The sequence below is a fragment of the Haliotis rufescens genome, unplaced genomic scaffold (genome assembly GCF_023055435.1).
Source record: "Haliotis rufescens isolate VD_foot unplaced genomic scaffold, xgHalRufe1.0.p SCAF_5, whole genome shotgun sequence".
Classification (NCBI taxonomy): domain Eukaryota; kingdom Metazoa; phylum Mollusca; class Gastropoda; order Lepetellida; family Haliotidae; genus Haliotis; species Haliotis rufescens.
In genome coordinates this window covers 7,193,751-7,312,864 of record NW_025964223.1, presented here as the reverse complement: position 1 = coordinate 7,312,864, position 119,114 = coordinate 7,193,751, and the positions used below count along the sequence as shown (strand labels likewise).

At 40.4% G+C, this 119,114-nt stretch overlaps 4 protein-coding genes and 1 long non-coding RNA gene across 7 annotated transcripts; 3 read left to right on the top strand and 2 right to left on the bottom strand.

The window, feature by feature from the left end:
• The first annotated feature begins 6,113 nt into the window (after positions 1 to 6,113).
• On the top strand, positions 6,114 to 22,877 carry LOC124116574 (serine/threonine-protein phosphatase 6 regulatory ankyrin repeat subunit A-like). 2 transcript variants are annotated; one of them, XM_046477958.2, is made up of 4 exons: positions 6,114 to 6,249; positions 8,708 to 8,876; positions 14,124 to 14,204; positions 14,890 to 22,877. In XM_046477958.2, exons 2-4 carry the CDS (start codon positions 8,771 to 8,773, stop codon positions 19,149 to 19,151), a joined length of 4,449 nt encoding a protein of 1,482 aa, XP_046333914.2. In that variant the 5' UTR covers positions 6,114 to 6,249; positions 8,708 to 8,770; the 3' UTR covers positions 19,152 to 22,877. The 2 variants fall into 2 exon arrangements, with proteins under 2 accessions (XP_046333914.2, XP_048240163.1); XM_048384206.1 differs by lacking the exon at positions 6,114 to 6,249 and adding an exon at positions 7,249 to 7,269.
• Positions 22,878 to 27,471: 4,594 nt separating this feature from the next.
• On the top strand, positions 27,472 to 30,837 carry LOC124116578. The gene is made up of 3 exons (XM_048383806.1): positions 27,472 to 29,311; positions 30,251 to 30,315; positions 30,594 to 30,837. The coding sequence occupies exons 1-3, from the start codon at positions 29,213 to 29,215 to the stop codon at positions 30,835 to 30,837; spliced, it is 408 nt and encodes a 135-aa protein (XP_048239763.1). The 5' UTR covers positions 27,472 to 29,212.
• A 3,779-nt stretch (positions 30,838 to 34,616) lies between these two features.
• Positions 34,617 to 70,494, bottom strand: LOC124116572. Its single transcript, XM_046477956.2, has 6 exons — positions 70,095 to 70,494; positions 50,013 to 50,092; positions 39,532 to 39,588; positions 39,244 to 39,344; positions 37,818 to 37,947; positions 34,617 to 37,266 (listed from the first exon to the last, which is right to left on the bottom strand). Exons 1-6 carry the CDS (start codon positions 70,477 to 70,479, stop codon positions 37,039 to 37,041), a joined length of 981 nt encoding a protein of 326 aa, XP_046333912.2. The 5' UTR covers positions 70,480 to 70,494; the 3' UTR covers positions 34,617 to 37,038.
• Positions 70,495 to 91,625: 21,131 nt separating this feature from the next.
• Positions 91,626 to 94,206, bottom strand: LOC124116571. 2 transcript variants are annotated; one of them, XR_006858127.2, is made up of 4 exons: positions 94,130 to 94,206; positions 93,143 to 93,201; positions 92,341 to 92,490; positions 91,626 to 91,755 (listed from the first exon to the last, which is right to left on the bottom strand). It is a non-coding gene; the product is annotated as an uncharacterized LOC124116571 (long non-coding RNA). The 2 variants fall into 2 exon arrangements; XR_007218300.1 differs by having other exon boundaries at positions 92,351 to 92,490.
• LOC124116569 (glutathionyl-hydroquinone reductase YqjG-like) lies at positions 91,711 to 115,691 on the top strand. The gene is made up of 9 exons (XM_046477954.2): positions 91,711 to 91,840; positions 95,058 to 95,329; positions 98,484 to 98,662; positions 101,283 to 101,355; positions 103,840 to 104,038; positions 107,860 to 107,953; positions 109,974 to 110,090; positions 110,780 to 110,896; positions 114,526 to 115,691. Exons 1-9 carry the CDS (start codon positions 91,833 to 91,835, stop codon positions 114,619 to 114,621), a joined length of 1,155 nt encoding a protein of 384 aa, XP_046333910.2. The 5' UTR covers positions 91,711 to 91,832; the 3' UTR covers positions 114,622 to 115,691.
• The last annotated feature ends 3,423 nt before the right edge of the window (positions 115,692 to 119,114 follow it).

Below are 119,114 nucleotides of genomic sequence, written 5' to 3'. Positions count from 1 at the left end.
TGTCGTAAGAGGGAATTAACGGGATCGGATGGTCAGGCTCGCTGATTTCGTTGAGGCATGTCATCATATCCGAATTGTAGATCGATGCCCATGATATCAATCACTGAATTGTCTGGTCCTGATTATTTACAGACCGCCGTCATATAGCTTGAATATTGCGGAGTGTGGCGTTTAACACCAAACTAACAAAACATATCTGTCACGGTATATGCGACTGAAAACATAATTCATTCTCCATCCCACCCTCTACACGGAATATCAAATGGCCAGTCCCCTTGTTAAAGTGTGTAGCATCTGACTTACGCTGACGCTGCTGCAGGCACAGAAGGACAGCAGAAGCCCGAAGAGGCAAAAGGCGGTGGCCGCCCCTCCCGACGCCAGATGCATGATGAGGAGAGCGGGGCGGTCACATGTACCAATGCGGTATATGTCGCTGCAACGACGCAAAGATATGAGATGAGATGAAATACAAAATTCATATTAATTATACATCGTCTTGGTATACATTGTTTGTAAATGTTGGCTACTTAACTCTCATGTCGTGTATAAGTATATTATGATAATGTCAGCAACAACAAATATGCGCCATTATACACAGTAAAGTACGGTTATAACGAACTCAAAGGGACTACTTATTTTAGTTCGTTATAACCGTAGTTCGTTATAAGCATATATACAGCATAACTATGGCAAATAGTCGGGACCAAAAAAGTAAGTTCGTTATATCCGTAAGTTCGTTTTAAAAGTGTACTAACAAGTATTAAAGTACCAACAACTATTAAAACTGTACCAATAAGGCTACTAAAACTACCAGCAACTATTAAAACTGTGCTGTTAACACTACTAAAACTGTACAAACTACTATTAAAATTGCCCCGACAACCATTATTAAAACTGTTCCAACAAATATTAAAAGTGTAACATCAACATTCAAAACTGTACCTGCATTTACAAATAAGTGTACGACTATGCAACCATTCCTTTTAGATGCGCTGTGCGTGAAGCCATGCAGACATGTCACACATGTGCTCCTTGTCATAAGATCATAAGAGATTGTCAGATTGTCAGTGATTCATCATCCTGTGGTTTGGTAGTAAAGCCGTCCGAATATTTACTGATACTTACGTGCATTTTGAGTTATTGAAATACACCGGTTCAATGGAGTAACCATAGCAACTGCCTCCAGCCAGCAACGCCGTGAACATGATGCCGACGTGGATAGAGACCTGAAGACACGCGACAAATACGTGAGGGTTGATTGTTAAGGTTCGGTGGGTCGGTGAGTACTGGGATATCCAAGATATGTATCCATCAACCACCACCCCCCTCCCCTTCCCTAGTTTTACTTTTGTCTGAACATTTTCTACCCCTTGAAGAAATATTAAGGATTTTACTGTGTAAACTATTTTTTTTTTCCTAAAACAAGTTTTTTAATGAGAAGGGAGGATTTATTGAATTATTCACGCCGCATTGGTTCAAACACGTTTTTTTTAAACTCACTGATGTTCTATGGCGCTTGAACGCAACTGCCGTCCCCGAAATGCCCGGGAATATGAACTGAAACGAAAAAAGGATTACAGGCTAAAGGGTTGTTAAAGGCATTCAGACATCGAGCTTATCGTCCTATTTTCAGCGTCTTTGGTTTTCTCTGCATATATGTCCAAAGTAGGAGTTATAAAATTCGTGTCGTGTGCAAATGGGTAATTCCACTGTGACGTATTTAGACCACGTCTTACCTTAAGTTTTTCAGCCTTTGGGTAGGCTTGATTGCTTCCTTTAGAGGTATGCTCGTATTGCAGATGAGACCCAATAGCAAACATCCACACTGCTATATATGAGCAGCGATGATTAGGTAAACATCCCTTGACGTGCAGACCATTGACCAGTGCGGGGGTGCCAGTGGAGATACCTGAGAATTGCATGGGTCTCACTGGAGACACTGAGAACAGCATGGGTCTCACTGGAGACACTGAGAACAGCATGGGTCTCACTGGAGACACTGAGAACAGCATGGGTCTCACTGGAGACTCTGAGAACAGCATGGGTTTCACTGGAGACTCTGAGAACAGCATGGGTTTCACTGGAGACACTGAGAACAGCATGGGTTTCACTGGAGACACTGAGAACAGCATTGGTCTCACTGGAGACATCTGAGAATAGCATGGGTCTCACTGGAGACACTGAGAACAGCATGGGTCTCACTGGAGACCAATGTATATATAAAATACCCATGCTTGCCATAATAGAGAGGTGAGAGGTGACTAACGGGATCGGGTGGCGGGACTCGCTGACCTGGTTGATGCATGTTATCGTTTCCCAATTGCGTGGATTGATGCTCATAGTGTCAGTCACTGGATTATCAGGTCTGGGAATTGAACACGGGTCTTCGGCATGACGTGCGAACGCGTAGGCCACTAGGCTACGTAACCCTATCGCCCCTATTCAAGCTATAGACCCGTGAAGATCCGGGGTAGAATAAGTAGATCTTCAGCAACCCGTGATTGCCGTAAATGGCGACTATACTTGTCATTAAAGCCGACTAACGGGATCGGGTGGTCAGGCTCGCTGACCTGGTTGATGCATGTCATCGTGTACCATTTGCGTGGATCGATGCTCATGATGTCAATCACGCGGCGTTAAACAACAAACCAACTATTCAAGCTATAAGATAGTCCGATGTTTGACTGCGTGAGATGCCGGTCACAATCATTCCACGGTGGTGCTCATGCTATCGACGACTGGTTTCCAAGCCTCGATGTTTTATATGCCGTCATGATATATTCTGTACGTTTATTTACTCATTCCTTTGCACTCATCACGACCGTGTGTTGGATCATACTCATAGACACAGATACGGGTGCACGCATGTATGTGTGTGGGGGACAGCCTCCGAGGCTTGCCAGGGTTGCTCATAATATCAACCACTGGTTTATCTGGTCAAAACTCGACTACCTACAGGCCGCAGTAATTGAAATGGATTATTGCTGACTGTGGCGATACATAACAATCACTCATCATGTCTGTTACTCCATTTCGTTACGGTGCAGTGGGGTAGTCTAGTTTTTAAAGCGTTCGCTCGTCACGCCGAAGGCTCGGGTTCGATTCCCCACATGAGTACAATGTGTGAAGCCCATTTCTGGTGTCCCCCGTCGTGATATTGCTGGAATATTGCTGAAAGCGGCGTAAAACCATACTCACTCACTCACTCGTTTCGTGTCACCAGTTATTGTCTGTCCTATCCTATCAAACTCACAAGTTACAAACCATACCTTAAAATTTCAGATATCACTGCATTATATTTTTGCACAACTCAGTATGTTTTGGGGTGAGGGGTTGGGATTAGGGATTTTGGGGGTGCTACTGGAAGCAAGACACAGCAAGAATGTTCCAACTGGTCGTATATCTTGTCCTATGGCTATAAACATGTACACCCCACTCACGTGTCAGTTTATGAAATTACAGCCCGGCCCCACTAACGTGGTCATTTTACGACAATGATGACCATATACCGCATATCAATATTCACTTTAGTCGCATATAAATCAAAGAAATGTCAATAAAGCAAACACTCTGTGTCGATTTAACATGTATCGTTTATGAAAACTTAGGCCTTGCAAAACAATCTGGCTTTCTGATAGACTTAAAGTCTCCCATACCAACAAAGAGCTAGTACTGTCCGCGGCAAAGTATTGCGCTTTCTCAAGTATTCAACCAATCCATATATCTTGGAATCCCTTTTTAAATATGTACTAATAAAACTCTCGAATGTGACACAACCATCGCGGAAACGTGACCTTGACCTTGACCCAGCAATCAATACAACTAAAAGGCGAAGCAATATCAAATTTATTGTTTAGACTTTAGCGTCGTCCTCACGAGTGTCTCGTCATAGTGGTTATTGATGGTATCATTTTAGGTTCATGGTTATATATTTTATAGTTTCAAATATTTTTTTAACCTGTTATATTTGATTTGTTATATTACGCTTGCCTCGTAAAGTATTCCTGTCTTGCATTGGTCATTGCCACATGGCGAGGGCATCTGACGGGGTATCGGGGCACGCACTCAGGCAGAGTTTCACAAGGGAAAGTAAGTACCTTGCAAAGAGTACCTCGGTGAATACGATGAAAACACACGCCTATATAGAATATCTATGTGTCGTAAAGTAAAGACATTAGGTATTTTCTTTCTCTTTTACGCCCATTAATCTAATTTAACACGCGGTTTAGGACAAGGGCGGATAACTCTAAACAGATCTAAGGGAGCATCCATTTGATTTGTCAGGAGGGGGTGTTTTTCGAGAACAATCTTTTTTGACTAGCTGTTTATTTACTGAGCACCATCAAACAATATATGCATTTTAACACAACAATTTAGGGATTTTCCAAAAACAACTGCTAACAAACTATTCATTTTTCTGAGCAAACCTTTCATTAAATAATCTCTCCCCAACAGTAATAAAATGGATGCTCCCTAATGGCATTTGTCACCATTCGCATCTATTCGGTTCCATTCGGCTAATTCTGTTACTTACATATGGGCATCATTGAACTGATTTGAGTCAAGAGCATTCGCTTCTTTCCGTACACTCGTCACCACTCGCCCCTTTCCGTAACCTACAAGAAGACTCGTCCCCCTATCGATGAATGTTATGTACGAAAGTACGACAAACCAATCAGAATGCGCGTATGACTTCAATTACTTCGGCCAAAGAATCCCTCAGGAATAATTTTTGATTTTACATATGATCTTGCATTTATAAATATACCAAAGATACATCAAAATGTGTTCAACTATATTGTATAATAATGTAAGTCCTAATGTGTTTTCAGTAGCATCGGGAATATATATCACATATGGGGGAAATATACGTGAATCATTACCCAACGAGTTGACAATTCTTTTAGCGATGCCCGTTTGCGCTTAGACGGAACTCAGTCGCAAAAAGGCCACGAGAGAAGAACGATCGCTATTCGACTTGTCCCGGAATAACACGAGCTGGTCACAAATACTCTCCGTAACAAACAATTGCCTTTCGGCTTTTCCCGTAAAAACACGAGTAGGTCACGAATGACATAAAAGGGTATGGCGACTGTACTGTTGATCTAATTTGCACTCATTGTTAAAAATTGACTTAATATATATTATAGATAAGTATATATGATATGATGTGCCGTCCTCCACAGTGTCACCTCGGGTTACCATGTGATGTTGGGATGAGTAATAGCGTTACACCCGTGATGGGGGCTGACAGTCTGACGGTTGAAAAAGCTCGTGCTAAACCCTACCCTCAAATCAAATGGATGTCCATAACCGAAGCCTGCCAAATTAAATCATTAAATCTGATGAGTGTTCAGATGTATCAGTTTGTGGACTACTCGTTCCCGAAAAGATGTATTTCATCAGGTGCAGAAAGCATGTTCAATGAGTATGAGTACACGGCTATACTCTGTAGGTCTCAAGAGTTGGAAGCGAAATGTCTAATTGGGAATCGTGTCACCGGAGTAATGGCAAATGCTATTTGGATACACGTATAACACGAAGCTGACTGAAGTTTTATCTTTACTCAAACGTATAAAAGTCAGAACGAAATGCAAACATAAGCGACTCATGTTGTTACTGTAATTAAACAATACATCACGTGATTTACCAAGGGTCCGGGTAGACCAGTGGCATAAAACCTAACGAGGGACGCATACATCCCCTTGCTCGTAGCGGGTGGAAGGGACTTATTCGCCCCTTGAAAAATGTATTCCCATCCAAGGCAGACATCGTACTTTATCAGGATCACGTGAACCAATCACATCTCATCATTCTGACATGTACGTATGATAATGAAATTTGATTCAAATATTCTTTGGTGAATGTTCCTTGACATGTATATTATAATCATTTCTATTTCCAAAGGATTTTGAAATATGATATTATGGTGATTTTTAGGGTATACTTTGTCCCTAGTAGGCCACTTGAATATGAGGTGCTTACGATGTGTGACCTGGTTTGCTGCATGTAATAGTAACGGATGGCTGCACTGCCTACGTGCGTTTTGTTGAAGCTGCTGGTGATATATCCTGTTTGGCTGCATTTCATAGTAACCGGATACCTGCACCGATTCAGCCTTGTGAAAATCCCAGTATCTGATTCTTTACAGACAAGCTGGTGGTCACATGCATTGCACCTGTATGAAACTTGCCTGACCACATTACAATCTTCACTCTAGGACTGGGCGTAGTCCGCTGCAAATGCACAGTGAGTATAGATGTTCTTGCTACATTATTAGTATGATATAATACGTTGTATATTTAAATAGCAGTTTGGATTTTATATTATTGAGCAAATGTTCTTTTTCTTGTGTGAATAAAACATAGTTAGTTTCACTGACTGAAAGATTATAAGTCGAGGTCATGGAATGTAGATACAGTTTCAATTACATTTTCTACATCTCTGACACAAGAAAGTATATGAAGTTAAAACTGTTTCTGGGGTATGTTTGGTCACTATGCAGTATCCTGTGTCGGACTGATACGATGGCTTTTCAGGATTAACATTATGCTTAGAAAGATGGCCGCAGAGTCGCCCAGCTCTCTCAAAAAAGTACTCCTGGTTTTGTTTGTTTTTATCAGGGGAAACATATTCAGTTTACATTGGGAGCAACATGCAGATTTGAGATGCTGGTTTCAGAACAAACATTGTGTTGGGATTCCTTGCCACCAGGGAGTCGGGACCCACCCCTACTTTGAAAACCAAGTGTAGTCTGTTGTAGGCAGTTGAATTATCTGAGAGAGGATTTTGAAATTTTGGACCCCTCCTTTTAAAAATTGCTGGCTCCGCCCTTGATGAATGTAACATTTGTATGCAATTGGAACTTAAAATGTTGTTCGCATCAACATTTTTTCCCTATTCCCTTGAAATAGATAGTCTTGAAACCTCGTACATGCAGAGAACAAGGCACCTTTCCTGTACCCCTATAAACCTTTCTTTATTGGTCAGTTTTATTTGTTTGTTTGTTTGTTTGTTGTTTAATGCCGCACTCAGCAAAATTCCAGCTATATGACGGCGGTCTGTAAATAATCGAGTGTGGACCAGACCATTCAGTGAGTGACATCATGAGCATCGATCCACGCAATTGGGATCGATGACATGCATCAACCAAGTCCGCGAGCCTGGCCACCCAAATCCCGTTAGTCGCCTCTTAAGACAAGCATAGTCGCCTTGTACGACAAGCACGGGTTGCTGAAGACTTAATTTACCCCGGATCTTCACGGGTCGGTCAGTTTTAACTACAGTCTTATACATAAACCTATCACGGATATTGACCATTGTTTTTGAAGGTACTCGTCATAGCCTCTTAATAAACGGTTATATCAATGTCGGGTTTGGGTTTTACTGGTTTCTAGTAAGATCTGATGCGTAGAGAAAGAGAGGGTTTGGAATTAGTGTTTCAAAATAGGTGGTTCATTAGAAGGCACCATGTCTGGAATATATTTCCTAGTACAGATATATTTTTCGATCAGTTCTTTAGACTGTTGTACCACACTTTCATAGGGTTGGCGTATTGACACATAAATGGTTTAGCAAAATAATACGGAGAGCTGTATTGCGATAGATATTGCAATATGTTTGACACAACATTCGAAAGAAGCTTTTTGACAGCTGTAGGCAAACAAGATCACCATAGACCCTCATAGCTCATAGTAGTGAACCCAGGAATCACCGATGGTTACAAATTGCCAACCAAAATCACCTGGCTCTGCTTCAAACCAGCTCCTACTTTTAACAAGTTCAAGTATCAGGGATCTCTCCAAGCACTTAGTCTCCGTGGTCTAGTCGTGGAGCGTCCGCCCGGAGAGCGGAAGGTCCGGGGTTCGATCCCCGAACGCGTCATACCAAAAGACGTTAAAAGATGGTATTTGTTGTTACCCTGTCTGGCGCTCGGCATTAAGGGGCTAAAACAAGGACTGGTCGGCTCGGAGTCAGTATACTGTGTCTGAGTGGGGTATTCATGTTAAACTGCGGCACTATACATCGGCATCAGTCCGGACTAGTACAAGCAGCCACACAAACACACACACGTACATGCACGTCGCTATATAAGTGCAATAATCTTGGACGCGACGTTAAACCCCATTTCACTTCACCTCACCAAGCACTTAGTCTATTCAGCTCAGTCTGGTCAAGTATTCCTGACTATGACTGTTTGTGCGGTGTCACACGTGGTTGACAAAAGTAGTTGGAACAGTCATCTTCACATTTATCTGGCTGTGTCACTAAATTTATCAAAGTTTCTATTGAACTGGTAAGGGCGGGAAGAGAGGAACCATTTTGTTCAATCTTGTTGATACACGTCCGAATGATGTCCTTTTAAATTGTACGTTGATTACATGTCATATTTAATCGTCAGTGATTACGCAATAACCAAGGAGATGCATGTGTTCTTGTGAGGTCATATTGACATGACTGACCTGTCAGATCACTCGTATATGTTCTGCTTTATTGGTCATGATACAAGTGAAACACTACAAAGTAACTTGAGTTATGAATGGGAAATTTTTAATTCCAGTTTGAGACTATTTTCTGAATTTTTCTGCAGACCTTTGTCCAAAATCGATCCCTGGGCAGGTTAAGATAAGTCCCTGGAAGACCATACCATCCCAAGTGCATAAACAGTTGCATTAATGTGTTACATTAAAATTGCTTTTTTGTTCAGATGGACCAGAAAATGACAACTTCATCCCTGCATGACGAAGCTGTGTAAAGAACTAAGACTGAGATGGCCAGTTCAAGTGATGTCACACGTGTGTCATTGCCACAGGAGGAGGATGACCAGATGATTGAGGTCATCACCTCAGAAGAAAATACGATGAGCGCCAACTCAGGTATATTTACCGTTCTCTTACAAAGCAGAAGTAAATGAACCGAGTTTCATAACTGGTTCAATCCAAAACTAAGTTTTAAACATAACATGACATACCAAAGACCTGAACCTGGGAATTAAGTCATACGTATTAACCACATCGAGGCACTGCTTATAATGCAGACTCCATTGTGTTGTATTTGGAATAGAAAGCGTGAAGTTTTGAATTTAAAGGATTTACAGGTATCGAATCGAAGTTTGAAACCTCAGTATTGAAAACAGTTTATCTCCACTGTGCCACATCACAATGACAAAGCAATTGCGAAATATTTGGTTATAGTGGGAAAGATTGGTGACGTGGCATTGGTTGAGCCTAATATTTTCAGTAGGTTGAAAGAGCAAATTCAAGGACCATTGCAGATCAATTTTTATCTACATGTGCCAGCCATTTGTACCCAAACCTAAATTTTCCTCATAATACTTGAACTACTTCAACGTGAGATAACAAAGCTCATAGGCAGATATCCTGTAAGCATTACTCTAACTGACATCCCTTGAGAAAATTACCTTTTTGTTCGTAAGTACACATCAATATTATGATGTCATAAGGTTCTACAGATGGGAAGTCTAAGTATTGTGATGCAGATAGTAAAACCGTGTTGATGGCACTGAATTGTACAGTACATTCTCTTAGTATATTTCAACACATTGCTGTAAATAATTTAGGAAGTGCAACATGTTATTTCCCTCCTATTGACCTATTTCACCTCTCATATCACTTGCAATTGTTTTAAATAAAATGGCGGTGCCAAGTCAAGGCGATGTGATCGATAATACATAGATCCGACCGTGAGCCATTTTACCAATAGGGCGCCATTTTGTCCCCCAAGCGCTAACGTTATCCAAGGCCTTTACAGCCACGTGTTGTATTTGTGTTTTTGGCAAAAAGGAGACATTTTAGGTATTCGCATGAAGGCCTATCGCGGTGCACTTTGAAGTTTCTAGAATATGGACGAGGTCTGTAATTGGTTAAGAACACCCAAGAATGCTCTTGCACTCGTCAATTTCGTAGCGGCGATGTAAGCGCAAGCGGTGCCGAACTTTTGACGGCGTTCGTACAAGCAAACCATTTGAAAATTGTATTATGGAAGAGGTCGAAATCGATATAGAGCACCCTTGGACACTCTTGCATACGCGAATTTCATGGGAGCGATATTCTGCAAGCGGAGCCTTACTGTTGACGGAGTTGGTACTAGCAAACCATTTGAGGATTTGAATATGGCCGACTATTTTTGCGTACGTTTGTACGCACGGCACTTTGAACCTGCCATTGCTGCTTACATTTATATATTAATTTAGATATATAACTTGCTGAAGTTATGTGCATCACATTCGAGATTTCGTCCCACACCCTGATGTTGTTTTCATGTATACAGTCGGCAATCTAAAGGCAGGAGAGGTTTATTGTATTGGAGATGCGCGAAGCACTACGACACATTGAAATTAAACCTTGAGAACTGTCAGCGACATACCGACGCAACACGGAGCAAACCATGCATGTCAGTGTATGAGCAGTGTTACCTATTCACCACGACTGCTCTTCGTGTATGGGTGTGCCGGCCTTACCTGTCCGACGCCCAGTTGGCGGTAAATCAGCTTTGCAAATCCTTCACTCATGGATTTACAGAATCTGAGCTGCAGTTTCTCGAGAATGAATGAATGAATGAATGAATCAGAGTTGTTCAGGAGGATTGATTCTATACCCCAGATTTCACTATTATATAGGATTACTGGCTTGACTAATATTTTGAATAATTTGCAAGTAAGAGCTGTAGGTTATGGAGAATGTAGAAGCTTGTAGTAGGCCTTTGGGCCTTTTCCAGGAGAGGTTTAGCACTACTTTTATGTTTACCATTTGCTTCAAAAGTAATTCCTAAGTAATTATATCTATCCGTAACTAGTATTTTTGTTTCACTAACATTAATTTTGTTTCGTCATCATTTATCTTTAGGTTATGTGTTGCTCAAAATACACTTAGACCATCAAGTGATATTTGTAGTTTTGGGGCGGTCGGGTAGCCTCGTGGTTAAAGCGTTCGCTCTTCACGCCGACGACCCGGGTTCGATTCCCGACATGGGTACTATGTGTGAAGCCTATTTCTGGTGTCCCCCGCCGTGATATTGCTGGAATATTGCTAAAAGCGACTTAAAAACATACTCACTAACTCATTCACTTGTAGTTTTCTTTGGAATCGGCAAACAGTTCTGGGTAATCAGTAAACAACAAATGACAAATGTTTAAACCATTAAATGTTATATTATAACTTTCAGATTTGATATTAAGTGGAAGATCATTGAGGAATATATTAAATAATGTGGGAGACAAGATGCATCCTTGTCTTACCCAGATGTTGGAGTTGAAGGATTGTGAAACTTCATAAGAGATATCATTATATAGTTATGATATTATTTTAATACATTTCCTCAGATTTTAGGAGTCAGGAGTAGTGATCTGTCAACTGAAACAAATGCCCTTTGAAAGTCTGCAAAACAACTGTATAGTCTTTTCTTTTTACTTTTTGTAAAATATATTAATGTTTAAAGAACAAATCCATTATCTGATGTTGAAAATCACGACTGACAGTGCTCTTGTAAAACAGGTTTTTCCATGTGTACCATTATTCTTTCATTCAAGAAGGTGCAAAATAGTTTACCCAAGAAGCTGCTTAGTGCAAAACGCCTGTAGTTGTTTGGGTCAGTCTTATCACCCTTCTCATGCAAGAATTCATTGGAATAGAGCTAGCTGGGGCTGGCTAGACTTGCCTTTGTATATCTAGAATGGTTTTTATTTTATGATAAATATATTCTACGGTCATGGTTCATGACAAAACTCTGTGAGAAGTGACGACTATCGAAGACATTAAACAGTTTAACCAACTGCTCTATCAATGTACGATATATTGATTTTAAAAGTTAATTCCTTGTTATCATCGCCTGCTGTTATTTGTTTTTAAGACTTCACATATGCATACTTCTTTTTTTAGTGTTGTAAATATACCTGGAGTGGTTTGTTAGATTCTCAAGATCAGGATAAATATATTCTTATATTATTATTTAATAGTTTCCAGAAGTGGTTCCTGTTTTGATAAGGTTTCCAGTTGTTCCAGCTGAGTTTGTTTATATACATGTTGTGTTCTTCTGAGTAACTTTTGTATTTATTTCCTGTGTTGCAAAAGAAGACCCCTATTATTAATTGATACATTGTTTTCTTATTAAAACCATGATTTTTTTCGTCCCCATTACGTTTTGCCTCTTAACATTCAACATCATACCATTATTCATTTTGGTACATTTGATTTATTTTTGCAAGGCTTTGTTGATGATTTGTTGACGGTTTGTAAAATATCCGAGAGGGCACGAACGAGTGCGTCACATTCAGAACTATCTTGTGGGCTGGAGGTTAACATACAATTGTTTATGAAAGTTTGAATATTTAAGCTAAAAAGTAGCATTTTCAACACATATGTGACTGTTGGAATGCCAGCGTCTTTTACCTCTGTGTTTAGTAAAGATTGTGGCCCTATTAAAAGATATGCCATTTATATGAAAACATATTTTGAAAGCACTTAATGCAGAATAGAACATATATGTAAATATTATGATTGTAATGTAAATAGACATTTTAACTTTTCATATGTGTCGTTCACATTGTGAACATATCCTATAACTACCATTCTTTCTCTTCTCTTCTTTCACTTCGTTTAAATAGAGCAAACCCAACTCATTGATCCTCTTACTCTGTGCTGACCATAAGCATAAATTTAAACCAGGTGGCCTAATGTAGGCTGACAGGCACTGGTGCTCTACATGGTCCTGCTATGCAGTGTGGGTGACATGGCATTTTGCCCAGAAGTAATCAGCAACATCATGGTCTAAGTAGATTTGAAACATCTGGATAAAAATGTCAAGGTAGAATCATAACTGATTTATGAAGTTAAATACAAAAGACTAGCCACTGTTGAAAAAGTAATCATATAGTGATTGTATTTAAAAGACTAGCCACTGTTGAAAAAATAATCATTTAGTGATTGTATTTATTTGTAATGGGAAACTAAACATCATCCGCTCTTAAATCAAACTTGGGCACCAATGTGAAGGACAGAAAAATGGTAAAATATATTTACCTGAACCTTGCACATGTATATTGTGTATAAAGAGAAATAAAGCATTCAATAAAATAATGTTACTGCAAGTTACATCATCATTATAATCTTAGTACTACGATTTTTGTAACGTTCATTATTAAACAAGGCTTACGAGGGCATATTTACCCTTTTGAAGTAAGATGTATATTTGGGATATTCGGAAACATTATTGTCTGGGGAGTGACAAGTACGGATGTGTATTTAAAGTAGGTGTGTAATTAGATACAAACAAATTACTACTACATGTATCGATGATCTCGCCACATCAAGTAGAGCCTTTCATTATTGGTATATTAGGAAACAGGAACTTATTCATAATTGAATGATAGTCAAATTGTTAGGGCTTTACGATACACTTTATTGTGATATGACACATACGTATCGATAGTTAAATGGCAGTAATTGTTTAGATTTGTTTCTTGCTCAACATAATATTCCAGCCTGGACCTCAGACAATCCAGTGATTGATATTATGAGCAACAATCGAAAATGTCAGGGTATGATGGCACTCTATCAACTAAGCCCTAAGCCTGACTATCCAATCCATTCATTCGCCTCTTATGACCAGCATTGATTGCTTAGGGCCAATTGCAACCTGGAATCTCCACTGGGATAGTGAAGTTGCAATACATGAAACCTGAACACGTTGCGTGAGAAGGAAACATTTGTTGTACACCTAATACTGGTTTCATTAAAGTTTGAATTTGATACGCCCGGCTCCGTGGTCTAGTGGCGGAACGTCCACCCGGAGAGCTGAAGGTCCGGAATTCGATCCCCGGCCGCGTCATACCAAAAGACGTTAAAATATGGTACTTGTGTTTAACCTGCCTGGCGCTCGGCATTTAGGGGCTAAAACAAGGACTGGTCGGTATTCATTTTAAACTGCGGCATGGTATCTCAGTGGGCTAGCACTATAAATCGGCATCATGACAGTGACAACGGTCAGTATTTCAAGCTATATGCAAGAAGGTGAGCTACATGGGTTTTTGCCATGTGATGTTTTGTAGATAGTTTGTTAAATATTAACAGTGTAATCCATTTGTGTCCTTGAAATGTTGTTGATAGGCGATGCCTGTAAAGCCATCACCCTCGTCCAGACGCAGAACATATTTACTGCACCAACAGCTGCAGGGACAGTTGGTGAGGGTAAGTAACATAAGCCATGTCAACACCCCCACAGGAAAAAAACAAACAAAACAAAGCAAAACAGAAAAAGAAACATAAAACACCCAAAAAGGTTTAAAGAAATCTCAAGTGTTGGTCTGATATTGAAAATCTAATATCTTCTGCATAAACATGATAAATAATGATGACTGATAACTGACACTAAATGTACACAAAATATGATGTCATCATCAGAGGTAACAAACATGCCAAAGTTCAGCTTTCTCCGTGTGGCCCTTTTAGAGAGACCCATGAAGATCCGGGGTAGAATTGGTCTTCAGCATCCCATGCCTGCCGTAAAAGGTGACTATGCTTGTTGTCAGAGGCGACTAATGGGATCAGGTGGTCAGGCTAGCTGACTTGGTTAATGCATGTCATCGAACCCAATTGCATGGATTGATGTTCATGATGTCAATCACTTGATTTGCTGGTCCAGACTCGATAATTTACAGACTGCCCTCATATATCTGGAATATTGCCGAGTGTGGTGTTAAACAGCAACCAAACAAACAAACACTTTCCGAGAAGAAATTTAAGAGCCAACTATGCTGAAAATAGGGATCTGATAGTGGAGCTTTAGTCAAATAGGTTTCAAAACCACAGAGCATTACCACTGTCAAATCATGTCATAATTAAACCGTATAATAATGATTGCTTTTATTTGTAGCTACCCTTGACATCCAAATAAGTGATGCTGAAGAAATCTTTGTTGAAACGGAGAGTTTCGGGACTATAAAACAAAAACTGAAGGAGTTTGGCCATGTCACCATCTGTGGTGCTTCAGGAGAAGGCAAAACAACAGCAGCTCTCATCTTGGGTTCACAGTATAAGAGAAGAGGGTACAAGTTTGCCTTTGTGGACAGGATTGAACAGTTTGACTTGGACAGCTTCTTGAGCTCATCACCTAGAGTATTTCTGGTCATAGATGACATGTTTGGTACTGTTGGATTATCTACCGATGTTTCACAGCTGAAAACATTTCTCAATAAGCTTGATAGCCACTTGAAACACTGCAGAAAGTCAGCAGAGAAGCGTGAATCCCCGAGGAAACAGGAAGCTGAGAAAAGAGGTCAAAATATAGCAAGTAGAGATCCTGACCGAAAACCACAGCCCAAAAAGGATATTCGTGTTGTCTTCACATCCAAGACATACAACTTCCATGATGGACTTGGCCAGCTACAATATGAGAGATTCTCTCTGTTCCAGGGACCAACACGGGTGGATATAACAACTGAAAAGAAACACAGATATACTCAAGCAGAGAAACAGGCAATATTTGAGCACCATCGGAATCTGCATAGATACACTTCTGATGATAGACCCGACTTCAAACCGTGGGATAAAGAGTCAAACATATTTGGATATCCTCTCACCTGTAAACTATATTTTGAATTTTCGTCTATGTTCAAAAATACAAAGAACATTTTCGAGACACCACTGTCTTATCTTAGGCTAGAACTAAACAGCTTCCTGAAGTCAAAAACTGATCGATCCGCCATATTTGTTCTGATGCTATTATGTGATGATAAGTTAGATTTGGCCACGTTGGAAGCAGACGGCAAGGACAAGAAACTGGACAACATGGTCAGAAAGGTTTTAAAGTTGATGCCATCAGCGTCATGCTTAGGGATGTATGAAGCAGCAAAGTGTCTTAGAGGAACATTCTTTACACGGGGCGATGCTGTTCGATTTGCCCATTCTTCCATATATGATGCTTGTGCTTGTTCATTGTATGACATCAGTCCAACATTTGTGCTGACTCACTGCAGTGACAACTTCATATATGAGCGAGTCCAACCACAACCAGTAGAGGAAACCACAATCGATGATCATCTCCACCTAATATTTGTCTCCGAACAGTACTATGATATCCTGACAACTCGATTTGCAGAATCAATCAAGCAGGGGCAGTTTTCTAAATCAGTGACACACCCGATCCTCCGACAAGAAAAGGTGGCTCTTCAACTGCTTGATAAACTACGTGTTGGATCCCTGGATGACTGTTGGTTTCACAAAAGAGATATGGGGTATTGCTTTTTGAATTGGGCTGTTCTTGGACACTGTACAGAGATTGTCCTAGAAATAGAAAATATAACTGGAGGAGAATTTACTCGAACAGAGATCAATGAATCCATGGAAAGTTGTGTGGTGAACAACAACGTGACAGTATTGAAGTGGCTTATACCCAGGAGTGAAAATCCAGACATTATTCTAACCATGAACAGATGGCTTTTGCTGGCTGCTGCATTTGGGAGTTCTGAAACACTTGTGTATCTGATAGAACATGGTGCTGATGTGCTTACTACTGATGAGAGCAAGAGAAACATTATACACATAGCAAGCACGTTTGGACATAAAAACACACTAAAGGTTCTGAAAAAACACAAGAGCAAACTCTATCATGATGAAGTGAAGCAAGTTGTAATGAATTCTATTGATGACGAAGGGATGACTCCACTCATGGTTACTGCTTACAATGGATCGCATGAGTGTTATGAGGTATTGCAATCAATATCACACACAAAACACAGAGACAAAAGGGGAAATGAAATAATTCATCTTGCCTGTCAGGGTGGTGACACTTTTATAGTATCTCATCTTGTGTCATCTTCTAATATCAATACTAGAGGCCAGAATGGATGGACACCCATAATGATTGCAGCTTGGTTTGGATACCAAAGTGTGTTTGACCTCCTGGTGGCAAAGCAAGCTGACCTGTCACTGGTGAACAACAATGGTAATTGTTTACTTCATCTTGCCTGCAATGGTGGTAACAAAGCTATAGTACAACATCTTGTGTTTCCTTCTAATATCAACACTAGAGGACAGATTGGATGGACACCAATAATGATAGCAGCTGCCAATGGACACCAAAGTGTGTTTGACCTCCTAGTAGCAAAGCAAGCTGACCTGTCACTGGTGAACAACAATGGTGATAGTTTACTTCATCTTGCCTGTGAGGGGGGTAACAAGTCTATAGTATCTCATCTTGTGTCACCTTCTAATATCAACACTAGAGGACCGAATGGATGTACACCCATAATGATAGCAGCTTTCGTGGGACACCAAAGTGTGTTTGACCTCCTGGTAGCAAAGCAAGCTGACCTGTCACTGGTAAACAACAATGGTGATAGTTTACTTCATCTTGCCTGCCATGGTGGTAACAAGGCTGTAGTACAACATCTTCTGTCACCTTCTAATATCAACACTGGAGGACAGACTGGATGGACACCCATAATGATAGCAGCTGCAAGTGGACACCAAAGTGTGTTTGACCTCCTGGTGGCAAAGCAAGCTGACCTGTCACTGGTGAACAACAATGGTGATAGTTTACTTCATCTTGCCTGTGAGGGTGGTAACAAAGCTATAGTATCTCATCTTGTGTCACCTTCTAATATCAACACTAGAGGACCGAATGGATGTACGCCCATAATGATAGCAGCTGACAATGGACACCAAAGTGTATTTGACCTCCTAGTAGCAAAGCAAGCTGACCTGTCAGTGGTGGACAACAATGGTGATAGTTTACTTCATCTTGCCTGCCATGGTGGTAACAAGGCTGTAGTACAACATCTTGTGTCACCTTCTAATATCAACACTAGAGGAGAGAAGGGATGGACACCAATAATGATAGCAGCTGCCAGTGGACACCAAAGTGTGTTTGACCTCCTAGTAGCAAAGCAAGCTGACCTGTCACTGGTGAACAACAATGGTAATAGTTTACTTCATCTTGCCTGTAGGGGCGGTAACAAAGCTATAGTATCTCATCTTGTGTCACCTTCTAATATTAACACTAGAGGACATATTGGATGGACACCCATAATGACAGCAGCTCTCAATGGACACCAAAGTGTGTTTGACCTCCTGGTAGCAAAGCAAGCTGACCTGTCACTGGTAAACAACAATGGTTATAGTTTACTTCATTATGCCTGTGAGGGTGGTGACAAAGCTATAGTATCTCATCTTGTGTCCCCTTCTAATATCAACACTAGAGGACCGAATGGATGTACACCCATAATGACAGCAGCTGTCAATGGACACCAAAGTATGTTTGACCTCCTGGTAGCAAAGGAAGCTGACCTGTCACTGGTGAACAACAATGGTGATAGTTTACTTCATCTTGCCTGTCAGGGTGGTAACAAAGCTATAGTACAACATCTTGTGTCACCTTCTAATATCAACACTATAGGACAGAAGGGATGTACACCCATAATGATAGCAGCTGCCAGTGGACACCAAAGTGTGTTTGACCTCCTGGTAGCAAAGCAAGCTGACCTGTCGCTGGTGGACAACAATGGTAATAGTTTACTTCATCTTGCCTGTTGGGGTGGTAACAAAGCTATAGTTCAACATCTTGTGTCACCTTCTAATATCAACACTAGAGGACCGAATGGATGTACACCCATAATGATAGCAGCTGTCAAAGGACACCAAAGTGTGTTTGACCTCCTAGTAGCAAAGCAAGCTGACCTGTTATTGGTGAACAACAATGGTAATAGTTTACTTCATCTTGCCTGTGAGGGTGGTGACAAAGCTATAGTACAACATATTGTGTCACCTTCTAATATCAACACTAGAGGACCGAATGGATGTACACCCATAATGATAGCAGCTGCCAGTGGACACCAAAGTGTGTTTGACCTCCTGGTAGCAAAGGAAGCTGACCTGTCACTGGTGAACAACAATGGTGATAGTTTACTTCATCTTGCCTGTGAGGGTGGTGACATAGCTATAGTACAACATCTTGTGTCACCTTCTAATATCAACATTAGAGGACAGGACGGATGGACACCCATAATGATAGCAGCTGCCAATGGACACCAAAGTGTGATTGACCTCCTCTTATCGAAAAATGCTGACCTGACACATTGGATTGCCATCATAATAGTTTTCATAGTTTTGCCTGTCATTCGGTCGCTACGACTTTAGTTCATTAACTGTGTCACCTGCTAACAGTGTTAAACCCGGAAGTTACAGCCCACAGAGAACAAGTTGTTATAATGTGTATGTTTCCTTTCAACTAGCCTCGCAAACATTTTGAACATGAATTGTTCAAGATACCTCTGACATCTCTGAACTCATTTAGAAAGCTGAAAATCTTTAAAATGTGCTTTTAGAGTTTTAGGGGCAAATCAGGATTACCTCCCCCATATTCGTTGGATGAGGGTCAAGTCAAAATATTTAGTTTGTCACATTGACCTTGACCTTGGAGTCTCCGGAACACGCCACTGACATTATCAGATGTCTGCACCATCCTCAGATACAAATGGCCCATAGCACAGTTTGTTGCACATATATCAGTTACCTAGACACATATCTATTTGTTAAACATTTTACCTTATAGATCAAACAAGTCTTAAGAAAATATGGTTCATACTAGTCTGTCTTACAGACCCTGATACAAATTTATCAAATACAGCCCATGCAAGTCTATAATGTTTATACAAGTCTAGATTACAGCAGTATGAGGAAATGAAGAGAATCTCTTGGCTCCTTTTTATTATATTTTTATTAAGATAATTTAACTGTTGTTGATTTTTTCTGTACGATATGTTCATTTCAGAGACTAGATATTAGTCTAGGTTTATACTTGTACATTGTATTCCATCAATACTTATTAATTGAATTTCCGATGTCTGCATTGTAATTCCTACATTCTCTATAGGTAAATTGGGCACATATTAATTGAATTCATTTCCCAATGAAGGTAAAACATTAGGCCACGCCCACCGAAGCGGAGTACTAACCTCACTACGGATTGTCGGGGGAATTCCCTGTCAGCTCACATGTATCATCATGAAATTATCAGACCTAGTAACCGTTCAGTGCGGTTTTTCATTATCAAACATACAACCAATACCGCCATCTTTCACACTCACTGCACAAAGTCAGACATCGCACAATCTCAGTTCCACAAATTTCCTGTCTTCAAGTTTCATTTCATTTCTAACTCAATTTTTTTCCAACTGTGTCTTCCAGTTCTCAGGGAATTAGTATGTTGATCTGACGGCCATTGATTAGATCAGCCGCCTTAAATTCTCCAATCATAATAGCTGCAGTTCTTCATGCCTTGATTGAAAGGTCCTGTGAACTGTGTTTGATATCGATGTTAATTGGCTACTGACTTTGTGGGCGTGTTAAGCTCTGTGCATAAATTAAACAGTCACCTGATTCATGTCATGCCACATTATGTATTTCTACGCCTGGAATGTTAATCAATCTCGTCATATTTGTCTGCTTTGATGTATATAACTGTTTTTTTGATAACACATGTTTTCATTGTCAAATTATATTATAAGGATTGACTGTGTATTTTTGTTTCGGCTCATTGAGGTCTCATAGCGACCAATTTGGGACATCCTTTGTCTGAATGAACATCTAATTACAAAGGCTAATTCCCCTGTAGCCATGACATGTATGTGTCTAAAATTACTTAATTGCCATTACTTATAAGATGCGCATCCCAATTTTCAAACCCCATTGTAATGTACATTGACTGACAGCCATCAAGAACGAGATGTGCAGCTAGGTCACTTCTCATTATTTGTGGGGCGGACGTATAGCCTTGTGGTTAAAAGCGTTCGCTCGTCACGCCGAAGACCTGGGTTCGATTCCCGACATGGGTACAATGTGTGAAGCCTATTTCTGGTGCCCCCCGCCGTGATATTGCTGGAATATTGCTAAAAGCGGCATAAAACCATACTCACTCACTCACTCACTTATTATTAGTGTTGTTTATATCTTAATCCGTTTCATATGACCTTGGCTAAGTCATGGTCCCAAGACGACAAAAATCCATACTCATACTCAAATGAAAGGAAAGTAGCCATCTCACTCCTGAGACTCGGTCACAAAAAGCATTATGCTAAGGTATGCCCATCTTGAATCCATAGCTCATTTGTTACTGGAATGTCGAGACCATACCCCAGTCTGAGCTCGGTTAAAACAAGGAGTGCAGTCTATCTGTTGTAGATCTCCTAAAGCCACTATATGCTCAGCTCCTCGAACGTATATAAACAACACAGCAAAGAAAATTCTACCAATTACTAAAAATGTAACATAAAATCATATCAATACAAAAACAGAATTTTTTTCAATACTAAAACTCACAATAGATATGTGTACCCCACTCATACGCATGGGTCCCAAGAGGGACAGGTCAGCCGAAATTGCTAAGGCAGAAGGCGACCTCTTAAACATCTGAATCAACAACAACAATAACACGAAAAATATGCAGATCCCACCCCAAGCCCTGTTGGGGTTAAGGTCGGTGCTTTGGGTCACCAACACAACAACCACTACAACTAGGTGCTGCCCACACAGTACTTCTTATATAAATCTACCTGTATAAAGCAAACTTGTTTATACTGCAAGCCATCTACTCCTTGTTATCACTTCCTACTAAGAACCATACACCGACCTCTTGCATGTTTTGTTAGTGTGTTGTTTGACGCCGCACTCAGCAATATTCCAGCTAATTGATGGTGTCTTGCATGTATGAATATACAAATAATCTCATCAACGTCACCTCTGCCTGCAAACGATCCAGCCATAGCATTGTTTGCGGTGTGAATCGAAAAAACCTGTGTGCAAACTTCTGTAAGAAATCGGTTTTTTTTATTCATACCTCAATGAACCGAAAAAAGTACACAGTCGATTCTTAATTAACAACTTCAATATCCTTACGAACCTACGAACTATATTTAATTGAACATTAGTAGTATGCAATCATGCATTACACAGTATTAATACAGATTGAAAGATTTCTGGTGTATTTTTTAAAAAATTTCCACAAAAGTTCAAAAGCAGGAATGTTTTGTTAATTAGAGATGTATTTTAGCTCTAGGACATACTGGTTACTGTCAGGTTGAAAAAGAGAGATTCTTATTCCCGATGCGACATTTACTTACTTGTTTTCCTCCATTTGGTCAAAGATATTTATGGAGTAATTAAATGAGTTTATTTTATCTCTGCTTTAAAAAAATATTAAATCCTCTTGAATACTGACTTTTTATCGCAAAATTCACATATTCATTTACCAAGTTAATTTCTTGTGCTCATTTACCTGAAGCGATACGATGTAGAAACGTTTTTTTCTCCAAAATTGGGGGTGTACATATACTGAAGTGTGCATTACACCACAGAAGTCCGTATCTAAAAATAGACGCCCTCATGCATATTCATGACCATCTCCACCCACACGTGTGGAGATGGTCATGAACATGCATGAGAAATATTCAGAATTTTATCAGACATTCTACCATGAATTTGGAAATTGCTCGATTATGATTGGTTAATCAGAGGCTTTTTCAATCACAGTTAACCCCTTCTGATTGAAACAGCTGGTTTGGCGGACGCATGACCGCTGTAGCGTATAATTCTTGCGAATCCTCTACCCCTGTTACATCTTTGCCAATATCCTGTATTTTGGTTTCAGTTACAAAGTTAAAATTTTAAGATTTTCGACAGACGTCCTCTTCACTGTCAATAACACATTTAGTTGTTCCCGAATAGCACCGTAATCACCCAAGCGATGACGTGTGCAATGGCATGAAATTCATAAATAGCAAAAGGCAACAATTCAGCATGTGTCTGATAGATGTGGAAACTTTCATCCGGAATTGAACCCTACCCTACTCGTTGCCATGGAAACGTTTCTAAAAGTGCTAAATATCAAAAGGCACCAGTTCCCTATGTGCCTGGTAGATATGCAAAGTTTTGTAAGAAAGTATACAACGGTTTTTGAGTTACGCTCCGGAAACGAACTCTACCCTATAGAACCTAAGTCCAACTTGTTGCCATGGAAACGTAAAAAATAAAAATTTCTAAGATTCCTTAAAAGCAAAAGGCACCAGTTCACTATGTGCCTGGTAGACATGCAAAGTTTTGTAAGAAAGTATTTAACGGTTTTTGAGTTACGCTCCGGAAACGAACTCTACCCTCTAGAACCCAAGTCCAACTTGTCAACGAAACGTAAAAAATAAAAAATTCTAAAATTCCTAAATAGCAAAAGGCACCAGTTCAGCATGAGTCTGATAGACATGCAAAATTTCGTAGAAAAATATTTAACGGTTTCTGAGTTATGCTCCGGAAACGATTTCGGGACGCACACACGCACACACGGACGCACGGACCGACGGACGGAACCCATTTCTATATCCCCCGCCAACTTCGTTGTAGTATACTGTACATATTGATCCTGGAATGAATCATGGATCGTGTGGACTGTGGTTATGATTAAAGGATGAAATAACAGACACCCATCATTGTTTTATATACCATGTAGAGACAATGAATACTGTGCGTCAATTCTCTGCATGTACATTACGCACATTTGTGCGTCGCATTAAACTGGTTTTTTTTACTATATTAATAATGTGGATTCACATTTAGACTGAACATTTATTGGCCATTAATTAGTTGGGGTTGTGTTCATTTCATGACATGACTTTTTTTGGTACAAAAAAGTAAATATCTTTTTGGTAAATTATTGTTTCGAAAATTGTCCACCATCTCTAAGTAATAATTTAATAAAGCTACACGATACACCTCATTGTATTTAATCTGTCAAGACTGAAAACTAACATTATCTCATTAGAACTAGTGGAAGTTTAATATTGTATTGAATGTTACTCGGGTGCATTACTCTTGAGTCAGTGTCCACCTACTACTGTCAGGTGAGCTATCGCTAGCGGGTGGTCATGCACACTTTGTATCACGTCGACAGAACGGCCAGACTCGCTAAACTATTTCAATGCGAGGACATGAGGACGACAGAATATTTTGTCAATGATAAAAATGAGAGCTGTTGCATATTTACGACAAATGTTGTGCCGCGATCATTTATAAGTTTATCACTGCTGGTCACTGTAACGAATGAGAGAAATATATAATCTTACTTTTACATCAAATATATAGTCAGTTTTGAGTTTTTCTGACTTGTAATTTGTTATGTTGAACTTGCTTGATAGGCTTTGCTGTGCTGGTTATGAATTCAATAGTACTTATTAAGATTCGTACCTACCCACAATGGCTAACCTGTGCCTTTAAATGGTAAAACCAGTTCATATGGAATAAAGCCTCTGTTCAAATATATTCAACCGTTTGTGAATTATTTCAGTTCCAACAAAGCGTCGTTATCTCTCTGGTCCCCCCTTAGTGTGGCCGTGAAAAGTTGCAGAGTTGCAATTACGGCGTAAAATAATATTCATTCAATCCAGCTATTGATTTTTTTATAGCTTAAACTATGTATGTAACGAAATCGATACAACAATCAACAAAACATAATTTCTCACGCTCAGCCATAATAATATTAAATATGAATGTGAATTCGAAGTCGGTTTATCATCCACCCTTATTAGAGGTGCTTTCTGTTGACGGGTTCCATGATGATCGACTTTGTACAACGTTCCGGCCCGTGAAGATCCGGGCTAGAATAGGTCTTCAGCAACCCATGCTTGCCGTAAAAGGCCACTATGCTTGTCGTTAGAGGCGACTAACGGGATCGGGTGGTCAGGCTCGCTGACTTGGTTGATGCATGTCATCGATCCCAAGTGCGTGGATCGATGTTGTTGTCAATCACTGGATTGTCTGGTCCAGACTCGAATACTTACAGACCGCCGTCATATAGCTGGAATATTGCTGAGTGTGGCGTTAAACAACAAACAAACATTGTACAACGTCCTCAATATATATAAAATCAGTGTCCAGTTTCACAAAGCGATCGTAACTACAATCCATCTCAATGACTCAGATTTTACAATCTTCTTAGTTAAAGGGTGAACAGCCATCTCATCAACAAGGACAACGATCTCGCTTGCTGTGAAGTTGGTGCTACGAACGCGTTTGACGCCGACAGAGGTCGACGAATGGAGCGAAACCAAGACGATTGTAAAATCGACGTACATGTATCTCACTAAGGTTGATTGTAGTTACGACCGCTTTGTGGAACGCGACCATGATTTCAGAATAAGCGCGTTTGTTTACTGGAGAAAAGTCCGTTCCCGTGATACGCAAATTAGCCTGTGACAGTGGTGTCATGCGCCGGTGATCACAGCGCCGAAATGTATATGACAAATGAGTACTTCGTTTTCCGAGCTAAACAGGCCAGAGTTACCCCCCTTAGACTAGCCCCCAGTCTGACCACAACGCAAAAATTATCCCAGGGATTACCTTGGAATGTAAACTTTTAAAGTGCTCCAGGAAAATTGGGGAAAACGTCATTATTTTGTTCAAAATTGGGATTTTATATTATTTCTTATTTTTTCAGATTCAGAGGTATTTGAACATTGTAGATCTTTTAAATTTAGAGATAGCTATCAATGCAATAATATAAAATTAAGCATTCATATTTAAACCTCTTCGTCTATATTGGTCTTGTTATCACTGAAATAATTATTGAAAATTTGAACATTTATTATAGAGTGTGTTTTTGGTGGGGAGTGTGTGTGTGTGTTTGGGGGGGGGGGGGGGGGGGGGGGGGTCATAATGTGTGTGAAATACTGTTATATAAAGGCGAGGGGTGAGGATGGGGGTCGGCGAAAGATGACACAGCCCTTAGGCCAATCTCACCGAGCGCTTGTAGGAGCTGCCAAGACAGCAGTTTGGCGTTAGGCCAGCGTTATTTTGACCGTCGGCCCAACGTTGGGCGAACGTTGGCTAAATATCGTAGGGCCAACGTTTCTTGTTTCATAAATGTTTGCCCAACTGAAATGTTTGATCCAATCCCTACATTATGCATGCTGAATTCACTTTGAACTCTTTCCTTTAAGCAACAAGTCAGTGAAATGCACTCTCTCTTGGCAGCATACCTCTGGGTTATTTGATGTAGGGCCAAGAAAAAAAATCAAAATGTTTTTATTACATGTTTAATAAGGTTATATTTTCTAAAACACCTTTCATGTCTGTATGCAAATTGTTCACATATCTTTCAATACTATTAAAAGCTTTTTGATTTTCAAAAGTACTTGCAAATTAAAAACCACCAGTCAATAAGCCCTGCACAAAGCCCCTCTTAATGATGTCAAACATTTGAATTTTTCTTGGCCTTATCCAATACATTCAGCAATGAGGGCTAGCATGATTCCAGCGAAAAAGTCTATGCATCTGATACCTCATAATCCATTTCCTTGAAATCCATGAAAAGTATGATTATGATGGCAACATAATGACAATAGATAATTCTGGTTGAAATTACCTTTATTTATTTGTTCAGTGACAAGTGAGAACTTTCAGTCAGCCCCTCCAGTCCTCAAATGAAGAGTCAGAATAACTAATCACGGGATGATCTTCCTCTATGTCCATGACCTTGAGCCTTGGCCACTGAATAAAACTACAACACACATATAATCTGATAACTTGTGATAAGGGACTTATTTTTAATGTAAGCATACATTGGTTGCCTTCTTCTTTTGGAAAGATATAATTTGATGTCCGAATTACTTGTATGTCTTTAACAAAAATCTTAGCACCCCTCCCCCTCAATATTAAATAGTCAAACATTTAAAAGTGGGAAGGCGGGACTGACAATAACACCATAATACCACTGGATTATAGGAGAAAAAAACATTGAACTGAATTAAAATATATTTCTATATTTTTATTCTTGAAGATGTTTGTTTTTGTTAATGCATCATACATACCGTACCTTTCTTCTATGCACAGTTGTTTGGACATCCACTCCTGCCACAAAACAGAACCAAATCACCTGCAAGAAACACTGAAACCACAAAGTATAACATTCTCAAATAAAACAATACAAATAAATATCATTTACTGACAGTATGATGACACAGGTGTCAGTATTGGCAAATAGTTTTATCACAGCAAATGGAAATCAAATGTAATTATTCTAAAGCATTAACGTTACGTAAGAAAACCTAAACCTTTAATAAGTCTTTGAATGTGTATTTAGAAGTGATACATATAAGGAAGAAAATTTATGGATGTCAACTTCTGAGGTTCACCTGATTAAGGAGTAAGCATATACCCCAAAACGTTGTGTTCCTCATAATAAAGAAGTTGACGTTCATAAATTCTCTTCCTTACAACTTTAATAATTTATGGATAACAACTTCTGGTATATTGCATTTAGTGACGTTTCAATGTAGATTCTTACGCCGTTATCAAGCGGAAGCATGGATGTTGAATATGAATCATAAACTGACCTACGAATAAAAGTGATATTTTTAAAAAAAAAAATATTATTATTATTTTTTTTTGGGGGGGGGGGGGGGGGAGGGGGGGGTTGATAAGAATCATTAAACAAAATAATATTGATATTTTCCGTATTAATATGGCAGGATATATTATGTGTTCTAACAACTGATATGCTAGAAAAATTAACATAATGCAATATATATCTTAGATAAAAATAGACAAAGTCGAAACATCTCTGTAAATATTTATTTACATGATTTCATGACCAATTCGTGCCCAATTTAATTGATACGTTGACTAACTCCCCGCTATAGTTAATAATTGCTGAACATAATAAACAAAAAAGCTTTATGATCAATCCTGAGTCCACTGTTTGGTGATTGAAAACTGAACTCCCTATGTTGCTAACAGCAGTGAAACTCCGGATACCGACCAGTAGGAGTCTGCATGCTATTGATATATCATGTACACGAAATGCTTAGAGTTTCAGTAAGCCTCGTTTTGAATTCAGTTTGCAAAAAGTTTTCCTTTTGACCGTTGTCACAAGCGAAGTTGACTTTTTCACTTAAGTTAGCTTTTCATTTTTAATAAACACACGCGAGAATAATGTTCAGTTACAAATATCGCTTTCAGTGTTTTTTAGATAATCATGTGGTCGCTCGCTGGCCGATGATCTCCCGTTAAACCTTCTAAAGATCGACACTGCAATCTATGCGATACGGCGCACATCACTTTGCACTAACTTGCCCTCACGATCACGACCAGCTATGAGATACTGAGAAACTCGATTTTCTTCGGATGCTGATACGCTAGATCTACATTTTGCAAAGCATCAGCATGACGACTGCCGGACACTTCAGTCGGACAATGGGAGACAACTCTGTCATGAAATTATTGTATCTTTCAGAAAATAAACTGAAGCCGATCCCCTCTATTATCGACGTTGTTGATTAGACTGTTTATTATAAAAAAATACTAATCTGTCTGTTGAAAATTTTAGTGAATAAGTAAGTGAATGTCAGATAAACCTGGAGTTGAGCAACATGCACACACACGGAGCACACGGGACAAATGTTGACGCTGTATGTTGTCTTTTCACGGATGCAAATTAACACTATCAGGATAGCCCCAGTTGGTTGTCATTCATTTTTAATTTTAATTTTAATTTTTAACTTAGGTCTGGGCGTTGTAGTTAGTGCTTGTGTAACTGCGATATTGAATTTGTCGTCATCATTTATTGCATGTTAGATTGATGTAGGTGATCAGTTTTGATTTATCAAACAAGTGGATTTTGAGTCAATGAATAGGTTGCAACTTGCCCATTTCTAGTCCCCTATAGTTTCTGTGTATTTGCAGTGGAGAACTACATGTAGTGTTTGATACTGTAATTGTATGTGCATGATATAATATTAAAGGGGTGTTTCAAGGGTTATTGTTTTGTTCTCTTACACGTATTTCCATTATCGTTTTTTCTTAATTAGATTCTAAACCGTTTTAACCTTGTGGAAGATTAAAGACGTGATAAAAAGGACACAAAGTTAATTCAAATACCGAATGTAGATTACTGATTTTGGACATTGAGCCACTTACCCAGCTCCTCCAATTGGTGTTTTGAAATGTCGCTGTATTGAGCCACTTAGTGACGCATTGTGATTGGTTGTTTCTCATGACGTCACACAATTGTCGCCAGAGTTGCAAGGGAGGAGCGTTTGACTTCACACCAACTCTTGATTCGCCGTGAGTGGCGTGACACTGGCATAGTTGTACGTGAAATGCTATCTTTTATGAATTCCTCACGTCTCTGAAACACTGGTACATCTGTCCTGGACACAATGGCGAGTAAGATCCACATTCCCCAGTCGTACTTTCGAAGACTCAGGAAGTGGTGTTCTCGGCAGGTCCGGAGATTCTGCTGCACATCTCGAGTAGCGGAAGGTTTCATAATGTTTTTTCTGTGTCATCGTAGTGTAGTCGTTATGTAACAGTATTTGCACACACGGTTTTAAGTGTTAACAAAAGTATTTAAAATGCTCTCGTCTTCGAACCATAATGTTTTCATGTCTCATGACCTTTTCCGTACCCTTGTCTCACCACATCCACGTCGACCGAACGTTCGATGCCCTCAGAAACACGCTGAAATATATGTATTTGTCTCCACTTTACAAATAAAAGCTGAAATGTGTCCTCGTGGCACAGTCACAAGTGAAGATGTCAACTTGTCCAGGTCCTGAAGAAACAGTTTATCCCGTGTTCTACAACAATATTATTTCGTGAAGATTCCGGGGTAGAATAGGTCTTCAGCAACCCATGCTTGTCGTAAAAGGTGACTATGCTTGTCGTAAAAGGTGACTAACGGGATCGGGTGGTCAGGCTCGCTGACTTGGTTGATGCATGTCATCGGTCCCAATTGCGTGAATCGATGGATTCGATGCTCATGATTTCAATCAATGGATTGTCTGGTCCAGACTCGATTATTTACAGACCGCCGTCATATAGCTGGAATATTGCTGAGTGAGGCGTTAAACAACAAACAAAACCCAAACCTACAACAGTATTAGGCCTAGTCGTCGTCAAATACCGTTTTAAGAGCGGGAACCGATTTGTTTGAAGGATTCGATGCTTTACCAGTTGTTATTTGTAGTTGTCGTGTAGTGGTATATGTTGTAGTCGTCAGTCTTGACAACTGTAACTAACTAATACTTTATAATGATAACATAAACAATACTGCGATAACGCTCAAAGCTCGCTGCTGGAACAGCAAAGAACCATTCAACAATGAGAACGTAGTCTTTACAGCATTTCTGATATCAGCCGAGCATACAGTAAAGTAACAGTAACAGATAACTGATACTATGATAATTGTTTTGAAGGATGACGGGGGCGATTATTACAAAGAGACACAGATCAAAGAACTTCCTACAAGCTCCCTGAATGGGTATGTCGCACTCCCTTATACGAAACTGACCTAATTATAAACTGCTGTCTTTTCCTCGAGAGATAAAGGTTAGGGCATCTAGTATGTTTTACAATAACGCTATGGTGCCATGATTCCCCGCCATTCGGATGTTTATTTTAGCCGTCAGAACTAAAACAGTAATGTAAACTTTTGTTTTTTCAAATCGATATAGTATTCTTGTAACAATGTAGTTTCATACGTCATAATGATACGATACTCCATCACTGAAACTAAGCGTCTCTCTCTTCACATTGAAGGTCCCAGAAGCCTATACTGGACTTAAGGAGCTTCCTTACCCCCACCCCAGGGGATTACAGCTCAGACCCTCGGGCTACTGCTTGTGGATGTGGTACCCCGGCCGGGGAACATCCTCTCCTCTCATCAAGATCTGCGCACACAGCCCAGACCGCCAGGGAACTCCCACCCACGTCCAGCCAGTCAGCTACAGAGGTCAAGGACACGGTGGAAGTGTCCGGTCAGCCTGAATGCATATTTCGATGAAGGAATTTAAACAATGCTTTTTGTATTGGAGAACAACTTCGAAATGCCACTCTTTAAAAGTTACTTCTGTGAATAAAAGTTCTTGTTTCTTTTCTTTCAGATCTCGACATCCAGGAACCCAGTGCACCTCGGTGGCATTCAGCGCCATTGTTGCCAGTGCGGTTGTTCCTGCTGGTCTGTGGACTCCAGCTACACTGGACGGGGTCCTCGTCATGGGGGACCGTCTTCATGACGCGATCCTCGACACCATGGGAAGCTGGGCTCCTCTCAGCAAACATCTGGCAGCAGACGAGATGATGGAGGAGCCAGAAGACTCCCAGTCGAGATGGCCTGTCCGGTGCGGCCGAGTCTGCGAGATGCAGGGACTTCTGTACCCTGGCAGCATGGACTCGAACTCCCTAACGTGTCAGTTGACCTGGGAGTGGATGCCAGGCCAGCCCCTCAGGGAGTTTGGGGATGCTGTGGGGAGGGTGTTTAAGGCCCAGGACTGTCAGGGAGCCATTATCACCTTTGATGGCAGAAGCTCGGCCTTGCTGCAGGACCCTGCTGGTGGCTGGATGGTTGTCGACAGCCATGTCAAGGATATTTTAGGCGCCACTGACGTTGATGGGAAGTCGAGCCTTCTGATGTTTCCTTCCCTGAGTCAAGTGGTGGCTTATTACAGTGGCATGGCAGTAAGACCCACTCAGTATTCGCTGACAGGGTTCAAGGTCGAGTCGATGTCAGAAGGGGGATAACTTCCCTGGTAGTACCCTCCCCAGCGTTCGGTTTGACTGCCACCTTGAGGAGCATCTGTCCCTCTGTGACAATGAAAAAGGACACGATCTCTGGTGGCCACATCAAGGTGCATTTGTCCTCCTTCAGAGCAAGGGCAGAACATGGCTTGATTATGACTGATTGGGCACGATATGCACACTGTTATAGTAGTCTCAACATGCAAGGCCAGCACTTGATGCTACCTCATTGAACACAGGCTGGACACGTGTGGTAGTAACAGCATGCACGGTCAGCTAAGAGACACTTACAGCCTGAAGACTACAACCAGCATTTCTCCTAAAGGGAGGAACAGGCACACGAGTTGATGGAGAACAGGTTTATTTGTTAACGAGATTTTAATGGAGCACAGGCTGAACATTGACAGCATGCTGGGATACGAGTAACTGCCACGCTGAAGGCCCAAAACAAGAGACACAAAGTGGTCCCACCTGGTGAGGGCTGTTGAACACAGATGTGACACAGACATCAAGCAAGTCCTGATGAGGATGCGGGTGACATCCGTTCACTCATCTGATTCAGGCGTCATGACAAACAAAAGTGGAAAAACAAACTTCTGTTACCATTGTAAATTTGATTTGATTTGTCGTTATTGTTTGTTTTTTATGTTTTTCATCAATTGTATGTTAAATTGTGTCCATTCATAACTCATCAACTCTTTTGTTTCAATACAATAAATTTTAATGAAAAAAGAGTTGCTTTAATAATTACTGTAGAGTGTGGTGAATAAGAAAAAAAATTCTCATTGCGATAAGCTTGAGGTAGACTGAATTCCCACATGTAAATACAATACTCATTATATATAAAGATTAATGTTTCAAAAGACGATAATGTCCCCAGCATCCTATGTTAGCCGTAAGAGGAGACTAAATGGATCGGATGGTTAGACTCGGTGACTTGGTACAAACATAGCATATGGAAATATAATTACCTTTGTAAGAATAATGGCATTAGGAATCTTTAATATATGAAACTTCCAGGAATAGGAAACACTGCAGAACACTGGAGTTACCTCCCTTGGCAGAATACCCGGGACGCCAGTCTTACAAAGATCACCTCCCACGTTAATACGTTAATATCCTCTATTCCTTGTGTCATGTTCTCATGTCATACGAGGATTCCGGATGATACAAGATCCCAGGTACGCCATGCTTGCAAGAGCCTACGTGTCATCTGGATTCCACAGTGTGGATTGTTACACAACATATCAAACCACAGGAACTCGTTATTGGTCAATAAATATACATTTATATAGAGTTTCATTTACTGACCAATAACGAATTCCTGTGTATGAAACATTGGCATGTCGCGCTCAGACACCAACATTGCTGACTGCGGCGTTAAACAACATTCACTTGCTGAACGTGGTGCTGAAGGCAATATACAATATTTATTGAGTATGCATCAATCTGTCGAGCCAGCCACGATTTATCGCGGTCAAATATGATAATATATTTTACAGGCGGTGGGGTAGCCTAGTTGTTTAAGCCTTGTCTCGTTACGCCGATGACCCAGGCTTGGCTGTGTGGAGCCTATTTCTGGTGTCCCGACCGTGAATTTGCCATGATCACATTGAATGAGTAAGAGAGTGATTTTACGCCTTTTTTTAGCAATATTCCAGCATTATCATGGCGGGGGACACCAGAAATGGGCTTCACACATTGTACCCATGTCGGGAATCAAACCCGGGTCTTCGGCGTGAACAGCGAAACATGCAAGATCGAAATATGTAAAAACAAAGAGGGAATGAAGCCTTTTTCTAAGTGTATTTTTGAGAACAAGTTAAACATTATGTATTCCTGCTTCTAACATGATATCTTCATTCTATAAAACATACAGATAAACGTGTTATCTGGTCCGCGAAAGATGCTTTTCAAATCACCCTAAGTGTTCCTGCATCGCTGTGCAAGCATCCCCATGTTAACGGGCTCTATGACTCGTAATCCCCATGTCAACGAGCTCTATGACTCGCACACAAACACACACTCGGAAACGGACAAGACACATTTGAGTAAGGCACGTTTCCCGCCACAGCCTAATACAGCCCCGGATCACTTAATATGATTGATCTTCAGTGTCGTGTTGAAGTACAAGGATTGATCTGCTAGACTTGCCAAACGGCCGTGACAGAATAATTGGAATATAACTTTGAAATAAAATTCTTTTTTTCTTTTAAAGATTTCGTTTTTACATAAAAATTTGGGTTCTTCTTAGGTGTAATTTTGCAAATCGTTTTTCTCACTCTTCTAACAGCGGAACCCAAGGCGTTTAAATGATGCGCAGACGAGCGAAGATATGTGTTCAATCACGAACAATTGGTGATTAGAACACTTTGACCTGTTAAATAAGTGTTACACTTCAAGGTGTCTTATTCCTTGGCTTAGGTTTACAGTTGCTCAGTGAGTGTGTTTGGTTTTACGCTTCTTTGAACAGTGGTCAACTTGGTGTGGAATCTGGTATTCAAGCCCACGATCAGTGGATACTGACACTCTCAAGGGACGTAATTCTGCACAGAGACTACACAGAGATGGCGCCTCTGATCGCTGGGCGTGAACCAAGTGGTGTATTGTATCGCGACCTTCCTTCGTGATAAATGAGTGAGTAAGTTGGGTTTAACGCCGCTTTAAACAGTTTTCAAGTTATATCACGACGTGTCAGCTTAATGTGGGAGGAAAGCCCGAAGTGAGGGAGGTCTCAGACGTTCAACCCTTTGGTGAAACCCAGGAGCACGGGCATGGTGATGCCAAACCTAGAAACAAATCGGTACGAACCGGGATTCGAACCCACAATCAAAACGTTTGTGACGTGCCTAAGGGACGCCACTCTGCACAGCGAATTGCGGCGCCTTGGACGACAGGTTACCCGTGCCCTTTGTCATAAGTACCGTCTTAGGTGCACTATACAGATAACATTGTAATCCGGATGTGCACAAATTTCCATGTTGAGAAAAAATTACAGTTGACACTGGGCAGCCTATTATGCCACGGACAACGCTACACTGTGGATTGTATTTACAAATTTATTACCAAAACAGTACAATGCTTAAACATTTTCAATATGAAAGATCGAAAATAAACATCGCTAGATGTAACGCATTTTCACCCATGCGAAAACTTCTACCAATATCTACATTCCTGAACTAGACTATAGGTATGTTGAAAACCGAGAGCCATAAAGATCGACATGGTGTGTTCTGAAAGTCCGATATCTATTCTTGTATACTCGTCATCATTAACTCCTCGACCCTGCATTCACACAAAATAGATAAGGAAATGTGCTTATATTGTCTATACACCACGAAGATTCATTTGGAAGCAAGATCAATGTGGCTCACAGTTTAAATGAAAATGCATGTACAGATCAATAGGGCGGCGTCATGAAAAGCTCGAGACGTTCCGAATGTTTGACGAGGCTGGTCATTCGGCAGATCATCGGCAACATCCGGTTGAGGTCGGATTCGTCACGTGAACATTTTAAAAAACTACTCTTGTGTATGGTATTATATATATATCAATAACAAAAACAGCTTGAGACTGACATGCAATCAGATCTAAGTGAAGTAAAGTCCCGATTCGGGGCCAGAAAGGGATAATGCTCAGGCCCTGATTTCGTAAAACAAACTCTTGTAGCCTCAAGTGATATGTACATTACGATAAATGACATAAAAGAGAAAATGACAGTATCTAACAATATTTATTTAGTAACGTCTGGTTATATTTTTTGGAATCCATTTATATATATATATTCCACTGAATGATGTATCGGAGTCCTGTTCTATAGTTTTAGTATAGATTTCCTTTTCTACTTATATAGGCATTTAGTTCAATCTATTTTGTTCGTTCCGTCTTTATTGTCTGGGGTCTGTGGTTCTGGGTTGCAATATCCAATAAGGAAATGCAACGAGAATGGTTATCAATGCGAATAATCGTCATTAAAACAGTTAAAAATCTGCAACTAGAAACAAACAAAGACATGGTTTATAAACTGCATTATTAATAACAAATATCGATGATATATAAGTACAATATATAAAAAGGGATCTGTTCGCCTACAAGAAGTAATACATGTTTAATTTGGGGCATTTAATAAATATGTTCTGACAATCGCTGAATGGTATTCTTTTTAAAACGAAATAATACGTTTGAGTTTTGGAATAACAACATCGTGTCAAGATTGACCAATGGATCAACTTAAACTTGTCAAAAGCCGGTTCTAGGAGAGCATTTAAGAACATTCTAATACAACTATTTTCGTCAAGAATGACCAATGGATCAACTTAAACTTATCAAAGGCCGGTTCTAGGAGAGCATTTAAAAACATTCTAATACAACTATTTTCTCAATCCAAACTTATTATTTATTTATGTATTTTCTATGTAGAAAAAAATACTTTATTACATACACTTTATATTTTATCTGGGGTGATGGACATGCACGTTGATAGTCATATCGCTGGTATATACATACTCAGCTTCACTATTGCTAGTGTGGTATGTGTTATACACGTTGTTCTCAAGGTTAAAGGGTAAACCGGTCGTGATCATAACCGAGGTAGTCAAATACACTCACTGAACTAATGATATGGTGACTGTGAAATAAAAAATGTTAGGGGTGGACATAAAGACATTCAGAGCGCTTTTTAATCCAAAACGAGGCTTACATTATCGTTCTATTTTTAGCGTCGCAACAATTGGTTATTATGTATTTCTAATTGGTTGTATAAGGCTGGTGTCGTGTGCAGAAGGGCATTCCATTGTGACGTGTCAGGTCACGTGTTACTTTAGAACTTCAAGGCACTGATTATCTCTCAATGGCTTCCTTTAGGTATGTCTACAGCTTTTTGCCAGTTAAGTACCCGGGTCGTTTTATCTTTGAACTTTCTGTATTGAGTTGCATAACGTTGGTGGTGCCCATTTCAAGACGGGGTAGATGATGATGTAAATATGGTCATCATTAGCTTTGGAATGATTTGATCGGTGTGATAGGTTTGAGCAGGGCAACAACATGGAGTTTGAATGATCTGAATAGTCTTGTATGGATGGACTGGCCACTACCTCGAACCAAGTATCCGTAAAGTCGTCAACATTCCACGGTTTGGTGAATTTTACTATCTCCATAATCTTGATCTGGGTGAAATTTAGAAGTGGCCTGTTTTACAGTGTCAGACATCGCGGTAATCAGTTACTGAGAGAATGATCTAAATAATTAAAATGTTTACAGACATTGTCGTTTGAAAAAACAGGATTCAAAGCCACCAGGACTTCCACGCTTGCACTTTCTGAAACAATTATGTCGATTACCATTAGAATTAAAATGTCAAATCTGGACTAAATATGTGTTCATGGGAGACGCCCATGAAGACTTGGGTTGCTGGACTTTCCAGGCTCAATATACACATCTCTAGTTTATCAGCGATCACACTTGGTGTTCAGAGCCTCGTGACATCGTCCACTGGTTGCTTGGTTTCTACTACGCTCACGCCATTGGATGCAGGCGTAATGACGTCATTTCCGATTGGGGTTTTCTCCGAGATAGTTGTGATAGAAGGTTGATAAGTGAACGCTTCTTTTTTAGCGTTAATTTTCGCCTGACGTTGTTTCTCAGCCTCTTCGTATGATTCTAATTCACGGTCATGCGCCCTTTGGGCGTAGGTTTTCTGAAAAAAGTAGATATATTTACATCAGTGTCGGGTGAATTGCATAATCAGCATGTACGTGACCATGAGTATTCAAATAGCACACGCTGTGTTGTATCCACAGTTCAGGTCAACTACATGTGTTTCAGTGTCAGTCGACCGCCTCCGTGGTCCAGTGGTAGAGCGTCCGCCCGGAGAGCGGAAGGTCCGGGGTTCGATCCCCGACCGCGTCATACCAAAAGACGTTAAAAGATGGTACTTGTTGTTACCCTGTCTGGCGCTCGGCATTAAGGGGCTAAAACAAGGACAGGTCGGTTCGGAGTCAGTATACTGTGTTTGAGTGGGGTATTCATGTTAAACTGCGGCATGGTATCTCAGTGAGCTAGCACTATAAATCGCCATCAGTCCGGACTAGTACAAGCAGCCACACACGTGCATTGATTTTCAGCTTATCATGCTTGTTGTAAGAGGCGACTAACGGGATCGGGTGGTCAGGCTCGCTGTTTTCTTTCCCCCTTCACGGAATATCAAATGGCCAGTCCCCTTGTTAAAGTGTGTAGCATCTGACTTACGCTGACGCTGCTACAGGCACAGAAGGACAGCAGAAGCCCGAAGAGGCAGAAGGCGGTGGCCGCCCCTCCCGACACCAGATGCATGATGAGGAGAGCGGGGCGGTCACAAGCACCAATGCGGTATATGTCGCTGCAACGACGCAAACATAAGAGATGAAATACAAAATACATATTAACTATACATCGTCTTGGTATACATTGTTTGTAAATGTTGGCTACTTAACTCTCATGTCGTGTATAAGTATATTATGATAATGTCAGCAACAACAAATATGCGCCATTATATACAGTGAAGTACGGTTATAACGAACTCAAAGGGACTACTAGTTTTAGTTCGTTATAAGCATATATACAGCTTAACTACAGCAAATAGTCGGGACCAAAAAAGTAAGTTCGTTATATCCGTAAGTTCGTTATAAGCGTGTTCGTTATAACCGTAGTTTACTGAACATGTATCACCAACCCCCACATCATTACATTCTGCTATTCACTATCACCAGGTGGGTTAAAACTGTACGTACAACTATTAAGACTGTACTGATAACAATTTATACTGTACCAACCACTATTAAAACTACCAACAACCATTATTAAAACTGTATCAACAACTATTAAGTTGTATAAACAACAATTAAAATTGTACCAACAAATATTAAAACTGTACCAACAACACCATTAAAACCGTACCAACTATTAAAACTGTACTAGTAACCATTAAAACTGTTCCAACCACTATTAAACCTGCATAAAACCTGCTATTAAATTTGTACCACCTACAACTATTAAAAGTGTACCAACAACTTTTAAAGTGTACCAACAACTATTAAAACTGTACCAACAACTATTAAAACTGTATAAACTGTATAAACAACTATTAAAACTGTACCAACAACTATTGAAACTGTATAAACAACTATTAAAACTGCATAAACAACTATTAAATTTGTACCACCAACAACTTTTAAAATTGTACCAACAACTATCAAAGTGTACCAACAACTTTTAAACCTGCATAAACAACTATTAAATTTGTACCACCCACAACTATTAAAAGTGTAGCAACAACTATTAAAACTTTACCAACAACTTTCAAAACTGTACCAACAACTATTAAAACTGTACCAATAACGCTAATAAAATTGTGCTGCTAACACGATTAAAACTGTACCAACTACTATTGTCCCGACAACCATTTTTCAAATGTTCCAACAAATATTAAAAGTGTAACATCAACAATCAAAACTGTACCAGCATTTACAAATAAATGTACGACTATGCACCCATTCCTTTTACATGTGCTATGCGTGAAGCCGGGGATGTCACACATGTGCCCCTTGTCATAAGATCCTAAAAGATTGTCAGAATCAGTGATTCATCATCCTGTGGTTTTGGTAGTAAAGCCGTCCGAATATTTATTGATACTTACGTGCAGTTTGAGTTATTGAAATACACCGGTTCAATGGAGTAACCATAGCAACTGCCTCCAGCCAGCAACGCCGCGAACATGATGCCGACGTGGACAGAGACCTGAAAACACGTGACAAATACGTGAGGGTTGATTGTTAAGGTTCGATGGGTACTGGGGATATCCAAGATATCCCCCCCCCCCCCCCCCCCCATCCCCTTCCCTAGTTTTACTTTTTCCTGAACATTTTCTACCCCTTGAAGAAATTATTCACGACGCATTGGCTCAAACACGTTTTTTTCAACTCACTGATGTTCTGTGGCGCTTGAACGCAACTGCCGTCCCCGAAATGCCCGGGAATATGAACTGAAATGACAAAAAGGATTACACGCTAAAAGTATATTTAAAGGCAGACATCGAGCGCTTATCGTCCTATTTTCAGCGTCTTCGGTTTTCTCTCTATGTCCAATGTGGTAGTTAAGAGTTCCTTTAGAGGAATGCTCGTATTGCAGATTAGACCCTTTAGCAAACATCCGCACTGCTATATATGAGCAGAGCTCATTAGGTAAGCATCCCTTGACGTGTAGACTCCAGAATCGAATAGAGACCATTGACCACAGCAGGGGTGCCAGTGGAGTGAGTGAGTGAGTGAGTGAGTATGGTTTTACGCCGCTTTTAGCAATGTTCCAGCAATATCACGGCGGGGGACACCAGAAATGGGCTTCACACATTGTACCCATGTTGGGAATCGAACCCGGGTCTTCGGCGTGACGAGAGAACGCTTTAACCACTAGGCTACCCGACCGCCCCTTGTGCCAGTGGAGACACCTGAGAATAGCATGGGTCTCACTGGAGACACTGAGAACAGCATGGGTCTCACTGGAGACACTGAGAACAGCACGGGTCTTACTGGAGACCAATGTATATATAAAATACCCAAAACACAAGGTCGTGTTTCGTTATGCTGTCGTAATAAGGCAATATCCTTTCGTTGATATTAGTAACTATTATTCAAAGGGGATAGGAGTTTCTTTCAGTAATTCTCACCAAGAAATATAATGCAGCTAATTGACACCTATTCTTCAATCGGCTGTTCTGCCCCATGTCAATTTACAAATTAAACTATTAATAATTTGTAAACATCGTGGCATTTTATTGACTAACCAATCAGTTTATTTGTTATCTCTCCACAAAACCCGTGAAGATCCGGGGTAGAATAGGTCTTCAGTAACCCATGCTTGCCGTAAAAGGCGACTAACGGGATCGGGTGGTCAGGCTCGCTGACTTTGTTGATGTTTTAAAACTAATATCTTTTAAAGTTGGTTGATGACATGTGTTGTCACAAAAGTTTGAGCGAACAGTGTGTAAGTCACAACTAATAAAGACTAACAACGTCCAACAATTAAAGAAATGTTTTTCTCCTATTGGTAGTCTTGGTCACTCATTTCACCACCAGGACCCGTGAAGATTCCGGGGTAGAATAGCTCTTCAGCCCATACTTGCCGTAAAAGGCGACTATGCTTGTCGTAAAAGGCGACTAACGGGATCGGGTGGTCAGGCTTGCTGACTTGGTTGATACATGTCATCGATCCCAATTGCGTGGATCGATGCTCATGATGTCATTGACTGGATTGTCTGGTCCAGACTCGATTATTTACAGAAAGCCGTCATATAGCTAAAATATTGCTGAGTTATTGCGTTAAACAACAAACAAAACAAAAACAAACTCTCCACAAAACGGAAAGAAATATAGCCACGTACACAAACTGACGACTGTTTCGTGACTGCCTGATAACAGGTTGAGCGGGGCCTATGTTGCACTATTCTGCTGAACAATGTTTCTGACTTCCTACTGTTGTCTACCGTGTTTTTGTGTTAAGGATTGAATAACCAATCTATGAAGTTGTTATTGTTAACGTTTTTATTCGTATCAATTAATATGTGTTAATGGAGGCATAAACGTCAAAAACCGATGTGCAGATAAGGAGGCAAGTGCGTAATACCAGTTTTTATATTTATACCTCCATAAAAGCTAAAACATATTGATGTCAATTCTTAAACAACTCTTATCAAAGAGTGAGTGAAAGGAATATAACGCACGGCTTAGACTTACGCTTCGTCTCTGAAAAAATATATTTTGGATAGAAACAATCAACTACATTTAAATTTAACAAATGTTATATTTGGGATAACACTTTCTTTGTAAAGTACAGATTCTCGCACATTTCAACTCAACCAAAAGTTACGAGAACCTGTATTTTACAAAGAAATGGTTATCTCAAATATGACATTTGTTACATTTGACAACTTTCTAAATGGCATTGTGTGTTCATACATTTAAATTGAAATGGAGCCCCAGTGAGATGGGACCGGAACGTGTGGCCAGTCTAGACTTGCTCCATTTAGGGCTGCAGCATTACAGTTGCTACGGAAAATAAGCAGAAGGGAAAACAATACGGTTCAGGGACTGTTAGAAAGACTACTTGGGTCACCGTGTTCCGCGTGTGGTGGGTGATATGAATTGCATGCGAATATAGCACATACACACCAAAGTATATAATGAGAAATAAGTATGCTTCGCAGTGTACAACGCGCTCCTTAATTTATGTCTGTCTCGGAAAAAACACGGGATTTAACTTAAGGCTCTGTAGTAACGTCACGTTTTGTCTTCGGCGAGTCATGGGACTCGTCATCTTTCCCGGACAGCCTAATTCCTCCCTGTGTGATGTGGATAACTGTATCGGCCCGGTCACGTACATAGGACGATATAAAGCATTCATCACACAGCGGCATAACCTGACGCCGCCGTCACCGTGACTGTCATAATGCGACACAAAAGGGATCGGACTTTGTACAGACTGGCTAGATAATATATCAAACCCGTTTCATGTTTTTGTTTTGTGGAGTAAAGTTGTTCAGGGTAGAATGAGTGAGTGAATGATAGAGTGAGCGAGTGCGAATGCCGCTTTCAGCAATATTCCAGAAATATTACTACGGGGCTTCACACATTGTTCCCATGTGGTATCATGTGGGGAATTGAACCCGGGTCTTCGGCATGACGAGCGAACGCGTAATCCACAAGGCTTTCCTATCGCCCCTATTCAAGCTATAGACCCGTGAAGATCCGGGATAGAATAGGTCTTCAGCAACCCATACTTGTCGTAAAAGGCGACTATGCTTGTCGTTAAAGGCGACGAACGTGATCGGGTGGTCAGGGCTCGCTGACTTGGTTGATGCATGTCATCGTTTCCCATTTGCGTGGATCGATGCTCATGATGTCAATCACGCGGCGTTAAACAACAAACCAACTATTTAAAATATAAGATAGGTCCGATGTTTGACTGCGTGAGATGCCGGTCACAATCATTCCATGGTGGTACTCATGATATCGACCACTGGTTTTCAAGTCTCGATGTTTTTATATGCCGTCATGATATATTCTGTACGTTTATTTACTCATTCCTTTGCACTCATCACGACCTTGTTTTGGATCATACTCATAGACACTGGAAGCAAGACACAGCAAGTATGTTTCAACTGATTGTATATCTTGACCTATGGCTGTAAAAATGTACACCCCACTCACGTGTCAGTTTATGAAGTCACAGCCCGGCCCCACTAACGTGGTCATTTTACGACAATGACGACCGCATATCCATATTCACTTTAGTCGCATATAAATCAAAGAAATGTCAATAAAGCAAACATTCTGTGTCGATTTAACATGTATCGTTTATGAAAACTTAGGCCTTGCAAAACAATCTGGCTTTCCGATAGACTTAAAGTCTCCCAACATAGATCTTATACTGTCCTCGGCAAAGTATTGCTCTTTCTCAAGTATTCAACCAATACATATATCTTGGAATCCCTTTATAAAATCTGTAGCAATATAACTCTCGAATGTGACACAACCATCGCGGAAACGTGACCTTGACCTTGCGCCATGTTTAATCGGCAATCAATGCAACTAAAAGGCAAAGCAATATCAAATGTATTGACTTCAGCGTCATCCTCACGAGTTTCTCTTAATATTGGTTATTGATGCTAACATTTTAGGTTCATGGTTATATATATAGATATAGATATATATATATATATAGATATATATATATATATATATATATATATATATATATATATATATATATATATATATATATATATATATATATATTTTAAATGTGTGTTTTTAACCTGTTATATTTGATGATTGGAAAAGAATTGAACAGCTCTGGTGGGCCTCCATTTGGCCAGTACTGTTGGCTTTTGTGCAAGCTAATTTTCTCCCGCATGCCCTGTAAAGTATTCCTGTCTTGCAGTGGACATTGACACATGGCGAGGGCATCTGACGGGGTATCGGGGCACGCACTAAGGGATAGTTTCACAAGGGAAAGTATGTACCTTGCAAAGAGTACCTCGGTGAATACGATGAAAACACACGCCTATATAGAATATCTATATGTCGTAAAGTAAAGACATTAGGTATTTTCTTTCTCTTTTACGCCCATTAATCTAATTTAACACGCGGTTTAGGACAAGGGCGGATAACTCTAAACAGATCTAAGGGAACATCCATTTGATTTGTCAGGAGGGGGTGGTTTCGAGAACAATCCTGTTTTTTGACTAGCTGTTTATTTATTGAGCACCATCAAACAATATATTCATTTCCATAATTAACACAACAATTTTGACGTTAAGGGATTTTCCACAAACAAGGAAAGAAATAATTTACTACACCACTGCTAACAAACTATTCGTTTTTCTGAGCAAACCTTTCATTAAATAATCTCTCCCCAACAGTAATAAAATGGATGCTCCCTAATGGCATTTGTCACCATTCGCATCTATTCGGTTCAATTACTTCGGCCAAAGAATCCCTCAGAACTAATTTTTGATTTTACATATGTCTTGCATTTATAAATATACCCAAGATACATCAAAATGTGTTCAACTATATTGTATAATAATGTAAGTCCTAATGTGTTTTCAGTAGCATCGGGAATATATATCACATATGGGGGAAATATACGTGAATCATTACCCAACGAGTTGACAATTCTTTTAGCGATGCCCGTTTGCGCTTAGACGGAATCCAGTCGCAAAAAGGCCACGAAAGATGCAGGAGTCGCTATTCGACTTGTCCCGGAATAACACGAGCTGGTCACGAATACTTTCCGTAACAAAAAAATGCCTTTCGGCCTTTCCCGTTAAAACTCGAGTTGGTCACGAACGACATTAAAGGACACGGCGACTGTACTGTTGATCTAATTTGCACTCATTGTTAAAAATTGACTTAATATATATCATAGATAAGGACATATATATATATATATATATATACTACTATGTGCCGTCCTCCTTAGTGTCACCTTGGGGTTACCATGTGATGTACGGATGAGTAATAGCGTTACACCCGTGATGGGGGCTGACAGTCTGACGGTGCCCCCCGGCAATACCAGTGTACTATCAGAGGTCGCCGCGCTACCATACAGTCGACTCACATATTAAGCGTCAGTCCGCAATCGCAGGTCGGTGGCGTGAATCGGAGGTTTCGCCCGACTGCAGTGCGTTAGCAGGAGAGAGGGAATTGGAAAGTGATAGATAGATTCCATGACGTGGACAGGACGGCCAGTAGGCCGGACACGTGGGTACAATGTAAATAAATAAAGAACTTCTTGTTTCTCACGACCCTCCAAACCCTAAAATTATCCCGCCCTTATGTTCAAATTAGGAGGCACTGTCATGAAATAATTTTATAAAGTTTAATTTCAGTTTTGCACAGGGATCCTACTTTTTGCACCTCGAAATGCAGGGGGCGTGGCTAAAGGAGGTCACGTGCTACATATGAATCATGGTTGCTTCTACAGGTTTGTAACCTACAAAAGAAATATAAAAAAAACAACACAATCCTCCTCAGGTTCACAAAACTTTACTATGATGGCATTCCAAAAGGCACAAAAATATATATGTCACTACATGTAGGGTGCAAACACAATGCTTGTAATGACGGCTTGTAAACTCGTGGCAGCGATGATAATGGAAGGGTAACGATGGGGCTTGGTTTACACGTACAAAGGGATATGACATGGTAACGATACAGTCCGGAAGAACGAGGTTCAACCGGGGGATACATTCAATGTGGAAATCTTTCCACAGATGTCAGGTTAACATTTGTAAAATGAGATAAGAAACGTTAGTACTGCTCTCGCATCGTCACCGAGCTAATAAAGGTAGACATCGAACGCTAATTCTAAGTGTTGCTTAATTCCAGAACGGGGCTTATAGTTTCCCGCACGATTGTATAGATGAATGGTAGTTGTAACGCTGGTGCCATGGAAATAATAATTTGTCAACAAATACCCTGAACCAAATATATTCAGTACACCCATGAAGCCTAGATGACTGCATTTTCAGCAGTTAAAACTCTGTATATTTGTTTAATCTCTTAAAATGAAGTGAGTCTTTGGGATCCGTTTTTATCATATCTTATCAAGATCATTAAAAAAACATTCTGTTAAATATGTTCATTTCAGAGACTAGATGTTAAGGCAAGAAGGCAACTTCATTGTGATGTATTTAGGTCACGTGCAAATTTAGGTCTTCCAGCTGTTAGGTAGCGTTTACTGGATTCCGTAAAACAGCCACACAAGACAATACCCGCCTCGGCCTAAGCCTACTTGTAGCTGCGGGGATGGCCTCAAGCTCAGCCACAACCTAAGGAAGTCGGATGTTTTCAAGAGGGACACTACAACAGTTCAACTAATCAGCTTTCTGTCATTATCTCAGAGGGGATAATGAACATGGCTGTTAACGAGCCTGGGTAGGACCAGTGTCATTGGAGCGGGTCCAGTAAGCCCTCAAGATGGCAGTGATTGCATGCAAGTCGCAACCTGTCCATCAAATGGCTTCATAATTTTTTTACTCGATAAATTCATAACGCTCTGTTGATTTTCAGATGAACAAAGGCTCGGCGATGCACGCGCATATCTCATGGTTTATACCGATTGTGCTGTTTAACATATCTGTTCACACTTAACAGGAATAAGGTCATGAAAATAAATACTCTTATGAGATATTAATGATGATCAGATTATGAGGCGACCAAGCACTCCCTCCTGTCCCATCTGAAGGCCCGTGCGACGACACAAGATATGCAGACAATAATCATACTTTCTTATGATTTCTTGGGGGTTTTTTTCCCGATTGTAACACTGGGGCACCCTAAAAATATTGCCATAAGACATTTGGGTAATTGACCTCTGAACCCAGCCTCTTGATCTGGTCATAGCGGAGATAGGGTTAATGCCCGTCTAATGTAAGACAATAGGGACTGGAGAGTTTTCTCTGCCGCCTGGTCAGCGGTCAGTGCTCGCTGTCACATCTGACAGGTGGACAGATGGGTGGGTGGGGTGACGTGTGGGGTGAAGTGTGGGGTAATGCCCTGCTATTAAACAACGACGGCATGAGGAACTGGGGCTTATGGACAACGGTGCTTTCTCCAGCAGCTTACATGACAGATGGACACTGCTTACATGGCTGTACAAGTTGTCCCTCGTCACGCTGTCATGTGCGCTGTGACACTTCCTGGTTGTCTGACGTGACAAGCACACAGACAACAGGTCTCGTCACACATCGGCATTTGCGTTGGTATAATAGAGATTCCTCTGATCTCTGCCAGAGTTGTGACTTGCTATGCTTTTAAATGTCCATTGTCTAATGTCTATCCCATTTCACCCGATGCAGGAAATTGAAAAAAAATATATTGAAATGACGTTTCTAAACCTTTAGCAGTGTTAACCATAGTTTCTGATCCGCAAAGCTGGCTGTCCAAAGTGCGCAATTGTATGCAAAACGGGAATATGACAAAGCCCTGACTTAGGAGCAGAGCGTGCCCCGGGCTAACTGCCTCCAGTCACCTGTGACGTGATGGGTGCATTCGTCACCACTCGCATGTTTCCGTAACCTACAAGGCTCGTTCCCCTCTTGAAGGCCGCAATGCGCCCAAACGGCGCAAGCTAATCAGAAAGCGCTTCAGGATATGGGTGCTTCGATCAATATAATCCCGAGTATTTGAACAATTTTGGGAATACGCTTTTGTTTATAAAATGTAGCTTTCGGTTCCACACAGGAGTTTATATGGTGACAGAATTGTGTTATATTAATTGATGCTGTTACTTATAGGGCCATGTTGGTTGATAGATTCCAGTGCACACGTGCGTTTGTTTACATTGAGTTAACGGCTCCCTTGACTGTGACATTCTTTCATTTGAGACATCACTTGGCTTTCCAAAACTACATTCAGTGTAATATCCATTTTGATGGTATACAATGAGATTAACAATGTACCAAAGTGATTAACTTATCGCCTGTTTTAAAACAAATTATTTAATTACCTGTTACATATAGGTATATATTTTTCTTTTTTTTCTTTATATATATTTTATTTTCTATATTGTGGTTTATATATGCAAAGATCATTGTTGACGTAACAGACAGATTGACGTAATGCTAATGACGTCACAGCGTATCATTGTTGACGTCGTTCTTTTATAAACATTTATTCCCATATATATGCACAGTTGTACATTATATGGATTAGAAAACAGGCAGCGCCTGACTAAATGCCTCTTCTCGTGCTAGACCTGTCAGAATAGTGGCACGATTTTCAACACACACACAACGTGTTCACGACAGGTGCAGTATAAAGTATGGACAATAAGACCGCCTCCGTGGTGTAACTGATGGAGCATCTGCCCGGAGAGCGGAAGGACGGTGGTTTGATCTCGCGTCATACCCTGCCCGGCGCTCGGCGTTGAGGGTCCAAAACAAGGACTGGTCAGCTCGGAGGCAGTGCACTGTGTTTGAGATGTATGGTGGCCGAGAGGGGACATCGCTTTCTCGCAAGACGAGAAAGCGATAACACGAGACGAGAAAGCGATAACGCGAGACGAGAAAGGGATATCGCGAGACGAGAAAGCGATAATCCGAAACGAGAAAGCGATAACGCGAGACGAAAAAGCGATATGAGGTATAATATATGAATATCGCTTTCTCGTCTCGTGTTATCGCTTTCTCGTCTCGTGCTATCGCTTTCTCATCTCGTGTTATCGCGGCCGTAATTGAAGGCGAGAAAGCGATGTCCCTTCTAGGCCACCAAAGAGATGGGTATCCACGTTAAACCGAGGCATGGTATCTCAGTGGGCTAGTACCATAACATCGACATAAGACCGGACTAGTCGTCCTCCCAGTATTTGAAAATTAATGAGATTATTATTATATGGTCGAGACAAACTTTTCATCTACGAGGGCTGGCTGAAGAGTCACCTTTCTGATCCGCTGTCAAGAGCTTTGGCACCCATCTTGCAGAAACATTTGTCATTCCCAACTAGTTGGTGATAATGTGCTCAACCCTCTCATGAGAGACGCCCACAACACTGGCAATATGTTTAGTGGTCAATCGTCGATCAGCCATCACCATGTCATGCACCCGGGTAATGTTTTCCGGAATGGTTGCTGTTGAAGGCCTTCCTGGACGCGGGTCATCGTCAAGGCTCTCTCTGCCACGTTTGAATTCCGCAGCCCACTTCTTTACAGTGGAAAAGGAAGGGGCATCATCCCCTAAAGTGGAGACCATGTCAGCATGTATCTGTGTTGGAGTTAGCCCTTTCAGTTGCAGGTACTTGATGACTGCCCTATACCCAGTTTTGTCCATTTCTGGTGATTTCAATGGGTAGGTTCACAAGATGGTCCGGTACAAAGACAATGATAACACTACAGTTTCAGTTCTTATGTCTATGTTTCATTAAATGATTGTACTTGATGGCGGCAAAAGTTTGTTTCAATCCGATTGAGATATCCCACTTAGGCTTGGAACTTTTCAGCTAGCCCTCGTAAGACGGAATAAAGATAAATCAATGAAGTTTCATCTCATTTGTAACTCGTCAGTGCACAGTGGGCATGCTACATTATCTCCACGAGTGAGTTCACCCCCGTGTGTAGCCCTCGAGTCTCACACAATCAGTAGTTGATAATGCCCAACCCACGCAATGCCGTCCGGTGAATTTAATCACAATTGTATGTAGATATGCACGGCCCTACGACTCGCCTGGCACCATGAGGACAACGGCCCCAGCATTCATGCTGTCATCAAAGACGATTAAAACAAATATCAGATGACAGGTCGAAAGATGCTTGGATGGACAGACCTAATACTCATATACAACCTGGGAATACTGTTTTACTGTAATCAATACACACAACGTGAATACGAGTGTTATAAACAGGTCTGCAAATGTGTCTATGTGTGTCTGGAAGCAGCAAAGTCGTAAAAGCTTTGATAATTTTATACTAGGTAGTCCCTAATGAGGCAAGGGTGGCTAGTGGTCAAAGCGGTCACAGTGTTGTCTTGTAACATGGAGGGGCTGTGGTCAGCTCTTTGGTTAAAGCGTTCGCTCGTCACGCCGTAGGACCGGGTTCGTTCCCCACATTGGCACAATGTGTGAAGCCCATTTTTGGTGACACCCGCCGTGATATTGCTGGAGTTTATTTTAAAACAAACTCATTCACTAGCTGTAGAGATCAGCGTGTCTTGGGTTCGAATCCAAGATTCGCCCCGATTATGATCCTCGGTTTGTCATCACAACCGTACCAGGATTCGCCAAATTATTGTGTTCGTGTTTTTCAGATTAACAGCGATACAGGTCCCAAGTTAAAGGACTTAATATTATTCTCATCATCGGGTAGATATGTCACGTTATACCGAGGTATGTGTGTTATAGCGAGGTACTCACCGGTATACATGACATCCAGTAACCTCCGATCTCCGGGCGGAACCGAAGTAGCGCGCGAAGGACAATCACCGACCCCACACCTGAAACAAGGATTAACCAAACCTCAAAACAACAGTAAATCCGAAACACACTGGAGGTGGTATCACATGTATATGAGAATATTAATGAAAATCTATTGGCTTAATATTTGTTTCTTTAGTAATGTAGGGTGGTGGGGTAGCTTAGTGGTTAAAGGGCTTGCTCGTCACGACGTAAACCCTGGTTCGATTCACCACAAGGGTTGCCTGGCCCAAGCTCTATAATTTACAGGACGCCAATCAGTCATTTTTTTCGTGGACAATTTCTGCAATTTCATATGATGGTGCTGCTGCTGCTTCTGATTGATGATGATGATGATGATGATGATGATGATGTATTATCCGTGAATAATATATCTCAAAATAATCTCATCACCCGAACCACCTGTCCTGAACCCCTTTTCGTATACAACCTCGTTATAACACCAGCACAGTGAATGTTCAATTTACACTGATAGTTTCTTAATGACGAGCTATATAAGACGTATTTATACGTTTGTTATACATCTGACCAAAAGTACTAATTATATCATATCATACATATACACTGATATAACGTCTACAAAAAGTCAGGATTCCTACGCCAACCACCACCAACCAATCCCCCGGAGATGGCCAGTGTGTAACATGCACCAGCTCGGTGAAGCTCGGTAAAACACAGCCACACACCAGCCACCGAGTGCTGCACTCACTACATGCCGTAATTCAATCCCCCTCCAAACAATAGAAGAATCAATAAATAAAAACAATAATTTAATCTAAACCTCATAACCAATATATCATTGAGGAACATCGTCAAACGCTCTCCTCAAACCCAACCCCTGGGGTATAGGAGCGCGGGCACATTGTTGAATATAACGGTATCAGGAACGTTGCCTAGGCAATGGTAACCATCCCTGCTGACTGGCATCATCAGATGATGAATGGAAACTGTGCAACAAGCGGAGTAGTGCACACTCAGCAACATGTCTGCTACAATAACACAGAAAACTCTTCTCGGTGCATGCCCAATTATTCATGTAAAACATTGCCGAGAAACCTTTTTGTTTTCTTTGTCTTATCCGCACATGTTGTAGCATATTGAGTTCTTCTTCACACTCAGTTCTACAACTTTATCTGCCAGGTATCGTTTTGCCGTCCGTGCAATTGTCTATTATTTTTATTACTATTTTTGTTTATCAGTCTAAATATTTAAGTCCATTATTGTATTTCACGGCTCCACCTCACACAAGATGGTGAAAATGTCACGTGTCAACTTCAGATGTGCATATGTTGTTTTCAAATATGTTACACCAACCCTGTACCACCATGGATAATCATGACCGACTTGTACCCATGGAGATTATAAACGTATATCCTCATCAACCGTTATCTCTTGGTCTATGACGCGACCCAAACTCAGATGAGACCGCCTCCGTGGTCCAGCTATATGACGGTGGTCTGTAAATAATAGAGTCTGGACCAGACAATCCAGTGATTGACATCCTGAGCATCGATCCACGCAATTGGGGTACGATGACATGCATCAACTATGTCAGCGAGCCTGACCACCCGATCGCGTTAGTCGCTTCTTACGGCAAGCATAATCGCCTTTTACAGCTTTTATTCCAACCCGGATCTTAACGGCTGCTGATAATTGGTAGCCGTAGACGATTATAAACCTACATTATTATCAAAGGTTATCTCTTATTCTATAAGCCTACCCAAACTCAAATGACAGTGTGAATGAATTCCTTCTTAAAGTTGAACATAAATATATTCTGTTGCCTAAAAAATTCAACATGTTCATTTTTTGTTTTCAAATCTGTTTGTTCTAAATAAACAATTGCATGTAGTGAGCTATCCGCCTGATCCTACTTTCATAAAGAAAAGGATCAACCGAGCCTTTTTTCAATCCTATTGATTGCCTTCAGACAAAAAAATTGTTGAATAAATGAATTTTGTTTGTTTTATTAATATGTCAAGTATATTTAGATATACGAATCAAATACCTGCCTAACTATTATACGTATCCACCACAAGGTAAATTTGTACAGTTAATGAACACCAAAATAGCCACATTCTTCTTGCAGTTTTTGTTTATAAGATATTTGAAAGAAGGATGATACATTGAATATTAATAACACTATGTACATCTATTCAGCTACAATCTAATCAGTATACAAGTAGTGCTCCACGACGAATTTTCCTACAACAAAATGTCATTGTACTATTGGCCTACCATACGAATAAATATCTATCTGTCTGTCTATAAACAGCATTATCTGTATGTTGTACTCCCCCAGGCCATCACAAGCCAGGTAAAAGTCAACCAAATACACTTCACGTGCCGATACGTACTTATCCAGCACCATCACCACTGCTCCGAGCGTGCAGTCTTCTCCAGACAGGAACTATTTAGTCCCTGCCTTCGACACGCTCAAACACAAAACAGATCAGTGTTTTCTTTCCACCTATCTGTCTTCATCTACCAATTGTCTGTCCTGGAATTAGGTCGGTGCAATGGGGGCCCAGCATCCTGGGATGAATATAAACACCTTGTGTTGTGGATCCGAGGTAGCCCCGTTGGATGTGGACATAAGTCTCGCCGTACACAAGGGTCTGTCGTAAGCAACACTGTTTTAACTGTACTCTTAGGCCTTTTTTTAATTAGATATTTAAGGTTTTCTCTCTCAAAAGCTTTGGACTTTTTGGTCGGTGGTCGAAAAAAACTGAAATTTATCTCTTCAAATTTTTTTGTTTTTTTTGTTTTTTGTTTGGTAAGAATATAGGGATAGTAGGGTGAGATTTCATTTTTTCAAATTGTTTAATTTCCTTTTTTCTGTGATATATATGACATGGATGGTAAACTTTGTACAATGTATCAAGTTTACAGGAGAACAAAAATACATCGGCGAGTATCGTTGAAGGGATATCGTACTGTTACAGCACGATATATTTTTTTCAAAATCTCAATCCTTAGATAAATTTTATATCGTTATAAATCATCTGTTAGAGCACAAATTAGAAAATAACCAACACGCTTCTGTGAAGTGCGGAGTATCTGCCTCGAATGAATGAATGGTCAACACACCAGCACATTATCAGCAATCCCGAGAAGGTTATATTAAGTTACCGAGTTTTAATGTGTAACTTCATCAATGAATGACGTCATCGTATTCGAAAACAATGCAGCAATGTGACGTCATATAGGATTCACTGACCAATGACATACGATATTTGTCAAAAGATACATCTGCAGGTATTGGATAGTTAGTACAATCGACATACTTGTACTTGTGTGATAAATACAATCCTCCCTTCCCTCGAACTTTCAGACTCCATGTCAAACAACAAGTGTATTTAAACTGACCTAATAATTTCTGTTTCAGTCTGAGAATATACTTTTCATTTCAAACAGTCAAAAACAACAACCATCAATCCTGGAGTAAAACAGCAGCGCATTTCTACACTCGATCAGGGCGTTTCCAGACGCCCACAATGTCATTGCCAAAGCTCTGGAGCATGGCCGAGCCCCGAGGCATGAAACGTATCAGTACATATCGCTGTGAGGAGCACAATGGCGACATGTCCTGTTTGACCTTGCCTGACATAATGACCTTCCTCGCGGGTCATTGTTCGGGGAAAGATTTATTACATGTATGTAAAACACGTGGTCACGTGACATTGGACGCCTCCACACAGATAGTATATCACAGGTGTAGGTACATTTATTGATGGTGGTAGTTTGAGAGGTACCCCGAAGACTTTTAATGGCCATAGTCTCTAACTAAATGATAAAACAATCGCTCCGATATTGTTTTCTGTTATTTAATACAAACATAGACTTTGAACAGTATACCACGGCCTGTCAGTTTAATGTTTGAGGTGAGAAAAACATTGTAACTGGAACAATCGTCTTTTCTGGTCAAATAACATCACGGGATGAGGTAAAAAAAATTATTTGACTAGTAAAATACAAATTTCCTCTACTTATGTCATGGGTCAGAAAACACATAGACTCTTCCTACATAAACTGCCGGGCAAAAGAAAGTAGGTATAAATAAATCGAATAAAAAAAGTAGCAAGAAATTATTATTTGATGGCGGTGTCATACGGGTATCACACAAGTTTACAGTGGTTCGGCGACTGTTTTCAGACAAGTAACGTTGTGATAACGTTTGTAATTTTTTTCTCAAATCTAATTTTCAAGTGTATACCTTCTTTTGCCCGACAATTTAGATAGGTTTCTTTTCTATTTCTATTGAAGTTCCTGATACACTGTAGCCATTTCCTTCACCAACGCGGATATCATGCGCCGACATGAGGAACTAGTCTGACCAACATGAAGACTCCATCACATCACTCAGTTGCCATCCATTATGCAGTCCATCATCTGCGACATTGCAGCTCAATAACGAAACACGACCATGTTGCTGAGCGTTATCAAATTTATCGGTTGACCATCAATATGACTTGATCAGTATAGATTGCGTGACCCAGATACAAGTCCATACCCAATGATCTCACCATATAAATTCTTGCGCCAGTGCAAACTAGTGTGACGTAAAGAAAGAGATAGTATGTTCACAACATTGCGTCTATGCCTGTCCTTATCGTTTAGCCTACAGGGCAAGAAGCCGTGTCGATAAGATAATATCAGAGTGGATGGAACTCTATTTACTATCAATCCGGGGCTTCTGTTCCTCAAAGCGATCTTTGGGCTAAGACGGTCGTATCTCCCATACTCTAAGATACACTTACGACAATCACAGCGCCAAGATCCCACTGTGGAACGGGCCCACAATATAAATATCTTGACAGAAAATGTCAAGACAGACATCGAGAGAACCTCGTCCACGGGGCTTTAGTGTGTTCTCAATGATGGCCTAAATCGGAACACACCAAACGACACTGGTCGATAGGAATTTTAAAAAGGTTACCCGCGCATCTATCATATTTAGAAGGAAAGGGAGTTAAAGGCCTATTTTGTTAATGACTTTAATATTTGACTTATTTACCTTTACGAACTCATAACAAACTATGTTTTTTCACAAAATAATCGTTAAAGAAAGGTGATAGATCGAAACAAGTTCAATAACGAAGTGTTGTTTTTTGGATCTTGACAAGAAGAGCAATTTATTGAAAGAACAACATACGGTAAAAACGTGACTTACAAAAAAATGAACTCTTGAACGACAGCGTTCCTAATTGATGTATCATTACAGGGCGGCCTAGGGCGGCCATGTTGAGACATGATCCACAGCTTGCAGGATCTATATCTTATCAAAACAGCTTACAAAACTACAAATAAATGTCAATCAAGTTGAAAAAACAAGCAAACAAACCCCTAATCGGAATGTAATCACATAAATATCTGTCTACACCCAAAGGGAAATTGCCAGGCAAAGGAAGATGGACAGTAATGCCTTAAGGTCTTATTGTGTCATGGAGATCTCCCATCGACGCCATCTTACAATGGCTTTGTTCTTCGCTGTTGCGTAAGGCGAAGCCGAGAATTCGTCCAATAAATCCAAACACAGACACATGTGTCAAGGAAATCTCAAGGTCGTTTCCACTGCTAAGTTTTGCAGATTTACGTTGGATGTGATTTGTGAGGATGAATTAATATAAGTGCACCTGCGGGCAAAATGTACGTTATATAGTAACGTCTATGGCGCCAATCGGACTATATTTTAATTCTATAACTCTTTAATCTTTTTTCAAGATATGCTCTAAGTCCACTCCGAGGTGAATCTATTGTACATCTATGCATAGCAAGCATGGATTATGCGCAAACATGCGCAACCTTTTTTGTTTAAAGCGTATATGCGTTGGCGAATGTTAATTGGTTTCAATGAGTGTTCAACATTCACCGAGATTTCAATTGCGTCCAATTTTACCGTTAAATGTGTATTCATTTTCGAAAATACCAACACATGGACGTTAAGGCTTCAAGATCCGATTTCAAAATAAATTGGTTTTGTTATTATCAGAGATCTAATTGATAAGCAAAAAGAAATAAACAAATTTACATTATTTATCAAAGGAACCCGCGTCGCCCGTTATATACAGGCAACCTAATGCAGGGATGTAAGAAGCGGGGTGAAAGAATACGACACAGTTTAAATTCCCCATTGAATGACTGCTACGCACCTGTCTAGCTGAAAATTAATGACCAACATTTTAAAACGTTTCTCATATTCTTTGCTCTTTGAGTTCTTCAACAATAGGGGTCCTTGTAGTGACACAACCCACACGACAGTCCGTCATGTGTTGCGTACACCGCTGCCATAAACCAGTCACATCTAACGCTGCAGTAGCGCCCTCTGGTGGCCGGGAGGGTCTATATGTAACATGCTTGTCAAACCCGGTGTGGATGGGAATCTGAATGCTTTACTTGTAAATGGTTTTGAAACTTATCAAAAAGTGTGTTTAAGTGCATCTGAGCGAAGGGATATATTATGACGACGTGAGGACGTTTAGAGTGATATTAGACTGGCTCACTTCCCTACGGCCCGCTCAGCTAGCAAGCGCTCTAGGGCTGGTAAACCAGTCTAAGATTCATATATACAGCGTACTACTTAATTACGAAATAAAGGACGGGTGGGGGTTGTTTATCGTACAATAAAACACTGCAGTGATAGAGCAATATTTCATCGTGAAATAAACCACACCTCGTACTTCATTGTTCCTTGTGATTTATCGTATAGCTATCTTATATTTCTCTACAAACGTTCATATTCTAGTGATGCCACAGTGACACATTATTCTACATTCTTCCCCAAAACCAACTGGCGAACATGCAAGCGGACCTTAGTTTCCTAAAAGTCTCGAAAATCATTCAATTAATATCCTAGCCAAAGCCTAGCTGTCGTGGTGTGCCGTTATACCCCGACGGTGGGACTTCATGCTTACACGTTCAACCTGTTGATTTACTGGGCGCGTTACGTTAGCTTAGTGGTTAAAGCGTTCGCTCGTCTCGCCGTCTCGCCGAAGACCCGGGTTCGCTCATCTCGCCGGAGAAATGGGTACAATTTGTGAAGACCATTAATGGTGTTACCCGCCGTGATTGCCCGGCATATTGCTTAAAGCGGCGTAAAACCATACTCACTCACTATTGATTTACCCGCCAGCTTGTTGCAAAATAGCCTAGTAGTTATTGCGTTCGTTTGTCACGGGTTCATTTCCCCAAAAGGTACGAAGGTGCCCCATAATGTTACTCTGTGCCCCATAATGTTACTTGGTGCCCCATAATGTTACTTGGTGCCCCATAATGTTACTTGAGCCCGATAATGTTACTTGGTGCCCCATAATGTTACTTGGTTCCCAATAATGTTACTTGGTGCCCCATGATGTTACTTGGTGCCCCATAATGTTACTTGGTACCCCATAATGTTACTTGAGCCCCATAATGTTACTTGGTGCCCCATAATGTTACTTGGTGCCCCATAATGTTACTTGGTGCCCCATGATGTTACTTGAGCCCCATAATGTTACTTGGTGCCCCATAATGTTACTTGGATCCCCATTATGTTACTTGAGCCCCATAATGTTACTTGGTTCCCCATAATGTTACTTGGTGCCCCATAATGTTACTTGGTGCCCCATGATGTTACTTGTGCCCCATAATGTTACTTGGTGCCCCATAATGTTACTTGGATCCCCATTATGTTACTTGAGCCCCATAATGTTACTTGGTTCCCCATAATGTTACTTGGTGCCCCATAATGTTACTTGGTGCCCCATGATGTTACTTGTGCCCCATAATGTTACTTGGTGCCCCATAATGTTACTTGGTTCCCCATGATGTTACTTGAGCCCCATAATGTTACTTGAGCCCCATAATGTTACTTGAGCCCCATAATGTTACTTGGTGCCCCATCATAATGTTACTTGGTGCCCCATAATGTTACTTGGTGCCCCATAATGTTACTTGGTGCCCCATAATGTTACTTGGTGCCCCATAATGTTACTTGGTGCCCCATAATGTTACCTGGTGCCCCATAATGTTACTTGGTGCCCCATAATGTTACTTGGTGCCCAATAATGTTACTTGGTTCCCCATAATGTTACTTGGTGCCCCATGATGTTACTTGGTGCCCCATAATGTTACTTGGTGCCCCATAATGTTACTTGAGCCCCCTAATGTTACTTCGTGCCCCATAATGTTACTTGGTGCCCCATAATGTTACTTGGTTCCCCATGATGTTACTTGAGCCCCATGATGTTACTTGAGCCCCATAATGTTACTTGGTTCCCCATGATGTTACTTGAGCCCCATGATGTTACTTGAGCCCCATGATGTTACTTGAGCCCCATGATGTTACTTGAGCCCCATGATGTTACTTGAGCCCCATAATGTTACTTGAGCCCCATGATGTTACTTGGTGCCCCATAATGTTACTTGGTGCCCCATAATGTTACTTGGTGCCCCATGATGTTACTTGAGCCCCATAATGTTACTTGGTGCCCCATAATGTTACTTGGTTCCCCATGATGTTACTTGAGCCCCATAATGTTACTTGAGCCCCATGATGTTACTTGGTTCCCCATGATGTTACTTGAGCCCCATGATGTTACTTGAGCCCCATGATGTTACTTGAGCCCCCTAATGTTACTTGAGCCCCATGATGTTACTTGGTTCCCCATGATGTTACTTGAGCCCCATGATGTTACTTGGTTCCCAATGATGTTACTTGAGCCCCATGATGTTACTTGGTTCCCCATGATGTTACTTGAGCCCCATGATGTTACTTGGTTCCCCATGATGTTACTTGAGCACCATGATGTTACTTGGTGCCCCATAATGTTACTTGAGCCCCATGATGTTACTTGAGCCCCATGATATTACTTGAGCCCGATGATGTTACTTGAGCCCCATAATGTTACTTGGTTCCCCATGATGTTACTTGGTTCCCCATGATGTTACTTGAGCCCCATGATGTTACTTGGTTCCCCATGATGTTACTTGAGCCCCATGATGTTACTTGGTTCCCCATGATGTTACTTGAGCCCCATGATGTTACTTGGTTCCCATGATGTTACTTGAGCCCCATAATGTTACTTGGTGCCCCATGATGTTACTTGGTGCCCCATAATGTTACTTGGTTCCCCATGATGTTACTTGAGCCCCATGATGTTACTTGAGCCCCATAATGTTACTTGGTGCCCAATAATGTTACTTCGTTCCCCATAATGTTACTTGGTTCCCCATAATGTTACTTGGTTCCCCATGATGTTACTTGACCCCATGATGTTACTTGAGCCCCATGATGTTACTTGAGCCCCATAATGTTACTTGAGCCCCATAATGTAACTTGGTTCCCCATGATGTTACTTGAGCCCCATGATGTTACTTGAGCCCCATAATGTTACTTGGTTCCCCATAATGTTACTTGGTGCCCCATAATGTTACTTGGTTCCCCATGATGTTACTTGAGCCCCATAATGTTACTTGGTTCCCAATGATGTTACTTGAGCCCCATTATGTTACTTGGTGCCCCATAATGTTACTTGGTTCCCAATAATGTTACTTGAGCCCCATAATGTTACTTGAGCCCCATGATGTTACTTGAGCCCCATAATGTTACTTGAGCCCCATGATGTTACTTGAGCCCCATGATGTTACTTGAGCCCCATGATGTTACTTGAGCCCCATAATGTTACTTGAGCCCAATGATGTTACTTGAGCCCCATAATGTTACTTGAGCCCCATGATGTTACTTGAGCCCCATGATGTTACTTGAGCCCCATGATGTTACTTGAGCCCCATAATGTTACTTGGTTCCCCATAATGTTACTTGAGCCCCATGATGTTACTTGAGCCCCATAATGTTACTTGGTGCCCCATGATGTTACTTGAGCCCCATAATGTTACTTGAGCCCCATAATGTTACTTGGTGCCCCATAATGTTACTTGAGCCCCATAATGTTACTTGAGCCCCATAATGTTACTTGATGCCCCATGATGTTACTTGGTTCCCCATAGTGGTTACTTGAGCCCCATACTGTTACTTGGTTCCCCATAATGTTACTTGAGCCCCATAATGTAACTTGAGCCCCATGATGTTACTTGAGCCCCATAATGTTACTTGGTGCCCCATAATGTTACTTGAGCCCCATAATGTTACTTGGTTCCCCATGATGTTACTTGAGCCCCATAATGTTACTTGAGCCCCATGATGTTACTTGGTGCCCCATAATGTTACTTGAGCCCCATAATGTTACTTGGTTCCCCATGATGTTACTTGAGCCCCATAATGTTACTTGAGCCCCATGATGTTACTTGGTGCCCCATAATGTTACTTGGTGCCCCATAATGTTACTTGAGCCCCATAATGTTACTTGGTTCCCCATAATGTTACTTGAGCCCCATAATGTTACTTGAGCCCCATGATGTTACTTGAGCCCCATAATGTTACTTGGTGCCCCATAATGTTACTTGAGCCCCATAATGTTACTTGGTTCCCTGTGATGTTACTTGAGCCCCATAATGTTACTTGAGCCCCATGATGTTACTTGGTTCCCCATAATGTTACTTGGTGCCCCATGATGTTACTTGAGCGCCATAATGTTACTTGGTTCCCCATAATGTTACTTGGTGCCCCATAATGTTACTTGAGCCCCATAATGTTACTTGAGCCCCATAATGTTACTCGGTGCCCCATAATGTTACTTGGTTCCCCATAATGTTACTTGAGCCCCATAATGTTACTTGGTTCCCCATAATGTTACTTGGTTCCCCATAATGTTACTTGGTTCCCCATGATGTTACTTGGTTCCCCATAATGTTACTTGGTGCCCCATAATGTTACTTGAGCCCCATAATGTTACTTGGTGCCCCATAATGTTACTTGGTGCCCCATGACGTTACTTGAGCCCCATGATGTTACTTGGTGCCCCATAATGTTACTCGGTGCCCCATAATGTTACTTGGCGCCCCATAATGTTACTTGGTGCCCCATAATGTTACTTGGTGCCCCATAATGTAACTTGGTTCCCAAAATGTAACTTGGTTCCAAAAATGTTACTTGGTGCCCAATAATGTTACTTGGGTCCCCATAATGTTACTTGGTTCCCCATAATGTAACTTGGCGGCCCATAATGATACTTGGGGGCCCATAATGTTACTTGGTGCCCCATAATGATATTTGGTGCCCCATAATGTTACTTGGTTCCCCATAATGTAACTTGGTTCCCAAAATGTAACTTGGTTCCCAAAATGTTACTGGGTGCCCCATAATGATACTTGGTTCCCCATAATGTTACTTGGTTCCCCATAATGTAACTTGGTTCCCAAAATGTAACTTGGTTCCCAAAATGTTACTGGGTGCCCCATAATGATACTTGGTTCCCCATAATGTTACTTGGAGCCTCATAATGATACTTGGTGCCCTATAATGTTACTTGGTTCCCCATAATGTTACTTGGTTCCCGCAAATGTTACTTGGTTCCCCATAATGTTACTTGGTTCCCCAAAATGTTACTTGGTGCCCCATAATGTTACTCGGTGCCCTATAATGATACTTGGTTCCCCATAATGTTACTCGGTGCCCTATAATGTTACTTAGTTCCCCATAATGTTACTTGGTGCCCCATAATGTTACTTGGTGCCCCATAATGTTACTTGGTTCCCCATAATGTTACTTGGTGCCCCATAATGTTACTTGGTTCCCCATAATGTTACTTGGTGCCCCATAATGTTACTTGGTTCCCCATAATGTTACTTGGTTCCCCATAATGTTACTTGGTGCCCCATAATGTTACTTGGTTCCCCATAATGTTACTTGGTTCCCCATAATGTTACTTGGTTCCCCATAATGTTACTTGGTTCCCCATAATGTTACTTGGTGCCCCATAATGTTACTTGGTTCCCCATAATGTTACTTGGTTCCCCATAATGTTACTTGGTGCCCCATAATGTTACTTGGTTCCCCATAATGTTACTTGGTGCCCCATAATGTTACTTGGTTCCCCATAATGTTACTTGAGCCCCATGATGTTACTTGAGCCCCATAATGTTACTTGGTGCCCCATAATGTTACTTGAGCCCCATGATGTTACTTGAGCCCCATAATGTTACTTGGTGCCCCATAATGTTACTTTGTGCCCCATAATGTTACTTGAGCCCCATAATGTTACTTGGTTCCCCAAAATGTTACTTGAGCCCCATAATGTTACTTGAGCCCCATGATGTTACTTGAGCCCCATAATGTTACTTGGTGCCCCATAATGTTACTTGAGCCCCATAATGTTACTTGGTTCCCCATGATGTTACTTGAGCCCCATAAAGTTACTTGAGCCCCATGATGTTACTTGGTGCCCCATAATGTTACTTGAGCCCCATAATGTTACTTGGTTCCCCATGATGTTACTTGAGCCCCATAATGTTACTTGAGCCCCATGATGTTACTTGGTGCCCCATAATGTTACTTGGTGCCCCATAATGTTACTTGAGCCCCATAATGTTACTTGGTTCCCCATAATGTTACTTGAGCCCCATAATGTTACTTGAGCCCCATGATGTTACTTGAGCCCCATAATGTTACTTGGTTCCCCATGATGTTACTTGAGCCCCATAATGTTACTTGAGCCCTATGATGTTACTTGGTTCCCCATAATGTTACTTGGTGCCCCATGATGTTACTTGAGCCCCATAATGTTACTTGGTTCCCCATAATGTTACTTGGTGCCCCATAATGTTACTTGAGCCCCATAATGTTACTTGAGCCCCATAATGTTACTTGGTGCCCCATAATGTTACTTGAGCCCCATAATGTTACTTGGTTCCCCATAATGTTACTTGGTTCGCCATAATGTTACTTGGTTCCCCATGATGTTACTTGGTTCCCCATAATGTTACTTGGTTCCCCATAACGTTACTTGAGCCCGATAATGTTACTTGGTGCCCCATAATGTTACTTGGTGCCCCATGATGCTACTTGAGCCCCATGATGTTACTTGGTGCCCCATAATGTTACTCGGTGCCCCATAATGTTACTTGGCGCCCCATAATGTTACTTGGTGCCCCATAATGTAACTTGGTTCCCAAAATGTAACTTGGTTCCAAAAATGTTACTTGGTGCCCAATAATGTTACTTGGCTCCCCATAATGTTACTTGGTTCCCCATAATGTAACTTGGCGGCCCATAATGTTACTTGGGGGCCCATAATGTTACTTGGTGCCCCATAATGATACTTGGTGCCCCATAATGTTACTTGGTTCCCCATAATGTAACTTGGTTCCCAAAATGTAACTTGGTTCCCAAAATGTTACTGGGTGCCCCATAATGATACTTGGTTCCCCATAATGTTACTTGGTTCCCCATAATGTAACTTGGTTCCCAAAATGTAACTTGGTTCCCAAAATGTTACTGGGTGCCCCATAATGATACTTGGTTCCCCATAATGTTACTTGGAGCCTCATAATGATACTTGGTGCCCCATAATGTTACTTGGTTCCCCATAATGTTACTTGGTTCCCCATAATGTTACTTGGTTCCCCAAAATGTTACTCGGTGCCCTATAATGTTACTTAGTTCCCCATAATGTTACTTGGTTCCCCATAATGTTACTTGGTGCCCCATAATGTTACTTGGTTCCCCATAATGTTACTTGGTGCCCCATAATGTTACTTGGTTCCCCATAATGTTACTTGGTGCCCCATAATGTTACTTGGTTCCCCATAATGTTACTTGGTTACCCATAATGTTACTTGGTTCCCCATAATGTTACTTGATGCCCCATAATGTTACTTGGTTCCCCATAAAGATACTTGGTTCCCCATAATGTTACTTGGTTCCCCATAATGTTACTTGGTTCCCCATAATGTTACTTGGTTCCCAATAATGTTACTAGGTGCCACAGAATGTTATTTGGTGCCCCATAATGTTACTTGGTGCCCCAGAATGTTACTTCGGTGCCGGGAAACAAGACAAGGAATGGTTGGGAAGCCAAGTGATTCATCCGACCCCAGTGGCCTTAAACCCATTCCCGGTGTCCCCAGTCATAATATTGCTAATATTGCCAAAGGCGCCGCAATTAGTTGTGCACAGTTACGTCCCTTGAGTACGCCAGAAACCTATGATCGTAGGATCGAATCCCGGTTCGCCCCGATTATGTTTCTAGGTCCGTCAGCACCGTACCTGTGCTCGTGGATTTCGCTAAAGGGGTAAACGTCTGAGACGTGCATCGTTTCGGGCTTTCCTCCAACAGTAGTAAGTAAGGGAGGATAGTCTTACGCCGTTTTGAACAATATTCCAACAATATCACGGCGGATGACACCATGTGGGAAATCGAACCCGTGCCTTTGGCGTGACGGGCGCACACTTTAACCACTAGGCTACCCCACCGCCCCTCCCCACAGTAAGCGGAGACGTTGTGATATAAAGAATATACTGTTCAAAGCGCCGTTAAAACAAACTTACTCACTCGCACACTGTCTGACGCGATAGACAACAGCCCAGCACCGCGTCGTCCTATATCAACCCTTCACTTATGATCCCCCCTCAAAACGTCACGTGCCTGCAACCCTCCAGGCAACTCGTATATATAAGTGTTATTGTGTCATAAACATTTTTTTGAGTGCCCCAGAAATAAACAGAATTGCTAGGTGAATAAGGTTTAAACATGTTAAGTTGTCATTGAATTACTTACAGACGCACGGTGTTTTGTAGAAATATTTAACATACTGGGTCAATGACCTGTAAAATCATCGTCTAACACAAGCACTCCTATTATCGATCAAACCAGCAACATTAATAAGGTCAAAACCAAATCGAGAAATAATCAAGTTAAAGTTATGCTGTTTTTAATAAGGTAGCTTTTAACACCACATAAACAGAGTAAAACAGTTGATTTTTATAACACTGGCATTAACCTATATGTATCGCGCTAATGCACAATATACTCAATGTCAAATGAAGGTCACGAGGTTTGTATGGTTCGGCTATTAACTGCAACTCTGATTTACAGAATCACACGTGAAGGTGAAAATATAGGGTTCCTTTAAAGAACATTGATGTATTTATAGACAGCAGAATATAACCATCATTATCATCTTCTTAATAATCATCATCACTATCATCATCATACAGAACTACCCGTGAGGATCCGGGGAGGAATAGGTCTTCAGCAACGCATGCTTGCCGTAACAGGCGACTATGCTTGTCATAAGAGCCGACTAACGGGATCGGGTGGTCAGGCTCGCTGACTCAGTTAATAGAGACACCGACCCCAATTGCCTGGCTCGGCACTCATGATATCAATCACTGGATTGTCTGGTCCAGACTCGATTATGTATACAAATTTAGTATCATATGGATTCGTCTAGGTGTTTAAGTATTTGGTTGGCTGCTTGCTGTAGCTTCCTTGACGAAAGGGGCGGATAGGTAATCTTTTGGTTAAAGCATTATTTCGCTTTTCACACCGAATACCGAGGTTCTATTCCCCAAATGGGTACAATGTGTGAACCCCATTTTCTGGAGCCCCAAGCGGATATTGCTGAAACCATACCCACTCACTCACTCACACCTTGATAAGGTGGAACGGTCGGTAATGCTGGACTCATTGCAAGCCCCTAACACTGAGTCGCAGCTGTACCTCCCTGCACCCCTCCCACTTACTCAAATTGACTCTTAATAAGCAGCGTCTGTTGGGACCCTGTTAAAAGATCGATAAAGCGGGAAAAACTAAATTTCTCTTCAGTGGGCTTGGGGACTGAAATCCCATTTAATTTCGTAACAATTATTTCAACTGGAATATGCTTCTGTCATAAAAGTCAGCTGATCTCTAACATGTTCCGCCCCTGGGCATTCTGGGTAGAGCAGGTCCCCCGTAGCACACGACCTGGCTGATTGGGCTGGGATGGTTACAGTGTGCGACTTGGATGGTTACAGTGTGCGACTTGGATGGTTACAGTGTGCGACTTGGATGGTTACAGTGTGCGACTTGGATGGTTGTGTGCGACTTGGATGGTTACAGTGTGCGACTTGGATGGTTACAGTGTGCGACTTGGATGGTTGTGTGCGACTTGGATGGTTACAGTGTGCGACTTGGATGGTTACAGTGTGCGACTTGGATGGTTACAGTGTGCGACTTGGATGGTTACAGTGTGCGACTTGGATGGTTACAGTGTGCGACTTGGATGGTTACAGTGTGCGACTTGGATGGTTGTGTGCGACTTGGATGGTTACAGTGTGCGACTTGGATGGTTACAGTGTGCGACTTGGATGGTTACAGTGTGCGACTTGGATGGTTGTGTGCGACTTGGATGGTTACAGTGTGCGACTTGGATGGTTACAGTGTGCGACTTGGATGGTTACAGTGTGCGACTTGGATGGTTACAGTGTGCGACTTGGATGGTTACAGTGTGCGACTTGGATGGTTGTGTGCGACTTGGATGGTTACAGTGTGCGACTTGGATGGTTACAGTGTGCGACTTGGATGGTTACAGTGTGCGACTTGGATGGTTGTGTGCGACTTGGATGGTTACAGTGTGCGACTTGGATGGTTACAGTGTGCGACTTGGATGGTTACAGTGTGCGACTTGGATGGTTGTGTGCGACTTGGATGGTTACAGTGTGCGACTTGGATGGTTACAGTGTGCGACTTGGATGGTTGCCCGTCTCCTACCCCTATTAACCGTGTGAACATTTGCTCATTTCAACTACTGGTCTGTCGGATCTAGAATCAATTGTTTACAGCTCGTCGTGATATGACTTGAATACTGCAGACTGACTAAAAATAATATTTACCTAGTATTTACAGAAAATATCTACCAATACCATTGGTGATGCCGAAATATCGACATTTTCAAAAAATGTCAATACTTGTACGTCCTTTGCTGTATTTTTTTTTTTTTTTTTTTTTGTTTCCCTTTGTTGGATGAGTAGATAAGTAACGGTCGGTCTCCTGAATTGCTTATTAACGAGAGTCAAATATAAATTTTGTTCAGTGTTCCTGAAATAACTTCTTTATGGGATTTTATGAGTAAATTGTGTGAAGCCATGTCTGGTGTCACCTGCCGTGATATTGCTGGAATACATGTATTGCTAAAAACGGGGTAAAATCAGCCTCACTGACTCCCGTACTGACCTATTTTGAAGAAGTATTATTTAATTAGTAAAAAACGTTACTAACCAATAAATTTAAGATTCGTGAATATTGAGTCAGCGGATCCGTAAACCAAAACTTTAAAATAAATGTCTGAGCTATCGTCAGGCAAAACAAACACATTGTGTATGCGATGGCGGCCATATTGTATTTGTAGGTCACGTGACCACCGGGGCCATTTAGTTTTGGTAGATATAAACATATATCCTTCTTATAGATTGTAGGGCTGGGACGGGTAACTCGGGTACTCGGGTCGGGTGGGTCCTGATTAGGACCCGGGAACCCACAGGACTCCGCGGACTCTTGGTTAGTCACGTGATGTATGACAAAAACTCACTATAGCTCAGTGGTTACACTACAAGTCGCTAATGTCCACATTTCTTTATGACGATGCGCACATTCCTTTTGACTTGTAAATGTTTGAGTAAAGATAAAGCTTCAGTCAACTTCAGTGAACGCATGATCTGTTTGTTTGATACATGTATCTAAATAGTTTTAGCCAGGGCTGCGGTAAAACAATTACCAATCAGACATTTTGTTCCCTACTCTTGAGACTTGCAGTGGGTACCCGGGTAGGGTCGGGTAATAGGGGGTCGGGTACCCGGGTAGTAAATTTGGACTCGTCTCAGCCCTAATAGATTGCACACTTATTCTACCAAATAGCATGTTGGTATCACATAATACACAGTATTTTAACAATACCCCTCAACTTTTAGGGGAATTAACATTACGACACAATAATGAGGTTCGTATTTTTAAGTGAGAGCCATGGCATATCGCTGTGCGGGGCGTGATTGCAGGGAAGACGCAGATAGGTCACTGTTGTTCAGGACATAGACTGGAGTATCATGGACGAATACATTTGGCTCGGAGCATCATTGGACAGCTCACAAATATTACCTTTACATCAAAAGTACAGTTTGACCGACTTCCATAACCTGTTTCACGACAAGGGCCCAAGTACATCGTAACAAGGCCCCGATCGAGCGTGATCACTATGAATGTATGTCCTGTGTCATGCCTTACACTTAACATGAGAGATTGACTAATTGTACGACGAGGTGTCAGTTTGGGATCTTGAGTCCACCAGGTGAGGTGATGTATTGTCTATATGTGACAATGACAACAACGAGGATAATAAATGTCAATCACTGTCTGACGGCTGACTTTCGTAGAGGTCATATTTCAAATGCGCCGGCATGGGAAAGATGTCCTTTGGCGTTGGCATGAATATGGCACTGACAACCTAGTTTTCAAAATAACCGGGTCAAAAAAGAAAATTTTCAATAGAACGCATGATTGAGGAGTTTGAACAAGGGGAGATAACTCTTCCGTTACATTCTGGACAACGCTAAGGTCATGTAGCTCACTCGGCTCGACTAAGTAGGTAATATGTGGGTAGCGGAATAAACCGTGGATCCGAGTGTTACAGAGCAAATACACACAAAAAATACAAGAATTACTGATCTTTTCGAAGAAACATCGCTCTCGCAGCATGTCCTAAAAGACGATGGTTCGCGATGGGAAAGACATTTTAACTGTTCATGGCCTGGTTTTTTTCAGTTTATCAAATAAGACAACAAACTAGACGGCATATCAAGTTCACAGTGAAAGCTCGAAAGCAGCCTGCAATTCGCACTATGATAAGAGGACATACACCAATGACAAAGACGTTCTGGTGCAAGACATTTGTTGTCAAGAACATGGAGCATCACGTGACAAGGGGCGCGTGAAGACGTGACTTCACGTGTTCCGACAGCCGGGGGGCGTGCCAAGTTCATCACATATATTTGATGAGGAGTGCAGGATTTCACCCAATGCCATGTTTACATAATAGTCCGTCAGGTAGGACTAAATTAGTCCACCATATTGGCGGGAAGAGCTGACCACTCCCAATATAATTTCTTTTTTTTCTTTTTTTAATAACTGCAAAAATAGCTATGTTTTAAAAATTGAACAATATCCAACGCATTGCTCTCTATCAAATTGTTTCGATTGTAAAACTGTTTTTCTCTAGTTTTATATGATATTTCGTTTTATTTGTGAATCTCTAACACAAGATGCGCGGTGTACAGTACAGTGGTGTTTTCAATGATATCGCTCAGACCTGACGTGACTGAGATGTTAAGAAATGTGTACGGTCATGAGGGGATTTTTTCCTAAAAGGTATTTGTTGAATGTTAACTTAAGGATATCGTACGTATAATTATAATAGAAAAAACACATAAACAATGTTTTATGATATGCAAATATCTTTGTCTTGTCAGCGTTTATTTTGACATTAAAAACATGGGAGTTGTCATTAATGTACTAAAATAGCTCGGTTTGAGTTATAAAGGGCTAAAAATAAGTCCATAAAATACCAAAATATCTCATGTCAGAGATGTAACTGTATGGTACACAGTGCCGCAGCAAGTAGGTGCACAGGGGTAACTGAAGCGACACACGCCGGCCTCTGACAGGTGTAGGGCGTGGTAACACTTGGTGAAATTCCCCACTCTCGTCTAACATCATTCTGTCTGGGCGAATGTGTACCAGTGTTGATTTATTAATATTTGAAATTTTCTATTATTAGAGATACATGCGTTGGATTCATTACGAAAAGTTGAGAACATTGTTAAATCCAAGCAGTCAGATTGTTAATATCATGTGAAAGTCTACGTTTTCTAACTCTTCATTTTCTATTCAAAATACTTCATCGCGAAAAAACCTTTTACAAGAATTGTCGTTTTCGGTCATAATGATATTATACAGAAATCTTAAAACCAAAATTCACCTATACAATTGAGCTTCAACATAAATCGCGTTTTAACAATTTCAGTATAACGAATCGTGCCGAGATCTATCTAAATATTGCTTGAAAAAAATCCTTAAAAAAACCTCATCATTAATCATATAAAAAATGTCTTACCAAGAAGGGCCGTTAGAGTAGCTACAGTTGCAATGGTCACACTTAAGTACACCCCAATATCCTTCGTAGCGTCGTCGGCAAGCACCTGGCTTCGGATCTCTTCATCGTTCTGTTTCTTGCTCTTCTGCGAATCCATCTTGGTATAGTTTAGGGTCACTGTCTTTGGCTTGTCCCGCGCACAACACTCACTGCCAAACTCAAGCTCGCTCGGTTTATATCTAGCCCAGCGTTCGGCCGAGATCCGGTTTTCGCCGAGAGCCTCGCTATGGTTCGTTTCACTTTCCCAAGTCTCACTTTCGGCGAGTTTGCAGTACTTCACGCGCCAAACGTTCTGTTCTTGCACTGTGCCAGACTTTCCCCACCTCGCAAACGTTCCCCCTGACATTTTGTGGTCGCCGTAATTGATTGTTTTTCGTTTATCCCAAATATAATCGGATTTCTCTTGTCCGTCACTTCTCCCTAGTGGTACGGAGCCATTGTGAAGCGTTTCACTAGGAAATCGATTGTCGTGTTTCCGTAGAAATGTAGGTTAGAACTTCTTGAGTGCCGGTTTTATAGGGGGAAGACTGTACGGGATACTGTATGTGTTTGTTTAGTGTAAACTACTGTATATTCAATATGAGATAAGAGCATAACTGGATATTTTCCTGTTATTCTATTCAAAATTAAGTCCGTGTTTATCTTCAGGTTGATGAGAAAGACGATTTGGTGAAAAAACCTATATCTGCACTTCATACTTACAGATGAAAAATCTACCTTAAAAACGGCATCGAAACTTTCTGATGACCTTATGCTTAAATCAAAATACAGGATAGTGATGTTACAGAAATAAGTGACAGATTGTATGTGGTTCATGCCCTACAGCAACATTGCAGCTATGCTACTCAAGGGAAGTTAAAGAATAATATGACAGCTGAACTATACTCATATGAAAACACCGGGTGTTCTTTAGCTTCTTCTGATTAGTATATATATATATATATATATACCACGCCGACTCGTATAAAGACACACCGGCTGACAGACACACAACAATGTATACACGCCTAGTAGCCAGCCGCATCTCAATTTTATATGAGGTACTCTGAACCTACGGACGTTGAAAGGAAATGTTTTTAAACTGTTATTGCGTATCATTACAAGTACGTTATACAGCTGTAACCCATTGTTTCTGTATGTCTTCTTCTTATCATCATCATCATCATCATAACTCGTAGTAGTGGTAGTAGCAGAAGAAATATGTATCAACTAGTAATAGTAACATATTTTTTACACATTAACACACACACAATACACACGCACGCACGCACGCACGCACGCACGCACGCACACACGCACGCACGCACGCACGCACGCACACAAACACACACACACACACACACACACACACACACACACACACACACACACACACACACACACACACACACACCACACACACACATCCCCTCGGGTAGACTAACAACTAGTCTCTGAAATGAACACATCTTACATAAAAAAACAGTTGTTCAGTTATCTTAATAAAATATAATAAAAAGGAGCCCAGTGACTCTCTTCATCCTGATACTGCAGTAATCTAGACTTGCCAAACATTATAGTCTTGCATGGGCTGTATTTGATATATATTTGTATCAGGGTCTGTAAGACAGACTAATCCTCGGGCTCTGTACTCGCATTCATTAAAACTGAAACAGACTATAGTCGCTCAAAACTGTTCAACTGGTGCCGATATTTATGGCAGGTGAAAATACTTAAAGGTAATCTTGATGGGTGATCCAAGTGATAGAGGGGACACCGTATGGGGATATCGATGACATGACTGACCTCTGTCCAGCTCGGCTCAGCGTTCAGACGCTCTCACGGACAGTTACATAAGTGACCTATACCTGCTACTACCAACATTACGCAAGGATCGAATGCAGTACATGACTGCCGGCTACAGGCGACACAATGATGACCTTATATCAGGGAGCTATTGTCCTAGGCAGGCGTAATATTCATAAATTTACCTATCTGAGGTGTATCAGCGCTATGTATTTGACGCAATGTACGACTCATATGATTAAGCGTTCTGTTTCGGGTTTCTTTTACCGTTTATCGGTAGTCGTATGTTGACCAAAAAGGATTCATATTTTCATACTCATCTTTAAACTTGTCAACTCTGTATTTCTGTAAAAGAAACAAGTCGCGTAACCTTGATGGGACTCAACCCCGCAAAAAGTACTAGAAATTGTATTTTACCGAGAAAACGTTATCCCAAATATAACATTTATTGAATGAATGAGTGAGTGAGTGAGTATGGTTTTACGTCGCTTTTAGCAATATTCCAGCAATATCACGGCGGGGGACATTAGAAATGGGCTTCACGCATTGTACCCATGTCGGGAATCGAACCCGGTAAATATTAAACGTCGCATCGGCAACATCTCAGCCATATGTCGACTACTATATTTACCATACCCAAATATTAACTGTAATAGCGTTCTTAATATTGTGTCCGGTAGCCCGTGGCTACTTTTTGACGAGTGAAACTAAACTCTAAGTAGCCCGACTGCCTTGCTTCAGGTTCTATCTAGTGAGCTATAATATTGCTATTCTGCTGACAAATATAACAGTACGAAACGGAAAAGGGGTTTACTGATAAGTAAATTTTAAATGGCTCATTTCTGATTTCAAGGAGGTAGAGTAACATCTGTGATCATGTCGTTATTTATGATATTGTGGTGTTTCAGATGGAAACCTGGAAGTGCCCTGGTGTTAGATGAGAAGATGAATCTCATATGGTATTCCAAATTTCACGTTCAGTTTCTGCTTGCACTTATTGTGTTCTTTCCTTCACTTTGTGAATGTCGTACAGAATAAGTGTAACTTTGTGTTTTACTTCAGTCTAATACAAGTTAACGGCAGCAAGCTACCCTGGCCTGTCTAAACAAGTTCTTCTTTGTTTGTTTGTTTGTTTGTTTGTTGTTTAACGCCGCACTCAGCAATATTCCAGCTATATGACGGCGGTCTGTAAATAATCGAGTCTGGACCAGACAATCCAGTGATTGACATCATGAGCATCGATCCACGCAATTGGGACCGATGACATGTATCAACCAAGTCAGCGAGCCTGACCACCCGATCCTGTTAGTCGCCTCTTACGACAAGCATAGTCGCCTTTTACGGGAAGCATGGGTTTCTGAAGACCTATTCTACCCCGGATCTTCACGGGTAGTTTCTTCTTGTGTAAATAGTTAGACTGATCAATCCATAAAGTCCGTCTCTTATCATTAATTGTCAGTTATAAATAAATTCATATGATCATAGGTGTTTTTCGATTTGGGCTATTTTCGAGGGCGAGAATGCTGTTTTCGTTGCCCTAATCCCCAAAAACTTATTTTAACATACATTTTTCTTTCTTTTTTGTCAGATGTTTGTATATGCTTTACCATTGCATCATATTACTGGTATTTGACAAGATTATCCAAACACAATGTCTGTCATCTGCTTTCCGTGAAAATAACGTTTTTCCCAGAAAACTTACAACCAAACAGTTGACTATCTTTCAACAGAGTCAAAATAAGTTTCATAATTTCGCAAAATCTTTACACAAAATCGCGATATACGTATTAATTCAACAAGAAAACTTCCGAAGATACATTGAAACATAGATACGTCTAAGATATATTATGTAAGGGAATTAACTCTAGTTGCATTATCAGAGGTACGCCCCCTTGTACAACGTTCTCCGTGTTTAACACAATACGATCATGTCTTTGCGTAGGCCTATAGTAAACGCATGGGGATCTTGTAAAACACACACAACCCTCACAATGCATGTTAGCACATGGGGAAACATATATGGATCTAACTGTTTGGCCAGATTCAATTTGAAATGTATACTATTATAGCCTATTGTGTATAATTGTTATTTGTTTTGCATGGAAGACTAATATAATAAGAAAACCTGCACCAGCGATGAAGGCAAAAGTAATCTGTCCGTTTAACCACAGGACCATGCAACTAATAATAACAACAAACAAACTTGCAGACGAGGCCGAAGTCTTTTGCGAGTTTGTTTATTATTATTATTATTAGTTGCATGGTCCTGTGGTTTAACTCCGTTTCAGTAGTCTTGTTTCCGAGTTTATTTAACGGTTATTTCGGCCTAGTTTGTTACATGCTTCTTTCTGAATATGAAATGTATTTACCAATATGGGAAACCGGGGCACAGTCCGGCGCACTGGTGACTGCCATAGGCTAATTTACATATCACGTGACCGGACTTTTCTCTTGTTTGTAAACAAAGGCGCTTTTTCAGAAATCATAACAGAACGGACTAATACAAATATTTGGGGTTTCTTTACATATTGTTTTGCATAATTATATAGATAAGCTACTACAACTGCGACAGTGAGTTGCATGAGAATATATATTTATACATCAATGCAGAGACCATATATTATATGGTCTCTGATCAATGTGACCGTATCGCTAGCTCTCCGTTGGGCTTCGATGACAGCACGTGGAGCCGTACAACCAATGTAAACATAGGATAACTACGCGAAAACAAGTAGATTTTCACGTATTAGGATACTTTCTTAATGAACCGTAACCATTCTTTGACATTAGTTTATGAAAATGTGTAGCCTTGTCAAATCGCTAGCTCTTGGTTGGGCTTCGATGACAGCACGTGGAGCGGTCAACCAATGTAAACATAGGATAACTACGCAAATGGAAATAGTTTTTCACGATTTAGGATATTTTCTCAAAGAAAGTTAATCATTCTATGACATATGTTTATCTAGATATGTAGACATGTAAAAAATGAAACAGATAAAAAAACATATGCAATATCTTGAAAGGACTGTGTAAGATGTAACGAATGTCACATGACGCTGGCCTGTGGCAGAGGTACTATGCTGGTCGCAAGCAACTCTGGATGGGAGAGTCAGCCTGGGGCACAGTAGGGCACCTTGTAAAACTGTTATTATTAGATATGTCATCACATGACCCTTTCCCTTAGAGGAAGTGAGGCCACAAATCGTAACATTTTCCCTAACAAGTGGGTTGGTTGTTTAACGCCGCACTCAGCAATATTCTTGCTATATGACGGCGGTCTGTAAATAATCGAGTCTGGACCAGACAATCCAGTGATTGACATCATGAGCTTCGATCCACGAAAAAGGGATACGATGACATGCATCAACCAAGTAAGCGAGTCTGACCACCCGATCCCGTTAGTCGCCTTTTACGGCAAGCATGGGTTGCTGAAGAACCATTCTACCCCGGATCTTCACGGCAAGCATGGGTTGCTGAAGACCTATTCTACCCCGGATCTTTACGGCAAGCATGGGTTGCTGAAGACCTATTCTACCCCGGATCTTCACGGCAAGCATGTGTTGCTGAAGAACTATTCTACCCCGGATCTTCATGGCAAGCATGGGTTGCTGGAAGAACTATTCTACCCCGGATCTTCACGGCAAGCATGGGTTGCTGAAGAACTATTCTACCCCGGATCTTCACGGCAAGCATGGGTTGCTGAAGACCTATTCTATCCCGGACCTTTACGGCAAGCATGGGTTGCTGAAGACCTATTCTACCCCGGATCTTCACGGCAAGCATGTGTTGCTGAAGAACTATTCTACCCCGGATCTTCATGGCAAGCATGGGTTGCTGGAAGAACTATTCTACCCCGGATCTTCACGGCAAGCATGGGTTGCTGAAGAACTATTCTACCCCGGATCTTCACGGCAAGCATGGGTTGCTGAAGAACTATTCTACCCCGGATCTCCACGGCAAGCATGTGTTGCTGAAGAACTATTCTACCCCGGATCTTCACGGCAAGCATGGGTTGCTGAAGAACTATTCTACCCCGGATCTTCATGGCAAGCATGGGTTGCTGAAGAACTATTCTACCCCGGATCTTCACGGAAAGCATGGATGTATGCACAGACGGGGGCTCGTTCATCTGATTTTAAACTTTTGTGAAAATACATGATTACTGAGCCAGTGTTCCAGGCTAAAGGATGGACCTTTTGTCTCATTGGTATTTGATAACAACCCTAAGTATGCATATTGGGTGCAATTGGACGTAGTCGGTTTAAACAGTTTTCATTTTATCACAGAAACCTTGGCAATGATGAAAGCCTCTGACATCTGGCACATGTCTCGTGATATTCTAGCTCTGTTTGAAACTGATTCAGAAAGGCTCTTGCAACGATTTGTGACTAATACTATGGATGAAACGTGGATTCACCAGTTCCAGCAGTCCAAACAACAATCAAAACAATGGAAGCGCTTGACATCGCCACCACCAAAGAAGGCAAGGACAGTCCCATCAGCTTATGGCCTCTGTGTTCCGGGATGCCGAAGGTGTCATGGTGGATTTCTTCCAAAAGGCCAGTCAATAAACGGAGCATATTAAGCTACAAAATGAGGCAATTACGGGATAAAAAAAAGATGAGAAAAGGTGTACTGTTCCATTAGGACCATGCGCCAGTGCACAAATCAGCCATTGCCATGGCTACAATCTATGAGTGTGGCTATGAACTCCTTCAGCACCCACCTTATTATCCTGGCTCCTCCAGTCTTCCATGTGTTTCCAAACATGAAACAAACTCTAGCCGGGACCCATCTGGGCAGTGGACAACTTTTTGAACAGCCAAGAGAAAGCATCCAACGAGTCTGGGATAATATGTGGCGAAAGTGTAATGTGGAAGTGGGCTATGTTGAAAAATCGACCATTTTAGTGTCTTCTGTCTCGTCCTTCAATGTGAGGTCTAGAACATGCCAATCACCCCTCGTTGTCATAAACTGTCACGTGAGCACGGGTGGCCCAGTCGTCTAAGGCGCCGCGATTCCCTGTGCAGAGTTGCGTCCCTTGGGCACGCCTGAAACCTATGATTGTGGATTCGAATCCCGGTTCGCCCCGATTATGTTTCTGGGTTTGTCAGCACCATACCCGTGCTCCTGGGTTTCACCGAAGTGATAAACGTCTGATACCTGCATCACTTCGGGCTTTCCTCCCACATTAAGCTGACACGCCGCGATACAACTTGAATACTGTTAAAAGCGGCGTTAAACCCAACTCCCTCACCCACATTAAACTGTCACGAAGACATCCATTGTGTCTTTTATACTGAAACGGTGTCGAGGAAGGTGCGTGGTTGAGACATCTTCCATGATTATTATATTCAGGATGACATACTTGCAAATGTTTGGAACTTATTTCCTAACGCATGGGGACATCCAGCATTCCCAAACCGGTTTCTCCGCCAGTCCCAACACAAAGGATTAGCAGGTAGTGAAGTAGTAGCAGCCTTAATACTGACGGAACGAGTAATCCTCTGATTGCCGACATGGCCGATGATCAGTCCGTCGGGCAAACTGTCGAAATTGCCCATGGCGTTAAGTGGAATAATGGTTCGTCACAACGAACATCTGGGGTCAATGTCTCCACAATCAGCAACGTCCAGTCAACGTTCTTGGTGTCCGAGTATCCTCGTATTATGAGGGTGCCAACCCACTCCTCTAGGCATCTCGCATACCACTCAATTTGTCCTTGTACCCAAATGTAACCACTTAACACTTAACAGGGTTCTGCATTCGGCGAACTGCACTGCGGCGGCCGGAATACCACTTAACAGGGTTCTGCATCCGGCGTCTTGCACTACGGTAACGGAATACCACTTAACAGGGTTTTGCATCCGGCGTACTGCACTACGGCATCCGGAATACCACTTTACAGGGTTCTGTATTCGGCGTACTGCACTACGGCAGCCGGAATACCACTTAACAGGGTTCTGCATCCGGCGTACTGCACTACGGCATCCGGAATACCACTAAACAGGGTTCTGCATCCGGCATCCGGAATACCACTTAACAGGGTTCTTTATTCGGCGTACTGCACTACGGCATCCGGAATACCACTTAACAGGGTTCTGCATCCGGCGTACTGCACTACGGCATCCGGAATACCACTTAACAGGGTTCTGTATCCGGCGTACCAAAAGGGGATGGCACCCTCTATAATATGCCTGGAATAATGCGGCGTTAAACCATACCAACTCGTTCGCTCGTGGAGTGTCGACCGGTATTCATTGATGACGTATTCCTCTCTATTATTATATTTAGCTAGGTACTCATGTACAAGATGCTGACCCCTCGATCCAACGTGGTGGTTCTATCGCACGGTATTCTACATCGTAATAGACCCGTGAAGATTCCGGGGTATAATAGGTCTTCAGCAACCCATGCTTGCGGTAAAAGGTGACTATGCTTGTCGTAAAAGGCGACAAACGGGATCGGGTGGTCAGGCTCGCTGACTTGGTTGATGCATGTCATCGATCCCAATTGCGTGGATCGATGCTCATGATATCAGTCACTGGATGGTCTGGTCCAGACTCGATTATTTACAGACCGCCGTCATATAGCTGGCATATTGCTGAGTGCGGCGTTAAACAACCAACCAACCAACCAACTACATCGTAATACCACTATCGGGATCGAGTTCAAGCATTGATGCCAGAGCTTATGTTATCATCAAGCTGTGCCTTGTGAATTCTCTCTGTGACTTAAAATAAATTTGGCAAAGTTGAATGTGTATTGCAAAGTTTGAACGTACCTTCTGAAATGCAAAAACTAGGGAATCACGAAAACGATTTTACGGCCGCTTTACCAAGTTTTGACATCACGTTGCATTCCAACTCATTTGTAGACAAGCTATGACATTTATTTATTTGTTTTTTTAACACCGAGCTAGCAATGTTCAAGATATAGACGGCGGTCTGTAAATGAATAGTGTCTAAATGACTGTACTTCTGTGTATTGTTTTCCTCGGGGAGAAACCGAATGGATGCTTTTCTGCATTGAACTAAATTTATTTCTGTCAATGAAATCAAACACAAATGCTATATGTGAATATTTTAATCTCACTTTTCAGTTGTATAACTAGTATGCTGATCACAGGTAGAATATTGCGTAACGTGAAAGTATCATGAATTTGTGTCACCATTTACACCTCTCTCTCTCTCTCTCTCTCTCGGGAATCTTATGAGAACTCGTTGCTCATCAAACACCCCAATGAGACCAGCTCGTGCTGAATAAGGGGTAAGTGAGTCGGCTTAATGCCGTTTGGGAGTACACCCCGAAGTGATTATTTGTATTTTAACCTCTTTGTGAAACCTACGATCATTGGTATGGTGCTGACAGACCACGGGTCATGATCGAGTCGAGTCCGGATTCGAACACACGATCAGCGGATCTTGTATCCTAAGGGAACCAACAGTTCACAGCTGCGCAGGAGGCCAATGGTTCACCCGTGTCCATTCATTAGTGAGGTAATGCACAGCATATGCGAGTTTGTAACGCCGCTTTAAACAGTATCCCAGTCATATCACGACGCGTCAGCTTGATGTGGGACGGAAGCTCTTATTGATCTAAACAGGTCTAAACAGTTCAATCTTTCCCCACGAGCACGGGTAAGACGACTCTGGGATCAGCGCCGACAAGGTTTAGTTTTTGGACCCCCTAAGGGATACAACTCTGCAAAGCAAATTGCAAGACCGTAGACGACCAGATTGCCAGTGTCCCTCTGTGAGTGAAATTGATCACGAGATCTCCGAAAACATGCATATAATTTTGCATTACATAACATGGATTTTTACATGTTTCGAACACAAAGAAAGTTGGATCATTTCGAATGGAGGCTTTACTGACAACTATATTCATATTCAAATTTATGTGAATGCCACACCTTCAGAGTAGATCAAGGACTAGCTTCATATGCATGATCTGGGCCCGTTGCAAAAAACTGCATGTTAACGTGATAACCCACAAAAATGCACTGCATTGTCGGGATTCAAGCTCTGTCGCAAACGCACATGCGTTGAATAACAATTGTGCATGCGTAATTTTAAAGACTTCTCCTGGATTTAATATATAGAATCAATGTTTCCAGTGTATGTCAAGTAAATCTGTGGTCAATTGCAGTTATTGTTAATGTATTGCTTAGATGATTGACAATCATAGAAGGTTGCGTCACAGCCATATTTATATTCACATCATTCCAATCATCACATCAGTTTACTTACATCGTTTTATGAAACCAACGCAAAATAGCACTGAGAATCAATTAGAACTGAACTCAAAGATTCGAAAATTAGGCAACATAAAAAGCAATTTATTGTCGGTACCATAACTGTTTTCACATTTATACCACTGATATGCATTCTTTGCGACTGCCTTACGCTCTACATGTATAAACCCTTGAACCCAACATCTTTAAACCCTCACACTCTACATCTATAAACCCTTACACTCTACATATATAACCCCTTACACTCTACTCATATATACCCTTACATTCTACATCTATAAACCCTTACACTCTACATCTATAAACCCTTACACTCTACATATATAAACCATTACACTCCACATCTATAAACGCCTACGCTTTACGTCTATAAACCCTTACATTCTACATCTATTAACCCTTAAATTCAACATCGATAAACCCTCACACTCTACTTATATAAACCCTTCGATCAACATCTATAAACCCTTACAATCTACATCTATAAACCCTTACACTCTACATCTTTAAAACCTTACACCTTACATATTTAAAACCATACACCCTACATATATAACCCTTTACACTCTACATCTATAAACCCTTACTCCCTACATCTATAAATCCTTACACTCTACATCTATAAACCCTTACACTCTACATCTATAAACCCTTACACTCTACATCTATAAACCCTTACACTCTACATCTATAAACCCTTACACTCTACATCTATAAACTCTTACTCCCTACATCTTTAAACCCTTACACTCTACATCTATAAACCCTTACACCCTACATCTATAAACCCTTACACTCTACATATATAAACCCTTACTCCATACATCTTTAAACCCTTACACTCTACATCTATATACCCTTACACCCTACATCTATAAAGCCTTACACTCTACATCTTTAAAACCTTACACCTTACATCTTTCAAACCATACACCCTACATATATAATCCTTTACATTCTACATCTATAAACCCTTACACTCTACATCTATAAACCCTTACACTCTACATCTTTAAACCCTTACACTCTACATCTATAAACCCTTACACCCTACATCTATAAACCCTTACACTCTACATCTATGAACCCTTACACTCTACATCTATAAACCCTTACACTCTACATCTATAAACCCTTACACTCTACATCTATAAAACCTTACACTCTACATCTTTACACCCTTACACTCTACATCTATAAACCCTTACACCCTACATCTATAAACCCTTACACTCTACATCTTTAAAACCTTACACCCAACATCTTTAAAACCTTACACCCTACATTAATAAACCCTTACACTCTACATCTTTAAAACCTTACACCCTACATATATAACCCTTACACCCTACATCTTTAAAACCTTACACCCTACATATATAATCCTTACATCCTACATCTATGAACCCTCTCACTCTTTACCTATAATCCCTTATGCTCCACATCGAAAATATCCTTACACCTAATATCTAAAAACCCTTACGCTCTACATCAGTAAACCCGTACACCCTATGTTTATAAACCCTTACACCAAACGTCTGTAAACCCTTACACCCTACATATGTAGCCCTTGCTCTCGACATCTATAAACCCTTACACTCTACATCTATAAACACTTACACCCTACATTAATCAACCCTCATATATAAATATCAATAATTTACATAATATAAAACCCCTACATCCTTTGTAAATACACGCTAACGCATGTTAAACCCGTTCTTTACAAATATAACATATCCGTAAAATACTAAAACTATACATATTCTATTTTTTTTATCTATCAACCCTTCTACCATACATGTATATCGAATATAAAACCCCTTACATCGTACGTAAATAAAGAAAACCTCACACCCTACATATATTACTGAGTCTCTTACACTCCTACATGATTACTCAGTATATCACCCTTACACTTTACATATATTACCATCACACCAATAGTCCATTACACAGCACACCCTACATCTATAAACCCTTACATCCCACATATATTACTCCTATTACCCTTAGATAGGCATGTCACCCTTACACTTTACATATATTACCATCCCTACAAATATATATTACACAGCACACCCTACAGCTATTAATCTTTATACTCTACATATATTACTCCTATTACCCCTACATACGTATATTCCCCTTTCGCTTTACATATATTACCATCACACCAAACATGATATATTACACGGCACACCCTACATCTATAAACCCTTACATCCTACATATATTACTCCTATTACCCTTAGATACGCATGTCACCCTTACACTTTACATATATTACCATCACACCAAAAATATATTACACAGCACACCCTGCATCTATAAACACTTACATCCTACATATACTACGCCTATTACCCTTAGATACGCATGTCTCCCTTACACTTTACATATATTACCATCACACCAAATATATATTAAACAGCACACCCTACATCTATTAACCCTTTCATCCTACATATATTACTCCTATAACCCTTAGATACGCATGTCACCCTTACACTTTACATATATTACCAAAACACCAAAAATATATTACACAGCACACCCTACATCTATTAACCCTTTCATCCTACATATATTACTCCTTTTACCCTCAGATACGCATGTCACCCTTACACTTTACATATATTACCATCACACCAAAAATATATTACACAGCACACCCTACATCTATAAACCCTTACATCCTACATATACTACGCCTATTACCCTTAGATAGGCATGTCACCCTTACACTTTACATATATTACCATCACACCAAAAATATATTACACAGCACACCCTACATCTATAAACACTTACATCCCACATATACTACGCCTATTACCCTTAGATACGCATGTCTCCCTTACACTTTACATATATTACCATCCCACCAAAAATATATTACACAGCACACCCTACATCTATAAACACTTACATCCTACATATTTTACTCCTATTACCCCTAGATACGCATGTCAGCCTTACACTTTACTTATATTATCATCACACCAAAAATATATTACACAGCACACCCTACATCTATAAGCCCTTACATCCCACATATATTACTCCTATTACCCTCAGATACGCATGTCACCCTTACACTTTACATATATTACCATCACACCAAAAATATATTACACAGCACACCCTACATCTATAAACCCTTACATCCTACATATACTACGCCTATTACCCTTAGATAGGCATGTCACCCTTACACTTTACATATATTACCATCACACCAAAAATATATTACACAGCACACCCTACATCTATAAACACTTACATCCCACATATACTACGCCTATTACCCTTAGATACGCATGTCTCCCTTACACTTTACATATATTACCATCCCACCAAAAATATATTACACAGCACACCCTACATCTATAAACACTTACATCCTACATATTTTACTCCTATTACCCCTAGATACGCATGTCAGCCTTACACTTTACTTATATTATCATCACACCAAAAATATATTACACAGCACACCCTACATCTATAAGCCCTTACATCCCACATATATTACTCCTATTACCCTTAGATACGCATGTCACCCTTACACTTTACATATAATACCATCCCACCAAATATATATTACACAGCACACCCTACACTTATAAACCCTTACATCCCACATATATTACTCCTGTTATCCTTAGATACTCATGGCACCCTTACTCTTTACAGATAATACCATCCGCCCAAATATATATTACACAGCACACCCTACAGCTATGAACCCTTACATCCCACATATATTACTCCTATTACCCCTAGATGCTCAATTCACCCTTACACTTTACATATAATACCATCCCACCAAATATATATTACACAGCACACCCTACAGCTATGAACCCTTACATCCTACATATATTACTCCTATTACCCTTAGATACTCACGTCACCCTTACACTTTACATATATTACCATCCCACCAAATATATATTACACAGCACACCCTACATCTATAAACCCTTACATCCTACATATATTACGCCTAATCCTTAGATACGCATGTCTCCCTTACACTTTACATATATTACCATCACACCAAAAATATATTACACAGCACACCCTACATCTATAAACCCTTACATCCCACATATACTACGCCTATTACCCTTAGATACGCATGTCTCCCTTACACTTTACATATATTACCATCACACCAAAAATATATTACACAGCACACCCTACATCTATAAACACTTACATCCTACATATTTTACTCCTATTACCCCTAGATACGCATGTCAGCCTTACACTTTACTTATATTATCATCACACCAAAAATATATTACACAGCACACCCTACATCTATAAGCCCTTACATCCTACATATATTACTCCTATTACCCTTAGATACGCATGTCTCCCTTACACTTTACATATATTACCATCACACCAAAAATATATTACACAGCACACCCTACATCTATAAACCCTTACATCCCACATATACTACGCCTATTACCCTTAGATACGCATGTCACCCTTACACTTTACATATATTACCATCACACCAAAAATATATTACACAGCACACCCTACATCTATAAACACTTACATCCTACATATTTTACTCCTATTACCCCTAGATACGCATGTCAGCCTTACACTTTACTTATATTATCATCACACCAAAAATATATTACACAGCACACCCTACATCTATAAGCCCTTACATCCCACATATATTACTCCTATTACCCTTAGATACGCATGTCACCCTTACACTTTACATATATTACCAAAACACCAAAAATATATTACACAGCACACCCTACATCTATTAACCCTTTCATCCTACATATATTACTCCTTTTACCCTCAGATACGCATGTCACCCTTACACTTTACATATATTACCATCCCACCAAAAATATATTACACAGCACACCCTACATCTATAAACACTTACATCCCACATATACTACGCCTATTACCCTTAGATACGCATGTCACCCTTACACTTTACATATATTACCATCACACCAAAAATATATTACACAGCACACCCTACATCTATAAACCCTTACATCCTACATATACTACGCCTATTACCCTTAGATACGCATGTCACCCTTACACTTTACATATATTACCATCACACCAAAAATATATTACACAGCACACCCTACATCTATAAACACTTACATCCCACATATACTACGCCTATTACCCTTAGATACGCATGTCACCCTTACACTTTACATATATTACCATCACACCAAAAATATATTACACAGCACACCCTACATCTATAAACCCTTACATCCTACATATATTACTCCTATTACCCTTAGATACTCACGTCACCCTTACACTTTACATATATTACCATCCCACCAAATATATATTACACAGCACACCCTACATCTATAAACCCTTACATCCTACATATATTACGCCTAATCCTTAGATACGCATGTCTCCCTTACACTTTACATATATTACCATCACACCAAAAATATATTACACAGCACACCCTACATCTATAAACCCTTACATCCCACATATACTACGCCTATTACCCTTAGATACGCATGTCTCCCTTACACTTTACATATATTACCATCCCACCAAAAATATATTACACAGCACACCCTACATCTATAAACACTTACATCCTACATATTTTACTCCTATTACCCCTAGATACGCATGTCAGCCTTACACTTTACTTATATTATCATCACACCAAAAATATATTACACAGCACACCCTACATCTATAAGCCCTTACATCCCACATATATTACTCCTATTACCCTTAGATACGCATGTCACCCTTACACTTTACATATAATACCATCCCACCAAATATATATTACACAGCACACCCTACACTTATAAACCCTTACATCCCACATATATTACTCCTATTACCCCTAGATACTCAATTCACCCTTACACTTTACATATAATACCATCCCACCAAATATATATTACACAGCACACCCTACAGCTATGAACCCTTACATCCTACATATATTACTCCTATTACCCCTACATACGTATATTCCCCTTTCACTTTACATATATTCCCATCACACCAAACATACTATATTACACAGCTCACCCTGCAGCTATTAACCCTTATACCTTACATATATTACTCCTATACCACTACATACGTATATCACTCTTACTGGTATATATATTACCATCACACCAAACATGATATATTAAACAGCACATCCTACAGCTATTAACCCTTATTCCCTACATATATTACTCCTATATCCCTAAATACGTATAGCACCCTTACACTTTACATATATTTCCATCACACAAAACATGACATATTAAACAGCACACCCAACAGCTATTAACCCTTATATCCTACATATATTACTTCTATACCCCTAAATACGTATAGCACCCTTACACATTACATATATTACCATCACACAAAACATGATATATTACACAGCACACCCTTCAGCTATTAACCCTTATATCCTACATATATTACTCCTATACCCCTAAATACGTATAGCATCCTTACACTGTACATATATTACCATCACACAAAACATGATATATTACACAGCACACCCTTCAGCTATTAACCCTTATACCCTACATATATTACTCCTATACCCCTAAATACGTATAGCACCCTTACACATTACATATATTACCATCACACAAAACATGATATATTACACAGCACACCCTACAGCTATTAACCCTTATCCCCTACATATATTACTCCTATACCCCTAAATACGTATAGCACCCTTACACATTACATATATTACCATCACACAAAACATGATATATTGCACAGCACACCCTACAGCTATTAACCCTTATACCCTACATATATTACTCCTATACCCCTAAATACGTATAGCACCCTTACACTTTACATATATTACCATAACACCAAACATGACATATTAAACAGCACACCCAACAGCTATTAACCCTTATATCCTACATATATTACTCCTATACCCCTAAATACGTAAAGCACCCTTACACATTACATATATTACCATCACATGAAACATGATATATTACACAGCACACCCTACAGCTATTGACCCTTATACCCTACATATATTACTCCTATACCCCTAAATACGTATAGCACCCTTACACATTACATATATTACCATCACACAAAACATGATATATTACACAGCACACCCAACAGCTATTAACCCTTATATCCTACATATATTACTCCTATACCCCTAAATACGTATAGCACCCTTACACATTACATATATTACCATCACACAAAACATGATATATTACACAGCACACCCAACAGCTATTAACCCTTATATCCTACATATATTACTCCTATACCCCTAAATACGTATAACACCCTTACACATTACATATATTACCATCACACAAAACATGATATATTACACAGCACACCCTACAGCTATTAACCCTTATACCCTACATATATTACTCCTATACCCCTAAATACGTATAGCACCCTTACACTTTACATATATTACCATAACACCAAACATGACATATTAAACAGCACACCCAACAGCTATTACCCCTTATATCCTACATATATTACTCCTATACCCCTAAATACGTATAGCACCCTTACACATTACATATATTAACATTACACCAAACATGATATATTACACAGCACACCCTACAGCTATTAACCCTTATACCCTACATATATTACTCCTATACCCCTAAATTCGTATAGTATCCTTACATTTTACATATATTACCATCACACTAAACATATATTACACAGCACACCCTACAGCTATTAACCCTTATCCCCTACATATATTACTCCTATACCCCTAAATACGTATAGCATCCTTACACTGTACATATATTACCATCACACCAAACATATATTGCACAGCACACCCTACAGCTATTAACCCTTATGCCCTACATATATTACTCCTAGAACCCTAAATACGTATAGCACCCTTACACATTACATATATTACCATAACACCAAACATGACATATTAAACAGCACACCCAACAGCTATTAACCCTTATACCCTACATATATTACTTCTATACCCCTAAATACGTAAAGGGACCCTTACACATTTCATATATTACCATAACACCAAACATGACATATTAAACAGCACACTCAACAGCTATTAACCCTTATACCCTACATATATTACTCCTAGACCCCTAAATACGTATAGCACCCTTACACATTACATATATTACCATCACACAAAACATGATATATTACACAGCACACCCTTCAGCTATTAACCCTTATACCCTACATATATTACTCCTAGACCCCTAAATACGTATAGCACCCTTACACATTACATATATTACCATCACACCAAACATGACATATTAAACAGCACACCCAACAGCTATTAACCCTTATACCCTACATATACTACTCCTAGACCCCTAAATACGTATAGCACCCTTACACATTTCATATATTACCATCACACCAAACATGATATATTACACAGCACACACTACAGCTATTAACCCTTATACTCTACATATATTACTCCTATTGCCCTAAATACGTATAGCACCCTTACACATTACATAATGAATGAATGAATGAATGAATGATCTTTATTTCCTCCATTAATTTCGGAGAGTGATAAATACTCTACATATATTAATCATATTACCCTTGTTCAGCATCTTTAAATCTACAAGCTGCAGCCTTAGTGTGTGTTTTCTCCCTGTGGTGTTTGATTGTACGATAAACAACGATCACGAGTCGTTTCTTTCATAAATATTAACCGTTACACCTTACGTTCATGAACCCTGTACCCTCTAGATATATATTTACCACAGCGGCATACAATCAATAATGAAATTGCGATAGGAATTGCCATATGGTTGCAGTTGTCAATTCTATGAATCAAATATGTCTGTGTGGCGGCCATATTGGATGGCAGACCAACACCTGGGCTCACTTGCACAAACTGATGTTGGCGTTCGGACAGTTGTACCTCCGTTATTGACAACGAAGCTACAATAGTCGATGTGCAACAATAGCTTTGTGCAAGTGGGCCCAGACAAAATCACAATCAGAGGGACGAACGGCCTTGACATAGATTCTCTCCAAAGCCCAGGCTTCACAATTAGCTCCAAATCGTTCAGAAAAAAATCGAAAATATGAAACGATTAGGTTCGACGGCGGAGGAAGGACGTCATTCACATTCACAGCTCTTACACACACTGCTGTTAAACAGTGATCCCCACCCGTTAAGGTGAAATCTGACCCTCCCTTGTGTGAAAAAAACCCCTTCCCCCTATCCCTCTTCTCTTCTCTCTTTCACAACCACGGGGCATCCATCCGTCCCTTCATCTGACTGAGAGTGTTCGGCGGTCTGACAGTGCCACAGGCTGGTTGTCACAGAAGGAGTCCTGTCAACACACCAACAACGTGACTAGAGAAATGTAAAACATACAGACATATACCACAGGCTGGTTGTCACAGACAGAACTCCGTCAACACACCAACAACGTGAATAGAGAAATGTAAAACATACAGACATATACCACAGGCTGGTTGTCACAGACAGAACTCCGTCAACACACCAACAACGTGAATAGAGAAATGTAAAACATACAGACATATACCACAGGCTGGTTGTCACAGACAGAACTCCGTCAACACACCAACAACGTGAATAGAGAAATGTAAAACATACAGACATATACCACAGGCTGGTTGTCACAGACAGAACTCCCACAACACACCAACAACGTGAATAGAGAAATGTAAAACATACAGACATATACCACAGGCTGGTTGTCACAGACAGAACTCCGTCAACACACCAACAACGTGAATAGAGAAATGTAAAACATATACAGACATATACCACAGGCTGGTTGTCACAGACAGAACTCCGTCAACACACCAACAACGTGAATAGAGAAATGTAAAACATACAGACATATACCACAGGCTGGTTGTCACAGACAGAACTCCGATCCGTCAACACACCAACAACGTGAATAGAGAAATGTAAAACATACAGACATATACCACAGGCTGGTTGTCACAGACAGAACTCCCACAACACACCAACAACGTGAATAGAGAAATGTAAAACATACAGACATATACCACAGGCTGGTTGTCACAGACAGAACTCCGTCAACACACCAACAACGTGAATAGAGAAATGTAAAACATACAGACATATACCACAGGCTGGTTGTCACAGACAGAACTCCGTCAACACACCAACAACGTGAATAGAGAAATGTAAAACATACAGACATATACCACAGGCTGGTTGTCACAGACAGAACTCCCACAACACACCAACAACGTGAATAGAGAAATGTAAAACATACAGACATATACCACAGGCTGGTTGTCACAGACAGAACTCCGTCAACACACCAACAACGTGAATAGAGAAATGTAAAACATACAGACATATACCACAGGCTGGTTGTCACAGACAGAACTCCGTCAACACACCAACAACGTGAATAGAGAAATGTAAAACATACAGACATATTCCACAGGCTGATTGTCACATTAACACACCAATACAAATGTATACCGACAAAGCAAACCCTCCTTACGATGAATCACGAAACATATAATGCCATACTTTAGAGTGAGTGAGTGAGTTTGATATAACAGTTACATCACGGCGTGTCATCTAACTGTGGGAGGAAACCCGAAGTGATGCAGCTCTGAAACGTTTACCACTAAACAAACCCAGAAACATTTATCATAGACTCGTGTCTATACCAGTACTTAATCATTTGATGTTGTGTTTTGTGTGTACATGTATATTGGAAGGCTGTATTGACATACATTACAGTCATATAGCTCGAGGTTACTTTAACTTTATGTAACTTTTTACGCTGGGACTGGCTGCAAAATGTTTAATTCTCCCACTCAAGACTGATTAGTGAAGATAACTGTAGCAACGTGCGTAGCCCACATTCGGCCAATACAGGTCGCTATGATACAAAGGAATTAGCCGTTGATAAAATAAAAAAAAAATCATAGATCATGTCATTCGTGACCACTCGTGTAATTCCGTGCTGGTAACGGAAACGGACGAGAGGTGACAAATGAGCCCATGAGAGACATAGAATAAAAAAGATCATAAACGATATGTAGGGCTCATAGGATACATGGGCTATGAACACTTATATTTTATGACCAGCTACGAATTCCTGTGTGTGGTATTTTCAACTTGGACAACATTAACACATCGGTGTATTACGTTATACAGTAAACAAGGGTTATAACGAACTCAAAGGGACTACTATTTTTAGTTCGTTATAACCGTAGTTCGTTATAAGCATATATACGGCACAACTACAGCAAATAGTCGGGACTAAAAAGTTAGTTCGTTATATCCATCAGTTCGTTATAAGCGTGTTCGTTATAACCATAGTTTACTGTACAACATATTACGTGATAGTTGCCTCACTCGCCTCGTTGTAACCGGTTGTCCTAACTTCCAACTTGTTGAATGACCGGAATGACGCTCTGGTGGGACACGTACAACACCGGATATCCTCTGAATGTCTACGAGCTTCGGTGGTTGAACAAGCCAAGGTTACACTGCAAGAAGGACTAACCAGATGGAATTAAATCAGATGATTTAATAACGCATTGCGGGTACCCAATAACATTCTAGCATGTCAAGGTTTGTTTCAAATTTCTTCATACTGTATTGGCACGAACAGATTGTTCTTTTAAACTGTCCTTAATATTCTCTTAATTTCCTATCAATACCAGTATCGATACAATCTTGAAAATAATATATAGACTGTCATAATAACATATAGACTGGCAAGAATGCAGTTTACCAGACACCTTCCGCCATTGGTAAGGGATGTGCACGAGCTCGTTGTGCACGGTCTGTAAATAATCGAGTCTGGACCAGAGAATCCAGTGATTAACATCATGAGCATCTATCCACGCAATTAGGACCGATGACATGTATCAACCAAGTCAGCGAGCCTGACCACCCGATCCTGTTAGTCGCCTGTTACGACGAGCATAGTCGCCTTTTGGCTGAACACCCCTTCTACCCCGGATCTTCACGGGTCCCTTCAGTAACGTAGTTACGTAGAAACATATTGAACGTTTAGAAAAAGAGAGTACACAAAATGGAAAATACTGAACCGTCTGGCACGCACTTACACAGACTCACGTGTATGTACATGTATTCTTTTCTCTTCAACCATTAGCCTGTATGAATGGAACCCCTCGCTAGTGTACGTTAAGGCACAAAACCTCTTCCCTTGGATATGGCTGCCAAACAGTCGGATGGACCAGGGTAGCTCTGCACACCTGTACAATGATAACATCTGGCATTACTGGTAGTTTTGACTATGTGGGCGACTGGCCGTAAGTGGACGTCCAACTCTGCTGTCGGGGCCACTACAGCGGTCACGAGGATGTATTTTCATAGCGTTTTGTTAAACATGACATGGTAAATGTCACAACTTAAATAATGACAAACCCTTAGAAACAATAAAAAAATATGACCAAGGACCTGTGATAAATCAGTGCTAATATTCCCATATTCATCTGGTTCTGTGAGTAAATTTCATTTATTTCGTGATACTCTGAATTTTGGACACAGTGCGCGCCTGCATGCACGCACGCATGCACGCACGCACGCACGCACGCACGCACGCATACACACACACTTTACCATTTAAATGATAAACTTTTTTTGGTTTTCTTTTAACCATTACTATGTACACGCTCTATAATACATATACAATGACACTGAAATATCATAGGTTTTAAGATATAATCAATATCTTTACCCTTGAGCTCAACATTCCAACTGTACGAGTAAAAATAGAAAGCGGAGTAATATATAAGTGCATTGAGAGTTACCCCCCTTCTCACTGACCTCGAGGGTCAACCGTGGCGAGTCTTGCTTACATTCCTAAAATATTCGGGGTGTATATCTGGTATTGATTTCTCATACCTTTATTGGGTGGCCACTTTTTGCGTGATGTACATTGGGCTCTCGGAGCCTAAGAACCCCTGAAAGAAAGGTGGGTTACGCATGAGATCTACATACAGGTAAACCTATAGATATTATGTTACTATGAATATTCAGCGACTTTTCATAAGTGATCGAACTTCCATAACCAGTGTTCCCGTTTACCGGTATTTACCAGTTTTTTACTGGTAAAATTAGGCTTGGACCGGTAATTCATGTGACTGCCAGTCCTTGTGGACCGGCAATAAAGTGTCTTATTAATCTGTGATATTCATATAAGTATATTTTTCAAACAAAGTCAGCTTGTCTTTTACCATCAGAGTTTCCCCTCGTCGATTTTTAGTGCAAGGAGTTAATATTTTACTTTGCTTCAAGGTTAACAATATTTGTAGTGACTTCATCTTGAAATGTCAAAAAAAAGATTAGATAATTGTGACTGAACTTTGTGTGAATAATGTGTAGATCTAACTAAGCTACTTCAGAGATGACATCATTGCATTGAACATGATGTTGAAAGAATTATAACCAGGTAATTTTCATACGTTATTTTATTTGTTGAAAGTTTGGACTGACAAATATTAGGGGAGACTGGCAATTTTTAGAGTTACCAGTCCAACAGGACTGGCAGTTTCAAGAGCCAGCGGGAACACTGATAACACGAGGATATTAGCCTCATCCGACAATTTCGTAATCGTAGTCCATAATATACCCCATGATGCCTAATTGAGAACAATAAAAAGTGCTAATCTCTAAAAATTGTACTAGGTGTCTTCATTTTTCGGGTAGATCTATCAAATTACTTAATTTGGTGGAATTCAAAATCTACTTCAGATATAGTATTTTTACATTATTTGGATAACGTGGCTTAATACAATTATTCGCACAAGGCTGAACATGTTACTCTAAGAATGTTGCTATTTCGACCGGGAACAAAACATTAGAAAGTTCAAGTCCAAAATTAGGACTTACCTTGCGCTTGCAGCTCCCACCAAGCCCAGAGTATCTTTTGATGACGTCACTGATTTCAGTTGTAATGCAGTATGACGTTTTAATCACGTGCTTATGATGTTCCATTATACGACAGATTGGATTCGAAACTGGACGTGTCTTCCTTTGAGCACATTTTTACCCAGAGTTCCATGCGGCCGGCAGCCAGCCAGCATAGTACATGCTTATCCGTCGCAAGAGCTGACTGAAATAAGGATCACGTGGCTAACATGTGTGACATATAGCCTAAAGCTGGACTGGTTGCTCATGCTATTGACCAGTGGTTTGGGGAGCCCAAGTTATAGATGGAGAAATCATAACTGTGTCATGAACAATAATCACTCACTCACTCGTGTGAAACCATGTTGTCATAGGTCACAGGTAAATGTCATGAATCAATCGTATGCTGTGTTTTGTTTTGTTAATATAACATTAACAATCGTCATGAATCGTAATGTCGGTTTAGTTGTTTTAATATATCATTACTAGGGTTAAAGAAAAACATAATGACGTCTTGCACTTTTTTTAAATTGCAACAGAGCAATATATCTTCTACCAAATATGCTCAAATTCTATCCCAAATATTACGAAACTTAAATATCACTTAAGCTTATATCATACGGGAAAATATGTCTCGTACACGAAATGTGAAAACGATAAATTTATGACCTTCTGCTCGTCATGCCGCAGCCTTTTTGCATAATCATGCTGAATTGACAAATTTGCCTAACCTATTTTACATGTATTTAATATGTATCACAATAGATTAACTTCATATATACTAATATTGACCAACATAATGCAATTTTGTATTGGGATAACATGTTCTATCTGAAGTGATAAAATATAACATAACATTGTCATTCAGATGTGTTGTGTAATTTATGCTTCTACGCGTTTTCGGTTCCAGCCGCTCGTTGCTAGGGCTGATCAGAACATCGGAAGCATTCGGGTGGTTTTCCAACCACAGTCGGTTATTTCACGGACACATGCGGAGATCGGCGATCACTCTGTTGTCTGCTCCGAAGTTGTTGGTGTTTGGAAAGGCTACACATCTGTCAAACTTTGCGAAAATGAGCTCAGGTGGAAGTGGCAACAACGCGACTGGCTCGTGGAAGTCGTCAATAAGCGAGAAGGGAGCTTTTGTCAGGAAACAGTCTGCATTCAGGAATGCTGTAACCGGTGAGACAAACTGCAAGTCATTGTTGTGCCTAGACTTGCCGCGGCGTTATTCATTTGAAATAATCTTGAGCGTTACGTTTGATGTTCATCGACTTTATTACATTGTTTTAGCGACAGGCTTGAAATAACTCTTACAGGCCTAGAAACATGACACTAACTAACTTAGTATATATTACATTCACCCGTGACGATACGGTATAGATTTGGTTAGAAAGAGGCGACTAATCTGATCTGGTGGTCACGGCACAGGAGTCTGTATCTAAAAATAGACGCCCTCATGCATATTCATGACCATCTCCTTCGGGCTCGCGTGTGGAGATGGTCATGAATATGCATGAGGGCGTCTATTTTTAGATACAGACTCCTGTGGTCACGGCTGCTGACTTCAGAGGTTGCACAGGACCACATAAAAAAAGTCTATATTAACAAAGTCGATGCCCTAATATCACACGAGGCCTTGCGTGAGATTTCGGCATTGAGTTCAGTATTATAGATTTGTATCTACCCGGTCCTGTGCACAGGAACTCGATATTGCTCTTAGTAAAAATATAGGACACCTATGTAGTATAGGGGTGCGTATTCTTTTACATAGAGCAATATCGAGTTCCTGTGGTCCAGTGATATGTGTCATAGTATCGGAATTGCGTTGATCGATGCTGTTGATGTTAATCACTGGATTGTCAGGTCCAGACTCAATTATTTACATTCCGCCGTCATGTGGATGTAGTGCAGGTTAAACAACACACAATCAATATTTGATATAGTATTACTTTCATGGTCCTCTGATTACAGGGAAAACAAGTAGCATCAATATTATGAAAGCATTTTATATAGTCTGTGATGTATCTAAAGTTGATTAAAACATGTATTACAAAGGGAATATCTCGCATTTCATGACTTTGGGAGGGGTGATATCACAATCCTCTGAAAGTAAATTTGATTCTATGCGAGGCAAAACAAAGCAACATTTTGTGTGGAGACATCGATTTTTTTCCAAATAAATTTTTGCAGTGATTGTTCATTGTGTTGGGGCATTATGACAATGACAACTGTGTTGCAAACTAAACATTTCTGATAATATTGCCATAGTTGTACTGTTTGTTATCCCACCCCACACCACACTAACAACATACACCACACTAGCATACACCACTCCACACCACACTAACAACATACACCACACTAGCATACACCACTCCACACCACACTAACAACATACACCATCCCACACTAGCAACATACACCACACTAGCATACACCACTCCACACCACACTAACAACATACACCATCCCACACCACACTAACAACATACACCACACTAGCATACACCACTCCACACCACACTAACAACATACACCACCCCACACCACACTAACAACATACACCACACTAGCATACACCACTCCATACCACACTAACAACATACACCATCCCACACCACACTAACAACATACACCACACTAGCATACACCACTCCACACCACACTAACAACATACACCATCCCACACCACACTAACAACATACACCACACTAGCATACACCACCCCACACCACACTAACAACATACACCACACTAGCATACACCACTCCACACCACACTAACAACATACACCACCCTACACCATACTAGCAACATACACCACACTAGCATACACCACTCCACACCACACTAACAACATACATCACCCCACACTAGCAACATACACCACACTAGCAACATACACCACACTAGCATACACCACTCCACACCACACTAACAACATACACCACTCCACATCACACTAACAACATACACCACACTAGCTTATACCACTCCACACCACACTAACAACATACACCACCCCACACCACACTAACAACATACACCACACTAGCATACACCACTCCACACCACACTCACAACATACACCACCCCACACCACACTAACAACATACACCACACTAGCATACACCACTCCACACCACACTAACAACATACACCACACTAACAACATACACCACACTAGCATACACCACTCCACACCACACTAACAACATACACCACCCCACACCATACTAGCAACATACACCACACTAGCATACACCACTCCACACCACACTAACAACATACACCACCCCACACCATACTAGCAACATACACCACACTAGCATACACCACTCCACACCACACTAACAACATACACCACTCCACATCACACTAACAACATACACCACACTAGCTTATACCACTCCACACCATACTAGCAACATACACCACCTCACACCAAACTACCCACCTACACCACCCCGCCTCATTCAACCACACCTATTCCACCCTATACCAAACCATCTCATTCCACCCCACCCAATTCCACCCCATACCAAACCATCTCATTCCACCCCACCCAATTCCACCCCATACCAAACCATCTCATTCCATCCCACCCTATTCCTCCCCATACCAAACCATCTCATTCCACCCCACCCTATTCCACCCCATACCAAACCATCTCATTCCACCCCACCCTATTCCTCCCCATACCAAACCATCTCATTCCACCCCACCCTATTCCACCCCATACCAAACCATCTCATTCCACCCCACCCTATTCCTACCCATACCAAACCATCTCATTCCACCCCACCCTATCGCTACCCATACCAAACCATCTCATTCCACCCCACCCTATCGCTACCCATACCAAACCATCTCATTCCACCCCACCCTATTCCTACCCATACCAAACCATCTCATTCCACCCCACCCTATTCCTACCCATACCAAACCATCTCATTCCACCCCACCCTATCGCTACCCATACCAAACCATCTCATTCCACCCCACCCTATTCCTACCCATACCAAACCATCTCATTCCACCCCACCCTATCGCTACCCATACCAAACCATCTCATTCCATCCCACCCTATTCCTACCCATACCAAACCATCTCATTCCACCCCACCCTATCGCTACCCATACCAAACCATCTCATTCCACCCAACCCTATTCCACACCACCTGCCCATTCCGCCCCAGATAACAAACTCAATCCACACCTTCCAATCCCACCCTTTTAGTCTATTTCCTTATACCACTGACAGACCAGTGTTCATTTCAGAACCTAATGAGAGTTATCTCCCTTACATCACATTGCTTTTCTGTCTCCTCCAGCTGATGGATCAAGTGGATTCAAAGCGGAGGCCAAACGCTACCATCTGTACGTCTCCCTGGCGTGTCCCTGGGCCCACCGTGCCCTCATACTTCGAGCACTGAAGGGGTTGGACGATGTCATCTCCTGTACTGTCGTGGATTGGATGTTGGGAGAGGGAGGGTGGAACTTCACTGATCAGGTGAGCTTTGAAAATTTACACTTCCATGATTTCTGTAAAAATATTTTGATGTCTTTATTTGTGTTGTTTGACAAGAACATCTAATTGCAACATCAATACAAATACCTTTGGTCATTCGGGATCCTCAACATAGGGTGCAATACAGACAATGTTGCTAGTGCACAGGTGTACATAGAAACAATAATAGTACACTGCAGATGCAGCATAATGTTTGTTTGCTTGTTGTTTAACGCCTCACTCAGCAATATTCCAGCTGTATGATGGCGGTCTGTAAATAATCGAATCTGGACCAGACAATCCAGTGATGGACATCATGAGCATCTTTCCACGCAATTGAGATATGATGCCATGCATCAACCAAGACAGCGAGCCTGACAACCTGATCCCGTTAGTTGCTTCTTACGACAAGTAAAATCGCCGGCAAGCATGGGTTGCTGAAGAACCAGCATAATGTATTTGTATATATATGTGTATATATAAAGTTCATAAAATTCAACTCTCAGGCAGTATACAGATAAAAAAGAAACTTTGAGTACATTGTATATTTGCAGAGCTCAAGATAAACTGTGTATTTACATATAATGCGCATTAAATAAACTGGAATATGCAGAAAAATCAAATGCGCAACAAAAACTATAAATATGCTATTGATATAAAACTAATGCATATATTACAAGTGTTAAATATAATGATTGTGTGTCAGCCTATCACCAAATTCACTTATCGACAGTTACATTCGGAAAAGCTTGTGCGACAAACAAACTAGAATACAGATAGATTCCAATTGAAAGCACATCTGTCCATGTATGTTTAACAGTCGCTGATATGGGTGGCCATTTGGTCAAAAAATACAAAGTCGAAAAAAAGGACAAAATTACGCAATTAAGGTTAAATATTATGAATAAAGAACTTAAATGTTACTACTAAAGGTCAAAATACAAAACAAACAGACGCCGGTTAAACATACAAAGTTGAAATAAATGTCGAAAGTATGCAATATTCATAGTCAAATGTTACGGAAAGACGTCATAAGAAAAGAAAGAACAATGTGTACGAAAGAACGTTTTCAATAGAGAACGTCAGTGAGCAAGAAAGGACGTTTTCATTAAAGAATGCCAGAGAGCACGAAAGGACGTTGACAATAAAGAACGCCAGATGGTGCTGCAATTTGTAAAACATTCCGAGTTTAATCGGCTTGTTCCGCTGTGTGTATGATAACTGCATGCCGGGGTGCACAATGTATTACGTCATTCCTCGTGCACTCACCGTCTGACGTCACACATATATAGGGCCTTTTTATAAATACAGTATACTGTGTAATCCAACATCTGCCTAACATTAGTACATGTATTTTGACCGCCCATACACTGATGGGTGATTAAAAGAACAGCGACTTTCTTACAAAATTATATTACCAATCCCAATCTGAAGTAGTCCTCTACACTATACATTCAATAAGAAACCGATGAACATATCAACATTTTTCAACATACTAACATATTATCAATATTGTGCAACCAATTCTGGAAACGATGGAGTATATCAAGTAACAAACAAAAATGGCTTCCCGGTGAGGGAGCCTCAAGCAGACGCAGACGGGCATAATACTATTAATTTAGTTTTAAATGATTTACAGGGATTGTTGAGAAAGAGGTTAAATAAAAATGTCAAGAAACGGGTGAGTAAAAAAAAAAGATTACCCTCTAAAAATTTTGTATACCCAATCAAAATCAAACCCCTGGGTAAAATACGCCAAGAAAACAACATCTTATCTAGAGCTCTGCATATGTAGTCATATGATACTTGACTAACAACCATTTTTTCTTTCAAAAGACCACGGGACTATGTAACTAATAATAACAACAAATCTCGCAGACGAGGCCGCCATGTAACTAATAATAAGAAACAAACTCGTAGATGAAGCCGCCTTGTAAGTTTGGCTGTTATTATCCCCCGCCCAACAAAGTTGGCGGGGGATATAGAAATGGGCTCCGTCCGTCCGTCCGTCACGTTTCGTTTCTGGAGCATGACTCATAAACCGTTCAATATTTTTTCATCAAACTTGCTGATCTGGTGCCTTTTGCTATTTAGAAATTTTAGAAATTTTTATTTTTATACGTTTCCATGGCAACAAGATGGACTTAGGTTCTGTGAGGGTAGGGTTCGTTTCTGGAGCATAACTCATAAACAATTCAATATTTTTTCATCAAACTTTGCAGGTCTGTCAGGTACATGCTGAACTGGTGCCTTTTGCTATTTAGAAATTTTAGAAATTTATATTTTTTTACGTTTCCATCACAACCAGATGGACTTAGGTTCCAAACTCAATTTCCATGACAAGTTCCACCTCGGTTAAAAAAGTTTAGGGTTTGTTTATATTTAATTATGTCATAAATTCTGCAACAGGGGCGAGGGATATAGCCGCGTTAGTGGCAAACTCTTGTTATTATTAGTTACATGGTCCTGAGAAAAGACCTAATAAAACCCAATTCGAAAAAACTGTTTTTCACAATCATCATGCACACTCTGGCCCCAACAGCCAACACTGCCAGATCTGTCTTGTGATGATTATTATCGTGAACATGTCACGTGACCTCAGCATCACCACGTTTGTTTACAGAAGCCTAAATGTACACTTGACTCCCTGAACGGTGCCAGCTACCTGAAGGAAATCTACATGAAAGCTGACCCAGGTAATTTGTAAGTTGTCTGAATTTGTCAAATTGTGAATTTATTTTAAAAAATGGGATTTCTCTTTGCAGATATTTACTTGGTATACAACTCCAAATTTGCATGAGGATTTATTTTGTTTCTACATCCTTAGGGGTGTGTTTGGTGTATATCTTGATGAAAAAGTATTTTTCATGGAGTAAGACATAACAAAGGATTCAGCCAGCTTTCTAAAACAGTTCTTCTTCATCTTTATCACCTTGATCTGGAGATTTCAATTTAAACAAAAGAAAACCACACAGAATAAATATTCCCTCGACAGTTCAATTTTAGAAGCCTTGATGCTGATTGGCTGATAAGTAAGATCACCTGATGCGGGCTCCAAGGAGAATTTATCAGATCTTCACGCAGAGAGCTACCATATCAGAGTGAAAGATCTGGTTTTAATGAGATTGGACTTGGTTGACAATTTACAATGTGGAGACAACTCCTATGTCAGAAGCTTCCATAAAATGCCTCATGTACAAATCATTTTAGGCAAATCTGCAATTTTCATTTACACCAGAGACCATATACCGATATGGTATATATATATATATCATATCGGTATATGGTCTCTAGTGTAATATTGTATATAAATATATATATATTGTAGTCACAGAAATAAATTGAAACATATTTTGTCCTCTTTTTGCCAAATGAGCTCATTCATAATTAAGTTCCAGAAATGTCAGTCCAATATGAATAGCCGCCCAAACTGGGGAAGGATGGGATGCATGAAGGGTCAGTAATACCTGCCCACATCCACAGAGCACTCTGATAAGTTTATTGAGTACTGAAATGAAAAACTCTATGATTTGTGGACAGACACAACACGACTTGGACATTATCTGATGTGAAATATCCTACATGTGCATCATTTTATGGTTGATGACAAAGTGCAGAAGACCATGTGCTAATAATAGAACAGGAGTATCGTAAATTGCCAGAATGGGGATGACAGTAGTCACATGGTCCCTGTTTTTGTTCACCCGACAGTTTTGACTCCGAGGAAAGTGATTAAATGTTTTTCACCTGACCCTCGTCCTCGTGTTACCAGCCACGTGTGCATGGCAGTTGAGTGGGAGATCATGGAACAGTTTGTTTCGGATTTGTAGTCATTTGTCTCAAACGAGCGCCAGAAACCAAGAATTTCTGGGCTTGATCATAGCACCACCAGTGGCTATTACGAGTTATGTTCCTTCTATGTCCCTCCCATTGACCAATCAGATTCCACTTCTCATATCACTTGCATTTGCTTAAAGGGCAAGTTCACACGGAAATGAACCAATTTTTCTTGTACTTTTTCCACATTAAAAGTGTTAACATAGAAGTGTCATAGACAAAAATATAAAAACATCATATTTAATTAACATATTTTTTGCATTAAAACGATTTATATTTTTCACATTTACCAAGTGTTCTATTTCCATAACAAAAACACCATGGCTTATGCCCCTTGCAATATGACGTCATTGGTGCCAATTGATAAACATTATGACGTCATCATGCTTTGTTAGAGCCGCTTCACGTGGTGTAGGTACAGTTTTGTGATTCTAGCGTCTCAGATGCCAGCCAGAATTGTGTTATGCTGAGTCACTACTGCGCCGGAGTGTGTCGTAGACCATGTTGTTTGACCGCAAACTGGTCCTTGATATCTTTTGCGTTGAGAATAGACAGGGACCCAGTTGAATTGGCACCAATTACGTCATAATCTAAGGGGGATAACTCAGGCCTATTTCGCTCGTCAAACGAAGGCCTCATAACGGCATATCATTTTAACACTATTGTGAGCTTCCTACTTTCACTGTGAAAAAAAATTAGTGTATATTTTCAAACACAGATACTAATTAATTCTAAAATTGCGTTTTGTTTAGAAAAAGAAAGAAAGTGATTTTTGCGTGCACACTTCCCCTTTAAGAAAATATGGCGGCACCCAGTTAAGGTGATCTGGTTGTTAATAAAGATCTTTATTATGATAAAACTGGTCTTACTTTGCGAAGTGCATCAAATCATGCATGCACCTTGATTAGAAACCTGAAAAGCTTTGGAAAATATCTTTTGACGAGTTAGCTGTACACATGTCTTGCAAATCCTGCAATCGATCCCGCAGAAACCGGATGTCGATTTTGTTACATGATTTTGATTGGACTATGCATATACTCATTATGACTCCATAATTCCAGCCTAGTTCGGCAAGGGTGGAAACTGGACTTTTATAGTCAGTTAACTTCCTTGTCTCAGGAAGATGGTATTTGTAAACAATAACTGAATAAGGCCCATAAGTTGTTTTCCTTAGGTTTCCGTGATTGTTTCAGTAGATGAGCTCCAGTTCCCTTCAATGTGTTCTTCTCTGAGTTGCAATTTGTTTTTGTGATTGGGTATTGTTTGGAGTGAAAGAAAAGAACTAGAAGTCACCAGAGAAAGTGGCATGTGTCCTGAATGATTACTGAACCTAATTGTTTCAGAATACAAAAGCAACATCACAGTACCTGTTCTGTGGGACAAGCAATTGAAGACAATCGTCAACAATGAGTCCAGCGAGATTATCAGGATGCTAAACACGGAGTTCAATGCATTCTGTAAAACATCGGAACAGCGTGAGCTGCACTTCTACCCAGCAGACCTGCAGGCGGTCATTGATGGCATCAATGAATGGGTGTACCCGTGAGTGAAACATTTCTCTCATGTTACCATGGTTACTCAAACAAACTTGGGTGCACCTGTGTCCAAATGGTCTGAGATTTTGCAATTAGCTATGCTGAGTTGTGTCCCTTAATTGAGGTACTATTTAACATTGAACCAGCCCTAATTCAACAATATGTTGATGAGAACAAAGTCTTATCAGTAAAAAAAGTCACAGCAAGGTAAATATGGTTTCAATATAAAACAGATTAGATAGCTAAAAGTTACAAACAAATAATTATTTGAACTAACCTAAACATGATAAAAGTTAACATTCAGTGTCAAAACTAAATGACACACTGTGTCCACGTGAAAATCCGGATTAGAATAGGTCTTCAGCAATCCATGCTTGTTATCCCCCGACCCAAATAAGTTGGCAGGGTGCGTGCATGCGTGCCCAAATCGTTCCCGGAGCATATCTCAGAAACCGTTAATTATTTCTCTACGATATTTGCGTGTCTATCAGACTCAGGCTGAACTGGTGCCTTTTGCTGTATAGGAATTTCAGAAACTTCTTTTTTTTTTACGTTTCCATGGCAACAATTTTGTCTTAGGTTCTATAAGGGTGGTGTTCATTTCCGGAGCGTAACTCAAAATCTGGTAAATACTTTCTTACAAAATTTTGCACGTCTACCAGGCACATACTGAACAGGTGCATTTTGCTATTTTGGAATTTTATATATTTTTATTTTTTATGTTTCCATGGCAACAAGTTAGATTAAAGTTTTAATATAGGGTGGGTTCACTAATGGAGAATAACAAATAAACTGTTAAATATTTCCTTGCAAAACATTGCATGTCTATATATAAAGCACATACTGAACTGGTGCCATTTTGATATTAAGGAGTTTTAGAAATGTTTATTTTAGAATTTCCATTGCAGCTATTTTGACATGGGCTAAGAGAAATGTTGGGTCAGTTACCTGGTTTGGGACCATAACGTGTTAAAATGGGCGGGGGATATAGATGACTCTGAGTGGGGTATTCATGTTAAACTGCAGCATGGTATCTCAGTGGGCTAGCGCTGTTAATCGTCAGCCTCACACACGCACGCAAGCACACATGCATTTACGACGCTATGTAAGTGCAATAATCTTGGTCCATTGTTTTTTATAGGTTCCTGATTTGAATTAAGGAAACATGAAAAATTCCCTTTAAATATGCAATATATAGCTGTCAATGTTTGTTTTTTATATCAGTATACTTTCCACGCATGTACAAGAGGCCTGGGAGGTTTACAGCAAGCTTTCTGTACAAACATTTAGTGGATGTCTTACAGTGGATGCTCATTTGTGTTCAAAATCACCCCCACATTATAGGTATTGAATCTCACATCTTAAATAAAAGTGTGTACTGAAAGAATCTATTTAGTAAAACACGGACCTAACCATAATGTGAATATTTAAATTGAAAATATGCTACCAGGGACCTCTAAATCCTGGTTAAAAAGGTGGAAATTGAAATCATACCAGTATATATTACCAGTAATCATATCATCACTGACTTTCCTATGAGTTAAGTAGAAAACAAAAGATGCAAATATTTCACTGACGTAACCATAGTAATGACAGTGATAATGAGTGATAGGGAGCAGAAATTTGAAGAAGTCTTAAGGTCAAAGTGTTTAAGGATTGGTCCATTGTTGGGAGAAACCATTCTCCAAGGGATGTCAGGTATGAATGCAGATGTAGGTGAAGTGACCTGTCAGAAAGAAGTCACCTAGTTCTCAAGCTTTAGGCTGTCAACAGGATGGAACAGTCCACTCACTCTGCCATTATCCTACCAGGATATGAATTATTCATTAAAGTGGACTCTTCCTTCTGATAAACATGGTGTTGGCCACACATCTAGGATTTAAGCTATAACTTTAATACACTCCCCAACTGGTTCAATAGTTTCAGATCCAGAAAGGGGGGACATCCGCTTCATTTATGAATTTCTGTCAAAATCTCTGCTTGGGTGATGTTAATAATCACAATAATATGTTAATAGTGATGTTCCTGATATTCTCATGTTGGCTATTGATGGTGATGATAATCATGAAACAGTACCCCAGCATAACTGCCAACCCCTGGATGTCTAAATGAGTGAGAAGCCAGGATGCAGGGGCTGCAAGTGCCCCGGTGTGTGTGGAGGGGTCGAAAACTGGTTTTGAATGATTTTTCTCGCTGTGATAAATCGAAAGAGAAAAGCGTTTCAAAATATTTTTATCTACATTTTATATGAATGTGTGAGAATTTCTCAACCTTGCATGTGAGCGTGACATAGGTGATAAATGCGTGAGTCTCACGCGAGTTGCGTGAGAGTTGACAGGTATGCCCCAGAATGTTGATGTTACTATGGTGAGTGAGTGAGTGAGTGAGTTGGGTTTTACGCCGCTTTTAACAGTATTCCAGTTATATCGCGGCGTGTCAGCTTAATGTGAGAGGAAAGCCCGAAGTGATGCAGGTCTCAGACGTTTACCACTTCGGTGAAACCCACGAGCACGGGTATGGTGCTGACAAACCTAGAAACATAATCGGGGCGAACCGGGATTCGAACCCACAATCATAGGTTTCTGGCACGCCCAAGGGACGCAATTCTGCACAGCGAATCGCGGCGCCTTAGACGACTGGGCCACCCGTACCCCCTACTATGGTGAAGATGATACTGGGGTAATATGATTATACCATGGTGATGATGTGATTATATACAAGTATTATACCATGGTGATGTTCATTATATAACACCATTATACCATGGTGTTATTGATTTTATGATATCCAATTATAATATTGATTATATACTCATATTATACCATGGTGATGTTGTATTACCGTATTCGACGTAATATGCGCCCATGGCAATATTTGCTAATATATTGGCTTGTGAACAATCCCAATTAGCACCCCTTCCAATTGATCAATGTACACAAGACTTATTTATTTGTGTATAATATGACTCGTGTGTTATATGCACCCTTAATTATGGGCAATTAAATTCTGGAAAATATATCTGTCGTATATAATACACACAGATTTTTTTTGGGTATGATTTCAGGCTGTCAGCATAAACCACGAAATTTAAGATCTTTCAACACTGTTTGTTTTCACCAAAATTTTACTCTAATAAGAGCCCCCTATTTCTAATTTTGAGAGCGCCCTGGGTTCTTATTGCGTCGAATACGGTATATACAATGGGGGTGCTGCCATATTGATAATGCTGAAGACTTTGTGTGAGTGAGTGAGTTAAAAGTGAGTTACAATCTTAAGCTATGATGATGACAATGGAGACACATTATGATGATGTCCCGATAAATTAGTGAGGATTATATCGGTCATTCCAGGATGATTATGATAATATGAAAATCATGGAAACAGCCATAATGACAGTACTTAGTACTCCAACTTCTAAATGCCTATCAAAGAAGCTATGATGACACTTGGGATGTGATGTTTTGAAGACATATTGTGGGCGTAGATAAACTTTACAGCAGAGTGGAATTACTGTTTTATAAATATTAAAACCATTTTTAAAAAAGAAAAGACATGGTTATTGTTTAGTTTTAGTTTCCCACTTTTTGAGGTGTACAGGCAGGCCATTAAACCTACAGTGTCTGTGGGTGCTCATCGTGGGTAAACGGAGATTAGCACCTTACTAGCTTCTTAACCAATCATATAGTTTATTTCACCAATCTTAACCAATCATATAACTAGTCATGAGCTATGTATGAGCATGATCATGACCCTAGTCGTTATTAGGAGAGGTTCAATGATAAAGAAACCATGGCGACATTATGACCTTTTGACTGTTTCATGTTGCAGCCAGATCAACAATGGAGTCTACCGCTGTGGGTTTGCACGGAGCCAGGAGGCGTACGACAGCGCTATCACTGAACTGTTCCAGGGACTTGACCGTGTAAGATTGAGCAACACTTTCTTTGTCAGGCCATATCTGTGTAATTGCTTGTTTTACTCCCTCGTTCGGGAGTCCCAGTGAGAAACAGTCCCCAACCACTCATGTCTGTGTACAAGGCAACTATTGGATGGGGTGGTCAGGCTCTGTGACTTGGTTTATTGTGTGTCGTCAGTAATTTACCTTGATTGAGTGTATCGTTGCTCATAATATCAGTCACAAAGTTGTTTTAACCAGATTTGATTATTTACAGACCAGCTTTATCTGTATGTTATATTGTGAGCATGTTTTACAGATCAGGCCATCTCTTTTTAGCCATTTAAAAAACAAAAATATAAAATTGTCTAGGAACCTTTCATTTCAAAATTTACATTTTTACTGTCATTATTTGTTCTCTCCTGTTTCCTCCAGGAAACAGTTTACCTGAAGCCAAAGGATAGCATTTTTTGTTACCACCCGAATTGTTACGCTGGAAAATGTTAATATTCACATTGCAGTAATAATTTTTTATATTTTCGTATGAAATGTTGTTGTTTTTCTTTATTTTATTGATTCTCGTTCTTAATATAGGTTATTTTAGGGATAAACATAAGTAAATCTGAAATTAATTTTGATCTTACTTTCATAATGCTGCTAACGGAAAATTTCACAAATGTGGAATGAAAGTAAAGACATTGAGAACCATCTTTTTATCTTCCTGTCAGGTTTGTTGAAAGACATTTCAAGCAGGTCAATGTGGGAAGGTAACCCATTGATAAGTCATTAAAAATCTGCTGCATTTATTTGTGTTTTTTCTCCTGAGCAACATCACTTTAGAAATCAATTAAAAACAAGATGTACTTATTAACATGTTTTTCATATTTTGACAACTGACCCAACAGTTTTTGTTATAAGTTGTTAAACCAAGTAGTTTTAAGGATGAGGTCTTACCATTTTCTAAAAGCTAAAAGCAGACCTCGTTGCTTCCGGTCAAACGTTGTTATTCGTCAGACTTTCATTATCCAACTTACAAAACGATCATCTCAACACACACAATCATTCCAAAACACTATGACAACACACAAAACACTCAAGGTGACATTCTATACTTACAACTGTCAACTTTACCCATACAATTCACTCGCTATCATAACAACACCCTGAACTTCCGTAATGAGAGTTATCTCCCTTACATCACTATACATGAACAGCTCGCTCTTAAACATCAAGGCCATATCAGATTGTTTAGACAGAAATAAGATTCAAATGTAATCTGTCATACAGACCCTGAAACAAATATATCCAATACAGCACATGCAAGCATATGATATTTGGCAAGTCTATATTACTGCAGTTTCTGGAAATGAAGAAAGTCTCTTGGCTCCCTTTTCTTATATTTATATAACTGTTCTGTAAAATATGTTCATTTCAGATACTAGGTGTTTGTCTAATTCTATCACCTGCAAGCACTGGATAGCGTCACACACTGCAAGCACTGGATAGTGTCACACACTGTAAGCACTGGATAGTCTCACACACTGCGAACACTGGGTCGTGTCACACACTGCAAGCACTGGGTAGTGTCACACACTGCAAGCACTGGGTAGTGTCACACACTGCAAGCACTGGATAGTCTCACACACTGCAAGCACTGGGTAAGTGTCACACACTGCAAGCACTGGGTAGTGTCACACTGCAAGCACTGGGTAGGTTATACAAGTCCGTGGTGTAACACACTGCAAGCACTGGATAGTGTCACACACTGCAAGCACTGGATAGTCACACACACTGCAAGCACTGGGTAGTGTAACACACTGCAAGCACTGGGTAGTGTCACACACTGCAAGCACTGGGTAGTGTCACACACTGCAAGCACTGGGTAGTGTCACACACAGCAAGCACTGGGTAGTCTCACACACTGCAAGCACTGGGTAGTGTCACACACTGCAAGCACTGGCTTCCAGGGACTTGATCCCCCGTGGCTGTGGTGGCCCTGTGCTGATTTTAGACTGACTCTCTAAGATGGATGTACTTTGTGTGTCAGGTTGAAGAGATCCTCAGTAAACAGCGCTACTTGACAGGGAGTCGGGTCACAGAGGCAGACATCAGGCTCTTCACAACCCTTGTCAGGTTCGACAACGTCTACCACACACATTTCAAGGTAAACATTTAGCTGCATGGTGAGTGAGTATTAGTTTGTCTAAACCTGCTTCATACATTATTCAGTAAGATCTCATCATGTCAGTATCATGTGGGAGGAAAGCCAGTGGTGGCATTCATAACGTTGGTTAAATCCACAAGCATAGGATGTGGTGCTGACAAAACGAGAGTAACAGTCAGGCAAGGCTGGGAGTCACACCTGTGTTCACTGGATTCTGACAGGCCTTAGATACTCATCTCTGATCCTCTCCTTGGATGCAGACCTGGGATGTAATGAGTGTACATCTGTATACCAAAGGACCTAACAATACTGAAAAAAATGTAAATACATGTTATAACCTGAACATTACGCTATCAATCTCAGTAGTTTTCAGATTTCAAGGGGGTGTTATGGTAGAATAATGTTTTAAGAACAGTGATGCCTTACAGCGGTAGAAACTAGTCCTGATAATAACACAGCAACACCGTTTAAAAGGGAAAATTTCTGCTAGCCGTTAGGATACCGGTACCTTAACTATTTAGCAGTTTGGCAAGGTCTATAGACTAGTGCCAGTTTCTAATGCTGCCTTCTAAGTTTATCTTACAAAAAGTTGAAATGAGAAGAAATTCTATTGTTTTTATATTTTACTCCTTATAGATGCAGATCTGTAAACCATGTAATTAAAAGCAAGACCTGTGACTTTGTTTCAGTGTAACCAACGTCAGATTCTGAACTACCCCAACCTGTGGGGATACACCCGAGACATGTATCAGCTCCCTGGGGTGTCGGCCACCGTCGACATGGAGCACATCATCAAACACTACTATGTGAGTACACCTGTAGAGTCCACCTGTAAGATATACGCATAGCATACCTGTAGACTACATCTATAAAATATACCCATAGGATACCTGTAGACTACACCTGTAAAATATACCCATAGGATACCTGTAGAATACACCTGTAAGAAATACCAATATGATACCTGTAGATTACACCTGTAGATATACCCATAGGATACCTGTAGATTACACCTGTAAGATATACCCATAGGATACCTGTAGACTACACCTATAAAATATACCCATTGGATACCTGTAGACTACACCTGTAAAATATACCCATAGGATACCTGTAGAGTACACCTGTAAGATATACCCATAGGATACCTGTAGAGTACACCTGTAGATTACACCTGTAAGATATACCCATAGGATACCTGTAGAATACACCTATAAAATATACCCATAGGATACCTGTAGACTACACCTGTAAAATATACCCATAGGATACCTGTAGAATACACCTGTAAGATATACCCATAGGATACCTGTAAAGTACACCTGTAGATTACACCTGTAAGATATACCCATAGGATACCTGTAGAGCACACCTGTAAGATATACCCATAGGATACCTGTAGACTACACCTATAAAATATACCCATTGGATACCTGTAGACTACACCTGTAAAATATACCCATAGGATACCTGTAGAGTACACCTGTAAGATATATCCATAGGATACCTGTAGAGTACACCTGTAGATTACACCTGTAAGATATACCCATAGGATACCTGTAGACTACACCTGTAAAATATACCCATAGGATACCTGTAGAATACACCTGTAAAATATACCCATAGGATACCTGTAGAATACACCTGTAAAATATACCCATAGGATACCTGTAGAGTACACCTGTAAGATATACCCATAGGATACCTGTAGAATACACCTGTAAGAAATACCCATATGATACCTGTAGATTACACCTGTAGATATACCCATAGGATACCTGTAGATTACACCTGTAAGATATATCCATAGGATACCTGTAGAGTACACCTGTAAGATAAACCCATAGGATACCTATAGATTACACCTGTAAGATATACCCATAGGATACCTGTAGAATACACCTGTAAAATATACCCATAGGATACCTGTAGAGTACACCTGTAAGATATACCCATAGGATACCTGTAGAATACACCTGTAAGAAATACCAATATGATACCTGTAGATTACACCTGTAGATATACCCATAGGATACCTGTAGATTACACCTGTAAGATATATCCATAGGATACCTGTAGATTACACCTGTAAGATAAACCCATAGGATACCTGTAGAGCACAGCTGTAAGATATACCCATAGGATACCTGTAGAGCCCAGCTGTAAAATATACCCAAAGGATACACCTGTGGGATACATGTAGAGCTCACCTGCAGAGTTCAACTGTAGAATTCACCTGTTAGATATTCTTGGATTAGTTTCATAAAGTTAACAACTGAAAAATGTTAATCCTACAGAGTCACCCTATTGCTCGTGTGTGGTAATGTTATCTACTTGTGGCATCATGGACAATAGATAACATAATATATTGTGCTCTACAATGAATCAATCATGTGGACTCATATCACTTCAACTGACCAATCAGCATTGTGAAATGCAAAAGATGTGCCAAATTATTTGTGATATATCCCAGTTGAAGACCATGACATGACACAAAGACATGAAAACAACCCACTTAAATGAAGTTTGAGTTAATGAGGTGTCTTGTAACCATAGTAACAGCAAGTTGTTTGTTGTTTAACGCTGCAATCAGTAATATTCTAGCTATATGACTGCGTCTGTAAGTAATCGAGTCTGGACCAGACAATCCAGTGATTGACATCATGATCATCGATCTAAGCAACTGGGATACGATGACATGCATCAACCAAGTCAGCGAGCCTGACCACCCGATCACGTTAGTCACCTCTGAGACAAACATAGTCGCCTGTAACAGCAAGTAGAGTCACTTGTAACAGCAAGTAGAGTCGCCTGTAACAGCAAGTAGAGTCACTTGTAACAGCAAGTAGAGTCACTTGTAACAGCAAGTAGAGTCGCCTGTAACAGCAAGTAGAGTCACTTGTAGCAGCAAGTAGAGTCGCCTGTAACAGCAAGTAGAGTCGCCTGTAACAGCAAGTAGAGTCACTTGTAACAGCAAGTAGAGTCACTTGTAACAGCAAGTAGAGTTGCCTGTAACAGCAAGTAGAGTCACTTGTAACAGCAAGTGGAGTCGCCTGTAACAGCAAGTAGAGTCATCTGTAACAGCAAGTAGAGTCACTTGTAACAGCAAGTAGAGTCGCCTGTAACAGCAAGTAGAGTCACTTGTAACAGCAAGTAGAGTTGCCTGTAACAGCAAGTAGAGTCACTTGTAACAGCAAGTAGAGTCGCCTGTAACAGCAAGTAGAATCGCCTGTAACAGCAAGTAGAGTCACTTGTAACAGCAAGTAGAGTCGCCTGTAACAGCAAGTAGAGTCGCCTGTAACAGCAAGTAGTCACTTGTAACAGCAAGTAGAGTTGCCTGTAACAGCAAGTAGAGTCGCCTGTAACAGCAAGTAGAGTCACTTGTAACAGCAAGTAGAGTCACCTGTAACAGCAAGTAGAGTCAGTTGTAACAGCAAGTAGAGTCACTTGTAACAGCAAGTAGAGTCGCCTGTAACAGCAAGTAGAGTCGCCTGTAACAGCAAGTAGAGTCACTTGTAACAGCAAGTAGAGTCACTTGTAACAGCATGTAGAATCCTGTAACAGCAAGTAGAGTCGCCTGTAACAGCAAGTAGAGTCACTTGTAACAGCAAGTAGAGTTGCCTGTAACAGCAAGTAGAGTCGCCTGTAACAGCACGTAGAGTCGCCTGTAACAGCAAGTAGAGTCACTTGTAACAGCAAGTAGAGTTGCCTGTAACAGCAAGTAGAGTCGCCTGTAACAGCAAGTAGAGTCACTTGTAACAGCAAGTAGAGTCGCCTGTAACAGCAAGTAGAGTCGCCTGTAACAGCAAGTAGAGTCAGTTGTAACAGCAAGTAGAGTCAGTTGTAACAGCAAGTAGAGTCGCCTGTAACAGCAAGTAGAGTCACTTGTAACAGCAAGTAGAGTCGCCTGTAACAGCAAGTAGAGTCAGTTGTAACTGCAAGTAGAGTCACTTGTAACAGCAAGTAGAGTCACTTGTAACAGCAAGTAGAGTCAATTGTAACAGCAAGTAGAGTCACTTGTAACAGCAAGTAGAGTCGCCTGTAACAGCAAGTAGAGTCACTTGTAACAGCAAGTAGAGTCGCCTGTAACAGCAAGTAGAGTCAGTTGTAACTGCAAGTAGAGTCACTTGTAACAGCAAGTAGAGTCACTTGTAACAGCAAGTAGAGTCAGTTGTAACTGCAAGTAGAGTCACTTGTAACAGCAAGTAGAGTCACTTGTAACAGCAAGTAGAGTCACCTGTAACAGCAAGTAGAGTCAGTTGTAACAGCAAGTAGAGTCACTTATAACAGCAAGTAGAGTCACTTGTAACAGCAAGTAGAGTCACCTGTAACAGCAAGTAGAGTCACTTGTAACAGCAAGTAGAGTCAATTGTAACAGCAAGTAGAGTCACTTGTAACAGCAAGTAGAGTCACCTTGTCTGATATCTGCTTTCAGGGAAGCCACAAGACTATCAACCCCTTCGGCATTATTCCTGTTTGTCCCCATCCAGACTTCACAGCCCCCCATGACAGAGCCAGACTATCAGCCTAGCGTTCTCAGATGTTTCACACAGGGATCACAGCGCTGCAATAGTTATGTTTGACAGTCATGACACTAAGACTGATTTGACAGAGCCTTGATAGTCAGCCTAGCGTTCTCAGATGTTTCACAATGCGATCACAGCACTGCAATAGTTATGTTTGACAGTCATGACACTAAGACTGATTTGACAGAGCCTTGATAGTCAGCCTAGCGTTCTCAGATGTTTCACACAGGGATCACAGCACTGCAATAGTTATGTTTGACAGTCATGACACTAAGATTGATTTGACAGAGCCTTGACAGTCAGCCTAGCGTTCTCAGATGTTTCACACAGGGATCACAGCACTGCAATAGTTATGTTTGACAGTCATGACACTAAGACTGATTTGACAGAGCCTTGATAGTCAGCCTAGCGTTCTCAGATGTTTCACACAGGGATCACAGCACTGCAATAGTTATGTTTGACAGTCATGACACTAAGATTGATTTGACAGAGCCTTGACAGTCAGCCTAGCGTTCTCAGATGTTTCACACAGGGATCACAGCACTGCAATAGTTATGTTTGACAGTCATGACACTAAGATTGATTTGACAGAGCCAGACTGTCGGCCAAGTGATCTCAGATGTTTTACAAAGGGATCACAGCACTATCCCTCTAGCCGGGATTTGTCCAGGATTCTATACTAAGGGAACAAATTGTTAATTTGTTCAAAATTGGAACTTTTTGGAACAGTTTTACATTGTGTTTGGATATCGCATTCAATGCAATAATTTAAACCTGTCCATTAAAATAAACCTATCCATTGAATTAAATATATTATATGACTCCCAGCTAAGAAAGCAACATAAACATCCATATTATACAGATTGTCCAACGACTGAAAAATATATCCACATTATGAATCCTTAAGAGACTTACTATATTTAACATTGGTCTATTCTTAACTAAAACCTTTACAATGAGAAATGATAAAACACTTATTTAATATTGATACCCTTGTATGCAGGATATTTAAATATGTGTATTGTTGTATTGTCGTACGATGGCCTTTATTCCTGAATAAATTTGTCTGTCTATCTGTCTTAGTATTGGGAATTTTTTAATTCAATTTGGAAATTTTTAATGACATCTACAGATTTTAGGCCGAATCGTGGGTTGGTTGGTTTGTTGTTTTACGCCGCACTCAGCAATATTCCAGCTATATGAAGGTGGTCTGTAAATAATGACAAGCATCCAACTGAGACACTGATGGTTGCGGACCGCCTCCGTGGTCTAGTGGTAGAGTGTCCGCCCAGAGAGCAGAAGGTCTGGGGTATTCATGTTAAACTGCGGCATGGTATCACAGTGGGCCAGCACTATTAATCGGCATCAGTACGGACTAGTACAAGCACACACACACGCACGCACGCACGCACGCACACACGCACACACACACACACACACACATGCACATTGCTATATAAGTGCAATAATCTTGGACGCGAAAAATAAACCTATTTTTCTTGTACTTTTTCATCATGAAAAGTATTTACCTAGTATTTTCCGAGGCAAAACAATAAAAATATCACAAGTATCTAATTTATTATATTCATTAAATCAGTTCATATTTTTCACATTTACCGAGAGTTCTATTTCCATAATAAACACGACCCGTGAATATCGGGGGTAGAATAGGTCTTCAGCAACCCATGCTTGCCGTAAAAGGCGACTAACAGGATGGGTGGTCAGGCTCGCTGACTTGGTTGATGCATGTCATCGATCCCAATTGCGTGGATCGATGCTCATGATATTAATCACTGGATTGTCTGGTCCAGACTTTATTTTTTACAGACAAACGTCATATTAAACAACAAACCAACCAGCCATAATAAACACACCATGGCTTATGCCCCTTGCAACATGACGTCATTGGTGCCAATTGCTAAGGGAATGACGTCATAAGACTTTATTAGACCCGTTTCACGTGGTGTAGGTACAAGGTCGCGTTACAAAGCGCTAGGCAAGGTCGCTTGCAATCGCGCCAATCGCTGGCTGTGGTCGCTTCTTTCTCGATCCAAAATGGCGTCTAAGGGAAATTTAAGTATGACAGCAGAAGAAATTCTAAACTTGGTCAACAAGAGAGTGTTATCAGGTTGGTTATGTTGCCAAATAGTTACCATTTCAACCTCCACGGACAAAACGGTTCCTATTTCAATCTGTCAAGCACTATAACACCGTTACCTCATAATCTTCATAGCGGAGATTACGTGCGATGTTGTGTTTATGCACAGGGCCATGTAACTAATAATAATAACAAAAACCCTCTCATTTCTTGTTGTTATTAGTATTATTAGTTACATGGTCCTGTGGTTCATGTAAGGAATTAAAAGCACATTTTCTTTTGGTTTTGACGGTACAATCTAGTGGTGAAACAGCTTGAGCCATACAGGGAAGGGGGTACACTAGTGATGATTCTTTTTTGGATTGTTTGTGTTCACAAGAAAATGTTACTCCTTACATAAACACAACATAGCACGCAATATCCGCTATGAAGATTATGTTAGTAAGGTAATCACTGTTGTATGTGGAGACACCCATGTCATGACTCGCATAAAGCAATGACTCAGATACAGCAGAGTAATTCCGGGTTATTTCCACGAGCTGATTCAAATATTTGCTAATATACCCGGCTGTCACGTACATATCAGATCTACAAGGGGACCTGCCATTTATTAAGGGAGGTGGGGTAGAGAATCAGGGGTGGGTCACCCAAAAATGTGACCGTTTCTAAGTGAGAGTCATTAAGAAATAATACACATATTCATTCAGAGTGGGTCATGAAAAATTTGGACAATTCATAATAAAAACACTGTAGTGCTTTTGCATTTTTCTTTCAGGGAATGTCCTGAAAAAAAACCTACAAGGACATGGGGAGGGAAGGGGAATATGACAAGCCTTAGGGAAGTGTCAGTACATTACTGCATCAGACACCTCTGAGCCACCCATCTCCTGTAATAAATGACCGGCCCTAACTAAACAGAGAAAATACATCAGTGAAGTGTAGGTTCAAGTTTGATTGTATGCATGTTCATATATTCATTTGAGAATGCGTTGCTTTGTGGTTTCTCTCAATTGTTTTCAGGTGACATTCGCAATATTGGATGGTAATATACTTCATTTCTTAAAACCAATCAATATCATTAACAACGTGATTGTCACATTATGATTTTACGTCCAAGTTTTGTAACCATAATTAGTGTTTGTCTTATTTTAATATTTTATGAAAATTGAAGCATGTTCTAAAATACTCATTACTGAGTAACTATATCAAGCAACAGTAATTTGGGGGTTCTCTATAATACTCAAAAGAAATGAGAGGACATTGATTTTTTACCATTACTACAGTGAGTCTAATTATAGATTGATCATGGTAAATGAAAGAATCAGGTGTTCTTTTACTTCTTTTCAGTAATATATGACTTAATTGAGAAAGATATGTGTTCTACTTTTGTTTACATTTTAATTATTTGGCCGGTGACAATGGCATTAGGACACTTAATACTTATCAACTTTCTGTAGGACATTGTTTTATGTTCTCTTATCTCCCAATTGTCTTGTATTTTATAGGGGACACGACCTCTCCTGTGGGACCAATAAGAAGCATGGTCCCAGAGATATACCATCGATATATCAGTATGGAGGTTTTATCTTCATATGAGGTGTCAGAGCACACGTCAAGCCAAATCCTAATGGAGGAAATGGGCCAAGGCACATCTGTGATTGTACAGGGATGTTCTGACAAGGTTTACCCAACATAATGAGCAATCTAACACTGACCTCTTGTCACTTCCGAGTCGGGCGGTCGGGTAGCCAAGTGGTTAAAGCGTTCGCTCGTCACGCCGAAGACCCGGGTTCGATTCCCTTCATGGGTAGAATGTGTGAAGCCATTTCTGGTGCCCCCCGCCATGATATTGCGTGAATATTGCTAAAAGTGGCATAAAACCATACTCACTCACTACTTCCTAGTCCGAGCTAGGATCAATGCCAGAGACTGTCCAAAGCAAGGTGAAGTCAGTTTCAGTAGACGAAGAGCCTACAAGCAGCAGCCAGACTCCACAGTCGGCAGAATACCGTTAGTCACATTTGTATTTCTTTGAAAGTTTTCTCATTTTTTTTTATTACTGCACTTAGTCTTCAGAACTTACGAATCAGACCAGCGCGACCAGTGCTAGATAAGAAATTATTTTTTGGAAAGAACTATGAACAATTAAAATAACATATCCATGGTCAATCTGTTCCTTTTTTTTTTTAGCTGGAATGTTACACTTAGCAATTGGGAAAATGGGGTATATCTATGTTGACTTATTTGAGAATGGGATGCCTTGTGGTTTCTCTGTATTTTTTGCAGGTGACATGGGTGGTATTGGGTGGTAATATATTTGCTTTTAATAGACCAATCAATTTGTAATGACGTGATTGTCAAAGTATGATTTGTTTTTACTTCAGGTAAGTAGTTTAACAA

Coding starts and splice junctions, on each gene's coding strand:
- LOC124116574 (XM_046477958.2), top strand. CDS start 8,771: ATGGCCAGTTCAAGTGATGTCACACGTGTGTCATTGCCACAGGAGGAG. Junction 8,877..14,123: donor TACGATGAGCGCCAACTCAG/GTATATTTACCG, acceptor TGTTGTTGATAG/GCGATGCCTGTAAAGCCATC. Junction 14,205..14,889: donor TGCAGGGACAGTTGGTGAGG/GTAAGTAACATA, acceptor TTTTATTTGTAG/CTACCCTTGACATCCAAATA.
- LOC124116569 (XM_046477954.2), top strand. Junction 104,039..107,859: donor ATCAATGAATGGGTGTACCC/GTGAGTGAAACA, acceptor TTCATGTTGCAG/CCAGATCAACAATGGAGTCT. Junction 107,954..109,973: donor TGTTCCAGGGACTTGACCGT/GTAAGATTGAGC, acceptor TTTGTGTGTCAG/GTTGAAGAGATCCTCAGTAA.
- LOC124116578 (XM_048383806.1), top strand. CDS start 29,213: ATGGCGAGTAAGATCCACATTCCCCAGTCGTACTTTCGAAGACTCAGG. Junction 29,312..30,250: donor GCTGCACATCTCGAGTAGCG/GAAGGTTTCATA, acceptor ATTGTTTTGAAG/GATGACGGGGGCGATTATTA. Junction 30,316..30,593: donor CCTACAAGCTCCCTGAATGG/GTATGTCGCACT, acceptor TTCACATTGAAG/GTCCCAGAAGCCTATACTGG.
- LOC124116572 (XM_046477956.2), bottom strand. CDS start 70,479: ATGTCAGGGGGAACGTTTGCGAGGTGGGGAAAGTCTGGCACAGTGCAA. Junction 39,589..50,012: donor ACTGGATGTCATGTATACCG/GTGAGTACCTCG, acceptor TTGTCATTTCAG/TTCATATTCCCGGGCATTTC. Junction 39,345..39,531: donor TCAAGCGCCACAGAACATCA/GTGAGTTGAAAA, acceptor ACGTGTTTTCAG/GTCTCTGTCCACGTCGGCAT.